Source organism: Cololabis saira, chromosome 23 (assembly GCF_033807715.1).
Source record: "Cololabis saira isolate AMF1-May2022 chromosome 23, fColSai1.1, whole genome shotgun sequence".
Classification (NCBI taxonomy): Eukaryota; Metazoa; Chordata; class Actinopteri; order Beloniformes; family Belonidae; genus Cololabis; species Cololabis saira.
Genome location: NC_084609.1, coordinates 13140693 through 13284871, shown reverse-complemented (window position 1 = coordinate 13284871; position 144179 = coordinate 13140693). Strand labels below are relative to the sequence as shown.

General features: G+C 41.1%; 7 protein-coding genes across 11 annotated transcripts in view; 3 read left to right on the top strand and 4 right to left on the bottom strand.

The window, feature by feature from the left end:
- Positions 1-10671: 10671 nt before the first annotated feature.
- pah (phenylalanine hydroxylase) lies at positions 10672-28489 on the top strand. The gene is made up of 13 exons (XM_061714320.1): positions 10672-10772; positions 12186-12299; positions 16517-16700; positions 20126-20214; positions 20693-20760; positions 21921-22117; positions 23503-23638; positions 23731-23800; positions 24005-24061; positions 25109-25204; positions 26375-26508; positions 26945-27060; positions 27524-28489. The coding sequence occupies exons 1-13, from the start codon at positions 10701-10703 to the stop codon at positions 27565-27567; spliced, it is 1377 nt and encodes a 458-aa protein (XP_061570304.1). The 5' UTR covers positions 10672-10700; the 3' UTR covers positions 27568-28489.
- Positions 28490-29030: 541 nt separating this feature from the next.
- th2 (tyrosine hydroxylase 2) lies at positions 29031-37212 on the top strand. The gene is made up of 11 exons (XM_061714069.1): positions 29031-29862; positions 31144-31318; positions 31408-31496; positions 32055-32122; positions 32199-32395; positions 33720-33855; positions 33939-34008; positions 34102-34158; positions 35199-35294; positions 35375-35508; positions 36895-37212. Exons 1-11 carry the CDS (start codon positions 29602-29604, stop codon positions 37058-37060), a joined length of 1449 nt encoding a protein of 482 aa, XP_061570053.1. The 5' UTR covers positions 29031-29601; the 3' UTR covers positions 37061-37212.
- A 7626-nt stretch (positions 37213-44838) lies between these two features.
- nup37 (nucleoporin 37) lies at positions 44839-71001 on the bottom strand. 3 transcript variants are annotated; one of them, XM_061714283.1, is made up of 10 exons: positions 70926-71001; positions 67962-68123; positions 67757-67878; positions 61079-61151; positions 60768-60862; positions 47585-47675; positions 45361-45536; positions 45232-45282; positions 45062-45155; positions 44839-44986 (listed from the first exon to the last, which is right to left on the bottom strand). In XM_061714283.1, the coding sequence occupies exons 2-10, from the start codon at positions 68115-68117 to the stop codon at positions 44873-44875; spliced, it is 972 nt and encodes a 323-aa protein (XP_061570267.1). In that variant the 5' UTR covers positions 68118-68123; positions 70926-71001; the 3' UTR covers positions 44839-44872. The 3 variants fall into 3 exon arrangements, with proteins under 3 accessions (XP_061570267.1, XP_061570268.1, XP_061570266.1); XM_061714284.1 differs by lacking the exon at positions 70926-71001 and adding an exon at positions 70767-70899; XM_061714282.1 differs by lacking the exon at positions 70926-71001 and adding an exon at positions 68820-68847.
- On the top strand, positions 64202-92633 carry parpbp (PARP1 binding protein). Of its 3 annotated transcripts, none has more exons than XM_061714279.1 (11): positions 64224-64260; positions 71720-71876; positions 72571-72807; positions 72938-73042; positions 73780-73947; positions 74093-74247; positions 82295-82472; positions 82611-82792; positions 85212-85293; positions 90556-90742; positions 91288-92633. In XM_061714279.1, exons 2-11 carry the CDS (start codon positions 71727-71729, stop codon positions 91608-91610), a joined length of 1767 nt encoding a protein of 588 aa, XP_061570263.1. In that variant the 5' UTR covers positions 64224-64260; positions 71720-71726; the 3' UTR covers positions 91611-92633. The 3 variants fall into 3 exon arrangements, with proteins under 3 accessions (XP_061570265.1, XP_061570263.1, XP_061570264.1); XM_061714280.1 differs by lacking the exon at positions 64224-64260 and adding an exon at positions 71275-71314; XM_061714281.1 differs by lacking the exon at positions 72938-73042 and having other exon boundaries at positions 64202-64260.
- On the bottom strand, positions 92453-95619 carry pmch (pro-melanin-concentrating hormone). Its single transcript, XM_061714285.1, has 3 exons — positions 95352-95619; positions 92892-93033; positions 92453-92803 (listed from the first exon to the last, which is right to left on the bottom strand). Exons 1-3 carry the CDS (start codon positions 95595-95597, stop codon positions 92754-92756), a joined length of 438 nt encoding a protein of 145 aa, XP_061570269.1. The 5' UTR covers positions 95598-95619; the 3' UTR covers positions 92453-92753.
- Positions 95620-104248: 8629 nt separating this feature from the next.
- igf1 (insulin-like growth factor 1) lies at positions 104249-129241 on the bottom strand. The gene is made up of 5 exons (XM_061714942.1): positions 128751-129241; positions 127381-127540; positions 111662-111918; positions 111478-111513; positions 104249-109674 (listed from the first exon to the last, which is right to left on the bottom strand). Exons 1-5 carry the CDS (start codon positions 128796-128798, stop codon positions 109615-109617), a joined length of 561 nt encoding a protein of 186 aa, XP_061570926.1. The 5' UTR covers positions 128799-129241; the 3' UTR covers positions 104249-109614.
- A 12937-nt stretch (positions 129242-142178) lies between these two features.
- The window catches only part of LOC133424233 (zinc finger protein 14-like), a 9529-nt gene continuing 7528 nt past the window's right edge, over positions 142179-144179 (bottom strand). Inside the window, exon 7 of the mRNA XM_061714721.1 lies at positions 142179-144179. This exon is cut by the window's right edge and continues 1179 nt beyond it. Within this exon, the coding sequence (XP_061570705.1) occupies positions 142768-144179 (1412 nt within the window). The 3' untranslated portion in view covers positions 142179-142767.

The following is a 144179-nucleotide window of genomic DNA, read 5'->3' as shown; positions in this document are numbered from 1 at the left end:
TATATATATATATAACATATAAAGATAACATATAAAGATTATAATCTAATATACAGGTCCTTTCCAAATGCCATTGCCACTGCTAGCAATGTTTATTCATGACATGGTTTTATGCACTATTTAGCTCACTTAAACAAGGCACCAAGTCCCCTTATTCAAGAAAATAAAGAAAAGAAAACAATGTGTGTTTTATCTGACTTAATGTGCATAAAATAAGACAGAACCGTTATGAACGGAAACGTTAATTTTGTTATGACTTTTGAAGTCGGTGTAGCTGAGGCTTCTCTGTCTTTCTGAGTCGATACACTGCAAAAACTCAAAATCTTAACAAGAATATTTGTCTTATTTCTAGTTAAAATGTCTCATTTTTAGTCAAAACATTTCATTACAATTAAAACAAGAGTCATTACCAGAAAAATAACTTATTTGACAATTTTCACCTGTTTCAAGTAAATTTTCACTTGAAATAAGTAGAAAAATCTGCCAGTGGAACAAGATTTATCTTCTCATTACAAGCAAAAAAATATTGTTCCTCTGGCGGATTTTTCTACTTATTTTAAGTGAAAATCTACTTGAAACAGGTGAAAATTGTTGTTTTTTCCAGTGATGAGTCTTGTTTTAAGTGTAATGAGATTTTTTTTTTTACAAAAAATTAGACATTTTAACTAGAAATAAGACAAATGATCTTGCTAAAATTTTGAGTTTTTGCAGTGTATTAGAACCTCAGTGGGTGTTACCGTTGAAACTTCCAACTGGGAACTCAGAAATGCCAAGTTCCAAGTACAAATGGAAAGCTCTCTGGGTTTCCTTTGGCTGGTAGATGTAATGCGACTCGTTGCTGATCATCCTTCTTTCCTTGGAAGCATTGCTCTCTGGTGTCAAAGTCTAAACTTTAGATTCTAAAGTTTTGCTGGGGGTTTGAGGTTGAAATAACCTCCTGACTTTCCCTGACCAATCGTCCCTGATGAATTTCACCTGCGTCTCGTCAGTTCCAGGTTTTTATTTAGTCTTGTCTGAACTTTGTTCTCCTGTTGGTCCGAACTGTGTCTTGTTGTTTCCTTGTATTCCTGTTCAGTTCCTGTGATTTGATGCTACTTTCAGAGAAGATTGACATGAGTTACTTCTGCTTCCCGAGGAGCATTTTACTATTTACTGTTCAGTAAAGTGCTGACATACAGAAGGGGACCAACCGTATTTAACCCTGGAGCCTTCAACTCAAGGACGGATTATCATGACCACGGGCCCTGGACACAAACTCGCTATGGGCCCCTACCTACAATAATATCCTACGTGCACGGTGCATGCCCTCCCCAATCACTCAGTTTGGTCACACAATGGCGCAGAGAATCCACAATCACAACGTGTGATTGTGGATGGTGGTTGGTGTTCTCCGTATTTCAGCACACAGATTGGTCCCTAATGAAAACTGCAGAGAGCACAATAGCCTCAACTTCGATAGATAGATAGATAGATAGATAGATAGATAGATAGATAGATAGATAGATAGATAGATAGATGGGCTCCCTAAACGCAGCCCCTCATTTGTTCTGTCCTAAAGTGTGAGGAGGTTCCCCGCATGTCACCACGGCAGCAGCAGCAGCAGCACCAGAGTCCTGACTGACTGAGCTTCACACAGAGGGACACGATCAGCGCTATTTTAATTTATTATTTTATTATTTTAAGTCTGATATATGTTGTGATATGTGATGACATTATTAAGCTGTTAAACACACACATTCTAGATTTATATGTTTATATGGTGGAATTGTTTGTAATAAAGCAGCCCCTACTGTATGGATGAATCCTGAGCTCCGTCCTGTTATTTTTATTTTTAAATCCGAGATAAGTCCACAACCCCACTTGATCTGACTGTGTACAGTCATGTTTGACTGTAGATTTCACCCTTAATATCATTCAGTATCACACAGGCTTGAATGACATTGAGAGAGAGAAACAGAGAGACGGGGAGTGAGGAGTTTGCGCGCAGTTTAATACACGCTTCTGAAAGACGGTATTTGCTCCACTATTTTTGCGTGTGGCAAATAGCCCTGGCCTTTGTGAATTAGGCGCTTTTTGCAATGAGGCTTATTTGCATAGAAAGGGGGCAATTTTGCGCCGAATTACCTAATTTGCATGCATGCAAATGGTACCGGCGCAGACTGCCACTATTTGCTTGGCAGCGCAGTTTGTGGAGCAATTCGCCCTTTGCGGGTGCTTTGTGAATTAGACGCTCTCTTTTTGTCTCATTTGCACCGGTTTAGCGGCCGCAAAAGCCGCGCAATCCTTTTGTGGATTTGGCCCTTGGAGTTCAGGTGATGATGAAAGGGTCCAGAGATGTGGTTTGGAGCAACTCTCACTGATTTAAAATGTAACAACACACAAAACTAAACTAAACACTGAAACACTCAAACTAATTTATCTGTGTGTTCATCTTTACTCAGTCTGCCCACAAGTGACAGTTAGAGACAACTGGAGAGGCAGCTAAAACTAACAAGCAAGTAGAACGGGATTACATCTCTTTTTATGAATAAACCATATGCAAGTCATTGAACAGCCAGGGTGTCCATGGCAACACCATTGAAGAAGTTGCTGCTCTCCAATAATAGATAAATAAATTAAAACATTTAAAAAAATAATTGTTTTAAAAATAAGACAGTATGCATGAAGATGTTTGCCAATGACTATTTTGGTGACCCAAAATGTTATGGGGTTTATGTTTATTGAACTGATTACCTAAAAATGACCCCCACTGGAAAATGTGATGGAGGGAGCACCATGACTTCCCCTCTGGGGAAGATTCATTTACCAGAACAGCTACACAATATTTGAGAAACATGTGATAACATAGTTGAAAATGGTATTTGAGTTTTTATGCTTTGCAGCTTAAATGGACCATTGACAGTCAGTAGTCTATGCAAACATGAAAAAAGGAACTATGATAATGTTTTATTACATGGTTTAAAGAAAGAAAACTGACTAAACTGCTTCATGCAACAACAACACTGCCACTTTATTAGGTACACCCGTCCAACTGCTCATTAACACACATTTCTAATCAGCCAATCACATGGCAGCAACTCAATGCATTTAAGCATGTTGACACGGTCAAGACGATCTGCTGCGGTTCAAACCAGCATCAGAATGGGGAAGAAAGGTGATTTAAGTGACTTTGAACGTGGCATGGTTGTTGGTGCCAGACGGGCTAGTCTGAGTTTTTCAGAAACTGCTGATCTACGGGGATTTTCACCCACAACCATCTCTCTTACAGAGAATGGTCAGGAAAATTGAAAATATCCAGTGAGTAGCAGTTCTGTGGGCGCAAATGCCTTGTTGATGCCTGAGGTCAGAGGAGCAAAACAATAAAACAAAAAACAAAAACCTATTCTGTTGATTCAAATTGTTTTTACAATTTTATAATCTACAATTGTAGAAACTGAACACATTTAGGGTTTCAGGATCTTGCTGAGAGACTGTGGCAGGGCTTGATCTGTTAATCTTGTTGGGGATTAACCTACTGCACCAGCAGACAGATGAAACTTTTAAACTTTTGTCCACCAGTACGGTTCATTCGTAGCGGTATCACATGTTACTGTACATGTGCCGAGAGCTAACACAGGATGTTTCTCATGATACGCTGCCTCCACCTGGTCTGAGGTGGTAGCACTTACACATGGTGCCTTTGAACAAAGATATGCCTGGTGATTGCTTGCTCAGGAGATTGGATCTTCAGTTGAGAGATTAAGTTTAAGTAACTGGTATCATCAATTCAATTCAATTCAATTCAATTTTATTTATATATCGTCTATTACAACAGAAGTTGTCTCTATGCGCTACCTCTGAGCAATTATTACATAACATAAATCCTGGAGTATTTAATGTCTGAATGTTTTTTTTTTACTTTTAGAGGGTTCATGGTGTTGATGTTTTATTGAACATTTTAAAGTCTCTGGTTTTGTTTTCCATCATCACTGATTTTGAAGAAAGCTGTTGTAATAAGTGCAAACAGTAGTTTGGCACTGTTCTGTTTGAATAAGCAAGAACTTTTTGGATAAAAAACATAATACTTGCTGCTCAGCATTCATGTCTTCACATTTGTGCAACGTCCACTGAAAAAGCGCACTGATGCATCCTCGTACCATCAGAGATGTTGGCTTTTGGCCAGGACAGATTAGAATTTCACTCAGAGCAAATGCCCTTAGATTGTTTGTTTCTTTATTTTTTGCATTTTTGTGATTGGAAACTGCATTTACATATAACATCTGGCTTTAATGCAAAGGTGTTTATCCAAAGCTGACCTTCAGTCTCAGCTCTGAGTACAAAGATTTCTCAGGTCAACTTTGACACCTCGCTAGGATCCTTGTTGTAAACGCCACTGATAAATATGTCGCCTTGCAACTATGACAGATATTTTCACTTTTTCTGAAACAATTCCCAAGAGAGTGTTGATTCAAGAAGGCAAATGCTGGTTTTGATGTTTTTGATGGTTTACTTTGGAGGAAAACCTCTGGGACAGTGATGTGAGTTGAGGTTTACGGCACATAATCAAACCAACGCTGCCCCCCAGTGGCACCTGGGGGTCCAGCGTCAGGTGACAGGTGACTACCCCACTTAGCTCAGTCCCTGCTGTATGCAGAGATCTTTGTTGTTTCTTTGATTCAAGATGGAGAATGGATTGTCTCTTTGCTCTCTTATAACCAACCTTGACCATTTATGAAACAATACGTTGCAGCAAATTACATTTTCTAAACACTTCATTGAGTTTAACATCCTGTAGATAACACACCAAAGTTTTTTTTGTCTTTCAAGAGTCAGGCTGCAAGAGACAGCACATGTCCATTAAAGTCTTCTATCAAATAATAGTCTTTGTTTATAATGGGCAGGTACAAATTAATCAATCTTTCAATCAACGGTCCATCTGCATTCAATCCTTTAGAAGATTTTAGGGAAACTAAGGGAAATATATGTATGCATGGGGCATATTTGCAGTACCTGTCAAGACTGTGTAAGAAGAACTGGACAAACCCTGTGACATCACCCATAGTGTCATTTTTAAGCCTCTTTTTCTTTCGACTGTGTGGCACCATGATGCAAATGGATAACACATTGAATACTGGAGGTACCAGGAGCCGCCCTCATTATATCAAAAATTCACACCCCTAATGATACATAAATGCAGGCCAGCTGACAGTCTTGCCTGGGCCCCAGACAAAATAATCTAAGATGGGCCCCCCTGCGCCCAGATCTCTCCTTCTCCCTCTCCCTCTCCTCTCCCTCTGCTCATCAGGTTTTTATACAAGCTAATGGACGTTAACATTAGAGCTAGGCAGTTAGGTTAAGTTACAAAGTTGGTAAAAGTTGACTCTGCTGTTTCTTACCTTGCTCTACGCTGACTTTATTAATTCGAGCTTCACCGTCACCACCTTTTTTAAAATATTTGTGTAGAGAATCTCTGAGGCCTCTATTTTCTTCTTCTCTTCTTCTCTTTTCTCTTCTTTTCTGAGCACCAGACTTGTGCTGACCGGACATTTTGACCATTCTAATGGTTGAATTAAATGATAACATCAAGTTTTGATCAGTGGCCAAACCATTTTTGTGTTGGGGGTTCTTGACCACAAGGACAATTAGGAAGAAAACAAATAAGCTTTTATGTAACTCAAATACTACATATTTTTTCCACAAATAGGCATATTTTGAAACATTTTGACAACAGACCCGTTTGTCCCCCCCTATCGGTGGGCGTGCATAAATGTACTGCTTAATATAACTTTAACAATTCAGCCCCTTGAAATTAAGTAAATGCAACCTCAGATGAACAATAACACACGACATATGAGACTGTTATACATCAATTTTATCTATGAATAAATAAGCTAAAACAAGTACCCTCTTACCCTTTCCATGGGAATTAAGAGTAAGTAGCACCCAGCTGCTAATTAAATGCACTTAATTGATTCATTTTAATCAAATTGAATTCAATTGAACAATATTTAAAACTGGAGAGTATAAAAGAAAAAGATTCTTGACCGCAACCTCCAGAAATCACCATGAATCCACTGGGATGTTGTGGTTTTTCAACATCTGGGATGCAGAGGTGCTCATCCACGGTAACCTGCCCAGATTCACACAGTCTGGTGTGAGCAAGCACCGCCCCACTTGTGCAGGTCTGTTTAAAGTGATCCGTCCGCGCGTGTCATCCCAAATCTGCACGGACGGATCCTGCAGAAAGCAATTTGGAGTCCATTACTCTGCAGGGAGGAGAGGGAGACATTCAAAACAGCTCCCAGTCTCCTCTGAGGTGAATGCCCCAGCAGGTTTACTGCTGTCAGACTTCCCCGTGCTCAGTTAAAAGAGAAAAAAACTCCACTTTCTAACACGAGCCTGGCAGCACAGCTTAGTTTTGCAGAGTTCTTCTGAACAAACCACAACTCTTCAGGAACAATGTCCTTCAGAGGAGACAGAAGTGTGGATGTGTGTGTGTAATGCAGGGTGGTACACTTTGTTCCCAGTCAAGCACAGCGGTGCCGGGGGAGTGACGGGTCCTGTGACTGGGATTGATGTCCAGTCACAGGACCTGGGTGTCGGGGAGTCATGGAGCCAAGCATTAGCTCCTTTGCATGCCAGAATATTTTAAAGTCAAATATGAGGCTGTCTGAAACTGGGTCACGAAGCAGGACAATAATCCCAAGAATGAACCGGTATTCAACTCATGTGGAGCCGCTGTTCTGAGGGTTGTAAGTCTGTCTGAGGTCAACAAAACCATGCAAAGAGCGTGACTGCAGTATCACTGTCGCACAACTTCCCTGAACACATAAAAATGAATGCCCTTACAAAACATATAAGACGGCCGTAGATCCTGTGTACAAACTAAAAACCTGACGGTTTGAGATCTATAAAGTTGAGGCTACAGCCCTATTAAATACTGGCATTGGTGCTCAAGATCAGGTCTAAAGGACAGGATAAAAGTGTCTGCTAAATGACAGTAGTAGTAGGTCTGTATCTTTCACGCTGTAGGGAAACCATTTCACAAATTTAAATGTGATTTAGATGCACATATAAATGGATATGAGCAAATGAAAATGCTGCCTTTGACTAAGCATTTCTCACGATGGTTTCAGATCTGTATTCAAGTCCCCTTCTTCAGTTGATGTTTAGATTTCCACCAACAACTTTGAAATGAGTGGAAACAATGCAAAGAGCATTGGTAGAGTGGCATTGCTGCACAATTCCACTGAGCACATACATTAAGTATTAAGTTCATCTGCGAAGCTAATTTCATTGCTGGAAGATGCAAGAAAGCTCTGCTGTTATCAAACTAACGTGAAAATCTGAAAAATCTGAATACTGATTCTTAAATTTGAAAGAAATCCATCCTTAGCTCCTGGAGAAGTTCTCCACAACTCTGTAGCTGAACGCCTCTGATCACCAAGCATGTTCTCATAAACCAATGACAAGACTTTTAATATTTCTTTATACATTATTGCATTTAAAATGACCAACATCCACCATCAATCAGATTTTTTTCTGAATGAAATCCAATTTCCCAAAATATGCATCCTGCACAAATGTCTTTGTTGGAAAAATACTGAACACCCAACACCGATTCTTCCTTTTTCTTTCCTTTTTTGGTCGGCATCTCTCATTAACAACTCTCCATGTGTACATGCAAACTGTAAGTAACTCCGATCATAAAATCCTTTATATTACCACCAAACAGAAAACCGGGAAACAACGCAAACAACTTCTTCAAAATGTAATTAAATCTACATATCTGTTCTTAATTGGATGAGCTAACAACCCAGATCTGTCCTCCACCTGATGATGTCATCAAGATAAACTTGTGTGACTTCATGATGATGTTAGATGCAAATACAGCAGATCCACTTCAACAATAATGTCATAAACAGGATGACATGGAAGATATTGCCAAGAGTTCAGAGGGCCTTTACAGCAACGAGACACAAAATATCCAGAAAACTGTGAAAAATGCATAAAAACTTAGAAATAAATGACAAAATCAATACTAACATGAAAACATATGATATAAAAGATAATAGAAAGTAATAATAAATAACTAATAGAGTAAAATAAATAAAAAAACGTTACAACTAAAGAAAAAGCAAGAAAAGAAAAGAAAAAATAAACTAATTAAAAACACATTTAAGGACCCTAATTAATAAAAAAAAAAGTGTGAAGAGATAAACAGATCTAGGTGATCTAAAATTGTGTATTTGGCAGTGGCCAAGGGCAGTCTGCTTGCAGTGCTGGATTTTTATACGACTGATCACAACATTCTACTACAGACTTGAACATGTTATCAGGATTAAAGAAACCACATTAGAATTATATAAGGTATACTGTATTTATATGATAGATTCCAGTTTGTCCATGTAAATTAAAACTCACATACCAGACCTAATCATGGAGTTCCACAAGGTTTAGTGCTTGGACTGATTCCTTTGACCTTATTTTTGCTTCTATCGGGTAATATTATTAGATGCCATGCTATGAATTTCTATTGCTATGCTAATGATACTCTCTTATAGCTGTCCATGAAACCAGAGGAAACTAACCAGCTGCTCGGTCTACAAGCATGTCGCCAAGACATTAAGAACTGGATGACTCAAAACCTTCTACTGCTACATTCAGATGAACTGAAGTTGTATTTGTGCTACAGGGACATACTGTCCTGCCAAAGTTACTCTAGATGACCTGACCTTGGCTTCTGGTATTACAATGAGGAACCTGGTAGCCCCCATCAAGATAATGGTAGCATACATACACATATATGTATGTATGCCTGTACACACATACGTAGAGAACAAGATGTCCTAAAAGACGGCTACAGTCTAAGCACCTCTGGGTCTGTACTGATGCTTGTTTGAAGCGAAAGGGTCAAAATCAGAAAAGAAAATCACACTAAGTATTGATTTGACAGAGATTTGTCTTCTGTCCTTCCACTTTTGCATTTTGTAAATTGATTAAAAGAGGATACACTCAAGTTGTATAATTTTGAAAGTATTCCAACTTTAAGTCATTTCTTCACACCTGCAAAAAATAAATCTAAGCGCATGTAAATATAACATATTTAAATCTGTGATATCAACAATTAAAAATGAAGTTTGTTGCTTTACATGAATACATCTAGTTTTGTTTTTTTCTGCATTTGTTCAAAAAACAAGACATTGTGCATTTTTTTCCTAACAAGCAGTATTTATGTAATCCCAGGCAATCTTTTCATTTACACACAAACAACAAGCAATGATCTTGTTGTATTTACATTTTCTTTAACAATTTTAATCTATTGGGCCGATTGACCAACGTTTAGATGAAACATGCTTTATTTGTTTAAGTAGAACACCACAGTAAAAAATATCTTGCTTGATCTACTTTTAAAAAATTAAGGCAACTTTTTCACATGATATTTTTATGTAGATCAAGAAAGACTAGTCTTTGTATAAACTACTTAATTTTTAGTATACAAAATTCATTTGCAAGTAAAGTAAACTTAATTTTTGCAAGTAAAGTCAACTTGTTTTTTCCCCTTTTTTAAATGTTTTTCTCTTTTTTCCTTTTTTATTTTTTTTCTCTTTTTTGTTTTTTGTTTGTCCATGAACAAAAGCAGCTGCACTTCTGATGATAGGTGATTTTTGGCAGCACGGTGGCTTAGCACTGTTGCCTCACAGCAAGAAGGTCCCCGGTTCGACTCCCAGGCCCGACAGGGGCCTTTCTGTGTGGAGTTTGCATGTTCTCCCCGTGCTTGCGTGGGTTTTCTCCGGGTACTCCGGCTTCCTCCCACAGTCCAAAAACATGCATATTAGGTTAATTGGTGATTATAAATTGTCCGTAGGTGTGAGTGTGAGTGTGATTGTGAGCATGGTTTGTGTGTCTATATGTGGCCCTGCGATGGACTGGTGACCTGTCCAGGGTGTAACCCCTGCCTCTCACCTAAAATAAGCTGGGATAGGCTCCAGCAGACCCCCGTGACCCCGCAAGGGATAAAGCGGGTAAGATAATGAATGAATGAATGAATGTTTTTTGTTTTTTTCTCCTTTTTTCTCTTCTTTGTTTCTTCTCTTTTTTTTCTTTTTAAAGTCAACTTAATTTTGACTTAACACAATTAAGTTGACTGTACTTGCAAAATGTATTATTTACATACATAAAATTAAGTAGTTTATACAAAGACTAGTCTTTCTTGATCTACACATAATAATCTCATGCAAAAAGTTGACTTATTTTTTAAAGTAGATCAAGCACAATATTTGTATTAGTGTATTGATTTGACAGAGATTTGTCTTCTGTCCTCTCACTTTTGCATTTTGTACATTGATTAAAAGAGGATTCACTCGAGTTGTATAATTTTGAAAGCATTCCCACTTTAAGTAATTTCTTCACACCTGCCTAGGACTTTTGCACAGTATTGTACCTCAGATTTGTACTAAATTTCAGCAAGCTGCGAGTTAATCAGGTCACTATATTTTCATTGTGGTTACTTTTCCTCTCAGAGTTGCCATGCGCAGCCTCGGGCCAGCGCTGGACAACGGGATCCAGATGTGCGTAATAAGTCTGTTTCACAACAACCGTCCCGTGACATACCGACGCGGCGGGGGGCGCGGCGTCACGTGACCCACGTGGCGGCTTATAGACCGGGGCGGCCGGTGCAGAGAGGAGCGACGCTCGGAGCTCAGCATCAGACTCACAGGATGGACGCCGCGTACAAGAGGGTGAACGGAGACCACCAGCCCGAGGCAGAGCCGGGAGCGCTGGCCCTGAGGGTAATAAAGCTGCCGCACCTGGCGTCTTCTGCACCTTGTTTTGGCCGTTTATAATCAGAAATGAAAAAAAAAAAAAACTATGTTCTCATTCAGATCAGTGTGTTTGGCTTCTGTAGCTGAAATAATGATGCTCATCTCTGGAATATTCCTGGTACAACCGCAGACAAAGGAGAGAAATACCATTATCACACAGTGAATAGACATAAAAGAGCTGATGTGAGCCAAAAGTGAAAAAAAAAACAAACAAAAAAAAAAAAAAAACTACTGAAACATCAAGCTGACTAGCCATAAAGTTATTTGGGGCATTTTCTGAAACCACATATGATTAATACACTGCAAAAACTCAAAATCTTACCAGGAATATTTGTCTTATTTCTAGTTAAAATGTCTCATTTTTAGTCAAAAAAATCTCATTACACTTAAAACAAGAGTCATTACCAGAAAATAACTTGTTATTTGACAATTTTCACCTGTTTCAAGTCAATTTTCACCTGAAATAGGTAGAAAAATCTGCCAGTGGGACAAGATGTATCTCATTACAAGCAAAACAATCTTGCCAGTGGCAGATTTTTCTACTTATTTTAAGGGAAAATCTACCTGAAACAGGTGAAAATTGTTGTTTTTTCCAGTGATGAGTCTTGATTTAAGTGTAATGAGATTTTTTTTTTACTAAAAATGAGACATTTTAACTAGAAATAAGACAAATATTCTATCATTGTTAAGATTTTGAGTTTTTGCAGTGTATGACCAAATTTAAACACCTTAAAATAATTATTTCCATTTTTCTTCCACAGACATTATAATAATGTTATATTATAATATAATTAATTATGTTTTGGGGCATCATATTAAATATTTAAACACAATATGTTTCTTGGAGTTTAAAAAAACTATAAAATACAGTTTTTGTCATTTTCTAGCATTTTTAAAATACATAATTAGAAAAGTGAAATAACCACATAATTTCTCACTCTCACTTTTAAAATCTTAGTGTATCTGCCGCATTAAATGATTATTTAAAAACCAAGTGTGCAAGAGTTTTTTTTTATATGTACAGGGATTTACTCCTCTTTGATGTCCCTGTTTTATGTTTCCATGTTTGAGGTTAGAAGATGACATAAAGCGAACATAAAGCTGTCGGCTTTCAGTTTTCACTGTGGAATGGGACGGATTTGCAATAACCTGCATGCTCGCTCTTCTACATGTGGCTCTGTTTAAGGACAAACATGAAAAAAAGGGAACAAGTCCCAGATGAGAATCAATTATATCTGCTGGTATCCATGACTCTTTTTCATTTTAAAAGATTTTGCTTGCTTTTGCTTGGCACGAATAAGAAAAATATGAGGCGGAAATGAAGACTTCCAACAGCGAAGCTTTGTGTTTTTATTGTTTTATCTGTGTGCTTCCCTGCAGAAGAGGAGGGGCTCGTACCTGGAGGAGGAGACCAATAAGTCGGGGATGATCACCTGCATCTTTTCCTTGAAGGAGGAGGTCGGCGCTTTGGCCAAGGGTCTTCGGCTCTTCGAGGTAAAATCATTTGTACAAACCCAGCACCAACATGATCAGTAAAGATACTTTTGATTTTGTGGAAATATAGTTGATTCTTTGGGTTCCTGACAGTAAAATCACCACAAAAAGGAGACTGTAGGGCCGTTAACCCTGAGCTGAGCTGTTTTACTTCACATTCCAGGAGTCCTCCTTAAGTTATGCAGGTTACAAGTTAAAATGAGAGGGGGCCACAAAAGTCCTGTACCCTAAATATCTTATAAAAGAGTGAAAAAGTATTTTGCTGAGGATTATTGCATGATTGAGTGTTTAAGAATAAAACTAAACCTCTTGCCCTGGATTTAAATTGAATGCACAAGTACTTTTTTTTCTTTTCTGAAAAACCTTTTCTAAAAACTAAAATCAAACATGGGCACTCAGTGAGACCCTGTCATGCCTTTGTGTCCATTACTGATTAACAAAAAAAAAAACAGATCAAGACAGACGTGCAGCGACGATGTTTTACATTTGGATGGAAATCAGTGCAGCGCTGAAACGTCTGCATGGATATTTTAAATAGCTGCATTTTAATTCAGGACAGGATCACGTAGGAGACTTCGAGGAACTGTTTTGATGTTGATTTCATGTTCATGGCCATTTCTTTTTCTTTTTTAGCCATTGACTGAGCTTATCTCTGATGTTTGTGTATCAGTTATGTGCAAACATGCAGGCAGCTCTTTGATCCACTAGTTCACCAGCAGCAGGGTTTCTGTCATTATAAAACACCAGACTGAGAGTAAATTCCATCTGGCTGTGAAATAATAGAAATATTTTGCTACAAACATAGCTGGATTTGTTGACTCAGGCAAGAGATTAAAATAAAATTGATAAAGATCAGAGCACCAGAGTTCCCTGGGTTTTTTTAATACTACATTTCCCACAGCGCAACTCTTGCCCTGGATCCTCTCAACCTGGTTAACTCCACACATTTGAGGGCCAGTTAAGCACATATTCTTGTTTCCCACATGTTTCTGTCACCTCATGCTTGACTGTGGTGCAGTGTCACCAACAATCCAGCTGGTGGCAGTGTTGCTGTTCTTCCTTTTTTGTTCCCTCAAACTGACCACCAAAGAACAGAGGTACTACTACTTTGCATGCTCAGCTGTTTTTTTAAATTTTTTTAAATCAAGTGAAAGCTACGAAAAAGACTTGAGCCGTTGGTTGTTTTTCCCAAAAGTGAAAATTCACGATGCATTCAAATGCAGGAAGCAGCCAAAAACAGCACCTATAAAGCCGCTCTACATAATAACGCCGCTTATCCCCAAATAAAAAAGTCTGCTTCTACTGCAACAAAGATGGCCTGTGAGGGATGCACTTACTCTCACATACACCCACGCACCTTAGGTAAACTAACATCTACTGCCCGATTAAAATAAAATATAAATAATAATTAACAAAATATAATTTTGCTGATCATAAAACATTTGAATAAATACATTGAATTGCCGTGACAGAATAAACATTATCAACAGATATCTACAAGATCTTTTTGACAAGTTACCACCACATAATGTGTTTAAGAAGGAGATGCAGTCGCCATGACGACGCTATTGTCATGTTTTGAGTAAGCCACAATGGCTGTTACCTGCTCGGCCTCTCTGGTCCCGGAAAATGTTGAATCTGATTCATCAAACTTGACTAGACCCCAATATTTGAATCTAATATCCACCTGGATGTTTTTATTGTTGTCAAATCTTTGGAAATCCAGATTGACTGTAAGCCTCTAGTAGTACAAACTGGTGGTGTAAAAATATTTATTCGTGAACAACTTTTAAATGTTTTGTAAATGTTACGTATCTTTTTCTTTTCTTCACTGCCAAATAATAACATGAGAGATAGTTTTTGAAATGTTCCTATTTTATATCAAACACTGTAGTTACACCTGTGTGCTTGGAAGCAGAGGATCACGTGGGAGGATGTTGCAGTTGGTTGCAATCTGAAACTTTGCCACTAGGTGTCACTAAAATAAAAAAACTGCTCTTATGAAATAATATAGTTAAATCTGATAGCGTTTTCCTTCAAAATGTTATTATTATTCAGCATGTCAATAGTTATTATGACAAGTACATTAGCTTTTAATGATATGTATTGGATAGTTAGTCTTGTTTTAGATTTTTTTGTATTGTAAGGATGTCCTTTTAAATTTGAAATAAGGATCTTTTCATTTCAACCACCAGGAAATTAGTGCATGAAAATGTTTATGTTTTTGTTTTTTGACATTTCTTATCACTGTGACCCGCCTGGCTGTACGTGACTGCATCACCGGCCAGAGTACACAGTGACTGGCAGCGGTATACTGTTTTATCAGGGCACAAGTTGAACCTTTTATGCTGGAAAAAGACATTTAGTTTAAAAAAACAAAAACAATCAAATATTCAATAAAACGACCCACATGGATAAGAATATCGGTAAAAACCAGACATATTTGGGAACATATTATATTTTTTTGTGGTCGTGTAACTTCTCACATCTCCACCCCGGAGATATGTTTCAGCACTGATCAATACCAGGTATCTGCCAAAAACAGATGTAAACATCAGGAGCCTTCATGGACCTATGAGCTCCCTCCACGCCGATCCTCCCCCTGCTCCACCCCCTCCTCCTACTGTCCTCTCTCACTTCTAAAAAACAAACTAAATGTCCCACCAACAATCACTGCAGACCCCCTACCCCCTTCCGCCATGTAACATGTGTTGGACTCCTGTTTCCTATTTTTCAACTAGTACGATGCGAGGACTAGTTGTCCTCTGTGGAGCCATGTGGCTTCTATCATGTGTTCCCTCTTATAACTAATCTTCGCATTTCAGTCCGAGAGTCGCACATGAGAGTCAGGACACGCGGGACATGGCAGCACGGGTTTCTTGTGACGAGTCACGCAAGAGCCCAAACTCGACCTGACACCTCAGGTGGGGCGACAGCGGTGTTTTCACCAGTCTCACGGGTCAGAGGGGTGCAGAAATCTGGCAGAATGACCCCACCGGGTGTAGGATTGAGGCCTGGACCAGCCATCACCTCACTTTTAATACATGTATTTACAGAACATATGCTGGTCAGGGCATACATAAGTGTTTAGCTTTAACTTATGCGGTTCAGTTAAATGCAAACTTGTTACTGAAAACAGTTCTTATTCTAATCTAATATTTTCATAAAGACTTTATAGCGGTTCTACATTACAACCCGGGATCATCTATGCTCGTGCCAGAAGTCACACCGGGGGGGGAAAAGTTGGCCCTTGTGAAAGAAACCAACTTAAACGGTGAATAGGATCCAGATGGGAGGAAACGGGAGCCCCTCCTGCTCACGCCCTCCGTCCTTACCGAGCCTATAGAAGACAGAGAACAATGTACTCCCTCTCCCTCCCCAAAAATCCCATAAACAAAAAAACATTTTAACCACATGAAAATTGCTTTGAGGCAAGTGTCAGAGGCACCATGCAAGTTGGACACATACATATAAGAAAAACTTGTGAATTGCAAACAGAAAAGCCTGAAACCAAAGCGTGGGTGTGAAATGCCTGAAAGCCAAGATGATTTATCTCACAGTGTTGCATCAAACTAATTTAATTGTCCTGAATACCTTCATGACTGCAGGCCGCTTACAGACAGACAACCAAACACCGCCCTCTAGTGGTTACAGAAAGGCACAATTTCGGCTTGCGATAGTATAAGCTTTCATACTCGACATAGGGCTGTGCGATTAATCAATTTTAAATCTAAATCGGATTTATTAATCAAGACTATGTTAAAAAAAGGAAAATCGGAAAATCGATTTTCCTTTTTTGCAGATGGCTGCATTACAGACGGAGCTCGTCTAGTCATCTTTGTTTGGTCAAGAAGATTGTAGATGTTGTCACTTTACTAAATTCAAGCAGGATTTACAGTATCTTTCAATTGCACTTCATTCCCAATAGGGAAATTTGTTTGCTATTTTTCTTTAAAAATAAAGATACAATATTTGAAACAATTTATTCCATTGTCTTTTGTAGTTTTACCAAAAAAATCGAAATCGAAAATCGGGTTTTCAGAGAAAAAAATTGGAATTTTATTTTTGTCCAAAATCGCCCAGCCCTAACTCGACATATTTTTATTTTTTCTGTTAATTTCTAATTCTGATTTTTTTTTTATTATGTTTTTTCAATTTAATGAATGAACTTCCCCATACAGCAGCTATATTCTCACCTCCTGTGCCTTTTCGTGCAGGAGAAGGGCATCAACCTGACCCACATCGAGTCCCGTCCTTCACGAATGAACAAAGAAGAGTTTGAGTTCTACATCAGCGTGGACTCCTCCTGCTCTCAGGCCATAGATGAGGTTATCGACTGCCTGCGCACACAAATCAGCGGCCACGTGCACGAGCTGTCACGCAACAAACAGAAGGACAAAGGTTAGTGAGTGTGTCGTTGTGGTAAATTGTCGGCAGAACAACGAGAGCATGAAACCAGAACACGAGAGAGGTTAATGAGGTGACATGTCAGCGATCGTCATGTGGGGAAAATTGAGCAGGTGGAGGGAAATGACTGAGCAGTGCGGTTTCAGAAACAGTTGAATGGTCATGAAATGAAACCGAATGAGGCTGAGGATAAGCTCATCCTTCAGGAGGAAATATCTGGTAAAATTCTTAACACTGTTAACACATCATCCATCTGCTGCAGCCATATGGAAAACTGTTTATAATGTGAACCATCACAAGGCCCATCACAGGCCAACAGTCACATATTACATCATTACTCCCATTTGTGACGTCTTGTCTTGACACTACTCTGGTTGTTACGTCAACTGCTTTATCGATCTATATTTGCTCTAAATCAAAAGTATCTAAACTGATAGGAGCTACCCGTTTACAGCCCCTCTGACCCTCCTTAGATGTCAAGGATATGAAGTCCCAAACTACTTTTTCTGACATTTCCACGTGCAGGGTAATGGAAATGTACCAGCGTTTGAAGCCAGCCCCTAATGGTCCTTTAACGAAATGCTTGTCTGACTTCCACCTTGATATCAGACCAGCGAGCCAGATTTGACCCGTTTGAGGTCATCGACTCCCTGGCAGCAAAAACAAACACAGCTGTGTAGTGTTCCCCTAACAATCAATATTTTTGTAAAAAAATGCATCAAAAACGAAGCAGAAATGTCCCTTAATATTAATAATGTATCTTAAAAAACCCCTTTAAGCCCTGGAGCCCCCGGTACTGGGGACCAATGCCATATGAGAACACAAGCCGGAGATTAGGCCGGACTTAAAGGTGCAAAAATCTTCTCTTTAGCTGTGTTGCATGAGAGCTAATTGGTGTCAAGTTAGCACGTGGCAGCCGCAGGCTTTAGCCGAGGATAACAAGAATTACAGTGTAGTTATTTCTTATTTCCAAGGTGATATCTCTTAATGAAAAATGTGTTTTGATAAGTAACTAGTAGATATTTCAAGCTACTTACTGGGTTCTATCAAATAAACGTCTAACTAGGGCTGGGCGATACGGACCAAAAGTCATATCTCCATATTTTCTAGCTAAATGGCGATACTCGATATATATCGATATTTTTTCTGTGCCATAATTGGGGTTTCCCCCAAAGCATTATAGCATAGCATCTCTGTTAGCTTCATTTTTTTCTGAGGCAAACCCTTAAAAAAACAGTCAGTTTTAATACAAAGCCTCGTGCCAAATGTCACACAGGTACCTTTATTAACAGAGGTCTGCACAATATCAAAATGTATAAAACAAATGAAATAAAAATAAACTGCCTGCATATACAGAATAAAAATGTTTCTTGAATAAAATAAAACAAATATTCCTTTCCTGCATAACAATTAAATTAAAATACACTGTGCAATTAATACAATGTAGACAGTAATAGGCAGACTTTTCCACTGAGGTTGACAGTTGTGCAAATAACAAAACATTTGTGCAAATCTCAAATAAAACATTCAAGTCAATTTGTCACAAAATAAGCTATATCAAAATCATACATTTTTTATTTTTTTTAAAAATCGATATAAACGATATTGTCTCGTACCATATCGCGTTTGAAAATATATCGATATATATTAAAATCTCGATATATCGCCCAGCCCTACGTCTAACACAAACGTAATGCAAAGACTTTAATAAGGCTTTCTTGCATTTAAAAATGAATTACCACATTATATTTATGTTAATATAAATGTCCAACAAATATAATACAACAGTTATTCTGTTCACTTCATAGAATCTGAACGGTCTTCAAAACAAATGCTGGCATTCTCGAACCCGCACCGCTGCCACGTTGAGGACAAATCTAATAAAGCTAACACCAGAACCGCTGAAACGGTCCATTTATCAGCTGAAAATAGAGCCGGCCGCTGGGCCGCGGCCAGACTTGGGACTCGACAAGTGTCACTAGTGTCGCCAGAGAGATGGATGTCCCCGCGCCTGCATCTAGAGCCCTTTATTAGTTGTTTCCAGAAACACATTAGTTTAGCTACTGAGAGCCAACGGGCCTCGGCGCAGACAAAGACCAACTGTGTTTGGGAGGAGACTAACGCAGGCCGGGGGAACACGCCGCGGTCAGTGCCGGCTGAGACGGACGGGGCCACCTAGGATCCTCCCCGTAGCCTCGGCGGGGACGCTGTGGTCTGCCGGTCAGGGTCAAGTGGATGAGAGGATGATATTTACAGAATGTTTTGGAGGCCGCCTGTCTGCAGAGGACACTTGCTCGGAGGGTCTGCTGTTTCTCCCGGGGCCTCGGGCTGGACCACACTGCACAAATGCAGATTAATGACTGGGCCCCAGTGTTGTCTAAGGGTCATAAATCCATATGAGCAAGCAGATGCCCCAGTCGTACTGTTCTGCTGAGTGTCAAAATGCCACATGAATGAAAACCCAATCCTGTGGACACATCGAGAAAATGGACCATTAATATCAATTTGTGTTGGAGTCATTTATTATAACAGTCAGGAAGTAGACTATTTTTAAGTTGCAACTGATCATTCTTTTATTTTTTTTATTTTAAAATCTATTTAATACATCTCTAATGATTAATCAATACATTGTGTGTTATAGGCTTCATTTGATTTTTTTTAATAAATGTATTTTTTCATCATTTACTTTAAGTATCTTTGCTTTTTGCTCCGTGTGTTTATGTATAAGTTTGTATATTTATCTCATGACCTGCCACTCAGCTTCCAGAATTTATTTAAGTTTTCCTCAGACATCCATTCATACCAGACACGACACTCAAAGATCTTTCACCTTCCTCTATGCCGGACTTCACACAATCCATGCACTTTAAAATACAGAGGACCGTCGCTATGGAACAATTTACCTACATCACTAAAATCAATATCTTCACTGGCTTTGTTCAAAATACACTTGAAAAAAACATTTTTTAGTTAAGATCAGAAACACATCTGGAGTTTTTAAATTGTACTTTTTTTCATGCAATTATACTACATTTCCTTCATTTTTTTTTCCATCTTTCAATAATTCAGTAGTGTTTTTCTTTTTCATGTTAAATTGTCTTTTTCTGTCTTATATTATCTATTTCTAAATTGAGTTTTTGCTTTTGCTGTTGTTATTGTTGTTTATAATTGTTTTATAAAGGGGAGGCATTTTCATAAGCCTTTTTGGCTTCCACCTCTCCTGCACAATGCTTCATTTGACCTTTGTTTTTTACTGTTATGTTTTATGTGCAAAATAAACTAAACTAAACTAAACTTTTTGGTATGTCCAATGAAGACATTTGGTTCCTCTAACCTTAAACATTTTTTACTCTTTAAAGTCCACATAAAAGGCCTAATTGATCTGGACTGAACAAACGATCCATGTCTTTCTCCTTCAGTGCCGTGGTTCCCCAACGACATCCAGGACCTGGACCGCTTCGCCAACCAGATCCTCAGTTATGGGTCTGAGCTGGATGCTGATCACCCAGTAAGTTCTGACTCATCCAGGACCGTCTGTTTGCCACATCCTGATCCTGCGTGTGCGCTCGTGTGGACGCGGGTCCACTCACACCCACACGTCTCATGAAAAGCAGGGCTGCGGGGATGACGGACGCACTCCACCGTCTATTCTAATGGAAACTATGCAGACACACAAACTGATGTCATTGCTTTAATTGAGCCCCTATAATTATAGATAATTGCTCCCTTTTGCCACCGCTATTAAAGCAAAATGTATTCTTCATAGGCTGCAACACACTCTACAAAGGCTTCATTTGAATATGCATTTGCACGCTCTTATTAGAGACGGGGAGCATAATGCTGTCAAAGGCGACGGGGTTTAGCCTCAGCGGAGGATTTCCTCTTTGATTGATCTGTGAGCTAAGATGAGATCTAAGGTGGCTTTCCTTTGTGTGTGTGTGTGTGTGTGTGTGTGTGTGTGTGTGTGTGTGTGTGTGTGTGTGTAGGGCTTCACAGATCAAGTCTACAGAGCTCGCAGGAAGGAGTTTGCCGACATCGCCTACAACTACAGACAGTAACTACTTTTCAAAAAGCTTCATAAACTGTTGGGAAGGGGTTTCAGATGAAATGGGGCATGTTGGAGCGCATTTCTTTGCAGACTAATTAAATAAAAAAGGGTTGAATTTAGTTGGTCTTAACCACTTTAATGCCTGGCATTTTGATTTTAATTATATATTCAAATCAAAAACACTTCCAATTTTGTGTGTAACGATTTCTAGATAATAATTTTTCTTATCATGAACACATTAGGTAAGTTTATGTAGGTTTGATTTATTTGTGTTGTTATTATTATTATTATTATTATTATTATTATTATTATTATTATTATTATTATTTGTTATTATTACATTTTTTGGTTTGTATAAAGCTTTTTTTCCTTGTTTGATTATGGGGTCGTGGAGGAGTCTCAAAAATGCAATGATCAAATTTGAATCAGGGTTAGGAAAAGAAAAAAACATTCAGAAATAAGTAACTGTAATTCTTATTTTCTAAAAAGATTTAGAAAATAAATAAAGGTATAGCTGTGTGAACAAAACAAGTCGCATGTAGTGTTGTTGTGACTCAATACTGATCACAACAAGGAGCAGCAACAATACCTCATGCTACATTTGGAAAAGTTCACACATGATGTTTTGAGGGTTATACTGACCCCATTTGGTCTGGAGTGGTCACGCTTACACAAGGTGCCTTTAAAAGACACATTACACATTACCAGGAGGTTGCTTGCTTTATTTACAAGTTATTGTCATAGAAATGTGAATTTCTGAATACTTCTGAAAATGTTCCTGCAGAAAACATGTTTACTATGTAATAAATTAAGTTATTTTCCTGCTTTCAAGATAGAAAACCTATCAAAATGTAGAATTAAAAACATTTAAATTAGAAACTAGTTTAATACATTGTTAAAGTTATAATCCCAGCTCATGTGGTTACTGCAAGATAACACACTAGACATTCAAACAAACGCCCTGAGCCCTATGAGCAGCTCCTGGTGCCTCAGTGAACAGTGTTAAGCTTCAGTTTAGAGTATTCCAGCTAACTTTGATCCAAAGATCCTGATCCACACAGATTTAAAGGTGTGGAGGTGTGAAGTTTTCCCCAGACACCATTCTGGTACACCCTCTGTCTGTCGGTTCATGGTGCGTAACCGCTGTAACCTCATCTTCGTGGCAGCGGCCAAACCATTCCCCGGGTGGAGTACACGGAGGAGGAGAAGGCAACGTGGGGGACCGTGTTCAAGGAGCTGAAGACTCTGTACCCGACCCACGCCTGCCGCGAGCACAACCGGGTCTTCCCCCTGCTGGAGAGGTACTGCGGCTACAGGCCCGACAACGTCCCGCAGCTGGAGGACGTCTCCCGCTTCCTGCAGTGTAAGTGGTGACCTGAAGGTCGTATAATCACATCCACCCATGAACAGTGGGTACGGAAGAGTATTAGGGCCAGGCAGGAGAAAAATAAAAATAATATTTTAGAGGAGGAAGATTCTTTTTCCATTATGCACTTCGAGAAAAAAGTCGAAATGTTGAGAATAATGTTGTTGAAGTACAATTTCAAGAAAAAAGTCAAAATTTCGAGAAAAAAGACGAAATGTTGAGATTAATGTTGAAATACAATTTCAAGAAAAAAGTCGAAATGTTGAGAAAAAAGTCGAAATGTTGAGAATAATGTTGTTGAAGTACAATTTCAAGAAAAGAGTCAAAATTTCGTGAAAAAAGACGAAATGTTGAGATTAATGTTGAAATACAATTTCAAGAAAAAAGTCAAAATTTCGAGAAAAAAGTCGAAATGTTGAGATTAATGTTGAAGTAAAATTTCAAGAAAAAAGTCAAAATTTCTAGAAAAAAGTCGAAATGTTGAGAAAAAAGTCGAAATGTCGAGATTAATGTTGAAATACAATTTCAAGAAAAAAGTCGAAATTTCGAGAAAAAAGTCGAAATGTTGAGAATAATGTTGTTGAAGTATAATTTCAAGAAAAGAGTCAAAATTTCGAGAAAAAATACGAAATGTTGAGATTAATGTTGAAATACAATTTCAAGAAAAAAGTCAAAATTTCGAGAAAAAAGTTGAAATGTTGAGAAAAAAGTCGAAATGTTGAAATTAATGTTGAAATACAATTTTGAGAAAAAAGTCAAAATTTTGGGAAAAAAGTCGAAATGTCGAGATTAATGTTGAAATACAATTTTGAGAAAAAAGTCCAAATTTTGTGAAAAAAGTCGAAATGTCGAGATTAATGTTGAAGTACAATTTCAAGAAAAAAGTCAAAATTTCGAGAAAAAGGTCGAAATGTTGAGAAAAAAGTCGAAATGTCGAGATTAATGTTGAAATAAAATTTCGAGAAAAAAGTTGAAATGTTGAGTAAAAAGGCGAAATTCGACTTTATTCACGAAACTTCGACTTTATTCACGAAATTTCGACTTTATTCTTGAAATTGTATTTAAACATTAATCTCGACATTTCAACTTTTTCTCAGCATTTCGACTTTTCTTTTGAACTGGACAATAAAAAAAAATCTTCCCCCCTCAAATATTTTTTCCCTTGCATGGCCCTAATACTCTTCCGTACAGTGGGAGAGGTGTCCTTTTCTTCCAGTGATTGATAGAAATCTGAATGTCCTGCTATGAATCACTGCGTTCTTACATAACACAATGCACGCAGCATCATTCAGCTCGCTGTGTGAAGCGGTGACGTGTGCAAACGCCCCACTTCCTCTGTTCCTCGCCCTCCGTTGTCGTTCATCTCCCCCGTCTTCCCACAGCTTGCACGGGTTTCCGGCTTCGCCCGGTGGCCGGCCTGCTCTCGTCCCGGGACTTCCTGGCTGGACTTGCCTTCCGGGTCTTCCATTCCACACAGTACATCCGCCACAGCTCCAAGCCCACGTACACGCCAGAGCCGTGAGTGTCCGGTCCTGGCATCAGTCGGGGAACCACGACGCAATACGTGCATGATGTTGAGACAGTGAGTCACCTGTGTGTTTCTCCTGCAGGGATATCTGCCACGAGCTCCTGGGACACGTGCCGCTATTTGCCGACCTGGGCTTCGCCCAGTTCTCCCAGGTAACCTGAGCAGAACTTTGGATGGATGGTGGATGGATGGATGGATGGATGGATGGATGGATGGATGGATGGATGGATGGATGGATGGATGGATGGATGGATGGATGGATGGATGGATGGAAGGATGGATGATTAGATACATAGTTGAGTCTGGTTTCTTCCTGGTAAATTCATGGAATAATGCGTTTACTCAACCCTTCACAGGAAATTGGTCTTGCATCTCTCGGGGCCCCTGATGAGTACATTGAGAAACTTGCAACCGTGAGTATGTTTTTTTGTTTTTATTCTAAGCGGAAGCTGTAATACTAATACACTACAATTCCGGAAGACCTAGCTGGAAACCATTCAAGAAGATTTTTTTGGTTTGCTTCGGCACGAATCAGCAGAAAAAACAAAACAAAAACACCTTTTGCCATACAGTAAATTGAACATTTACAAAGTCACCTATATTTTTAGCAACAACAAAGTAAAGAATCCTTTTGTATTCTTAAGTAATTCCCTATTTGACTGGAATAAGACTTTGACTAGTCCTCTCCAGTAATCGGTAAGGCTGCCGTTACTCCATCCTTGTGAGGCTTCAGAATATGAGCTCAACAGAACTGTGTGGTTTTGAAATATCTGACCCGTGAGTCCGAAGTCGAGACAGAAACGGGATGAAACGTCCGTAACGGTTATCGTATACTGGAACTGTGATATGAGTCAGTTGAAACCTTTACCAAAGACATTCTCAAAGACATAAGAAGGTAACGTAATTACATATATAATCAATAAATGTGAATGTCATAAAATAGTGCCGAAAACACAATCTGCAAAGATTCTTGCTGGTGAAGTCAGATGATCCTTTCCTCCTTCAGTCTGGGGCACAGGGGTCCATTTCCTCCCCCCAAAAAAGGGCTACAACATATGTTTTCACTGTGTGACGGCCCGACCCAGATGCCTCCGAGTCCAGAGATGTTGATCTCTGGACAAGATTCACATAAGGTTTCTGTTTTGGAACGGTAAAGTTTCAAGAGGCATTTTGGAGTAATGGTCTGTATCGTAGATGACGAAGGTTTCCCAGCGTAATCCAGAACCACGTGGTTTTATCAGTTTGAGCGTTTGATGCTCGAAGGATCAGTGATCACAGGTACAACTGGTGCCTGGTGCACTATTGAAGGAGGAACACGCAAAAATGCACACACAGCAATCTTCGATTCCAGAGAAGCCTGTCGATAAACCTCAGAACCCCCTGTACTGGGTTCTTTTTCTTTCTTCCTTTCTTTCTACTGTACGTGTGGGTCACATTTTCTGAATCTGGTGTGTGTGCAGGTCTACTGGTTCACTGTGGAGTTCGGTCTGTGCAAGCAAGGCTCTGAGATCCGAGCCTACGGAGCTGGACTGCTGTCATCGTTCGGGGAGCTGCAGGTACGAGGAAGCTGATGAGAACCAAGAAATCCCTGTCAGAGAGAACTGATGGCATCCCCCCCTGAAATAAAAATGGTCAAAATCATCCCCCCTGAAATAAAAATGGTCAAAATCATCCCCCCTGAAATAAAAACAGTCAAAATCATCCCCCCTGTAAAACTGCCATCCCCCCTTTCCATCCCTTATGTCATTTCATCAATAAATGTGGTTTTACTGCTTTTTCAACATTTAGAGTCATCACCAGAAAAATAACTCCAGAAAAATAACTTATTTGACAATTTTCACCTGTTTCAAGTACATTTTCACTTTAGATAAATAGGAAAATCTGCCAGTGGGACAAGATTTATCTTCTCATAAGCAAAAAAATCTTGTTCCACTGGCAGATTTTTCTACTTATTTTAAGTGAAAATCTACTTGAAACAGGTGAAAATTGTTGTTTTTTCCAGTGATGAGTCTTGTTTTAAGTGTAATGAGATTTTTTTTACTAAAATGGGACATTTTAACTAGAAATAAGACAAATATTCTTGTTAAGATTTTGAGTTTTTGCAGTGATCCATTTTAGTTATCCTGTGAAGGACAGAATCATATTGATAAGTTCAGAAAACTGTTTTCTATTGTTGTGTTTTGATGTATTTGATGTAAGCCCAGTGGATATTTAAAGCTTACAGAAGGCTGCATTTAACTGCTGCTATGTCATTCCTGCAGTATTTCTGCAGGTGTTTTGGTCACTGCTATTATTTGTAATATATTATATTATTTGTAATCAGCACAAATTATCTGTCCCCATATGATAAAATCCACCATCCCCCCTGATTTTTTTTTACAACTCGAGTACTGGATATAATACTCAACAGCAGCAGTGTGGGGAGTGGGTTAGTGGTCCACTCAGATTGGGGTTTTATGTGTCACTAGGGGAGTGGGCCTGCTGGGACCTGGGGGGGGTGGTAAAGTAGTTCACTGGGTAATCAGAGGCAGCAAGGATGAGTAGATCACTATTCAGGTCACAAGTTACATCAGCAGAGGATGTGCACTCTGCCAAGTCAGCGGCCAAGCCCCGAATCCTGCTGCACTTCCTGCTTACTCGTGGTGCCGGAAGGCCTTTATTCAGAAATTAGAATCAAACACTGTTAAATGAAATGAAATAAATCAAAATGTTCCATTGTTTTTCAGTACTGCTTAACAGACAAGCCCAAACTTGAGTCCTTTGACCCCGAGAAGACCAGCCTGCAGAAGTATCCCATTACAGCGTACCAGCCCCTTTACTATATTGCTGAGAGCTTCGAAGACGCCAAAGAGAAAGTGAGGTAAGACATGCATTCCTCTTATGGAGGGTTTTCACGTTAGTACCAAATCTAAAACTTTGTGATTAATTAACTTTTTTTACTTTGACTAATGTCTAAATGTGAATATCCTGTTCTGTGAGAGAGTTGCGTGTGATTTGCAGATTTTCTTTAAAGTACAATTTTCCGGCTTCCCTGTTTTTATCCCAACCTTATTCCACCTCCCACTTTGCTTGCTGTATATCTGAAGTGGATAATGCTATAAAGAGTGAACTGAGCTGAGAAGAAGAGGTTAAAAAGAGAGCTTTTGTGCCGTACCTGCGTGGTATTTTGACCAACGCATGTCGAATATATTTCGTTAAGATATTCGGAAATTGTGCCAACTGTGCCTTTGAACTGCATATGTAATGTTTTTTTTTGTGAGATGCTCAATCTACTTCTAATCCTGCTTCTTGTACAGGAAATTTGCAGCCACCATCCCGAGGCCATTCTCGGTGCACTACAACCCGTACACGCAGAGCATTGAGGTCCTGGACAACAACCAGCAGCTCAGGAACCTGGCAGACTCCATCAGCTGTATGCACCTTCTTCCACACTAAATCCTGCCTTTTCCTTTCATTAAATCTATTTTGCTTTAAGCTCCGTCCCATCACGATCAACTGCACACATTCACAGATCAGCACTTTCAGCTTTTGTTCAATTAAGATGCAACTTTTTGCACACCGAGGACACTTTCCTTGTATTTTGTTGTCAGATCTTGGATTCATTGAGTATTTACCCTATTTTACCACCAATAAGAGAGGAAAAAAACATCTTAAATGAACCCTAATGATATCCGCCAGCTTCCATTGATCTAAAACAAGCCCAGCAGGCTATAAACCATTCAACTGTGGCGAGCGTAAGAGGGCTATTTTTGTGTAATTGCCCACTTATGAATCTATTGACGTGCTGCTCCTTTATGGCAGAAACAGAAGCTTATAAAATAACCTTAACCGCATCGTCACGGACTCACTCAGTCTCTTTTTGTTCTCTCCTTCAGGTGAAATGGGGAAATTGTGCGAAGCCATGAGGAAAATGGAGTAGCTGCGCAGCTGGATTTCATCTCTAATTCACTGAAAACGTCGTTCAGTCGTTTGATCTCTGCGGTTCTAGTTAGCGTGTTTGAAAGTTAGTTTAGTATCAAAACAAACATGTGAGTCAGATAGAGGCCGTGTTAGAGTAGTTCAGTTAATAGAAGCTTTCTCTTGGTATTATTTTCTCTAAACTTCACCGTCAACCTTTTGTTTTCTGAAAATGGTCCTGAATTATGTCAGCCAGCTTCTTTCCTGCTTTAAAATGCAGTAGATTCATGACTTTCAAAGAAATAAAATAACAATAAAGTGCAGTAGATTCATGACTTTCACCCAGCCAGATCAGATTTTTCTTTCCCGTTAGTTTGTTTAAAATTTAGCTTTCTTTGTATTAAAACAAATATGCAAGCCAGATAGCAGCAATATTAGTTTAGTAGAAACTTTTTCTGTATTTGAATGTGTAAGTTGTCACCAGTCACTTATACACAGCAGTCATTACTGTAGTGTGTCTATTCAAACTGAAATAAGTCAGTATTAGAGCCTCTTAACTGTGAAGAATTTGAAATAAGGAAGGATGTCAATCAGCATCCGATGACGGATGAATTTGAAGTCCAGTGTTTCTGGTGTGATGCAGCACAATAAAACCTTTTTTTCTGTAGCTTTATTTCACATCCAGGAATTGCACTGAAACAAATAAATAATCGTCTTGAACTTTCATTGATGCAACTTACTTTTCCATCCTTTCAAAAAAGGCAAACGTGATAGAAACTATGGGATCAGTTATTACTTTGATTCACGCCAGATATTTTTGTTTTACTGTTATTGAAACTGGTGCACATTTGATAAAACAGTAAAAGTTATCCTGTATTAATATAACAATGAAAATACTGTATATTGCTATATTTTTCTTTTCATTAAACCTCGTATACTCTCTATGATGCTTGCTTTTTCTTCTGTCTTGTCTTCTACTGAGCAGTTTTGCCAAGACAACTATACTTATAATGAGTATATTTGAATAAAAAGATCTCCCTACTCTCTAAATCCAGAGGAGCCTTGTAACTCTTCTCTTTGAGTTGGTAGAGTAATAAAATGATAATGATGGAATAATTAATCTGGACTTGCATTTAACTTGCTTTCTTTGTAAAACACCCTGAGGTGGCTGTGAACTGGCGCTCTGCAGGTAAACTTAAACTTGTAAGCAGCTGTTTATTTACTAGTCCAAACATGTGCTGTAGTTGCTTGCTAAACTTTATATCCATGTGTATTTAATCCAATAAAAATAAGTAATCCACAGGTAGAAATTCCATTGATAATGGTTTATTCTTGTCATTATAAGAAGAGATGTTAATATCACCCACATTCAGCTTTTGCACTTTTACACTTGTATTAACACTGTATTAATGGATATTAACATCAGTCAATAATATCAATGTTTTAGATTAACAATAATAATCAAACTATTGACTTCCATCTTCATATTTTTTTTTATTTCGATGTTTACATGAGTTTCTTTTAAGAATATTAATTTTATATCATAGTTTATATGTTAATTGCCGTCACCACAAATAGAGGAAAATCATATAAAGAACCATGAAGTGCACAAAGCTGACCAATCACATCTTGCATAACAATGAGGAGTCTTTCTGAAATGAAGGCCTTAAAAGGACTGTTGGGTGGAAGTGATGGATTTGTCTGTAGGAATAAGAATAGTGTAAAAACTGAACATATCCCTTTTTTCCTTTTATAACTGTGACGTGTCACATTTATCTAACCCCTCAGTCTTCTTTTTGGTTGGATGCATCTTGCATTCAGTGTCAAACTAGGCTATTTCACCTCCTAATGAAACCTTTTTATGCCCCGAAAATAGAAAGGCACCCATGACGCACAGCAGCTCCCCAAAAAACGCCGTTACGCACGTGTCGCACCTGCGCATCTCATCTGCACACATGCTGGGGGTGTCGGGCCTATTTAAAACCTGCTCCAGGGGAGTGAGGGGACACAGACCTGCAGGCTCCGGGGACCGAGCACTGCAGCAGAACACGCACAGATGAAGACGGACGGATGTGCGCAGCAGCAGAGCTGCAGGAAGCAGAGTCTCATCGAGGATGCGCGCAAGGAGCGCAGCGGCAGCGGCAGCGGCCCCGGCGGGTCCGCGGGCTCCCCGGGGCCGCTGGGGCCCCCGGGGCCCCCCCGGCCCGGAGACGGCTTCGTGTTCGAGGACAAGGACGGCAAGGTCGTTCTGAACGTCCTGTTCGCCCTCAGCGATGAGAAACACGCGGGGTTCTTCAAAACCGGCAAAATATTTGAAGTAAGTCTCACGTGAACCTACAGAAGCGTATTGTATTCACTTGAGAAAAAAAAAATCTGCTCTGTTTTTCTGAATTCATGACTTGCAAGAAGCTGTCAATCACTTGAGAGCTGGATTTCATGGAAGCAAACAGGTTCCTGTCCAGTTTAATCCAGTTTTATTTTGCTTTTGGTTTGAAACATTGGGAGATACTCACGTCTTATACTCTTGTCTTGTCTCTACTCTTGTTATATAGATGGTATTGTTATTAGTTTGTCGACTTTGCGCAGGAACCTCAGGACTTTGCAGTTGTTCAGACGGAAAGCCCATTCTGATTTGCTGGACATTATCTCGTTAATTCAGATAACAGAGCAGATTTTTTTTTTAATTAAAATTTTATCTCGTTAATTCAGAAAAGCAGAGCAGATTTTATTTTTTATTAAAATATTATCTCGTTAATTCAGAAAAAGAGAGCAGATTTTTTTTAATTAAAATTGTATCTCGTTAATTCAGAAAAACGGAGCAGATTTTTTTTAAATTTCAATTTGATCTCGTTAATTCAGCAAAACAGAGCAAATTTTTTTTTCCTCAAGTGAATGCAATACGCTTCCGTATGAACCTCCTGGAAAAAAAAGAAAAGAAAAATGACCTTTGTTCATAAGTTCATAAGTCTTAAAACAACTTTTGAGTTTAAAACAAAAATAAGTTAGTAGATAGAAATGTTCCATATTTTTAAAATATATTTGTCCTTACTATAACCACTGGCACAATCAATCAGGTACTAACTAAATTTAGACCAATGCTGGTCAACAGCTTTTTTTGAATAGCTGTAAACATGGTTGAGGATTTTAGAGTTAAAAAAACAACAAACAGAAAAACAGAACCAGACCATAAAAACTGAGTTTGACCGTTCCAAGTTGAGATTCTTGATCAAAAAGGAGATGCCAAACTTAAAATGAGTATCTCAGAAACTAGAAGACCCATTAGAATAAATCTGGTATCAAAATAAAGGATATAGGAAGAAAAACAAAACCATTTTTGTTGGCATCTCTCTTTTGATTGAAATAGTAAAAATTTAGCCCTCCTCTAGTAATCCAATCTATAAAAGCTCTTAAAACACATTAGGGTTAATTAAGGTTTGCAGTATTTTAGTAAAGGGTGTTTTAATACATTTCAGGCTGAAAGAGTCATTCATTCCACATTTGCGATGAGTGAAATAAATCTGGTTGTTAAAGGCTGACAAACTGGTAAAAATCCAGTCTCACGTCTTCTTTTTCTTTTTTGACCTCTTGCTTTGGTTAGACGTTTGAGGCCAAGCTCCTCCACATCGAAAGCCGGCCGCGGAGGAAGTGGAAGAACAGCCCGGCTGACCTGGAGTTCTTCCTGAAGTGTGAGGTCCACAGCTCCGACCGGGACGTGTTCATCAACTCGCTGAAGAGAGTGGCCGATGACGTTCGCGCCGTACCGGAGGAAAAGGGCAAGAGGCAGATTTTATTCTCGCACTTTTCTGCACCTGCAGCCACATATGTTACTCAGGCACTCATCCATTTGGTTTTTTCCTCACAGTTCCCTGGTTTCCTCGTCACATACGAGACCTGGACAAGTGCAACATGTTAATCACCAAATTTGATCCCGAGCTGGACCATGACCATCCAGTGAGTACTGAGATATTCACTCCAAATATATTGAAAAAACAACAGAGACTTTGAACTTATTTGGGGACCTTTTTTGGATTTTTTGCTTTTAATGGACTAATGATCTGAATCATCGACTATATTAATGAATGTGTTTACACAGGACTTGATTATTTAATGTATTATTCATTTTTGTTCTATTGATAGACATATGTTAAATGATTTTGAATGATGTAATCTATTGACCATATGAGGGAGGGAAGGGGAGAGGGTGTGCTGTTGTTTTTTATTTTTATTTACTTTAAAAAAAATATATATTATTATTATTATTATTATTATTATTATTATTATTATTATTATTATTAATATTATTATTATTATTATTATTATTATTATTTATTTATTTATTTTGGTTTAATTAATGTTATGAAAAGTAAAAAAAGGGGGGAAAATATTGATAATTATATTGTTATTGTAAATCTTATTTCTTTTTTTTAATGCCCTCAATAAAGACATCTATACAAAGAAAAAACAACATCTTACTGAAGTTAATTTAACATCTTTTTCATCTTTTCTCAGGGATATAATGATTCAGAATACAGGAAAAGACGGGCTGCCATCTCCGAGCTCGCCTTCAGATACAAGCAGTGAGTCACATTTGGGAAGAAAAGAGAAACTCATCTTCATGTAGAAGTTCTGTCCTGAACTAGCTCCGTGTTGCAGGGGGGAGCCGCTGCCCTCAGTGGAGTACACGGCAGAGGAAGTTTCCACCTGGCGGCAGGTTTACCAGCAGCTGCGGAGCATCTACCCCAGTCTGGCCTGCAGGCAGTTCCTGGACGCCCTGCAGCAGCTGGAGAAGGAGTGCGGCTACGGAGACGAGCGCATCCCTCAGCTCCGGGACGTGTCCGCCTTCCTGAAAGGTGACCAACACTTTCCTAGTCAAATTAGAACACGCTAACGATTTCTATTCAATTACCTGTTAAAGTGAGCGTCGTGATTCTATACCATGTCTGTAGGAGGCTAAACTTACAACTATATAAATAGATATAAAGCATGTTTTCATATAACTAAAGGTATCACACATCCCCAAAATCTTGTGTCTGATTGCTTTAAGTTTTATTTTCATACAAATGTAATAAACTGGTTGCAAACACATCCAGTCTAAAGAAATACACCTCCTTAAACGTAGAAAAGGTTGAAATCAAGTAACAGAGAGCAATAAAAAAAGGTCCTCCTGCTATGAGAGAGGTGCAAAAAGACAGAAGAAGAGGTTGCTCAGTTTAAAAGGACAAGCAGCGCTTTCAGAGTAAAGTATGAAATACGTGCATTTGATGAGTAGAAGCAAAAGAAAGTGATTTTGTGCTTTTCAGAGCTTTTACTCTCATTCAGAGCCATCTACAGCGTTTTGTGTATTTAAAATGACTAAAAAGTTACAATAAAGAAAGTTATTCTAAGCAGGATATGATAATGCCCCGTGCACGGTTGCACGTTATTCCTGTACTGAATGACATCCATGTGAAGAAACAATGAAAAGACAGGAAACAGCTGAAAACACAGATTCTCTGTGATTACTCATACTTGGATGCTTTAAAAAAAAAAACGATACATGTTGTTGAATGATTTTAAGAGTAATATCAGAGTTCTGAACCCAAATAGTAGTAAATTAGTATCAATGTAGCATTAGATACCAGTCAAACCAGCACAAATTTCACAACAGGGACCCTTTTATGCTAAAAAGAACTTGAAAAGCTTCAGAGAAACCAGGAGAGGACAAATATTCATATTAAAAGAACAGCAATCACAAAGAAATGAATATGTGGCATGAAAAGAATCAGCAGGAGAGCTACCGGTGCTAGTTTACGAGCAGCGTTGCCCTCATATTTGAGTCAGGTTAGTTATCATGTTTTAGAGTGAAGCCAAATTAAAGGTGACATTTTAAAGCTGGAGTGTCAGACGGGATACCAAAAAGATCTTTAATGTTCGCCCAAGAATCAGCTGTTGAGACATTCATCGTAATACACACTTAATTACGCAATAGTGTGTTTTACAGTGTAAAATGTTCAGAAATTACTAAAAGATGAGATTTTAAATCAAAGATCTGTTGTAGCTCTTTCATTTAAAAAAAAATAATTGTCCAAACTACAATTGGTTTATTCAGAAAGGGCAGGAGGATTGTGGTGTTTTTTGTATTTATTTACATACAGTAATTGAAGTTATATTTCAAGCGTCTGCTTGTCTCCTCAGAGAAAACCGGTTTCCAGCTGCGTCCAGTGGCCGGCCTGCTGTCGGCGAGGGACTTCCTCGCCAGTTTGGCTTTCCGGGTGTTCCAGTGCACCCAGTACATCCGCCACTCGTCGGCGCCCATGCACTCCCCCGAGCCGTGAGTTTCCGGCACGTTTCCGGAGCGTTTGTTCTGGCTTTCACCCGCTTCTCCCCCTGACCCGGGTTGATCTTCTCCAACAGGGACTGCTGTCACGAACTACTCGGCCACATTCCCATGCTGGCGGATAAAGAGTTTGCCCAGTTTTCTCAGGTAATTACACGGCGGTGCTTTTTTAAAAATCTTTTTTGATTTCCAATAAGTCTGCACATGAACTAATTACATCACCTTTTTAAATGTCACCAGGAGATTGGACTTGCCTCTCTTGGAGTTTCAGATGAAGACATTGAGAAGCTGTCAACGGTAGGGTTGAAGAATAAAAATACATGTTTCTAAGTTGTTATGCAATCCACTTTTATCCAATATTAGAAAACAATGAATCTGCTAGTAAAGTAAATTAATAACACTAATATATTGAACAGATACAGCAAAATATATGTCTTATTTTGTAATGGCCACACTTATTTATTTGAGGGTACTCATTTTATTATGCCACATATATTCTAGGATCTTTTTGTTTGTAATACAATATCACATTATCTCAAGGAGGCATGTGTTTCATGACTCCTGTATGTTATGATTTCTTATAATAAAATACTTTTATTTTGTAATGCCAAATTATGTCAGGGGTCTTTTGTTTTGTAATGCTATTTATTTAACTAAGGGAACCTTTTTTGTAATGCCTTATTCAATTGTCTTAGAGGACTTTTATTTTGTAATGGCTCATCAAAGAAGCTTATTTTGTCGCGTCACTTCCAGGATTATCACACTGGGCTTTTATTTTGTGACTTAAATTTTTATTTCAATGGTTCTTTGTTTTGTAGTGCCACAAAATAATTATTGATGAATTAAATTTTTTTTATTTTTCAATGGTACAAAGTTTCTTGGTGGACTTACCCCCACACCAGGAGATCCATATTTTGTAATGCCACATAAAATAATTTTCAAGTTAATTTTCCTAATGCCACATGGACTTTTTGTGGAAAATGTATTGCAACATTTATTTAATATATTTTATCATATGTGACAATAAATGTCACCTTAAAAAAAAACATAAATAATCTGAAAAACAGTTATCCAATGAAAATTTTTTTTTTTTAAATTAGATAGCAATCTAGTTAACTTTATACATTTTTTCAACAATATAATATCAATATTTATTTTAAAATGTGTTTCCTTCCATCATCATTCCTTTCTTCTTTGGTTTCATTTATTAAGTAGTTTTTCTGCTGACCACCAGCTGTTCTTTTTGGGCTTTTCCTGCCATCTGGTGGTCAAAGTAAAGAACTGCAGCTCATCCTGGACGTGTCCCTCTGACCTTTAGTTGCACCTTCTCTCTGCAGTTATACTGGTTTACTGTGGAGTTCGGCCTCTGCAAGCAGAACGGAGCAGTGAAGGCTTACGGCGCCGGACTCCTCTCCTCTTACGGAGAGCTTGTCGTGAGTGATTTCTCTTCTGCACACAAATGTTTAACTGCATTGGCTCAGTGTGCTGACGGCGTTTTCCCTGGTCCTCCCAGTACGCGCTGTCCAACGAGCCAGAGTACAAGCCGTTCAACCCGGAGGAGACGGCGGTCCAGCCGTACCAGGATCAGACTTACCAGCCCGTCTACTTTGTGTCTGAGAGTTTTGAAGATGCAAAGATGAAGCTGAGGTACGTTCTCACAACCGCTGCACATTTAACTGTTCGTACTGAGCTCAAAGACAGTTACAAGTTGCTTTTTGCTTCCACAGTCATCAAAAAGTAAATGGAGTAATGGTACAATTTGAAGAGAACTCCATAAGCAGTATTACGGTTTTCAAAAATATCAAACGATGTCATCTTCACAAGAATATACTGCTTTTTTGCCAACAGAAACCCCCTCTGTGGACGTTATTGATGTTCTGTTAAGCTGTTTATGTTCTGAATAATTGTCTGAGTTTATCAAATCAGGGTCATTTAAACCCGATTCCTTAATTTGCTAAAATAAAGGTTTTTATTTCTGAATGCACAGTCGGTTTCAAATGCCTCCAGAACGCAGGAAGAGGCCTCAAATCTGCGATTCGTAAGCCCCCCACATATTACAATTCCCCATTCAGCTTCTCTTACAGCACAAACCCAAAGCCCCGACAAACATGCCAAATATACCGTCTCACCCACAGCAATATTTGCAAAGCTGATAATTTTGCACGTAAGGCCATGTTTATTCTTTTGTGGCACTTTTCCACTAGTACCTACTCGGCTTTACTCATCTCAACTCGGCTCGACTCAACTCGACGTGGTTTCTTTTCCATAACAATTCAGCACCTGGAGCAGAAGTAGGAGGTTGGAGTGAAGCTGCTGTGACGTATTTGATTGTGTGATCTAAACGAAGAAGACAACAACACTAAAGATGTAGAACCTGGAGGAGATGATAAATGTGCTGCTGGGTCTGTGGTTTGTGTTCGATATTAAGTAAAAAAATGAGAGTGAGAGAAGCTCAGTCAGCTGGTAGCCGCGAGCAGCTATGAAGTGACGTAGCTCCTGGTGGATCTGGTCATTCCTTATCGCCCGTCTAGATCCCTTTTTAATTCTCTCCTCACCCACCAGGTTTCTGCACCTCAGAGTTGGATCATAAAACAGACTTTTACGCTCCCGTTGCCCGTCGAATAAAATGAACAAGAGTCAGAGTCAGAGTCGCTCTTTCACTGATGTCACATCCTGACTCAGACGTCTGACTCCAACCCCCCGACCAATCGATGGCCTGTAGTGTGATGATGTCAGATACAGCCGACTCAGTTAGAACCTCGGCAGAGTAGCTACAGAAAAGTATCTACTCAGCACGTTAGACCCCTGGTGGGAAAGAACCAAACGGAGTGGAGTGGAGCCGAGCCGGGCTGAGTAGATACTAGTGGAAAAACGCCATTGGTTGCAGCCTTCTTCTTCTCTACCTTTGTTGCAAACAGGAACCTTTTAAGAGCACCAGTGAAAAACATCCACAGGGAGCCTTTAATAATGAGAGAAATGCTTTATGTATCCAATGTGTCTTTTAAAGCAGCATGTTTTTATTTCTCTCCAAAGGGAGTACTCTGCCAGCATCAAGCGGCCCTTTGCGGTTCGCTACGAGCCCTTTACCTGCAGCATCGAGGTCCTGGACCACCCGAGCAAGATGCAACACGCTCTGAGCCAGATGAGGGAGGACCTGAAGACCCTTCACTGCGCCTTGGAGAGGCTGAGCTCGTCTTAAGACGAGGAGGAAGCGATGCAGACGGAGATGCTCGACTCAACCGTGCAGCTGAGACCGATGAACACAAGAAACGATACGTTCTAGCTCGTTTTTGTTTGTACGTATATACAGCGGACATGATGTAAAAAGGAATAAATGTTTATTTTCTTGAAGATATGGCCTCAAAAGTTCAGTCTTTTCAACATTCAAGAGACAGAAAAAGCTGTTTGCAGGCAGGAGGTGCACAAGAAAAAGCAGCAAACCACTACAATATACGGCTTCTTCTGGTTTCTAATTCCAAACCAACTATTTGCTTTTGGAAATTTCTTGGAAGCCATTTATCTTTGTGTGTTATTAAGCAAAGGGAAGGAGTGAATTATGAATGATTTAAGTATCAGGTTCCGTGCGCTGGTCAAGGCCAGAGCCAGTGCTGAGGCCCAGCGCGCCGGTGGGGCCAGGTCACCGGGACCTCACAGCCGACCGCAGCACGGTCCGCAGGGCTGCGCTGCTGACAGACGCTCTTCTCTCTCTATTTCTCTTTCTGCGTACGGCTGCAGAAATTTGGCCGTCTGGGTTGTTGACCCGCGGCCAGCGTTTTGATTTCCACGCAGGCGACAATGCATGTCAGAGCCGTGCACGTCAAAGCTTACCCTCAAGAAGACAAATCATCTCCATCTGCGGGGTTCGTAGAGCAACAGCGTCATTAGGACGCCGGCTGGCAGAACCCCTCGCGCTGGCCACCTTGAGCTGGGAAGCACTCCCTTCCCATAACTCCGCTGCACAGTAAATCAAGACTCGCTCCAGCTTCGCTGGGAAAACCTGTGTCTGCAGAAAATGTGTCTTGTGAGTGTGTGCGGGGGTAGGGGTTCACCCTTTGTACTTGTATCTCACTTTATATCCAGCGCACTGAAATTCACAAATCCTCCATGAAACCACCACCAGGATGCAAATCTGCTTCATGCCAAACAAAGGCAGGTCGCCCCGGCAACGGGCAGACCACTGCAGAGATCCAGTGAGGTCCTTTGCATCTTACACGCTCACCGCAAAACCCAAATATTGCATCATACAGAATCCAAGCAAAGAGTGTTTCCTTCGCCGACGCTGAGGCCACCTCGTCTTCAAAGACTCCGGCTCCTCGGGGCTGGAGGAGGGTCACCAGGTTCGCCTCACCCCTCGGGCCTCAGACGGATCACTCAGCCCGCAAAAGCCAGGGCTGGAGACTTTGATGCATTAGATGAGCGGAGCTGTGACAATGCTCGAGTCCTGAGAACAGGCCTGACTCTTCTCAACCCAGAGGGAAGTTAACAATCTGTGGCTTCACTCGTCGGCAGCCAGGATGGGGTAAAAGCCCGGGATGCATCGATCGGAAACATCCAGACCAACCACGAAGGTTTACAAATATGACTGAAGTTACTCTTGAGTTTCACTGTGACAAGCTCGGCAAACAAGCTTCAGATCTAAAGGCAAATAGTATCGACTAGGGCTGTTCGATTAATCGATTTTAAATCGTAATCGCGATTTTGTAATTAGAACGATGTTAAAATGTGAAAATCGTAAAATCGATTTTTCACTTTTTTTTTTTTTTTACCTTGTCTGCACACATATTAATGATTGATACCATATTAATGATTGATGGAAATACCTCTCAATACCTGCGACAAGTGCCCCACCGGAGAGGCTCTTTAGTGTAGGAGGGGGCGTTGTAACATGCCACCGGGCATCCCTCAAGCCAGATGCGGTAGACCGGCTCGTGTTCCTTGCAAAAAACTTGCAAATGTGAATAGCAAATGTAATGACTGACATTACACACCTCTACCTCCTTCATGGGTTGCATTATTATTTAGCATGCAAAGACCCAGTTTAGTTTAATTAGAAAATGTCTTGTTTTATTTAATTGGAAATATAACTTACTGTATGTTTGCAAGTGCTGATTTGCTGATTTTTTTTTTCAGGAGATAAAACTTTATATTTTATTATATTTTTTAAAACTTTTTTTCAACTTATTTTACAGAGTTTTGCACTTTATTCATTCATTTTTGGTTTAATAAGAGCAAAGTTTGCACTTAAAGCCCAATGGGGCAAATGCCTTTTGTCAATTCACAAAATAATCGTAATCGTAATCGAAAATCGGATTTTGAGAGAAAAAAAAATCGAGATTTTATTTTTGGGCAAAATCGAACAGCCCTAGTATCGATCTCTCCAGGTGAGAGAAAAACCTGGAGACCGAAGGGAAATCATGTCCAGGTCAAGTTTATCCAAAGATGAGAAGCAATAAATAGCGCTCAGAAGAATCTCACATTGGCAGAAATGTGGAGTCGTACCAGGCCAGGTAGACGCGTCCCATCCATCACGTGCTGGATGCACGCCAGTCCTTTGTTTCTGCCTTGATCAGTTAGGAAGGTAAGAGTCTGCAGATGCAGATGACTGCAGAAAGGCTGCGTGTGGAAACTCGCAAAGGGTGAATCAGGTCCACCTTGGTCTGCAAAACAAAATGAATCCATCTGAGAGAACTGGAACATTAGGAGTGGAAGAGAAAGAAAAATAAAAAGCACATCATAAGCTTGGCATGGTGGAGAGGGCTTTGAGGTTCACCCTAAGACAACCGAGAACATCTGGCCAAGTGAGGAACACTCTAGAAAGAAGACCCTGTCATTATGCAAGTCTACCTTAAAGACTTCTGAAGAGAAACACAGAGATAGGGTTAAGCTTTTAAAAACACAAGAACAAGACTGGGCTTTTTTGCCAGATGAAACTAAGATAAACAGGAGCCAGAAAGTGCAAAAAAGAAACTAAAAAACACTAAAAGCTGCTCATAAACAGCAGGTAGATCATCCCATAAAACTCACAGATGTTACCCAAGAGAAAGAGGCTGATCAAGACGGAGCAGATGGTCGACAATCAAAACAAAAACATTAAAAAATGTTTAAAAAAGGTCAACGGACATCCCTGTTTCTGATCACACCATCAACAACCAGGAGCTCCGTGGAAGACACCCCAAAAATAAAAACAATCGAGTGCAAGACACGATGGAGTCTCCACCCTATCAATACATCCTGGAGAGGAACGTTGGGCTAAAAGCACTAAAGCATGTCTGACTGAGGGAATAAAGCTTCTTTGACCTCTGATCTAAATCTTCTTTTATTTCCACAAAGATGCAAAAATGCAGCGTGGAGAAGAAACCCTTCAAACCTGAGACAGAACAGTCTGCTCAGGAAGAGTGAATATGAGATCATCAGTCTGATTTGTGTTAAACAAGGAGCCCATATTGATGGACGCTGCTGACTTTCTTCAGTTTCTAGTTATTTCAGACACAGGTGGACGACTACAAACACAATGTTTGTGTTTGTTTCTAATCATTCACCTTTCTGGAGTTGAAACTAAGACGCCCACCAACAAACAGCAGCTGAAGACGGTTGCTTTAAAGGTTTGGAAAAGGATCAGGGTGCGAGGGGACACATTATCCGGTGACGTCCGCTGGTTGATCTATGAAACATCTGCCGTACTGTCTTATAATAACGTGAGACTTTTTACTATTTCATGAAAAATAGCTCATATTAAAATTTTTTTTTTTTTTTTAGTTGAGACGTGGGCTGGAAAAAGTGTGCTAAAGAGAAACACCTGGAGGAACATTTTACAGGTAATTAAGTTAACTGGAAGCAGATCAATGACACGGTCGGGTATCGAAACATCATCTTAGAGGCTATTAGAAGTAACACTGGGACGAGGCTCATCCATCAGCAGAAAAGGGTCTGCAATTTTGAACTGAAATTGTTGCACAATTTGTCATTTCTACCCTGGAAAGACTTTGTAATATCTTCACAAGAATCAGAGAACCTGGAGGAACCCAGTGTGGATCGGAAATAGCTGAAAATCAATACTGGATTGAATTCCCATGAACGTCAGCTCCTTATATGGCACGGCATCGAAAACGGGGATAATTCTGATATGGAGATGTCTGTTTGGACTTCTGGAAATCAATAACAGTTCACCGTTCCATCCATAGATTCAGGCTAAACCTCTAACACGCAAAGAAGCAGAAGCACATAGCACAATATGTGAATATTATCCAGAAACGCTGCAGTCTTCTCTGAATCAGAGCTAATTTAAGGTGAAGAAGGTCGGGTCAAAGTGGAAACCTGTACTCACGACATAAAAAGTCTCTGCAGAAATCAGGGATGCTGACAGCATGATGGTGCTTTAGAGTCTGAGGAATTAAATTCTTCTTCAGAGTAGGCCTTGCAGCTTTCAGCAAAACAAGGCAAAACTGTTCAGGAACTCTTCTCCTCTGATTCCAGACATTTCCAGACAGAGGGGACAAGATGATGGGGCAAATGTTGCTTTTTGAAATGTGTTGCTGCCACAAAAATGTCTTCTTTTTTTTTTCAGGATGTTGTATTTCTCTTGCCACCAAAAGTTTTCTGCATTCTGTTGTGAATACAACCCGAGTTCATCAGGTCAGGAGAAAATCACTTCCCAGCTGCCCCAAAAAATGCATAAACAGTTGGGATGACCACGAAAGTCCACTCAAAAGCAGTGATGGTGCACTATTTCTTCTCTTTCTTTTTTTTCCTTTTTATCTTACCCTCCTCTTCTCATCAAGATCACCACAAATCGTTTCATGCTGGGAAACCCCTCGCAAACAATTCGACGGGGAGATTAAATCAAACACCGGGCTCAAAGAGCTCTAATCTCGGTCTTTGTTTCCCCTCATATCACGCTCCTCATTATTTTTGTTTGGGCTCTTTTTGTTGAGCTCGGGCTTAACGTTGGCCCGGCTAAAGAAGAATTATCGGAGGAGGGGGGGGGATTAGGAGAAAAGGTTTGGTGAGGACTCCAGGGCCGTCTGATCTCGCTTTCATCCACCTCGGTTTATTATTAGTGTGCACACCAAGACGAGCGATCGAACCGCTTTAAGAGACACAAAAGCGTTATTGAGGTTACATGAAGTGACATCTGAGGCCCCTGCTTCCAGGAAAGAGGTGAGACTTTGAAATCCAGCAAGGGTTTCCAGGAACAGAGCAGAATGCTGTTCAGCCGGTCAGCCATCAGATGGTGTCCTTGAGTCACTGCACTTAAAAACCCCTCTGAGAATCGTGAACCACGTTTCTAAGGAAAAGTGGCAATTCCCCCATCCGAGGCTGCTTTTATTCTTGGATGAAAATGGCAGCCTCCTTCTCCAAACGCAGCTGCTCCAAGCACCACCTGCACGTAAAAGACCACAGGGGAGTTGTTGAAACAAAAGCAGGACCCGGGGCGGCATGTTCTGCGTCTGTGGATGGCGGTGGACGCGCCGCTTCCAAGATACATACAGGCCTGATGAGGCCTCCGCGGCCTCCGCAGCCTCGTCCCAGTGTACCAGGACAATAAGGTGCTCTGTTCCCGAGGACACATTGATCCTGTGGAAACCAGTGATCAGCTGTCACCTCGGGTGATTCATGATCATCTTAATTAAATGAGCTCTCTGCAGCTCGGCTGGCGTGCGGCTCCACGGCTTTTTGAAAGTCAAGAGGGGAGGTTTTCTCACACGTGGCATTCCTGCCACGGCACAATGAGTCCTTGTTTGACTGGAGAGGGAAGACGGCGGATGCCAAGAGATCACTTCTCCTCCCTGCTTGGTGTGTGGAGGGATGGCTGCTCACCTGAGCGAGGAGCATCTCTCCTGCGCGCAAGCTGCTGAACACGACTGGAAATACTTCAAGTAGTGATGTGCGGATCAATACTGAAATATCTATACTATAGAAATATCTATCTATACTATCTATATATCTATACTATACGATACCAGATCTGTATGCTCTAAAATCGATTCTCAGATGAAAATATCGATACTTTTGATACTTCAGTCATTTGTGGTAACGTATATCATTAACAGGAATACGGTGGAAAGTAACTAAACCTTTCAGATTTTGTCTAAATGACACACTGCTGGTAGGAACTGCTTTTTTTTTTTCATTTTTATAGTAGTTTTTTTTTTTTTTTACTATTCTCTTATTAATTATTTTACTTAGGATCTCTTTTTAGTGACGGAAACATCTTTTTCAAACACTTTCCTGTTGTTGTGATAGCTCAGCTGTATTGGGAATGAGGCCACTACCTCAGTATACATCATAAATAGCTAAATAAGTAGCTCTGATGTCTTGTTTTCTTAAATTATTTAAAATACACCAATTTTTTTAGATTTACCGGGTACAGGTGTATTTGCACAATGGTATCAAACCAGTACCACCGATACCAGCCTGAATATTACTCAATATCAGATCGGAAAGGAAATCGGTGGCATCAAACATCACTATCCTCCAGCTTTTGCTACGACTTCCACACCTACAGCCTCATCCAAACCCGTTCATCGATTGAAAAAAAAGGAGTAGTGCACACCAAGATATTCTTCTGACATGCTTAAATAATCAAACCCTAATAAGACATCATAACCTTTTTCATTGGGTTAAAAAAACTCCCGCGAGGGACAACATGCACAAGTGGAAAGCATTCAGGACGGTTGCCAACCCTCCCTGGGTTGGATGTCCCACCAGCTTTACACCAGGGGTAGGCTGTGCAATGCCCACAGGACATCTCACACTCTATTGGCATCGCTGCACGAGTATGGTTTGTATTTTTAGGCTGCTGGAGATAAACTTCTTCGGCCTAAAAGAATACAGAAGCTCAAGTGAAGGCGGTAAAGTTCAATCCAAACAAACCGCTAACCTTGTGGACTGATGAGACCGAAGTGGAGTCGTTCGGTGGAAATGCATCACGGTTTGCCAGCGCCATCTCTGGCGAAGAACCAAATAGCCTTTCAGCAGAACCACCTCATACCCACTGTGGAGCGCGGTGCTGGAGAGGGGAAGGTCTTGGGTTGCTGCGGACCCACAAAACCTGGGCAGCGTTTAGCCACGAGTCAACCATGAACTCCTCTGCCCTACCAGAGTATTCCAGACACAGATGTGAAGTTCAGCTGGGTTAAAATGCTCCACGCAAGAGGACAATGACCCCAACTCAAGTAGACCTTTACTTTTCTTCGTGAAGACATTTCAGAAGTCGTCCACGGTTTGATTCCCAACAGTAGGAATGGGTGATATTTTACCGTTCACGATATACCGTCAAAAGAATTCCTCACGATAAGAATTTGTCATCTCGCGGTAAAAACGATAAATTCCCGTTGATGATGTTTTTGTGTAAATATGATTTATGGAAGGAAGGAAGGAAGGAAGGAAGGAAGGGAGAAAACAAGGAAAGGAGGAAGGAAGGAAGGAAGGGAAAAAAGAAAGAAAGAAGGACGGAAGGACGGAAGAAAGAAAGAAAGAAAGAAAGAAAGAAAGACGGAAGAAAGAAGGACGGAAGAAAGAAAGAAAGGAAGAAAGAAAGAAAGAAAGAAAGAAAGAAAGAAAGAAAGAAAGAAAGAAAGAAAGAAAGACGGACGGAAGAAAGAAAGACGGACGGACGGATGAAAGAAAAAAAGAAAGATAAATTCCCGTTGATGATGTTTTTGTGTAACAAACATGGGGGATCTGAGAGTGAGATAGATTTATAGTTACAAAGGTGGAGTTAAATTGGTATTTTTTTTATCGTCATTTTTATCGTTATCGGGATAAATGCCAGAAATTATCGTGATACATTTTTTAGTCCATACCGCCCATCCCTCCCCAACAGTAAGACCCACTGTAATCAGAGATGGTACAAACTGCTCCTGTTTGCAAGGTGATCAAGATGGCTGGTGAAACCAGGACATAAGGTCACTTATGTAACTGAATGGGTCCTCACAAACTCAGAAACACTCCCAAAAATATTTTATTGAACGTTAATTAAACAGAAACAGGACATCCATCCACAGTGCCGCTACATCTCCGTCATCCAGAAGCAAAGCTTTCTATCGCTGCCGACGACGCAGAGGGGAAGCGTCCGGTGCCAGCTCAGGCCCGACCCCACCGTGGCCGATCCGATCGTCACAGGCTGCAACGACAGAAGCGATGCACGTGAGCGGCAGAGCAACCTCCACAGTTACGATCTGGATGTGCATGCGCTCACCTGAGGGTGACCGAGATGGTGGATGAGCAGCGGGCTACTGATCTTTCCGGGACAACCGGTGGTGGCAAAAAGGTTCTCATTGGCCCGAGACCACCTGGGAAGAACATCCTCCTGAGTAAATCAGCTTTGATAGGGACGAGAGGTCGGGGGTCACGACTGAACCTCCTTACCTGAAGAGCCGCGCTTTGTCTTTGTGGGCAGGCCTCTTCTCTTGTGGGTAGCTGCAAACGACAAAAACAAGATCAGGATATGACCCAGGTCAACGTGTTCGGCGGCATCAGCGCCGCGCGTTTCCTCACCTGGAGCGTGTGATGTCCCAGATGACCCAGTCGTTGCCCGACACGGCGCCCACTTTGATGGTATTGGTGAAGCACCAGTCGGCCGACATGAGCGGGGCGCAGTCCAGCGATAGGATGGCCTGCTGCGTGACCAGGTCGTAGAAGCGAATCGTCCCCCTTTTCTCTGCCACCATTAACTGCAGAAGAAAGATGAATCCAGATAACAGAGTAATACAAATTAAGCTTAAATGCTGGTGCGGCATGTAAAACCTGCTGTTATTAGAGGAATTGACGCGGTGACCTTATGGCACTTTTCCACTAGTACCTACTCAGCCCGGCTCCACTCCACTTGGTTTGGTGCTTTCCCACTAGGGCAGGGGTCGGCAACCCGCGGCTCTAAAGCCGCATCGGCTCTTTACCGCCGCCCTAGTGGCTCCTGGAGCTTTTTCAAAAATGTTTGACGTTTTTTTTTTCCTTTTTTTTATTCTTTTTTTAATTCTTTTTTTCTCTTTATATTTTCTCTTTTTTTCCTCTTTTTTTCTTCTTTTTTTTCCTTCTTTTTCTCTTTTTTCCTTTCCTTTTTAATCTCGACATTACGACTTTTTTCTCAACATTTCATCTTTTGTCTCGACATTTCGCCATTTGCCTTCATTCTAAGGCTTATACAAGACTTTTCATTTTTTGTGACTCCAGACATATTTGTTTTTTTATGTTTTTGGTCCAATATGGCTCTTTCAACATTTTGGGTTGCCGGCCCTGCACTAGGGGTCTAACGTGCCGAGTAGATACTTTTTCTGTATCTATTCTGCCGAGGTTCGAAGCGTCTGAGTCGGGCTGTGACATCATCACACTACAGGCCACCGATTGGTCGGGGGGTTGGAGTCAGACGTCTGAGTCAGAAATCAGCGAAAGAGCGACTCTGACGGCGGCTTCTTGTTCATTTTATCTATTAATATTTATTTTAACTCTGAGGTGCAGATGTTCATAAACCTGGTGGCTGAGGAGAGAATTAAAAAGGGATCTAGACGGACGATAAGGAACGACCAGATCCACCAGGAGCTCTGTCACTTCATAGCTGCTCGCGGCTACAGTACCGACAGACTTTTCAGCAGCGCTGAGACGAGCTAAAAAAAATTCAAAAGCGTCGCCGCTTGAAGCTTCTCTCACTCTCATTTTTTAACTTAATATCGAACACAAGTCACAGACCCAGCAGCTCATTTATCATCTCCTTCATGTTCTACACCTTTTTCGTTTGTGTCACACAATCAAATACGTCACAGCAGCTTCACTCCAACCTCCTACTTCTGCTCCAGGTGCTGAATTGTTATGGAAAAGAAACAACGGTAAGGCAAGTTGAGTCGAGCCGAGCTGAGATGAGTAGAGCCGAGTAGGTACTAGTGGAAAAGTGCCATTTGTGAAGAAGTTGTCGCCCATCAACCTGGGAATTGTGACGACTATTTCAAGACAAACGGAAGTCTATCTTCCTACAGCGAGAAGCTCATGATGGTACAACTAGAAAAAGACTGGGAGGAAGCTTCTGCCGGGGCAAAGCTTCTACGTTCGGAAGGAAAGTGAGCGCTCATTACAGTTTTGCATCTGGACAAACCACAAGACTTCCAGGCCAACGTCCTTTTGAAAAGACAAGACCGGAGTTAAGATGTTTGGCCATAATGCCACAGCGCCATATTGGGAGGAAATCTAGCCCAGCATATCATCACTAAAACACCATACCATTTGGGGTTATTTTGTAGTCATCTAGTAACTTTGAGTCGACCGTGAATTTTTCCATACGAGTCTTCTGGGATCAAATATGAGCCCGTCCGTCTGACAGCTAAGCCGGGTCATGCAACAGGACGATGATCCCAAGCAAACCAGTAAATCTGCGTCAGAATGGCTGAAAAAGAAATGGTCCCCGTCAAAAACCGAGACCTCAACCTGATTAAAATGCTGTGGTGGGACCTGAAAAGAGCTGCGCGCACACGTGTGCCAGCAAACCTTAATGAGGCAAACGTACAATGGGCATGTCTTCAGATGATGAATCATCATCTTTCAGAGGGCCTTTTTATACTCTTTGGAACAGCGAGGACGTTTCACAGCAAAATTGAGATTTTAATCCAGAACTTTCCTCGTGTAACCAACATGGTTCCACTGGACATATTGGGAAGCTGACTGGACCACGGGAGCACATCCACGGGGGTTTAATATAATTCAGGATCAGTCAGGGTGCATCTGCAAAACAACCTACCTTAAAGACTTCCTGTGGGTGCCAGCACACACTGACGCCAGGAGAGCGCAGTCTGAGAACGGTGGTCTCGTTTCCATCCAGGTCCCACACCCTGCAGACAGGGGTTCAGACACACAATAAGGAGTCGAATTAACAATATTAAAATACTTCCACACCACCTTGTCTGACCTACTTTACTTCCAGGACACTGGAACCGACATGTCTGTTTTTCAAATGCCGTGAGAATTTATCCGAAAACCAGCGCGGCCGTCTCATTATTGAGGAAGAGGTAAATAACAGGACTTTAAGCAGCTCTAATTAGTAAAGTTAAGAATTAATTCAGCTTGGCATGTGAACCGCTGCTGGCCTAAAATCCAAAAACAAAATCCACTCGCTGTTAATTAACCACAAAGATGGGGTTTGGGAGCAAACGGCTGAAAATAGCATCACATTGTTAAGCGCCGTTCTGATGCTTACATAACGCCTCCAAGAATTCACCTCCCCCAGTTTCTGTGTAAATGAGGCCCATTCACAACCAAGACACAACTCTCTGACCCCAGCAGGTAAACCCAAGCCCCATTCACATATAACAGACCTAAATCTACTTGAGGGGGGAAATAATAAAGCAAATAATAAAAAGATGCAAGCATACTGGACACAACTGCAAATGATGGTGCAGACATGGTTCACACTCACCCAACGAGGGCTGAAAATGTGAATTTTCACAGTTGGAAACTTTTTCATGAGTATTAACGGGAGTTGGTTGGGATCGATAAAACATTATCATGAATTAACAGCAATGAACTGGAAATTTTGCAGGTTTTTTATGGTGAAATTTCAACCTATCGAGGCCACATTCCCCGTGTGCACCGGTCAATTCCTGCATCGCTTGGGCAGATAATTTCTAGAAACCTGAGCATCAAGCAACCCTTTCAACCCGGGTCCAGTCAAGACAGACACCAGCGAGCGCAAGGTACTGTAGGTGGCGCTGCAGAGTCTTTACGCCAGCATTGTAGCCTGAAGTCAATGCTGCCTTTTCTTTTTTGGTTTACTGCCTTTCTGAAGTTCAGATACAGCAACAGAGCAAATAAAGGACGTATGGCGAGCTGGAGCTGATAAAATGCTGAATAGTATCTTCTATTGACATTGCAATACCTTATAAACCAGGTTGGGAATTAAAAAAAAGCTGTAATAGTAGGAAATATATCAAGTGGACCAATCGCAGTTGCGCCCGTCCGTGTCCACCTGACGTGTTGTTACATAGAACCACTGGACATTGGATCCCCAGTTGCCACAGACAGACTCTGTTGGTTCGGCATGAACCCAGACAGCAAACAAGCTGGACCTGAAACTATGAGAAATTCCAATATTTTCCAGATAATCAAATCAATTCCTGATGGAATGTTTCCAAATTGGAATATTTGGGATTTTTGTGATGGAAAATTTTGCCTTGGCCACTTGGACCAAGCCAAAACTAATGTGAGGAGAATTTGTAGCTTTGGCCTGTAAAGAGTGTGCAGACTGATACTTTGTCCCTAGTAGATTAGCTTTGATTAGCTCACAATCGGAAGGATGAATCATCATTTATGCACAATGTATGACCTGACTCATTTTCATGCAACTGCTTAATTAAAGTCTTATTCTTGGTAACTTGGATATATTCAGTTTCAGTCCAGATGTTCCCCTAGTGGGAAAGAACATATTATAGAGTTTTTAATGGGTCTTTCCACCATAAATTTTGTATTTATTTTCTTTTAACTTCAGATCTGTGGGGACGGAGACGTAGGCTGGACCGCTCTCATGGAGGTAAAGGTCCACCTGTCCGCCAGTCCTTCACTACAGGCCTGGGGCCGGATTCACAAAACATTCTTAAGAAAAAAAATCTTCCTAATTGTCATTTTTTTCTTAAGTTCAGTCTTAAGAAGAAAAAAGAGAAGAAGTCATATTCTCCAAAAAAGTTCATAAGTATTTTCTCAACTTTCTTCTTAAGTTTCTTCTTAAAGGAGCATGAGGCAGGATTGAGGCAGGATTTATGCAAAAAAAATTTGTATAAGTTTTAAGTTTTCTAGTAATAATGTCAGATGAAGCGTTCCAAACCAAAAAGAATGATTCCTCTAGCGTATCTCTCCGTTGCCTTGAACAGGCTGTGTGCTGCAAAATGTGCTGCAATTCGGAGGCCGAATTTCCCGTGCTTTCCTGCGGATGTGACGTCACATGACGCTGCATGCACGTTCTCCCCGTTCTCCCGTGCCGGCTTCGCTGTTGGCTGCAGTACCACCGACGGCCGTCGTGGTGAAGGGTGGCGCTAGAGAGTCTCATTTCTTAAAAGGAGCCTCATTCTCCTTTAAGAAAAAACTTAAGAATAAATGGTATTCTTGAAATAAAAGTTCTCAAATTTGTTCTTGACTTTTTTCTTAACTTTAAGACAACCTTGACCCATCCTCAAACTAGGTCATAGTTTGAGGATATACTTTGTAATTAATTACACAAAGAGCCTGTTAACTGTTTGTTAGCATGTTAGTTAGCGTGGTAGTTAATTATTAATTTTCCCCAATAGTATTTTTTTTCGCACATTCTTCTCATCCACCATAACCTCAAGCTCCTGCCTTGAAAAGTTCCTGCATCTCTTTTTCTCCTTCTCCATGTTTAGTGAGTGACTGAGTGTTAAAACGCAAACTTCCTGTATAAATATCGTTTGTTGGCGCGTGAAATGCAATGACATATTTTAAGAAGTTCTTAAGTAGGAAAAATAAGAAATTCGTAAGAAATGACAGTTCTTAAGATGGTTCTTAGAAAATATTGAGGAATTTCACTTAAGAACTTTCTTATGAACTTCTTAATTTTAGATCTTAAGACATTTCTTAAGATCGTTCTTAAGAACATATTGGTGAATCTGGCCCCAGTTCCATCAGCTGGGAAAGGTTGTCAAGGTTACTGGCGCCTACTGTTTCAACAATAGAAACTCCAGTATTAAAAACCTGAAGTTCCTGCTACCTGAATCTCTGGTTAATCACATCTCAACAGCCCCGGACTAGAAGAAAAAAGGTGTCGGCATGACGGAGGCTGCAAGTGTTTCATGGAAGTCTTAACCAAGCGCTTGCGGAGCAAAGGGAAGGTGCTGACTGATGAGGTCATACAAAAGATAGCATGTAATGCCCCGAAAGTACCTCAAAAGACCATCTAAATGTCAAACGTGTTGTTGGAGAGATTGATGTCTTCAGTGGTGTGGTGTAAAAGAGGACACGCACCGTCTCAAATGGAGACCAGAGTAAACATTTAAATGCCTCGTCTCCCCTGCAGCAGGATAGAGGTTTGTCAAAACTCTGGGCTTCTTTCCGTTGCCCATGTGAGGACTCGGCCAGAAGCCTCCATCGAGTGAGGCTGAGAAGAAAAGCCTCAGACCACATCAGGAAAACAAGGACTAGACCCCGTTCTTTCAGACCACAAGCCAAGCAGGGCTGAGTTGCACGCTACACTACCAACGGCCAAACTGTGGTCAACCACTTTGTCCTGCAAAAAGGAGAGCACCAGCACCGGCTCCCCCCGGCGAAAAAAAAACAACAAAAAAACACATAACCCTCTACAGAATGAGATGAAAGACATGAGAGGAGAAAATACGCACGGCCACCACTGATAAAACACCGTGCACGCATAACAGCTAGCAACAATACTCTGCTTCCATGTACAACAGGGTTGAAAAGGACATCTGAAATCCTGTATTGGGTTATCAAAGTAAGAAAACAACACGGGCAGAGCATTGCAGCGTCTCAGCATTTCCCATAAGCGGAGGTAACGAGAACCGCCGTCAGGGCTGCGTGATCTGATCTTTCTCGTAGAGAGCAGAGTAAATAATCGAAGGTGGATCTCTGGAGGCTCGGAGCTGGAAGAGTGAAGCAGCACAAACCTCTGGCGGAGCCCCGCGCAGTCCTCCAGGTTGATGTGCACAAAGATCTGCAAACAGCATCCCTTCAAACACCGAGACTTCCACATCTTCAAAAAGCACTTAGTAGTTTTCAAATGTACCAAAACAGCTCGAGGTGTGAGACTGTACTCACGAGGGGAAGCGTCATTTTGGACAAAAAACTAATGTTATCATCGAAATAGATGGCTCAAAGGCATGATACGACTAATATTCCCACCAAAATTGAAGCTTTATAGAAGCTGTGACCCAAAAAAGGGGGAGACATTGTGCAAAAGGAGATCAGCTATGTTGCAATCAGGACATCAATTTCAGTTTTGATTATTTCTGCATCACCTTACAATCATCAAAGTAAGTAAGCTCACCTGGAGTGACCTCACCTGCAGCCTCTGCTAGCACACACTGCTGGTAAAGTCCATGTGTGCAGCCGGTTAAAGTTCTAAAAAAGAAAATCGGCATAGGCGGACCTGTTGGTCCACGAAATACATTTGGTGCGTGATGAAATGCAAACTGTGAGAGCTGATTAAGTAAACATTTGACATTCAAAACAACTGTTGGTCATTTCAGTCGCATAAACACTGACAGGCTTGTTTAAATAAAGAAGAACAGTTCTTTTACCAGTGGGTAGTAAGATGTTGCTTTCTTGTATTACAGCTGTATGTGTGCATGACTGAAACGCATCCAAATCACATAAAATCAGTGGGGGGGGCTTTTTAGTAAGATGCAGTGGATATAGAGAACATACTGGAGGAAATAATGGCTTTAGTTTACAAAGGGACATTTTAAATAATCTGACAGGGCTGTCAGGGAGCATCAGATGGAAATCTTTATGATGCAAAAGGTTAAATATCACTGGGCTCGTACTTCTTTGCCTTACTCAATCTAAGGGATAGAGACGAACAAGTGGATTATCGTCGAGAGGGAGGACTACATGTTTTGGACCATATATAATATATATAAAATGCAGCAGCGGCAGGTGTGTTATCCTGAGTTCAGCAGTGAACTCATTCAACTCTAAATCCTCTCAGGACCCTGCAGTGTGCCCTTGTGACCTCTAGGTGGCACGTTCCCCCACCAACTCCACCCTGCTTTGTCTATATCGACCCGCTGAGCTGTTTAGACTGCATGGAACCCTGAGGAAGTGGAGTCTGGTTCCCCACCTCGATGCTGCGGCGTCAGGTTGCGTGTTGGCAGCAGCAGAAGTCCCACAACTGCAGGGGACAGCGATGACAAAACTAAGCAAACTTATAGAGACGGCACGGCTGCCAAACCTAACAGAGTGACGGAGAGGTCATGAGCCTATACATCCTGACATAAACCTCCCTCCCTTTCTGCAGGACCGGCCCCCCCCTCCCCGTATCCAGACTCCGGTTGTGTGGGCTGACTGGAAGGTCTTCTCATGTTAACTTGATCTATCCCTTGTTCCGCCTCTGTCTTCCCCCCGCGTCCCATATTTTCTCAACATGACAGAATTTAAATCTTTCAGCAGATGGAGCGCACTCCTGTTTTCTCTGGCTGGTAAGTGGAGGGAGGGGAGGGGAGCGGGAGATGGGAGGGGAGGAGACTTGTTTTACTTGGTGTGACCCCAGACGTGGATGGACAGGACGGTCATCACGCTGATGGCTCTCAAAGTGTTTCATCATGACAAATTATTGACCAGTTGTCAAATCTGGATTTTCCACACAATTCTGTGGACGCAGCAAAAAGTATAAAAAAAATATATATAAAAAAAAATATATATATATATATATATATATATATATATATATATATATATATATACACACATACATACACACACACACACATATACACACACTATATTTTATTATTTTTTTTATGCATATTGGGGGGTCCTTAATATGTTTTCAAACAACTCAGGATTATTAAATAAATTATATTTTTTGAACGCGCCAAACACAATCCCGTACAACTAAGAAATATTACATGCTCAAATTGTTTCTCCTCATCCTTATAAGAAAACACTGACAGGGTAAAAAGTGCAGTTTAACAAAGCTATCCAGACTATTTGTGAAACTAATAGCTTAAGTGTTGAAATGTCTGAGAACATTATTTGGCAGTTATTGCAGTAAACTGTTTCACCGTGCAACATTGAAGGTGATATACTGGCAGAAGTATGCTTCAGATGTATGAAAGAGGAGATCTGTTGTGGTTTTATTACCTTAAAATAAGATATTTACATGTGATGGACAAAATAATAAAAAAAACTGCAGACCTGAAATGTATTTATGGTCACGATTCGGAAGGGGGAGGTGTGACGCCTCACTTTTAAGTACCAACAATTTTTGGATCAGGCCTATATCACAATCACAATCCATATTACAAAGAGGCCAATGAAGAACTCTCCCAAGCAAAATAAAGCTCCATTCAGATTAAAGGTCATATTTTTTGTGGCTCTTCACATATTTGTTTAGATTAGACTTGTATCAGACTCCACTATGGTCAACAAGTGAAGTGAGCCACGAGTAGCAGTGGCTGCTCCCTCTGTTACCCGTTTTCCACCAAACCGGTTCTAGACCTGGTTCTGGGCCAGTGTCGGCGCTGGTTCACAACTCGGTTTGCTTTTTCATAACTGGGTGCTAACGGGAGCCACGTCATTATGTCACTGCAAACTTCAGTTACATTGCTGCCTTTACATTGAAAATTGAAGCAACAACAATGTATTTGCTCTAATACGGACTTGGTCCGCGTAACAACCTCCGTGGAAAACATCGCTAAAAGACAGGTTGTCTCTTCCGCAAACCACTGCTGCTTTGCTTTATCCTAGGGCTGGGCGATTTTGGACAAAAATAAAATCCAGATTTTTTTCTCTGAAAACCCGATTTTCGATTTCGATTTTTTTGGTAAAACTACAAAAGACAATGGAATAAATTGTTTCAAATATTTTATCTTTATTTTTAAAGAAAAATAGCAAACAAATTTCCTTATTGGGAATGAAGTGCAATTGAAAGATACTGTAAATCCTCCTTGAGTTTAGTAAAGTGACAACATTTACAATTTTCTTGACCAAACAAAGATGACTAGACGAGCTCTGTCTGTAATGCAGCCAGTTGCAAAAAAGGAAAATCGATTTTCCGATTTTTCTTTTTTTAACATCGTCTTGATTAATAAATCCGATTTAGATTTAAAATCGATTAATCGCTCAGCCCTACTGTATCCATATTAATTTGTTGCTTATTTGAAAATGGGCCGTCTCGCAGTCTTGCTATTGCCGTTGGTCTTAACAACTCTGCCCCCTCCGCTTACGTAAGCGGTTCTTTCCTCGAGCCCAGAAAAGAGTTGGTGCTACCTTGGAACTGGTTTTACTGGCCCGGAGCCAGTTCTTTGTCCGTGGGAACAGAAAGCCCGGTTCCAAACTCACCACTGGCCCAGAACCAGAGCCTGGAACTGGTTTGGTGGAAAAGGGGTATGTGTGTGGAGTCTGAGTCGACCACGGAAGAGCTGGGATTGGTATGTAAGGCGCTTCATAGGAGCAGATTTCATCAAAAACTTCAGGACGTCAAGGCATACCAGTGCCGGTCCACAAGACGTTCATCTCTGAAAAGAAGCAGCCTGCTCATGAGGAGACTTGAGCTCAATGCAACCCACCTGGGGTTGGCAGAGGTGAGCAATGCCCAGGACTGATTTAGGTAGGGGGAGAAAAAAAAAGAAAAGAAAAAAAAAAAAAAAAAAAAAAATCGGGATAAAAATGTAAAATAAAATAAAAAAAAAAAAAAACGACAAAGGAAACACATGTGATGTAAAAAATGTGGGAAGAACTGTAAAATGACTGCTTAGACTGAAGTCACGTTGCAAAGCATGGGATGTGTATCTGACCCCGGTCAGACCTGTCATACAAATATATGGTAGGAAATCTGATCTCCAGAGGCCGATGCTAATATAGGGTATGAACACTTTCCAGGATGGATTAAAATCTGAGCAACAGGACACATTTAAGGGTGGTCTAAGACTTATGTTGCTCTACTTTTGAAGCAATTTTCCCCCTTGTTGTTGAAACAAAGTCAGTGGAAGCACCAGAAAACGATTTACAAGACACCAAATGTAGTTGGCGGGAGTGTACCCAACACGTGCTCCTCCTGCACGTGACCATGCGGTGATCTATTCTGTCTTGTTTTGGAATTCAAGTTTTGCGAGTTTTATTCTGACCACATGTGCCGCTTTAACAAGAACTAACTCATACAGATCAATAACAACCACACTAAAACACCTATACTGAAGTACAGATGTATGCATGTGTACGTGTTTATACAGAAGATTCCAGCTTCACCCTTCCTCCGTGAGCGGTTGCTCTTCTTCAGGCTCAGGTCGTCTACCAGAGGCCTGGGAGCTCGATGGGTCCATGCAGTATTTTTGCTTTTCCTAGGTCTGCACACTTCTGGACCGAGATCTCTGATGTTGTTTCTGGGATCTACTGGAGACACTCTCCCAACACGTGCCCCAACTACCACTGGCACCACTACTGCCTTCACCTTCCACATCTCCCCATCCCCCTTCAACGCTTGGTATATCACCAACTTCTCATGTTCCCTCTTCTTGCTGTTGTCGTCACTTGGGCTTAGGGCTGTGCGATTAATCGATTTTAAATCTAAATCGGATTTATTATTCAAGACGATGTTAAAAAAAGGAAAATCGGAAAATCGATTTTCCTTTTTTGCAGCTGGCTGCATTACAGACATAGCTCGTCTAGTCATCTTTGTTTGGTCAAGAAAATTGTAAATGTTGTCACTTTACTAAACTCAAGGAGGATTTACAGTATCTTTCAATTGCACTTCATTCCCCATAGGGAAATTTGTTTGCTATTTTTCTTTAAAAATAAAGATAAAATATTTGAAACAATTTATTCCATTGTCTTTTGTAGTTTTACCAAAAAAATCGAAATCGAAATAAAAAAAAAAAAAATCGGGTTTTCAGAGAGAAAAAAAAAAAAAAAAAATCGGGATTTTATTTTTGTCCAAAATCGCCCAGCCCTACTTGCTTCATCTACCACTACTGACATCGTCTGGAGTTTGTCAACCACCACAATCATCTGGTAGATTACCGAACACCAGTTTATCGGTCCGGATTTGGAAGTCCCCTGGGATCTTTGCTCTTTCGTACTCCACCACACATGGATGTATCCCACCTTTACTCCAGGACTTCAAACCCATACTGATGTTCCTGTACACTATTACCACTTCGAGGTTGTAGCATTCCATGTATGTTTTACCCGCCAGCATCCTACGTCAGGCTGGATCCTCCGTGGGGCATCTTTATACAGTCTGCAGCAGGTGCCTTGTCTGGTGTGGTAGACCCTGGCCTCTATGGTTCTTGTCCTTGTGGCCTGTTCTTTTCTTACTATGATTAATGTCCCTGGGCTGTCCTTCACACCAGCCTGCTTCTAGTCTTCTCAGACACTTTTTCAATCTCTTGGTAGTATTTTGGCTTCTCTTTCCATTATAACTCCTCTTCCACGTCTTCTTCCTCCTCACTGGATTTCTGGTGCCAGAGACATGCATGTAGGAGCTCATTATTAGGGTCCATCTTCTGGATGCAATTCTGGATTTTTGTCGTTTCATCCTGGATGGGAGGTTTGACGCTAACTAATCCTTCCACTTCAAGTCTCATGGTGTTGGACTTGGGGTGAAATCCTCCTTATATTTGGACATTTCTTGTATTGAAATCAGTGCTTTCTATCTCTGCATATGGCCAGGCTACTTTATCAATACCTGATTGCTTTTAGGGCATGTGTGTCGATGGCCTGGACTTTGTTTTCCCCCATTCGGCTGGCTCTTCAGGACCTGCGTTAATCTTTAGGTGCTTGGCTGTGGCCAACTTCCTAGCAACATCCTTATAATTGACGTTTTCGTGTGGCATCCCAAGGTAATTGTAGATGTCATCAATATCTGATATGTTTCCCTCTGGTAGTTCACCCCCTTCAGATGTGATCACGTTGCTCTTGCAATACAGCTTGGCATGGAAGAGGTGGTGATTATTACTCCACCAGTATCCAAGTCCAGTTTTTGTGATGATCTTGACAAACAGGGTTCAGACATATGCAGAACATCAGTGTGGACTAGGAATGGGAATCGAGAACCGGTTCTTGTTGAGAACCAGTTCCCAGTGTTTCAATTCCTTGGAATCGTCTGCCTTTTTTGTTTTTTGCAAACAATTCCCTTATCGATTCCAGTGGGCGTGAATGACGTCACCATGCATGTTGCGTAGTTACGCAACGTGCGCATTCAAGCCCAGCAGGAAAACATGGGGATAAAACAGCATAAACACTCGAAAGTTTGGTTACATTTTACCAAAAATGTTGACAACAGGGCGACAATGCTTGCAAAGTGGACATTTCAACAAAGGGAGGAAACTGTTAGGGCTCGGCTGGTGCTTTCCTCCGCAAACTGGTCGCACTGGGAGCGCGGAGTCGGGCGGCGTGTGGCAGGAAGAGCCGCATGCTCGGCCACGAGGACGAGCCGGGCGCTCCGGCGGACAGCTGCATCTCGTCAGCTCATCTATGGAGAAGTTAAAGAGCATCTATCGCTAGCTTCTCCTTTCATCAAGGCAGGGAAGAGTATCAGGCCAGAATAGATGAATGTCACCGAGCAGTGACTAAGTTTGTGGTGTTGAACATGTTACTGGACATTCTTGTGTAATTACCACAGAATAATTAGTTGTATTTAGTTAATTTATACAGAAGAATATTCATTTTATTATTATTTAATATTAAATACATATTTTATATTAAAAATAATTTTGTGGGACCCCCTGGCACCATCGAGGAGCCCAAGGCTGGGGGCCTCTTAAGACCTCACTTGTATTTTTTTGTTCAAAGATATAAAACAAAGTTGATGCTAATCGAGCTGTTTGTTCTCCTTTTTTCCAAATGAGAATCGATAAGAGAATCAATAAAGAATCGAATCGTTAAACAGAATCGAAAAATGGAATCTGAATCGATAAAATCTTATCAATTCCCATCCCTAGTGTGGACAAAGCATCTCCTTGGTATTTCCCTCTATTGATGGTGACATGAGCAGGTGGCTTTAAGTTGGCCTCTAGAGCAGTCCTCCACAGTCCCATTAAGTTCCTGATGAAGGTTCTCAGTGTGTTATTGATGTTCTACAACTCCAAGCATTCTAGCATCATGACTGCTTTGACTTGTAGTCATTCTTATAGTTGATCATGGTTAGATTGTCTTAACTTACGGTCCTTGACAAAAGCCCTGTCGACCAATAGTTGGTGCTCGTCTCCTCCGGTGTTACTTCCAAACCCCTTGTGGCCTGTGCTCATGTATGTAGCCACGTGTCTTCTTATCTCGGCTGCTATGATGCCTGACGGGAGCATGTTGTGCAGACGGTGGTTACTGGCCAGTAGTTGGATGGGAAGCAGTTTTTGGGAGTCCTTCATGATGAAGACACTGTGGCCTTGGGTTTAACATGCTGGGTGGGTCTCAGGGCCATTTGTAGCCGGTTTATTTATGCTGCTTGGCGCTCATGGTGTGCTGTTAGTTTCTGCAGCCAGGAAGTGGGCTTCGTGTCTGGGCCTGGTGCTGTCCAACCCTTTTTTGGATGTCTACTGTTGTGATGGTTACTGATTCTTGTTCTGATTCACATGTTGTTTATATATATATATATATATATACACATATATATATATATATATATATATATATATATACACATATATATGAAATATAATGTATAATAATAATAATAATAATGTAATATGTATATATACATATATAAATAAATAAAAAACTATGAATACATATAAAATATATATATATATATATATATATATATATATATATATATATATATATATATATATATATATATTTATTTATATGTATAAATAAATAAAAAACTATGAATATATATATATATATATATATATATATATATATATATATACACACACACACACACACATATATATGAAATATAATGTATAATAATAATAATGTAATATGTATATATACATATATAAATAAATAAAAAACTATGAATACATATAAAATATACATATATATATATATATATATATATATACATACACATATGAATAAATAAATATACATACATATACAAACCCCCAGCATCCCAACATGCACACACTATATAAAAAAGCAACACTGGGATTCTTGTGTCCAAAAGTTGGCAGGAATAAAGAGTTCAAAACATCACCCATTTCCTCTCGTCTGTCAAACCCCTATAAATTTACCAGCAAACAGGTTGCGCTCAGGTCCTGCCAGAAGCCCAAATCTGACAAATCAAGGAGTTCCAAGAAAAGCGTGAAGGAAAATGTGAAAAACCAAGGAGTCTTTCACTATTTTTTCAACCAGCGTTGTTTTTGTAGGGAAGACTGATGCTGGAGGTCTTTAGCTGGTTGCAGTCCACAACATCAACACTAGAGGACTCCACATCATGTACACTGGACCTTTATGAAAAAGAAAAGATTAAACTTTTTGCTACTTTTAGAAATAAATTGCTGCTGTCCCCAGTTTTACGTTACTGTAAAGAAAAAGTCTTTCTAGTCTGACTGTGCTGGTTTGGATTATCAGTCAACAGGGTAATGCACCAAAAATAAATAAATGTAATTCAATTAAAATGCAGCCTTGACTGTCTGACTGACCCAGACAGTTTCACAACCAGTCACACGTGATCCCCATCTCACATGCCAAGCAGGTAAACAACGTTCAGTGGACAAAAGACCTCGGTGACGAGCAGAAGAGACGGGTATGTCAGTGATGAGTGTTCAAAAACATACTCCCTAATCTGTCAGTTTCAACTGAACAATTCTTTAAGATCAGAACAGGACCAAGAACATGGATGAGCCTTCTCACTTCAGAATCAGCTCAACTGGTAGTTTAAAGAGAGATCTACTGAATGAAGCATCTCGCTGAAGATCCTGCCTCACGTACCGGGGCTGCCCCGGCATTGACCCTGGCTACTAACACACTTTTTCCCTCCGCTAGCCTTAATTGAAAAGGAAAATTTGGGAACCTTGTTACAGCCCCCCCACCCTCCCCACCCTTAGAGAGGAAAATCTTTCTGCAGCTAATTGGATTTCCATATTTAACCAATTAACTAGAAAAGCTACAAAGCAGCACTGTGCTTACGCACAGTCACACTAGAGCATGTTGTGCTTAGCATCATGTTTCACCGTGGAAACACTGTCAGGACTTTCTGCACCATTAACAAAGAACAGAACTGAAAATCAGAAGCTGGGAACACACACACACGCGCGCACACACACACATGCACACGGAAACAAAACGGTTTGGACCTGCAAGTGTGGTCATCACTGACGGAAGCAATTTGTTTCCCTTCTGTGGGATCGAACACCAAATGGTTAATGTAGCTGGTGTGGCCCTCCATCACCTAGGCAACAGAATGGAAAGAGTTATAAGTAAACAAAAACCAGAACACACTCATCAGCAAACTCTTAAATGAATGCTTTCTGGCAAAATGTGCTTTACTACGTTGGCTTTTCTGTGTGTCCAGTTACAGTTCCTGTATCACTGAGTACCAAATGTTGGCCCTCGGTGCCAAATGACAAGCGCAGTTTGGGCCAATGTGCTCCAGATGTTGCGCTACCTTGAATTCATGCTTGTCCTGAAGATCAGAAGTCAGCAGGCGTAGTTTTCTGTCAGCTGCCGCGGTGCACAATCTGCAGAGAGGAAAAGGAAAAGAAAGAATATTTAACAATAAACAAAAAAGGGAACATGAACACAGACTCACTGACAGACAACATCTCCTTTTCACTACATGCCTGCAACCGCCTAGACTGACACCCCTGGATGAGAGAGAGAGAGAGAGAGTGTGTGTGTGTGTGAGTGTGTGTGTGGCAGAAACTTGGACTGTGATCAGTAGCACCACTGCCAGGGAGATTCTAATTGCAAGCAAAGATAAACACGGAGAAAAACAAGATTGCTCACGCCATTTACGCATGTCTCTGTTGGGAGACCTGCGCGGAGCCAGGCAGAGGACTTTCCCTCTAATCAGCCCCAGTATACACCAGCGCCTGCAATTATTCACACAATTACACTAACTCACTGGTGACAAGAAAAAACACACACGTATCACCAGAATAAACAAAAAAGCGGTTCACACATTTGCAGTTGCAGGCACAGATGGACTTGGCATGATGTCATTACAAACAGCCCTGAACGCACTTCGGGGTTCTGCTGCTGCAGATTAGAGCGGGACAGGCCCTTTAACCTGACTAACAAGTGTTTGTTTTACACCGTGGAACACACACAGCCTCTTTTTCTAAATCAAAGTCAAAATCAGTTTCATTATTAAAAGGGAACGCTCACTGGCTTTCAGAGCCTTAATGTAAACTCATGAGAACAAATAACACACCTCCTCTCAGGCTATTACTTCAACTCAAAAACAGCAAGCTGCCAGAGCGCTGGCTCACTGGTTGCTCCAAGACGTAGACCTCAGTTATCAGGCTCCTTCCTTGTGGAACCAAACAAAACACCCTCTTTACCTTCAAGATGATGTTTAAAAACGTGTTCTTTTATTTAAAGCCTGCAAACGTAAACCCCAACCAGCTGATTTCTACAGTTCAGCCCGAAGCCCGAGCCTATCCCTAACTGGAAGGAAGTCAGACGGGAGAATGCTGCAGAGAAGCCGGTCGTTTTTCAAAATAAAATGTGATGAACAGACTCCAACATTGACATCACTTTCACTTTTTGAAGACCGACGGTAAACAAGTCAGATTCTTTCGCGTAACATTTCTGTCACAGAGGATGAGGGGTTCATTTGGGAAGTAGAAAAGCATATGTTGTTTGACGTCAACCATCTTTTTTGTAAAGTTTTTGGAGCGGGAGGCGTCTATTACCTTACAATCAGGTTTTAAATCCAAAGATGTGATTCTCCCATCATCTCAGAACTTCTAGGTTAACTCATAATCTCACAAATCCAGGTAAAAAAAAAGTAGCCTTTAGAAGGGATTCGCTTCTTAAAAACACTCCTCTCGGGAACTGAGGTCATGGTAACAACTGGAACGCGGCACCTCCACGCCTGGTGACACCATGTACGTCGTTATTGTACTAAATGTGTCTTTTTATTGGGTTTCTGTCCTTTTTTTTGGACCCCAAACACTCGATTGTGGTTCTGCTGAAGGAAGTTCTTCGTCTGGACTGTCGTCTGTCTGATGATATTTACAGTTTTGTAGTTTTTGCATAGACGAGATTCAGGGAAAAAGGTTTGAAGCCTACGATCAACACAATTTTAACTTCTTTGAAATTTGAGAGTAAAAACTCCAAAGCATTCGTCTTTAACCAAAGTTTACACTCCTCTCCACCTAAAAGTAGACGTAGTTTCCCTTCAGAATGTCCCTTTAAGAGCAGAGTTAGCGCAGGCCCGCGGCCTATGAGTCAGTTTGCGTCAGACTGATTGTGTGCACGGTGACGACTCATGGACTCCAGAGCTTTGGCAGCCGATTACAACAAATGTTTCGAGGCTTCGTTTTGGGGGGGCGTCGCATTATATGACATGCGGAGCCAACACATGACTTAGGGAGAACAGCGTGCCGTGTATCGTCATCAAACGGCTAAAAATATGCAACGTTTTGACTTTAAAATCAGTTCCATGTAAACTGATGACTCTTCTTGTTAGAGCGCGTGTTCGCTGATCGGTGCCAGCTCCCGTTTTCCTGGTATTGCGTCTCCAGCCCATGAACCATGATACGCAAGGTTTGCATCTGATTGGAGGCTGTTCGTTCATGCCCCCCCCCCCCCAAAAAAAACAATTTCTTTCCTCTATTCTCTGTTAACACAGCAAGAAAAGCCTGTTGTGTAGCCTGTTGGCCACTGTATTTACCAAATGACAGCCAAGGTTGAAAAATGAGTACGTGTTGTGGAAGTCTGTGGTTTCAATAGTCTTCATGCTTGTTCCCAATACGAGCTGCTGCAAAGGGGGGATCGCTGGCCCCCACTCCTCTCCCCAAGCCCGTGAGAACGTTGTACTTTTCCTGGAAGGCACAGCTACGTGCCGACTGAAGGGAGCGATGGAACCTGAGTGGGTAATCATCAGCGCAATAACATGTGCGCACGTCACAGGGCTGGCTCAAGGGGCCTGTGGAGCAAACCACAGAAGGCTAGGAATTATCGCCGCCTTTCCTTTTCAATTACAGAAAGCCTAAACACCTCCAGGGGGACTGCAGATCCTTCACATCCACCGCTCCAATTAGGCAGAAACTCTTTGCTTTCTAACAATCTATTGTTGGGCTACTCCAGAACCACAAGAAATAAAAAAAAAAAAAAAAACTTGGCTGGCGTCCTGGCAGCTGCAGAGTGACAGCGAGAGGTGGCCATGACTACTTTCACACCGTATGACTGCTGTGAACTCTCTAAAAATGTCTCCTGCTATGTTAAAAGACACAGACATCAGGTTTCTGATAGGAAGTGAAGCATAGCTTGACACCCTCTAATCCTACAACTGCAGTCTGATGACTTCTTTCGTAACAAGAGGCCCTTAAGCCGCAGACCCCAACCCACTGGAAACACACTCTCATCTATTATTATAAATCGATAGCGCAAAAAAAGAAAAGACGGGTCAACGCACCTAAATTAGAGTGACTTTAATAGGCATCAGAAGTAGAAAAAAACGACATGGAAAAATCCGTTTCTGGTTTGAACTCGATTCATCAACAGTCGAGGCTGTAAACTGATGCTACTTGTCTACAAGCGGAGGCCGGGTTCATACTCTGTGTGTTCCTGGGTGGCCCGATCACAAGTGGACGGCTCCAAGCTCAGCGCCGAACAAAAGTGAGAATCCCTCTCCTTCTCTGCGTGTGCAAAAAAAAACACAACATCCATCTGATCATAGTACTAGTTTTCAGACAAATAGCAACATAATTTTTGTGATCAATGTGCTATTATCGTTTTGAACCAAAATGAGAAGGGGAAAAAAAAAAACCATGAAAAATGATTCTGCAGCTTTTAGATCCACCTCCAGCAGCAACAACTTGTAGTAGTTGTTTAATATACGACTATCGGTCTCTCACGATGTTGTGGAAGACTTCTGGCTCATTTTTGTTTACAGCATCGCTTCTGTTTATTGAGGTTTATATGAACGACTTATGAAAGGCTGTCTTAAGGTCCCACCCAAACGTTTCAGCCGAGCTGCGGTCAGGACTTTGACTAAGTCATCACTGTTTAACTTTTAAACCATTCTTTTGTATATTTGCTGCTGTGGTCAGATTATTGTCCTGTTGCATGACAGGGTTTCGACCGAGCTTTGGTCGTTGGACAAATAGCCTGTTGGACAGATGTTTCTAGCATGCTGTAGTATACAGAGCAGTTTGTGGTCTGACTGCATAGTGCCCCGGTGCCGTGGCTGCCAAACAACCCAGAAATCATAACCACTTCAATGCGGTGCTTGACATTGGGTATGAGGTGTTTCTACTGGAATGCCGCGTTCGGCTTTTGCCAAACATGGTGCTGGGCACCGAGGCCAGACAGCTCCACTTTGGTCTCATCTGTCCATAGGTCATTGTTCCAGAAGTCTTGTGGTTTGTTCAGATGCCGTTTCGTGAACCTGGTTCCATGTTCTTTTTAGACGAGAGGCTGCCTCCTGGCAAAGCTTTCCCACAAAGCGTACTTGTTCAGTCTTCTTCCACTTGGGCTTGTAGCTCTTGGGCTTTTTTTGTTCCATCTCCCCCAAGCCCTGCACGGTCCGCCCCTGAAATAGATTTGCTGGGTCACTGACTCTTGGGAAGACTGGAAGCTCTCTTGAAGGTTTTCCGTTTAGGAATAATCTCTCTTTTTTAATCTTAACACACGCCTGAATGCTCCGGGCCAGCAATCTGCCAAATTATCTGCTTTGGTAGAGGTCTGCTGATGATTAGCAGCACCTGGCTGCCACTTACCCTCTTAAATCCCAGGAAGACACTTAGGGGGGGTACTTAGTATTGCCCACAATTTTTTCTTTTTTGGCTTAATTTTGTTGGGTAAAATAATGGCACATTCAAAATAAAACTTATACATTGTTATTCTCCATATTTATCCAATATTAATATCCACTATAACCAGATGACTTTTCTTATTTTTTTCCAAAGAAAAAAAGCAAACTTGAACTGAAAGACAGGGAACTTTTTGACATACAGGACTGTCTCAGAAAATTTGAATATTGTGATTTTCTGTAATGCATTTACAAAAACAAAAATGTCATACATTCTGGATTCATTACAAATCCACTGAAATATTGCAAGCCTTTTATTATTTTAATATTGCTGATCATGGCTTACAGTTTAAGAAAACTCAAATATCCTATCTCAAAAAATTAGAATATTCTGGGAATCTTAATCTTAAACTGTAAACCATAATCAGCAATATTAAAATAATAAAAGGCTTGCAATATTTCAGTTGATTTGTAATGAATCCAGAATGTATGACTTTTTTTTTTTTTTTTTTTTTTAAAATTGCATTGCAGAAAATAAAGAACTTTATCACAATATTCTAATTTTCTGACACAGTCCTGTAAATGCAGAGGTGTGAAAAAGAGGACTAAATTGCTGCTGAGATCTAAATCAAATCACAAATGCAGAGCGGTTTAATGAAAGTGACCCCAGCAAGAGATTTCACAGTGAGACCACTTCCCATACTCAGCTAACTGTCTTGGGCTTTTCCATGTAAGCAGTTTCATCATCAACTAAGTGCTGATTCAGAGCCAGAGAGAGCTGGTGCTGCCGTGCCCCCAGAACTCTGCCGGGTGAGATGCAGGAGCCAGTTAAACCGGGGGCTAAATAGGTGGGATTATGGTGACTGACAAACATATTGTGACTGGAATTGTTAAGTCAAGTCCATGTTGAGCTAGTAGAGTAGAAACTCATGGAGAAATGGCAATTCTTTGAACCAAATCTCTATCTGAAGAGTGAATATCCAGATACTTCACATACTCTCAACCCCAAACCAGTCGGGGCAGATGGCGGCCCGTATTGAGCTTGGTTGCTAGAAGGTGATTTTCTCTTTCCACAGTCGCCTTGTGCTTGCTCGGGACACGAGTTTGTAACACAGAAAAGTCTTGGTGATTAGAGGAAACTGACTTTGTATAAATACGACCAATCTGGGATAAGTTGTATTGTATTCTTAAAGTTTGTCCAGATTTTGAGCAATATAATTAAAGCTGAATTGAACTGAATATTCAAGGGTATCAATCCTGTTTTTAGCAGCAAATAACAGCCAGCGTATCAGCTGCAGTTTGGGAATAATAAGACACAGAGTGTCTTATGTCTTACTATTTGTGTCCTTGGTAGAAATTCATAATACACTAAAGGGATGTTCAGATGACACTGCAAGATACTTAATTTGTGGTTCTAAAGTTTCTGAACTGGTTCCAGCGCCTGGTTGAAGGTGGTTAACAAGGGGCAAGAAAGAGCATCAATAAATGACATGCAGATGAAAATGAAAGCAGGATTTCACTGTACAAAGACAAAAAACTGACAGCTGGAGAAAATAGCAGAAGCTGCAGGCCAAATCCTCTACCAGCGTGATTTCTTTCCTTTCAGCCTTTGTTATCTTTGTAGGTTTGGACATCTAGCCCATGGTAATGCTAATTCGGTTTGTTTTCCCAAACATTTGGTTGCTGCTCCTTCATGACTCATTTTTACAACTAACCACCACATATACTTTACTTTTCCTAATGATTTCATACTTTCATAACCACCTTTAAAAAATGTAAGATACTTCCATGTCTTCCTTCTCATTTTGCATTCCGCCTGAGTGTTTGTCGGCAAAAAATGCTGTGGATAATTCAAAATGACCCACATAGTTTTCATTGCTTATCAAATCATAGAATTATACAATAAAATGAGTTGAAGGAAGAAAACATAACAGGCAAATGTACTGTTATGACAAAAACTTCAGGACAGACATATAACACTTTAACAAAAAATATAATTAAAACCAAATGCCAACTGAAAAGCATGAGACTCTGAGCCACATATAAATAAATAAAAAATACACTGAATTTACCAGATAATATGGTTCCTTCTATTTAAAGAAAAAAAAGTTGACATCCTCAAACAAAACATTTAGCCTCATGCAAAAACAGAGGAGCATTTGTGGTCGATCTTAGAGAAAAAATAAACTTCAACTGCACCCCTGCACATGAATGCCATTTTTCCCAACCTGACAACACAGTATAGTGGATACGTACCCTGTGTGGGCCAGATAACAAAGCTGGTATTTAACTCATAATAATATAGTATCTTGTTACCAATCAACATCCACAAAATAATCATATCGTGTCAGAGTGTGATACCTGATAGTGGGTATCCTGTCCAGCCGAGATTCAGGGCTCCAGGCCAGAGCATCGACGCGTAAGTCATGACGGAAAGCTCGGAGAACGTTGAATTCAACCCCCTCCACCTCCATATCCTCCTCCTGTAGGAGCAAACTGATACTCATGAAAGAGGAAAAACACCGTACGGGGACTAAACCAGACTGGATCAAGCTGCTTCACTCACCTGGAAGAGGCAGGTGCCCACCACCACATACTGGTTTCCACCGTAGGCCAAGAGGGAGGCAGGGGTGCCAGAGGTGAAGGGACTGAACTCTACCGTGTGGACGTAGTCGTCGCATGGCACTACGTAGCTGGGACTGCGGGTCGAGTCTTCCTGCATGCTGGACTGCATCCGAGTAATAGAGGACAGACAACAGTTTAACGTCCATCTGACATGTGATTATCTCCAATAACCAAAAGGTGAACCTCCGCACCCTTATGGGTACCCTAAGATGAACAGTGCATAAATGTATTTACGCTGGTTTAAAAACACTTGTCTAGCATTATGTCACCCCTCCGTACATTAGATTTGTGGTCAAGACTGCCTAAACCGAGACCAAGACACTACCAAGAACAGAGAGTATCAAGAACACAGACCAAGTCAAGACAAAAAAAATGTGTTATTTGTTCATCTTGCATGAGTTGTAGAACATCAGCACCATCCTGGATTCAGCTGCTTAGTTTACATACGAGGTTTTATTCAACTGCAGCACAATAAAACTGAGACACTGGATGTCTTATGTGTGAAGTCACTATAAATGTTTTCATCAATTAGTTGAGATCAAATATGTGCGGAAACTGCACTACCACTGTTTCTGCACTATTTGATGATCGACTCGAGTGCCTTTAAGGATTGACATGACAATTAACTAGTCCCAAAGTCATCTAACAACATAACCAGCCTCCAACACAACCCTCCCCCTCAGAAAAGTCTAGTGAATAGTAAATGTTACTGACTGAAATTGTACTTAGTTTGTAGACGAAACGTGAATTTTTAAATATTAATGATACACAATTATCGACTTGAAATTGCATTATTTACCATTAAAGTAGCCAAATTACACTGTATATCAGCATCACTGCAATGGCAAAGACAATAATGCTTAAGCATAAATGATGCTTAAACAATCACAACAATGTGCAAATATTATTTAAAGGTTAATGCCATATACACACCATATATTTATTCAAATAAGGCCATTATAAACACTTTAAATACAGACACACATGCAGATGCACCAAAACATGCATTAAATCCAATGCAAACTACAGATAGTATACAAAACTGTACATTAAGAGAGGAAGAACTGGTGATCACAAGATTCTGTCACCTTGGTGTGCAATGGCATCTCAATTATCCGAGTCCGAGACCTGGCGAGACTCAGAGACCCGAGACCAAGACCAAGACCATGACAAAACCAAGACCACAAAAAAGTGGTCTTGAGAACTACAAGTCTGCCGTACATCTGTATTAATGGTGCCCTGGTATATCAGGTATCATGAAGTCCACATGAATGCCAGCTAAAATCTTGAACTCTTGTAGTGCGGAATCATCCTTCAGTATGCTCTGCAGCATTTTAAAAGGTGGGTGCAGCGTCGAACTGCATGATACTAGGAAAACATGCAAAAATCATTGATGGAAATTAACTATAAAATAAAAACAGCATGCATCACACAAGCACGCTTTTTTTGTTATGTTGCGCACACACCTGGTTCTGTGCAAGAATGTTTACCGGTACACTGCTTATATGAGAGTTTGCTTTAGTAAACCTTGCACTTTAAACACTGTATTTTAGCATATTCTGTATAGTTCCTAAACTGTCCCTATGTTTTGTTTCTGATGTTTTTTTCATGCTAGATCCCTACAAATTTTCTATTTCCAGCACTTTAACTTCCAGAACCTGCTACCTCCAACTCTTTGACAAGGTCAGATTAACTTTCCCATCAGGGGATTTGTATTTTGTGACCAAGATTATATTGATTTAATTAAGCTGTCATAGTATTTACACCAAACTCCTTCAATTTCTTCCTACTTGGGGAATCAGTGGATTTTTTTGTGTCATCTTGCTGAATAAATTGCTATACTAATAAGAAAAATTGCGATTTTTTATTATTCCCTCCTTACTATAAACTTCAGCAGGAATAAAATGCCCCTAACAGAAATAATTGTGTTCATTACAAAAAAAAAGAAGTTTATCAGCAGTTTCAGTGTACAATCAGGAGCTTTTAAACGAAACTGGCAGCAAAACCTTTGGCCAGGATACCTGAAGACCAGCTGACGACCAAACTGCGTTCTGATATGCGTTTGTTTGGCACATCTATGTAACGGACTGTCTCAGAAAATTAGAATATTGTGATAAAGTTCATTATTTTCTGTAATGCAATTTAAAAAAACAAAAATGTCATACATTCTGGATTCATTACAAATCAACTGAAATATTGCAAGCCTTTTATTATTTTAATATTGCTGATCATGGCTTACAGCTTAAGAAAACTCAAATATCCTATCTCAAAAAATTAGAATATTCTGGGAATATTAATCTTAAACTGTAAACCACAATCAGCAATATTACAATGATAAAAGGCTTGCAATATTTCAGTTGATTTGTAATGAATACAGAATGTATGACATTTTTGTTTTTTTAATTGCATTACAGAAAATAAAGAACTTTATCACAATATTCTAATTTTCTGAGACAGTCCTGTATATTAAACACATGCACAGTTAGTGAGATACAATCTGGCTACTTTTTATTAAACTACAATGTTCGCCCTTCGGCAACATAAAGTGCACACTATACTTTACAGGATATATGTTTGTCAAAAAAAGTAAATGATACACATAAAACGGGAAAGCTGAGACTATAAATACAAAATTCCAAGTATGATTCTTTAATGGCTCGTATCCGTATTAACAGACACTAAACCTGCATTATTTCTTATAAGAACGAGTTGAAAAGTACACAGAGGAAACAAAACATAAACGCACCTGGCAGTAAAACACGTGAGAAGAGCATGCAGTCAGCTAAACTAAACTTAATGTCACCAGTTTTATACATTCAACGCTCAAACTGACAACGTAGCACTCAAACATCACTGGTTAGAGTCCAAAACCATTACAAATGTGAGATTTAATTCAATACATTACCGATTTATTTTAAATGAAGTCTCTAGAATCAAACACTACGCGCCTTTGTAATGTTTTTAATGCTCTTCCGGGTACGTCATGGATCAAACCACTGAGAGGAAAAGTCGAGGGGGATTTGGGTAAATCTAAATTAAAATATGAAAAGTATTTTACAACACACGGGAAGATGTTAAAAATACATAATTTCAATCCCTCTAAGATACAACTCTTTAGTAATATATGGTGAATTAGCGTAATAATATTGTCCAAAAAATACTTTGTTAATCAGGACGTGCGCATTGCCGCTATCTTCATCCCCATTGGCCAGAAGACAGCATACGTCATCGTGGTTTGTCAATTTCAAATCTCATTGAGAACCGGTGCTGCTGAAGGCTCGAGGTACACAAGAGGTTTGAACGATTAGATGTATTTTTATGTGATTCTTTCGTAATTTTAGTCTTGTATATCCACTAACACATATCAAGCTGATAAAAAGAAAACATTGGTTTCTTCTTTTTCAAAATCATAGAAGTTTTTTTGCTGCAAAGGCCTTCCAAACATTAGTTTGCCATCACTTTTGTGTAGTTACCGGTATACTGTTTGTTTTTGTATGTTAATCTTGAGTTCTTTATAACACATGACATTTTAATATCTTCGGTGGAGGCTTCAAATAAGCCCATTTTTCCCTCTTCCTGCACTTATAGTATTTATATTTGATATTTCCTGTATATTTTTAAAAATGTGTAAAACACTTAACATAAGACTTTCTTTCAAGGATAGTATTAGAACAAAGTGTTGTGTTTCTTTTGTCTTAGGGGAATAATGGCGACGTTAGGAGGCCGTCTGAAGCTGATGGTGAAAACCTTCAGGAGGGAGTGCTACAGGGTTTTACAGTCTGAACGAACCACCATTCATGGAGCTGATGGCATGTTGCTGATCCTGCAGCTGGCCATGGCAGATGTAAATAAACAGGTAATGATTTGTCCCCTTTATACATTGTATTTCTCTTGGCGCTGGAGAGCCATTTGTGACATTAAATTCCCACATGCAATTTGTTCACAAACATGCAATGAGATAAAAAGGGCCGTAATTAACATAGCTGAAGTATACAACAACTAGTGGGAGTGCAAAACCGTAGCCGGCCAACACCTTAAAATGAATCACACAATCATTGTGTGATTGCTTCCACCTCCCATCTCTTATTGTAAATAAACTTTGGATGAGCCCGCTTTTAAGGGACTTCTTGGATTCAAACCTGATTTAGAAATGCATTTTGCAGGCTAGATATTTGCAATTCATTGATTTGTTTTTCACAAAGTAATGCCAATAAATAAATGAATTAAAAAGGGAAATGATATATTAAAATATCCTCTTTGATATGCTGCAACAGTATTCCAGTTGAAATGTATCCGGTGGCCTCAGGCGAGGCTGTATGAGCCCAGTCCACATCGTCATCGCAGCACAGTTCAATTGAACCATCAGGCTAACTGTCATCACCTCCATAACTGATGACATTACCACAGCTTTCCGACTGAGACCGCTCATGGCTTATTTTTGGTCTGTGGCAGGAGGTCTTTCTGCTTTCGAACTGATTGGTTCCAGATTGGTGATTGGTTTAGTAATTACAGCTGCTGCTTCCACTGTCCTCTTTCTCCCTCTGTGACAGCACGGCTTGGAGTTCAAAGTGTCTCTGAGTGACGTCCTGATGGCCTGGAAACATTTATTGTTAGACAAACTTCACCTACCACCTCCCAGCTCTGCACGCTTGGAGAACTATGATCTCATCCTGGAGGCATACGAGTCTTTCCTGAAACGCTCAAACACTGTGGACCTGGTTGGTGTCTTCTTTATGTGCAAACAGCTGAGAGTAGTAGACTTGGACCCGGAGGAGCCAGTGAGCCCGGTGAGCACGAGATGGTTGAACTCACACTGATGATGTTGTTTGTGTAAGATTGGATCAGCTATGAGTTAGAGATAAGGCCAATGACACATATCACATATCTTTCTAATATGTTCCCTCTTCTTTTGCCAAGATCCAGCTGTTTGAGTTCTTATTAGGCAACGCTGAGGTCCCAGACTTGCCAGACTCCTCAGTCCCGTCAACACCCTCTAGTAAAAGCAGGCCCTGTAGCTCACAGGTAGGCTCAGTCTTGCTTCCTTTTTACTAATGAAAAGTCCAATATTTTTAATAAACTCCCATAGGAAAGCCCGTCTTTCCATTTTGCCCTCTGCCCCCACATTAAGTTGCTTTAGTAATATGAAATGCTTTTCTCCTAAAGGCAATAATCTTTGACTTTTCCATCCTTTTTCAGCGTACATAATTTCAGCCTGGAATCCATCTTGCTCTTATTGACAGGAACTCTATATCGTATCAATCAGATTTAAGAGTGCAATGTGAATTCAATTACTGCACAGATGTTAAAAGCGCGGCACAGTGTGGAGCTGGACAACAGCTTCTGTAACACAGTCTCTTTCCTTTTCTGTCACTTGCTAATTTATGAGTTTTCAGTCAAGGCCTGCTGCTGTGTTACCACTTAAATGGTGATGTCATATTTTTTTTGGTAGTTTAATACGGGCTGCTGTTTTTAGTGGTTTCACTCAGCTGGTCAAGCTACTGTCCACTTCAGTGGTCACTGCATGCTGCTTGTGCACATCACGGGCCAAAGAGTTTGCTTAAGTAAGTCAGTTGAAGATGTAATGGAAGGATAACATCTGTCTGTTACGAGAGTTCGGTTAGATGATATGATGTGCTTCTGTACGTGTGGTGAATACGTTGCTAAAGCTCACCGTGTTCCAACAAAATCCTGTCCTCCTTTTATTTTGTCTTCAAGTGATTTGTGATGTGCTGAAATGATGTTTTCTGTTTTTAATCCAGGTGAAAATGGCAGTGAGGCGAGTTGTCTGTTCCTATCTGAGCTTACTTGTAAACTCCAAGAACGACATGGCCTTGGCGCTCACCCTGGATGTCCCCACGCGCTCTCTTGGACGACAGGCATTCACTGACATCAAGCACGCTGCACATAACAAAACGTCTCTCTTCTTGGTAAGAAACCACCAGAGTTGTCGTGTGGTTTATTCCGGAGCTGATGTGTTTGCACATAACGTCATCAGAAAACCAAAGCTATGATGTGAGTTCTGGAGTAATGTCCTCTGCTGCAACATTTAGGGGTCTTCCATGCTTCTTGCAGGCTGTGACATCGTTCATCAGGGCCATCCAGCTTGGAGGGAAAGGCTACGCTCCAGCAGAGTCTGATCCACTGAGGAAACACGTCAAAGGCCTTTCTGACTATGTCCAGTTTTTAGACAACTTGGAAGAAATACTCGGGGAGGTTCCTGACCCAAGGTACATAAAACTAAGCAATCCAGACCTCCAGTTTTATTGCGTTTCGGTTCCTGTGGCAGAATAAGGCCACGTTTGCACATAGCCGGGTATTTACAAAAACGGATATTTCCCCCTTTACGTTTTGAAAAATACCATAATTTACACAAACCTGCATAAATAAACTGTTAAGGTGCTATGAGCAGCCAAACCTACAGGGGGCAGTGTAACGAGAAGCATAAAGTCATGCTAGCCAATCAGAATCCTGGAAGACAACAAACACAAGTAACTACAGTGGCTAGGCCTGTGTCGAAAAAAATCGATTTTCCAATTCTAAATCGATTCTCATATTAATTCCTAAAAATCGATTCTTATGGCTAAAGATCTTTTTTTTTTTTTTGTTCTCTCTTCTTTCCCCCAATCATTTTCGCCAGGTGAACTTTAATCCCAGTAGTCAGACACACAGTTTGTCATGACACTTCTGAAAAATACCAGGTGCTTCATGGCAATATGTGTGCGTGGTGACAGAATAAATTAGATAAGCTAAAATGATTTGTTTACTACATGAACTGTTGCAATTTCTTTCTTTTTTGCAATTTAAATGGATATTGAAAGGCCTGTTTGAGTTATTTATTTCTTAGTTATTTCACAATAATTAATAAAAAACCATATTTATTATTTCACTAGTTATTTTACAGTCATATAATTCAGGCAACAGCTCAAAAAACATTTTAAATAACACTAAGCCAAATCAATATTGAATCGGATCGAATCATGATAATCGATTCTGAATATTAAGAATCGGAATCGAATCGATTCTTGACATTTGAATCGATACCCAGCCCTAACAGTGGCCAAACAAATTGTAAACGCAGGTCACACACATGACGATGGTGACGTTTCTGTCCCATAATGTGACATTCTGAAGCCTAAATGTCCGTTTCCCGTCGTTTACAAGCAAACGTGAAGACAGAGTTTTTGCAAATCTTCACTTTGGTCGGAGTTTTCAGAAATGATCGTTTTTGGTGACTTTCAGCTCCGTTTTCACGAAAACTAACGGCCGAAACGCATAAACACCACTGTTTTTGCTACGTGTAAACAGGGCCTAAGTTTTTCGATTAGAGCAAACAGATTTTCAATTCTGTTTATCAAGCAAGTTCAGGTGCCGTCCAGATGTCCAGTTTGTGGTCATCTAGACTAGTTGGAGAGAACATATTAAGTTTGCTAACTCTGTCTTTAAACAACAAAACGTTTCTAAATATCAAGTATATAATTGGGTAAAATGTCTCTCCTCGCTGTTTTAGTGAAAACACAGCTAGCAGTCGCTGTGTTAGCTCTGTACGGAATGAGGACGGATTAATAAAGGTTTAGTAATCTTGCACAGGCCTGGCATTTCCTTAATTGGCTCCATATACATATTTTGACCAAACCAACCATTTAGCCTTATACTGTTTTCTTTTCTTTTTGAAAAACTAAGTTACCGTCGTCACTTCTCAAGTTTAGCACTAGGCTAACAGAAAGCTACAGTGAAGACAAAAAGCAGTCAAAGGAAACAATCCAGTAAATGTTACCAACATAAAAACCTTGTAAATAAGCCTCAAATGGAATTGTAAGAAGCTTTAATCTTTTTCAATCGGAGCAAGAAAAACTTTCATCATGTTTCCAGTATTTATGCTAGTAGCCCGTTGTCATGTCCAGTATGTTGAAATGAAACTTCCTAAGTACTTTAAAATATATTAAATGGTACATTATAACTTTAAAGTGGCATTAGGCATATCTATTTTTTATTTATTTTTTCTTCAATTATGCTTTTAATGAAAACAGGATTTAACTGTTTTCCCTAGTTCCTTTTCTTTATGTCCAGCTAAGCTGACCAAAACCTAATTTACAGACCAGAGACTGACATCAAATGTAATTCTAATTTCTCTATCTGTCAAACAAATCCTGCGTTATTTTTGTATGACATGCAGAAATGTGACACAGCTGTTTGGTGTAGATACAAATGGTTATTTTACAGTTATTTAGCTCCAAGTCTTCTCAGATGTGGTCGTGATTGTTGGTGTACAAGCAGTAATGTTATTGAGTCTTATGGTTTTGTTCTGTACTATTGAAGCAAAACTTGACCATTTCCTCGCAGACCCGACCTCGTCCCTCTCTGCTGTGCTGGAGGTCATGGGTCCGTGTACTTCGCGGGCATCCGTTTTTTGTTTTGAAATGACAAAATAAAAATAGAGAAATAATCCGTTTCCCATCTTTTGTTTTGATAATGGAAAACGGATCGTTATCCATTATCCGTTATCCAATTTCATTGATGTGTTTGAAAATCGAAATTGGGAATTAAAACAGGGTCCGTGTATCTTTTGGTCATTGGATTTTTCCGTCATGAGTGGGAATCAAAAAACAAAAAACGATTGGTTTATTTGATTTTCCTTTTAAAACAAAAAACAAATATTGAATACACTGCATTTTTTCTTTTTCTGTGTTAATATGATTTAACAAAGATTCAAAATACGCTTTTATTTTCGTTTTCTGTTTCATATAAGAAAAATGAAATCCCTAGTCAACAGGAAGGAAAAAACGAACCAAAAACAACCGTTTATTCATATTCGTGCACCGGAAGCTGGCATTTACAACCGAATGAACTTAGTTCTGGATATTTAACAGGCATTCCTGTGACAATTCTCTCCAGGGGAAGTTTGATTTTAATATTTTATTGGTCGGGTTTACGTGACTCGGAAATGGCTCTGTATGCTGCAGTTCGGGTAACCATGGCAACCATAGCGGCGCTGAAACAACAGATTAAGGATTATTTTTTAAAGATTGATTAAGGACTTGTTCCACAGCGGTTTGACGCACAATGACATTTCCTGCACGTTGCAGCAGAGGTGTCCCCTGCAATGCTCAGAAATGAGCGTCAGAAGATTCTGTGCTCGGCATCATCTGAGGAGAAAAAGGCTACGCAGAGCTGGAGAGCGCTTTGATTCAATCTATTTATGAGGTTTTTATTCAGATGTCCACAGTATATTGCAAATATACACACTGCATGCGACGCGAGCGAGAGTCAGCGTCAAAAACAGTTCCATTGCTTTATTTTTTATTGCACTGTCTATACTGGTTGCGAGCGACGCGGCGTCGTTTTGAGCTGGACTTTTGTCGCACGCCCTGCTTCTATTTTCTTCCCGTCGCTCGCGTTGAAAGCCGGTTGAAAGTTGAAAAAAAAGTGTAAAGCGCTGTAGGAAACAGTCATTTCAATACAAGAACTTCAATAAAGTGGCAGCTGCTGGAGGGAGATCGCCAGGCTGGAAGGTTCTGATAAGATAATAAGATATAATAAGAATCTTATCTTAATCTTATTAGGGCTTAATTTGTCCCGGATCCTGCCGGATTGATCGTGTCCTCTGCTTTTTCCCCACATCCCAGTAATGATCTGACATGCTGACATGTTTGCACCGCACGCCGGTCACTCCAGCTGTTCGCTGTTTGATTGCGTAATCACACGCCGTTATTAATTGTTCGGTTTTTTCCCCACTTATTCCTTATTGCGGCGCGACAGTTGGACGCTCGCATGCAGTTAGGACAGTTGGGAGCCGTAGCCTAATTTTTGTTGACAGCTTTGTACTGAACACTGATCACCCCGATCACGTTTGCAGTGTACACGTTTAAAACCCATTAAGCATGTCGGAAGGCCGTTTGTGGCAGAGTTTTGTCATTAAACGCCATAAAACTTCTGTCGGACTCAGCGTCAGCAGCGCGTCATGCAAATATACAGGACCTAACAATAAACTCTCAAGCGGCTCTTAAAAGTACAGGAAAGCCGCAATACCGGCTATCTGTCTTCACATGGGGGTGCTTGCTGGAGAAGGTCGGGTTGGAAGAACCTGAGAGAGCTCCATCAGCCATACCATGAATTCAGGCGTCAGGTAAAGTTTGTGCTGCAGTGCAATTTATACATATAATGATAATCACGCGGATTCCTCACGCGTGGGACTAAATTAATTCTTCCAACCCGACCTTCTCCAGCATGCACCCCCAGTGAAGACAGATAGCCGGTCATTCGGCCATGATGAATCAAAGCGCTCTCCAGCTCTGCGTAGCCTTTTTCTCCTCAGATGATGCCGAGCACAGAATCTTCTGACGCTCATTTCTGAGCATTGCAGGGGACACCTCTGCTGCAACGTGCAGGAAATGTCATTGTGCGTCAAACCGCTGTGGAACAAGTCCTTAATCAATCTTTAAAAAATAATCCTTAATCTGTTGTTTCAGCGCCGCTATGGTTGCCATGGTTACCCGAACTGCAGCATACAGAGCCATTTCCGAGTCACGTAAACCCGACCAATAAAATATTAAAATCAAACTTCCCCTGGAGAGAATTGTCACAGGAATGCCTGTTAAATATCCAGAACTAAGTTCATTCGGTTGTAAATGCAAGCTTCCGGTGCACGAATATGAATAAACGGTTGTTTTTGGTTCGTTTTTTCCTTCCTGTTGACTAGGGATTTCATTTTTCTTATATGAAATAGAAAACGAAAATAAAAGCGTATTTTGAATCTTTGTTAAATCATATTAACACAGAAAAAGAAAAAATGCAGTGTATTCAATATTTGTTTTTTGTTTTAAAAGGAAAATCAAATAAACCAATCGTTTTTTGTTTTTTGATTCCCACTCATGACGGAAAAATCCAATGACCAAAAGATACACGGACCAAACAGCGAGTGGAAAACTCTTTTCTCTATTTCCTATTAGTTTCCAACGAGGGGGGGGGGGGGGGGGGGCAGTATGTTAGAGTTCAGTACATGTTATTGATTGGACGCTGCAGCTGAACGGACTGTCACAACCAAACTGCAGTTTCATGACTGAGACAGATTACAGATTAAACTCATGTTTCACTCCCATGTTTCATATTTGATTTATTTTCTATTTCAACATTAAAAAAATCTAAAACTGTTCATTTTCAATCTGATCAAAAAAAGAACCAGAAACAACTTTCTTCATTTATTACTGCGCATGTGCAATCCCCCCATTTGCTCAATCCTTGTTTTCAGTATCCTTGGAAACGAATAGGAAATAGAGAAAAGAGTTTTCCACTCGCTGTTTTAATTCACAATTTCGATTTTCAAACACATCAATGAAATCGGATAACGGATAATGGATAACGATCCGTTTTCCGTTTTTTATTATCAAAACAAAAGATGGGGAACAGATTATTTTGGATTATTTCTCTATTTTTATTTTGTCATTTAAAAAAAAAAAAAAACGGGTGGCCGCGAAGTACACGGACCGTCATGGTCCTGAGCCTGTATCGCTGGAAGATGCAGAGATCAGGGCTGTAGTTACTACAACAGTTGTAGAAGTGAGTGGAAGTGACTGATGGCAGCTAGGAAATGTCCAAGTCAAGAAGTAAAACTAACAATAACAGTATAAGCATCCACACTGCTGAGTGATACTGTTCTCTAAATGGTTTTGCTAAGCACATACTTCAGCTGTACTCTGGATTCAAACTGCATTTTAATGAGTTCGGAGAATTGACTTTTAATAATAGGTGATATTGGGAAGATGGGGTGATTTCTCAGGAAAAGTATTACTCGCACCCTCAGTTAACCCACATTACTGAGGCCGCCACAAATTGGCAAGCACGGCGTACAAAAACCCCTCTCTTTTAGAAAAAAAAACGTTTTTATCCATTCTTTATATAAAGAATATGAATAATGAAAAGCAAACAGTGTTGAGCATAATCTTGGCGCCGTCTGTGTTTTGATTGGTTGTTAATGTTTTTACTGGTCATCAAGTTACTCTAAAATCGATGATATGGTTTGTCAGTATCATAGTTGATAGTTTGGTGGGAAATCCCATCATTTGAGTTGGAATGATGGTTACAATCATCCATTTATAGTTGAAGCTGTTGTTGTTGGTGTAGACGAGTCTTTTGAGGCGCCTTCTAACTTTGACTGGTTGTTTTCACTCGAACAAGGTGAATTCTCTAAAATGTGTGTGTGCTGTCTTATGTGTTAGTGTAGCTCTGTGGGGTTGAGGCCCGGTGGGAATATTTCCCTCTGGATGTTTTTGTCCCAGTGGACACGTGTGTTGAAATCACACCTGTCATCATACAAATCCACCTGTGCCACTGCAGCCTGTTGTCATTTTCTTCACATCCTATAATGACTCCCATCCATGCCCCTCATGATAACATTTGGATTGCTAAAGTATGTTCGTCTTTGCTACATCAAAGCCTCCTCCATCTAATTGGCTCACTTTGATGATCAAACCTTAAGCTCTCACGTCATTCTCCGTACCCTTGCAGATTATTTTTCGATTTCGAGGCACTTGGCTCCACAACAAAAGTGGTTATCAGAAATTATTTGGTCACTCAGTCATATGAGCTTTGAGGTGCAGCAGCCGAACGCGGTGCGATGTTTGTGCGGTACGTGCTCGAGTCTCGCTGCTCTTCTGAGGGTTCTCAGTTCGTGCGAGCTGATGAGAGGGCTTCCGTCTAATGAGACGCTGATTAACTCGGCCAACGCGCGTCTTTCAACAGCCGGTGCCTTAACGCTCTCAGCGGAGTACTGTGTTTCCTCATACAAACACCTCCCGTGGCAAGTTCAGGGCCCCTTGTTCAGCGAACATCTGTTTTCCCAAATGATTCTGTTACTGGGCTCCACTTATTTGCATCAGAGCCGGGTCAGGATTAGACCACCGCCTCTCCACCTTACTGCAGGCTTTTCTTACATAAGTGCACATGACTGTTTAGAAACCTACGCAAGTCATCTGCTTCTTGGGTTTTTGACATTTAACAGAGACACGAATAAAATGCACCCCCCTCCCCCGAGTACCAGGACTGTCCTTACTAAGGATTTGCAACATTTTTTTCTGTCTGAAATTGGTTTACGTTCGCAAAGAATTGCATTGAAATAAAGCACAAGTGGAAATAAGCGCTGATAAATTACTGAGCCCTTAAAGATTGAAAGTGAAGCTGCGATATATCTTTCGTGCACATTCTGTTCAGACTAAAACACTTCGTTTTTCCTTGGTTTCATGCTGGCAAATATTGACCGACCTATTTTTATTCCATCCGGACGAACTCGTACAAGTGTGTTTGTGCTCCAGGAAAAAAAACAGATACCAATGCCCCCGTTTCTTTGCTTATGGCTGGGGTGTCAAACTCATTTTGCTTGGCGGGCCGGATTTGACCAATTTTTTTTCTCGCGGGCCGCACGCTCAAAATCACAAAAACGGTGCAGATTTTTTTTTTTTTTAATTCTTTTTTTTTTTTTTTTTACTATTGTTATCTAATACAATATCAGTTTAGTTTATTTTAAAGGAAATATGCACTTTGTTTACACTCTAATTATGTAAAATATATTTCTTCAGGATCTTTTCTTGAAATTTCTCGTTTTTTTCTTCAAATTATATAAGATACTTTTAATATCATTTTACAAAGATAAACAGAAACAAGTATGTTTTTTTTTTTTTTTATATATATTTCGCTTTTTTATAGGAAATTTAATTAAAAGCTAAATCTTTCTTATTACATCCGAGAGTGTTTCTTTGTGATTTAGAGATTTTCCAGTACAATTAAGTGTATTTATTTTTAAAAATTGGCACGGATATTTACGCCAGTGTGCCGAAAAAGTCAGCACTTCTCTTTTAACTGTTTTACTTTGTCACTATCCTCGTATTCAAAACTGAAATTCTCCGAATAAATATCTATCATCTTTTTTAGCAGTGATATGTTTCCTGCGAAAATATATAGTAGTCGGTTAATAAAAATAAACGACCGTCTATAAAGAAATAAAATCGGCAAATGCATTCTAGAAAACTAAAAAAATGTCAAACTGCTCTCTTTGTGGAATAACGATGGATTTGTAGAAGAAATATATTATCAGATATGCTGCGATTCATGGCAATTATTTATGCCTTCCTTTTTAGTAAATTAACATTTCGTTTTTTTGCGTTGGAAACTTCTCGCGGTCTGCATGAATATCTCTCTCGGGCCGCACATTTGACACCCCTGGCTTATGGCATAATGCCTGCTGCAGAGCACCTGTCATTCACTGGCACCGTGTTGACTTTTCAGTGCATGTGGAGCCCGGCTGGTGACCACCATCAGGGGAGCGCTGGTAAAGGGCCGCAGCAGTGGAGACGCAGTGTGTATCGCTGCCGAGGAGACTACCAAAGAGTTGAAGGAAAGGATTTTCCAGCTTCATGAGATCCAGAAACAGACTGGAAGTGGGACAGGAATAAGTCCTGCTCGGGTAATGTATAGCCTCTGCTCTCTGGCCAGACGGCTTTTCTGTTTCTCTTCAAGTCCATACATCCCCACCTCACCTATTTCATCTTCTTTAACGTCCTGCTCTGGCGAGGTTTTGATTATAGTTTGTGTTCATCTGCAGCCAAAAGCGTACGCAGTCAATCATGCCACTGCCTACGGTGGGAGAGACACTGTCAAGATCCTAATGGCGCTGCTGGATGAAGAGGCCCTGGCTCCTCCATACCCCAACAAAGCAGATGTCCTCTCTGAGGATCAGCCTGAGCTCGGTGGAGCTGAAGGAACCTGCATCCTCATGCTGTTCAGGTTGGAGCTTTCATCAACTTCCATTGGTGCCAGACTTTTAAAACGAAAATGCGACGCCTCATTTGTCACAAATCTGGGAAAAATGTTGCCACAAAGTCCAGTTAATGCTGGTAGAAGTCATTGTTGGTATTCGGATGTAAATTAAAATGGTGGAAGTTGAGACGACCCATGTCGGCAGGATGTGCGAACCTAATAGGGCTGGGCGATATGGACCAAAAGTCATATCTCGATATTTTCTAGCTAAATGGCGATACTCGATTAGAGTTGTCCCGATCACGTGATCGGAAATCGGGGCCGATCATGTGATTGCAGACTCGATCCGGACTCGGATGTTATGAGCCGATCAGGAATCGGATATATATATCAGGGTTTCCGTTGTCCGGTAAAATATGCCGAAATCCGGTATTTTATAATCTCTCCGGTCAAAATGTCCGGTGAAAATACTCACTGGCGCCGACATCCACGTGTGCGTTGATTTATGGTACCGCGTCGCACCGACGCAGAGTCTACAGCGTAGGGTTCGCGGCGACGCGCACCCTACGCACACGTGGAGTAGTGGGCTCGGAGCGGCAGCCATACAACGCATGCGCGCAGAGCACGCCTGTTTGTTTTGAAGCTGAAGCAGCCCTATGCTAAAAAAAAAAAAAAAGAAAAGACATTTTTTTTATACTGACTTAAGAATGTTCAAGCTGCCTACCTCCTATGTGCTCAGTTTACAGTACACATGTTAAAATATAATAAAAGGGTCATCCTGCATAATTTTCTTTTCTCTTCTTCATTTTTTATTGTTTTATAAAAGTATCGGATCGGGACTCGGTATCGGCAAGTCCTCAAAATCAAAGGACTCGGACTCGGACTCGGGGGCAAAAAAACCTGATCGGGACATCCCTATACTCGATATATATCTCGATATTTTTTCTGTGCCATAATTGGGGTTTCCCCCATAGCATTATAGCATAGCTTCTCTGTTAGCTTCATTTTTTTCTGAGGCAAACCCTTAAAAAAACAGTCAGTTTTAATACAAAGCCTCGTGCCAAATGTCACACAGGTACATTTATTAACAGAGGTCTGCACAATATCAAAATGTATAAAACAAATGAAATAAAAATAAACTGCCTGCATGTATAGAATAAAAATGCTTCTTGAATAAAATAAAACAAATATCCCTTTTCTGCATAACAATTAAATTAAAATACACTGCAATTAATAGAATGTAGACAGTAACAGGCAGACTTTTCCACTGAGGTTGACAGTTGTGCAAATAACAAAACATTTGTGCAAATCTCAAATAAAACATTCAAGTCAATTTTTTTTTTTTTTTTTTTTTTAAATCGATATAAATGATATTGTCTCGTACCATATCGTGTTTGAAAATATATCGATATATATTAAAATCTCAATATATCGCCCAGCCCTAGAACCTAATCATATCTATTTACCATTTAGTAGCTTTCCATGTCGTGAGTACACTGTAAAGAAATTGAATACAGAACTGCCTCACTGTGGATTATGTTCATGTGTTTTCTCCGACACTGTTCGTTTCAAGGGGCAACATTGGTCTTCCAGGTAAAGTCAAATTTGGAGGTAGAAAAAGTTGTGCAATTCCTCAACTAACCACTAGGAGCTGGGCCTAAAAGCCAGTAAATCTGCTGATTCTCATCAGATTTCACAACTAACTTATTTCATATATATATATATATATATATATATATATATATATATATGCCTTTTATTACTGTACAAATTACAAATGTTCTCAAATGGTCGCGGTGCCACTGGGGCGCTTTCCTCTCTTACAATTTAATGTTGTTTCATTAATAAACAGCCATGTGGCGCTTTTAGATCAAGAAAAACATGCACTTAATATGAACCAAAAACATTTTTCTTCCTGTTCTGCTCTGCAGTTTCCCTCCAGACAAGTCTATGTCTCAAGTGCTTTTTTTTTTTTTTTTTTTTTTTTTTAAACCTTAAAGTCAATAATGGAAAAAAAAAAGGGATCTAAAATGAAAAAGTCACATCATACAGACTTTGAATTAGATTACTGTTTTTATACAGTGTTGGAGTGGGGAAAACCCCCGAAGCAACAATCAGAGCAACAGAGAACTCTACAAATCTCAATGAAACCATACAGAGGAAAATCCTCTCGCATCACACTGGAACAATTTATCTAGTCAAACATCTGTAATAGAAATACTACGAAATAATAGCCACTGGCCATGTTTGGGGGCGGGGAGGGGAGGGGGGGGTTGTCTGTTTGTCAGAGGTGGGTGACACAGACTGGCTGATGCTTGTGAAAACATCTTCTGCATGTTAAATTTGACTGCGTAAAGCTGACACGGAGGGAAAACTGTGTTTTTTATGATTTATTGGTCAGATTCTTTCGTTGGTGTAACCATGAAAACTTGTCCGCTCTCCACAGATCCCCTGAAGTGTCTACTGGATGTTCTCCAGAGCCCCTGAGGAACAGAGTCCAGAGCCGACTAGAAATGCTCAAACCCAAGGTAACACGGGCCCCTTCATCCAAGAGCCCCAAATCCAAACCATCAGTGACTTCAAATTGAATCAGATGTGTAAACCTTGAAAATAATGTCTTTACATCCTGTAATTTCTCCCTGGTATTGTATTATTTATTTGCTTAGCTGAAACTCACAACTGACTTTCACTGTTCCCGTTTGCACAGCTGCGTTTTAGCTCTTAATGTTGGTTTGAGTGTGCCGTTTAAATCCAGGGTTTAAAATGAATTATTTGTGGGGGATTTAAACCATTAAGCAATCCTGATGATAAGTTATCCTATCGTCATGGCCTGTTTGCCTACAGTGCAGAATACTGTATATTTGATATCGGTATCTCCTTCCTCCTTTCTTCCTGCTCCGTTGGCTGCGAAATGAGCAGTTTTCTGTTTGTTTTTTCCCTCTACAATGTTCTGTACGGCCCGTTTGAGACGATCAAGGACATTTTGACAGGCTCTCCCGGTTGCCTTCTGTTTCTGAGAATCCAGACTTCACAGCTTCGATGAAAGCGCCCCCGATGGTTGGATTTTGATGGTCATACGTCAAGACTTGAGAACATGTTTTAAGTTAACGATACTGTTTCCTAGTCCTGGCTTTCATCTAACGGGACATTTTCACCGCGAAGTAAGAACCTAGATGTGGCGACGGAATAATTTGTCAAAGCTCTCTCTCTGGTTATTGTCCGATCCCCAAACTGGAGAAGAGCAGCAGGGATGGGGGTAAACTGGATGTGGGCTGGTTGACTGCAGAACTGCAAGGTATGAATTTTTCAATTCAAGTGTAAAATGGTGCATTTGCAGCGTATATTTAATAATAGCGTAATAATCTTACAGCAAAATCCCAACAGTTAGAAAAAGATGGCCCAGTTGACTGTTGGTGATTTACATTTTTCTTTTTTTTCCCCAACCAGTCATAGGCTAATCAAGTAGAAATAAATCCCTTTTTATGTTGTTTTTTGGTCATCGCTCAGTCAGCAAATGAATCGCGTGTACGTCACTGAGAAATCTGAGTTAGTTTTTCTAAGGGTACGGATCATGACGTTCTCACCAAAAATGGCAGAAGTTTTTAATTGAGTGTTCACAATATCCCAAGAGAGACAAAAAACTAAACGTTTGGGACTTCAAGGTTCATCCGACACTTACGAGCGTCACCCCGGTGAACGTGCCAGATGCTATAAAGCTAAGATTATGAGCCGTGCAGAGCACACAGCCTTTAACATCCTCCATCTTTCACAGGTTCACTATGCTCATATTCTGAATCCCATTTGGGTCGAACATGTGTGGAAAGATTTGAGGTGTTATACAGGAAATGTAGATACCTTTCTGGCGACGAGAGTTTCGCACATTAAGAGCCCACTAAGAGTTTGACTAATCAAAAAACCCTTTTTAAAAAAAAAATATATATATATATATATATATATAAAACCCAAAACATATAGTTCCTCTCTCTTTGAAACTCAAAAATGCTTTGTTTTTGTTTCAATGTAGTGCTCAAGTATGAGTTATGTGTATGTTAAGTGTATGGCTGAATGACTTCACACTTGCAGAATTGAACCCTGTAACGCCGGATGGATCATATTTGATAATGACTGTCTGAGACTTCTCTACCACTCCATCATCAAAACAAATGACAAAAAAAATGTTTTATACATAAACAAAATTTAAAAACAAAAAAAAGTACATAGATTTCAGCAAATGTATTCATAATGGTACAAACATTATTATTTAGGAACTTTTATCGACAAAATTGGGAGTGGTCTTTTATTTCAATCTAATAAACACTTCAAATAATATAAATTAGGAATTTCTTTATGTATTTTTTTTATATATGTTGGGGATTAAAGGGATATCAAAAATAAGGTCAGATTTTTAAGTTGGGTTTGGTCTTTTCACATGAAGTCAATTGGACATCTTTTTTTAATTTTTTGTCTCCTTTTTTTAATGTTGTATGTTAACCACATTTTGTGAAAGGGCTTCTTTATTTGATTGCGCTACCAGATGTCATTTTAGCTCCCCACAATCTGGCCGCCTTCCTGTTTGAGTGCGTCGTAATGGTCCCTGGGCAGCTCACCGCTTTCTGAACTCGGCGAGCGGAAGCTTTCTGCATCAATTTCACTTTGAAGATGCCATATCAGTCGCGTAACTCGACTAGCAAGGGAAACTTGAAAGGTTATTGTTTCCTGTTGTCTGCTAAATGACTTTATCCCAGACTTCTCCAGCGGTTTCATCATGCACTTACGTCAACTAGCACACAGAGATGGACAGATTTAGTTTCTGTTTTTGGGATGTTTCCAGATCTATTTTTCAGGACTATAAATGATCCAAGACATAGAGAAGCTTCACCAAAGTCCCGCTGTTTTGCGTCTCAGACACAAGGGCTGATCTTTAAGAAAAAAAGTGCATTCTGATTACATTATAACACCGTTTGATTCAGGAACAGTGCATCGCTTTCTGCCGGTGGCGATGCTGCACCTGTACCTGTGTCTCAAAGCTGCAGAGCCGGCTCAGACCGGTTTTGGTGGAGGAATGTTTTGGTCAGGTGTCTCCGGCGTCAGGTCAGGCGGTCTGCGCGGGTAAATCCAGGACATCTGCTTGGGAGGAATGAGGGCCGTCCGACCACACAGTGCCACGTCGGGCTCCCACCTGTTGTAATTGGATTAGATGTTCTCTGTTGGTCGTACTTTTGCTGTGTTCACTCTTCCATCCCTGACATTATTTTAGGGATGTTTCATACATAGATACATTTTTATTGGCGTGCAACCAGGACCGCATGCGTGCGTGTTGGACCTCTGTCTTGAAGTTGCTGTTGTCTTAGGTGTTTCTCTCGGAAAGTTCATGTGAGAAGCGCCGAGGCTTTGATACCTCTGAGCTTGACGGACCCACCCAGCTTTTCTTGCTGATAACCCTCCTCTGAAAAACTCCTCCCCACTGTGGCCCGCTGGCCTGAAGGGTGAAATCCTTGGATTGTGATAATCCCCACGCCGACGTAGATCAAACACTGGATGAAAAGCCGTGCATCTGAGTGCCCCGGGGCAGGGATTGCAGCCTTCAATATCTTTTCGCTTTGTTATAACTTGGCTGCTCCCAACAGCTTTTTAATGAGGTGCCTCGCGTCTGTCATGTAGTGATAAGAGTAAAGAAACGCTCTTTCTTTTAGTAGGATGAAGCCGGACCAAGTTATGATTCATCAACGTGCTTTAATTACAGCGAGGCAGTCAGCACGGCGTCTGTAATTAGTGTTAGAGTCCAAAAAACGCAATCAGTCCACCCAGCCCACCCAGTTCACATTAATTTTCTTAGAAAATAAACATAAAAACATATGGTGAGTTAATTTGCATCAACCAAAGCTGTTTTGACACCAAACAAAGAATGACTGGAAAGCGTGCTAAGATTTGGGCCTGGACTTTCTATGCAGATGATGTACAGATGTTCGGTAAAATCTTTACAGTCTCCCAAATACACCGCTCACTCCCTTTCTTAGCTTTTCAATGTTTAATTTAATGGCAGAGCTTCTGTTTTTGATTGGATAAGAGTTCACAGGTGTGTGCTAAAGTTGCATCATACTACAGTCCTATGAAACCGAACTCAGTGATGACAACAAGTGACCAAAGGTTTCCCATCGACACAATTTGACTCGGCTGATTAAAACGCCGGGTGATGTAAACACACGAACAAATTTGTTGCTACCCCTCCATTTAAAGAATATTTTTATTTTTTTTTCCATGATTTTCCTCGGTCTTCCACTTTGGCAAAGACAGTGATGGATGATGTGATCTACTTTGGAGTTCATCTTGAACTTCTTGGGAAGTTTTTCTGGACTCTTGGGTCACCATTTGTATTGTCCGCATTTTCAATTGGTAATAAACGCCTGCAAAGAAATCTCCAACCGTAGTCACCGGAACATCAAGTTTTCTTGGAGATGCGTTTGTAGCCTTGTTGGTCTTTAATTTCCTCTCTGTTCTCACGCGACGCTCTCCTTCGCTTTCTCTGGTCCATGTTCAGTGTGGTGGACGCCACGAGACCAAACAGCAGAGTTACGACTTTTCACCCTTCCAAGACTGAAGACACTCCCGATGTTAATGAGAGGAAGGCAGCTTTTTAGTTTTTGTTTCTTTCTTTTTTTTTTTCTAGCCTTTTAGTTTAACATGGCACTGTGGTCAAGTTCTTTTCCTATCTTTTCCAGGGGTGCAAGTTGATTTATCCAAAGCCAGTTTCTTTAGTTTTAGTTTCTTAATGATTTTTTTTTTCATCCTCTCTGCAGATTGCTTTAAGCCACAAATCTCTCTCAAATCTCTTTTCTGTCTAAGTAGACCAAAATGTAAACTTTTTTATTTACTTGTTTGTCGTCCCCGTCTGTGTTTGATCGGCAACCTTCAGGCGTGATCCTACTTGTGTAGTAGTTTTGCTGCATTTGTTTTTACCCCAAAAGGGGGCGTGGCCATCCTGAGCTAGACGCTTACTTGGACTCTGCTTTAAAGTGTTGCTTGGCGCTTTTAATTACATTTCAAACTATTTTTTTTCTGTTTATGATTTTGCATACTTTGGGGACTTTTTTTCCTCCTCCACTTTTGGATAGCATCTTACTGATGTTCCATTTAGTTGTTTGAAAACAGTGAGGTTATAATCTTGAAAGGCAGGAATCTTGGCCACCACCTCCAAGTCACTGATACTGATCAAATACATGCCATCAGTTTGTGTTTTTATTAAAATCTCTTGACATAGATGGATTTATATGAGCCAACCAAAGGGATACAATAGCTCTGGAGTTCCCCAGATTTTTCATGTTGTGCCACCAGGGTGGGATGTTTGCATATTGTGAAATGTCTTTGACGTCTATTGTTTGGAATTTTGTTGAAATTTGGCACAAACCTCCACCCTTCAAGATGAGTCAGAAAAATGTAGATTTCTTTTTTTCTTTCTCCAACACATATGTTGACAACAAGGATTCAAAAGTGCCTGCAAAGTATGTAAGTATGTGTTGATGGTGTTTAATGCAACCGCTCGTATACGCCGTCAGGATGCTGTCATAGCTGTAGACATATGGTGCTCCTTCCTGTCTTGGAATGGAAAAGTCCTTTTTTTTTTTCTCTCTCTCAAAGTTTTACTGAGAGTGGGGTTTTTTGTTTCAAAACACCAGAACAGAAGCCAGAAAGTAGACAATCAAAGCCAGAAGACCAAGGCCACCTGGCTTGTGTACCAGAGACTTGTCGTCAACTGCGTCACCGTAAAATGTACGTTCTTGCTCATTTTTCAGGCCAGGGAGAGGGCCGTCCAATCCCAATTTGCCTGCACATACAAGGAGGAAGAGCCGCCACTTAACCGGGTGCTGGACTTTCCAAGCACCAGCCAGCTCCCGACCTGCGTTCACCCAGCAGCCAAGTCCAAGACCAGCACAGCTGCGGGAGACTGGCTCAGCCCTGACCCGGAGGACCCAGCCACAGGTACAGATGCAAACTTAATTTCTATAAAACACTGCAGGTACTGTATATACTGGATAATGAAAAGCTCCAAATGTCAACACAGGGCGTGCTGTTCTTTCTGTTGTGACTTGTTTCCTCTGACGTTATGCAGCTGGACTGAGGCCCAGGCGCACCTTCTCAGCTCCAGCCTCGAAACCTTTCCAGTCACCCTCACTCATTAAATGAATCCCCATTCTATAAAATGTGTTCGCCCCCAAATCCATAGTGAAAAAAAAAAAAAAAAAAAAGGCACACACACACACACTTTTTTTTTTTTTGCACTTTTTCCTTTGTTTTTGTTCCGTGGGAATTCAGGCTCGGCTCCATCAGGTTCACATGACAAATGTTGAACTTGAGCATCAGAGAAACTGACGACAGCTTACTTGGCCGAGTCGCTAACTTTGGTATTTTCTTCCTCTCCTGTATTTTTTTTACCCCCCTCCCCACCCTTTTTTTTTTTTTTTTTTTTTTTTACCATTTGCTGCTAACTTGTCAAACTTTCTTTTGCCTCTTTCCAATCTCCACAGTCGCTCCGGTCCCCGGATGCCTGATAAAACGGCAAAGTGAGGCGCGGCGGGGGGCCGCTCCCGCGCAAAGAAGCGTAAACTCTCAAAACAACGTTTCAGGCTCGGGTAATGGAAAGAGAACTGGCGTCGAGAAGCGGAGCCAGGCTAACAAGAGGAAGCAGCTGGACTCCGATCGACACGGCGGATCAGAGAACCAACCCCCAGAGAAGAAACATCATATTAATTTGTCAGTCAAAGTATCCGGCAAGAATGTCGGCAAGGCCCCGGGTAAAAAGAAGCTCATAGCTGGACAGGGAAAGCTAACCAGCTTCTTCAGAGTGTGAGCGTTACCTGGGGTTACGTTGACGATGGTAGAAAAGGTACGAGCCTAACCTCCGAGTACGGAGCTCATTTTTACTGTCCGACGACTCAAATCTCCAACATTTAATCGTGGTTTAAGTAAATAGTTTTTTACTGGAGTTTCACAAACTTTATCACGTTTGCAGTTTGACAGTTTGTCAGCGTTTCCTTTTTTCTCTCCTCTGCTGTGACGTGGACCCTTTGCGGTATTGTAAAAGCTGTGAAAACACACGTAAATCCAGATATACTATGGTTTGATTTAGTTTTAGGTGGAAGACGTCATTCTGAGTAACTGTTAGCTGGTAGTTGAATCTGTAGCGACTCTTAAGTCAAAAAAACTCTAATGGTTGCTTTCGGCCACTGAAGCAGTCTGTTTTACCTTCTCCACCTTTCGTTTATTGTTTTATGTTTTGAAAATGACACTTTGGTTTTTGAGGGTTTTTAGAAATGTCACGGTCGTTCGTTCCTAGCTAGCTGCTTAGCATAATTATGAAACGCATGATCACGTCCCAGCAGTAACTAAATTTTTATTTATTTTCTTATTTTTTTTAATCAGGAATTTTGCTTCTGTCTGCATGCAAATGTGTTTTAAGCTGCTAATTTTTAAGCTTAGATCACCATACTTCTGGAAACGGATATGAAGCTAACTGCTGCTTGGATAATTGATTAGATTTGTAGACAGGAAGCACAAAATAAATTACATTTATGCAGTATTTGGCTTACAAAGTAGTTTTATTTATCAGTCTTTTGCTAAATTACTACTATTATCTAATTTTAGAATTTCTCTTGGATAATTTACTTGCTGTTTTCCCAAGTTTAAGTGAAACGTTGACATTTTTAGCAGCATGGACGTGTGTGTGGCTGAAACTTGAAAAGATCAGAGTCGGTATTTGATCATTGCACTTTATTCCTAATCATCAAGACGTGAACCATAAGATGGAAGAGGAATCTATTTAAGTAGTTATGAAAGTTATGAATACATTGAATGTTTCATTTAATAAACTTTTTTTTTGTACACGTTTGTCTGCACTGATTTTTCAACAAATAATGCATTGCAGTGTTACACACACGGAGAGAATAATTTCCAGAACATTCATGGAGCAGCAGCGGCGGCGCCGTCGAGGTGTTTACGCCTCCCAACAGGGTCGGTATACTCGTCCTATCATACATCGCAGCACTAGAAGACAAGAAAGCAATGTAGTTTAGGATGAGTACTGAGAAATCTGAAATAGTTTAGCTACAGACGGGGGTTTCCAGACACTTACTGTCGAGGTCGGTGTCTCTTCTATCCATCTTCAGACTGAAGTCTCCGGGCGTGCGGCTCGAGCTCTGGTCTGCGAGCAGAGGACGGCCCCGGGTGAAGACGGGGTTCAGCCCACGGACGCGGTGTCCTTTCAGCCTCGTGTCCTGAAACACATCACTTATTACAAATATGCATCTCTATATTTTGGGCAGGGAACTCTGAACGATGGATTGTTGCAACAGCTTTTAGAGATGATCTTTTCGCTTGTAGCGCAGGTGCTGGATCGGCCTTTTATCAGCTGATCCAAGCCGCAGAAAGTCCAAATGGAACAAACGCGTTTTACACAGTGGCCTGTTTTCTTCCAAAGCCCTGGTTCATCTGGATGTCTTTGTTGTGTCCATTATGGCTCCCTGTTCTCCATTACCACAGAGATAACCACCATGACACACAGGAGACGCAGTCACCAAATAAACTGCAGAACAACACTGCAGCCAAGTGTTTGATGGGACGCCGATATATCATCATTCTTCCCACTGTGATTTCAATAAATCTTTATAGACTTGTGATCATTTGACCTTTTCTGCTAATAGTATTTCCCGGTTTTCCAACGCTGCTGTAAAATAATTTTATAGACGTGTGCGTAAAATATTGACTTTAACAGTAGATGGGAGGACGGTGGCCAAGTGAAAGGGGTCAAGTGTTCAGTCACAGAACAGAGATAATGTACTCTTTGTTATTGAACTGTGGTTGGACATGAAAGAGTTCCTCTACAATGAACAGTAATGGTGCATGACAGTCTGGAGGGACGGCTGCAGGGGGATGGGAGATGAATTTAGCGCTGTAATCTTGGCTGACTGCATCAGATTTAACTATTTTAAATAAGTACAGCTCAGAATTTCAGAAAGAAAATGCATTTCTACCCTCTTGTGGTGTGCGGAAATGTTTGAGAACGGCATTTCATCTTCCGATCTGAAAGTTTTGTCTCATGTCATATGTTAAGCTGCCCTAAACTCATCTTTGATTTTCACTATCCGGCTTAAATGCTTAAAATGAAAGCTATGAAATAACCTGATTCTTTAAAGTAACAGGAACATTTACTTGATATTGTTTTTACTGCTTAGAAAGACAGTTTAATACATTTCAATTCACTCCAACTCCAAAATGAATATGCAAGTGTCAGAAAAATACAGAAAAATAAATATTTGCAGGCATGAAAGATCGTGTGTGAATGGGCAGCACTTCCTTATAATCCCTCCATTTACAGTATAATATGTGACCAAATACATGGTAATGCATAAAACTTTGTCAATAACTTTGGACAAAGCTGTCAAATATTCCTTATGTCTTGCAACATCCCCGTCTGTATTTACTGTCACCACATCGGGGCAGATAGAGTTCCTGTGTGAGCCTGCTATGGTTTCTAAAGCATCTTTTTGTTGGAGGGTAAATGAGATGATTACTGAATGTTACTTAAGCATCACGTGTTTTTTCACTTTTTGTTCTTCATCTTAAAGGAATGTCCACAAGATCCTGTCTTTCATTAAGGTCATTTTTAAGAATAAATAATATTGGGCAAGGTAAGATGTTGTGAAGAATAGTATGTGTCGCCATAATCCCTGCACATCCTGTAATACCACTTTGTGCCACTAGAGGTGCTCTTTGTTGCGTACGGATGAACTTTCTCGTGCTAATGCTGGCTACGTGGTCAGAAATGCCACGTGGAGTGGCTTTAATGGTTTATTCTCAATAGATCAGGGGTCGGCAACCCGCGGCTCTAGAGCCGCATGCGGCTCTAGAGCCGCATGCGGCTCTAGAGCCGCATGCGGCTCTTTAGCGCCGCCCTAGTGGCTCCTTGGAGCTTTTTCAAAAATGTTTGACCTTTTTTTTTTTTTTTTTTTTCTTTCCTTTTTTTCTTTTTTTTCCTTTTTTCTCTTTTTTTTCTTCTTTTTTTCCTTTTTTTCTCTTTTTTTCTTCTTTTTTTCTTTTTTTCCTTCTTTTTTCCTTTTTTATTTTTTCTTCTTTTTTTCCCTTTTTTCCCTTTTTTCTTCCTTTTTCCTTTCCTTTTTAATCTCAACATTTCAAGTTTTTTTTATCAACATTTCAACCTTTTTCTCGACATTTCAAGTTTTTTCTCAACATTTCGACTTTTATTCTCGAGATTGTACTTCAACATTAATCTCGACATTTCAACTTTTTCTCGACATTTCGACTTTTTTCTCGACATTTCAACTTTTTTCTCGACATTTCGACTTATTACAGCTAATATAGATAATGTGTTGACTTCATTCTAAGGCTTATACAAGACTTTTCATGTTTTGCGGCTCCAGACATATTTGTTTTTTGTGTATTTGGTCCAATATGGCTCTTTCAACATTTTGGGTTGCTGACCCCTGCAATAGATAAATCAAATAGTTGCTGCAGTTTTTTAGCAATTGGTTTGATTTGGACAAAAACAACATCTCTTAAGTGTGTCCATACTTACCGATAAGACAATGAATTTAGGGTTCTCGTCATCCCTCACGTTGTCATCTAGTGCAAAGTAGCGTCTTTCCATTGGGCGAACCCATGTAGGATCAGCCATGAGCTCGTCGGCCAGCAGGGAATCCAGACCTTCTTGTTCTGTGGCACCATCTTCTAATTTAGACGAAGACAAGGCTTCCACGGCCAAGTGCCTGTTCATCTCTGAAAACAGCACTATGGTGACCAGGATAGAGCAGATGGAGATCATGGTTCACTGTCACTGATCTTGCCTCGTCCAACGACTGGTGTGACTGCTCCATCAGCTGCTTTATATAACCGAAGCAGAATGAAATATTCCTCCAGCTCAAAAGGGACGCGTCCTTTTCAAGGGTCAAAGGTCGGAGCAAGTTTACAGGTGACTTCAGAGGTGTTACAGTCCCATTGATCAAATAGAAAAGGGGTGGAAAAGTTCATTTATTCTGTTTACGGGGCTGAATTCACATTCTCATTAAAGATGGGGAAACATGCTGATCTGTTTCTTCAGCCCCGTCACGGTGTGTCAAGGAGGAACACAGGAGGTCAGAGGGCAGGAAGTAATAGCAAACCTCTCCTTCTTAAACCCCACACGCTGAAATTAAGTCAGCAGGTGATGATACAGAGACTGATGGTTAAAAAAGATCTGAGCTCAAGCCACCTGAATGGTCCCAGGGAGACATTGTGAGCTGCATCAGTGGGTGAACAAAACCCCCCGACAGGAATGTATGACACGTATGAGAACCTCTGAACCCAGACTGACTCTATCATGTCCAGGGGTTTGGACGCCACAGGGCGTCCCATTTAGCCAAAAGCAACGCTAGAACTGGTATTCCTTGCAATGGTTCATTCACCTTTTTCCCAGAGCTTCTTGCAAGGCTGTAGAGATGAAGGCTACACTTACAGTAACGCTTGTCTTTTACAGAAAGGTTTGTGGAGTCAAACAAAAGTGTCATTATTCTCATACGTGTCTATATTCCACGAGAGCAGAGGTGTCAAAAGTATTCACATTCATTACTCAGGTAGAAGTATAGATACTAGAGTTTAAAAATACTCCTGTAGAAGTTGAAGTATCAACTCAAGTTTTTTACTCAATTAAAAGTATAAAAGTACTGGTTTCAAAACTACTTAAAGTGTAAAAGTAAAAGTAATGTAAGGGGGAAAAAAGCCATTAAGGACAAAAGCCATTGAAAATGAATGCATCTTCGTATAATGCAAATATATTAAAGAACCATATATGTGTACTATTGAGCATTAACATGTGTTTCAGAGAGCAGGAGATATGATGACTAGTTGCCTATAAGTATTGTAATGGTACAAAAAGTCAAACTTCAGAGGCATGTTATCATTTATCCTAACCTTTATTGGAATGTACATCCAAGTTTAGTTGCAGGAATCTGAGGGAACGGATGTAAGAACAAAACTGGACAAGAACATCTGAAACAACCACAACCAAATTCACTCTATCCGGATGGAGCAATTTAACTGGATAGTTTTTTTTTAAAGGCCCGAAATGAAATAGAGTAACGAGGCTGTTTTTAAAATGTAAGGAGTAAAAAGTACAGATAATTGCGTGAAAATGTAAGGAGTAAAAGTAAAAAGTCGTCTGAAAAATAATTACTCCAGTGAAGTATAGATAACCAAAATTTCTACTTAAGTAAGGTAACGAAGTATTTGTACTTCATTACTTGACACCTCTGCACAAGAGGGCACATAAAGGAGTCAAAGCATCGTCACTTGGATTTGTAATCAACTAATGAGCTCATAAATCACGCAATGTGAAGTTGGTTGGAGATAAAGTATTTGTAATTGTTAATGACTCACTGAATAAAACATTTTTAGTCCTGTGGTTGTTCAAGACCAGCCGTCCTCACCACTCGTTTCAAGCAACCGAGCGTCTTCAAGTCCCAGCTAAGCTTCACTAGACCTGGTTTAAGGTCTGGCAGCACTTTTTTCAAATGCTTTTCTGTTGGGGCATCTGATTTAAGCATGAAGGGGCAATTTGATTTGAGTGTGTGAGGTAATTTTAATTAATATCATTGGTTGGCCTGAGCAATGCCAGCCAAGATAGGAACCCTCCAGGCTTCTTCTGCCCATCATTTCTGGAGTAACTGGGATTGGACAGCATCAGTTCCTGCCAACACGGTGCCAAACGCCCCCTCAAAAGCACTCATGACAAATCTTATGGGTGACATTACAAGGTGGATTGCGACCACGTACCGCTGCGGTCGGCCGGTGTTTCCGTTGAACTGTGTTTTCCATTTAATGGGCGTAACTTTCCTAGAAGCTCTTCCTGCGAGACTTCTCTTCAAAACAAAGACGATGATGTCAACGTCGAAAAAGATAGATGGAAACATCTTTATTTTTGGAGAGATTATTGTGATTTCCGCTACCGCTGTTGTGACAACAGTCAAAAGAAGAACAAGGGAGCTGATCATCATTAGATGATCAATCAAAGGTAAATCATTTATTTAGTGCAGTAATGCATGAAGATTAAATTGTTTTATATCACAACTACATCAAATAAATGAAAGTAAAATCTGAAAACTAGATTTTGATGGGTTGAGATTGATCGACTACATCCCATCCAGCGCTGCTGGAGACATTTATGCAAAAAAAAAGTGTTTCCCTTACACTTTAGCGATAAAATGGACTAGTAACAAGTCTGAAACCGCCCCTCCTGAAAGCCTGGAAAGGTTTTGTGACATTTAATTCTAGGTGTTTACAGATCTTTGCAATATTTAAATTTTACACAATTCTAAAGGGGGGGGTTTGTCCGGTTCTGTTTATACAGTCTATGATGATATCAGTGTGTCTCCTTATACTGTACTCCTTAAATAGTTGGGAATTTCCACTGTAATTGTATACTAACTCATATTCTCACTCAACTACCTAAATAGAAATATTACAGATTATTTTCACTACAATTACTTTACACATTTAAACATTTTAAAATCAGACTTCATGAGATCAATAGAATAAACTTTTGAAATACCACGAGGGGTTTCAGATTGTCCTGGACTTGGGTGTCGTGCAAAAAGCACTCTGTTGTCGAGATTCGTTGGCAAGATGTTTACGAATTATGTGTATCTGTGGCTCAGGAGCCAAGAGTGTTTATCCAGTTGGGAGATCACTAGAGATGATAAAACCCACACTGGCCCCAGTGTGCTCCTCGCTTGTAAGTCATTTCAGAAAATAAGTAAAATGTAAATGATTTTTTTTTTTTTTCCTCTCTTGCAATGTTTGATTTCTAAAAACTTTCAACTGATCCAATATCTCAAAGACTAAAAAGTTCTGGGAAAATTATGAAACTTGAAAAAACATTTACATTTCAGAATTTAAATGTTTTTTTATCCGTGCTGGTGGTCCTTCTGAAAGTAATTACATCAATTAGATTAATAGTATCTAAATAGATATTAGGCATCAAGTAAAAACATATTTTTCTCCAATCGGGTCTCAAGTATCAGTCTCCAGTCTCTTGTCCAAACATCATCACTTCTTCCAGACAGACCCGGTTGGTGATGGCCCGGTGCCAAACGTTTCAAAATGGTTCTTCGCTAATCACAGGGTTTCATCACGGAAGCTGTGTCCATCTCTTAAATACAGAGTGAGGGTGTATTTTTAACTGAGCCAAGGCTTTTTTTTTTGTTTTTCAGTTTTTCCTTACACGAACCATGCAGTCGTGTAGCCTAATGTGAAGGACGGAGCTGAAAACGAAACTGAAAACAAAAGACTGACGTGGGATGCACAGGGGATGGAGACTGTATATGGAGGTAAAACTGACTGTAGTATCTCAGGTTTCACAGACCAAAACCTGCAACATACTCCTCGAATCTGGGCAGGGCAAACTGAAGACTCAAGACTATCAAGGCAACCTGCTGTTGAGACGTGCAGCTCAGAATCAGGCGGCTCAGCCTAATTTCCAGGGTCTTCCAACAGGACGATGACCCAGATCCTTCAGTTAAAAGTAGGGGTGTCAAATTAGCGCGTTAATTGCAATTAATTAATTACAGGCATATTTAGTGCATTATGTTTTTTTTACTCTTTTTAATCTCTAACTTTCATTTTTCTGTTTGCGAGGTGCCTTTATTATGAAATATGTGTATGTGTGGTGGGCAGCCACAGCTAACGTTAGCAGCAACGATGTTGCCACAGCAACGCTCTTCCCCAAACTAGACTGGAGGAGAGCACCGCGCGCATGCGCACGTCTGCGACAGAGAGGCTGGCGAATGTTCTTGCCAAGGGGATGTAAATGGCTAGGACTTCATCTGTTCAAGTCTTTTAAAAAATAAATAAATTACTTTATAGAGCCACTTTTTTGTTGATATATATATCAATCTTTTGATCTGCCACAATAATGTAATGAATTTAAAGGAAAACACCTCAAATTGAGGGCTTTTCTCAGCAATTTTGAATGAGATTAAATAAGAGATTAATTAGATTACAGATCTTAATAAATTAATCGCTCAATTTTTTTAATCGCTTGATGTTAAAAGCACTTAAAAGCACCCAAGAACAGCTGATAAAGCCGCATTGGACCATTTCTACGCGCCTTGATCTTGAGATGACAGGAAGAGTCCCATTGAGAGCTACAGATATTGCTTTCTGACACAAATCCCACTTATTTGCCAATTTGAAACACAGCGGGAAAAGGAAAATGTGACTGTTTAAACAGACCTTTAAATTCTATTAAAATAACGCTGGACACCATTCAGACTCATTTGTACTAAACAGGCTACTTCAGAGCGTGAGCCAATTAGAGACATGGAAAACATGACTTGATATGGCCGGAATATAATTCAGAAAACGTTGGAGACAAACAACATTCGAAGTCCAACAGCTGACAAACAGCAGCATGTGGAAACATACCAAACAGTGCGAGCAATCTGTGGAGAAATGTCGTCCGAGAGCAGCCAGCAGTTCTTTGATTTCATAATGACCTTTTGAAACTCTATTATTGGTACCGCACTGACTTTATACACAGTATGCCATAAAAGTCAGACAGTGTTGTAAAAGTTACTTACCCTTGATGCCTATAGGGGAACCTTCCGAGCTAAAAGTAGTAAAAAGTTCCTAGCTAGATTCAAACTGCAGCGATGCGCGACGGAGGGGGTGTCGTGGCCTGGGATTATCTGTGCTTTCCATAGGCGATCTGCCAACCCTTGTTTTTGGGGTTATTGGGTTCTTCGCCAGAAGCACAGCCACAGAGGTGAATTTTTCTTCCACCAGCGTTCAAAGACGACCCGCTTTCGCTTTTGTACGAATTCATTGGCTAGCCGGTAGCTGTGCAGCCACAACTTAACTGGCCGGAGCAGGCATTGAAGAGGGGAAAAGTTAAAAATCCCCCCAGAAAAAGAGGCAATGCAATCAACACAACGTAGCCAAACCACAATGCATTTGGGTAACGGCTGACGTCACCCCAATTCAAAGTCTGGACGCAAACCAACACACGCAACGCTGCTGTTCTGATGGAAAACCTCAGTGATTCCGTCGTCTTTCTAGACGTGGAAGGAGATTCCTCGTTGGTCCCTTTGCTGCTAAAAATTGTACAATAAAACATCAACTCATCAGTAGTAGATAGAACCTTTGTCTATTTTCCCTACGTTCCCTTTATTATGTAGTTTAAAGGCATTACAGAGATAGTTGAGACGTATTTTTGTTTGTGCATGAGTGCTAACAAATGCCAGCCATGGTGACATAGGACAGTAAGAAGGTCCAGGATGTACCCGAACTATCGCTTGGCAACAGTCTGATGAGCTCCAGTGAAATAGATGTTAGCTCTACCAAAAAATGTGTCCTTTTCTGCAGGACAGACAGTTTAGCCATCCTTACCACGGGAACATGAAGCGAAGAGAAGGTCAATTCCCTGGTAATATTTCATCAAACATGGAAATCAGTCAGCTTTTCAGTCTGGATGGAACATTTTGTTACACTGAAGAAGAGCCAGATTGGCCGTTTCGAGTCTTTTGCAATAAGCTAGCCGTCCGTCCAGGACAGTTATTAAATGTACCCTTCTGATCAGAGGCTTGCTTCATTGTCTTGTCTTATTATGACCTGGATTTAACACTTTGTAGGTATAACTGATGTGCCGCAGATCCACAGGCACCCACGCCAAGTTGCCGAGCGTCAGCTGATGATAAAAAGGCAGAGGCAGGCAAAAATGTTGATATAGCTCCTCGTAGGCTTTTTCCCAGCTCAAAGGGCTTACCTTATTAACATCACAGGAGCCGTAGCACAAGGGCTGGAGAGGCAGGGCATGAATAATAACTATGCAGCTCAGCTGAAGTGATTGTACTTGGAGCGGTCAGCCTTTATTTTTGTAAGTATTATTGTTGGAGGGCGAGGACTTCTACTGAAGGGCTGAACTTGTCCGCAGGGGCACGACCGTTCCAGCAGAAGCACAACTCGACTTGTGAGCTTCTTGTTCTGTTGTTGTAACCTCTTCCTCTCTCTTTGATAACTCTGCGCTCCCTTTTTGAGCACATTTCTCTCTTTAGATGCTGCATTAATGAACTAATACCGACTGCAAATCAGCGCTGTGGAGCTTCACCCACAATGCAACTCTCAGCCCAGACGAGGGTCTCTATTTGAATTTCTAGGAAATCTTTACCATAATTTTATGACAGAATATTAGCAGAAAATCCTGGAGTCAACTAATCGTATAACGACCAGATGTGATTATTTTTTTTGAGGGGGGTTATCCATGGACATTACTTACTAAATATTGATGTTTTTCAGCTTCTTCAGCTGTTGCCAGCAGAGTTTATTCGACTACTGACGGAGCAGCAGCTCTCACTCTCAGCCGGTCTTGTTAAATCGTATGCAGACTCGCCTCGTGTATGTTTTACATTTCGAACCCCCGAGGAGCTGCGGTGTTTTTACTCCCCAGCTCCGTCAGACGCTCACATCACCTGTCAAATTGCTGCGTGTCAATTACACCACCTACATCTCTGTGCGTAAGGAGACCCGAGAAGTCTGGGCTCCATGACATCAGTAGCAGCGGAGCTTTATGATTCTCCGGGGCGCAAAACATTATTTCCTCGTCCTGTGTTACCACGCCGCCTTTCATCACAAGGCACTCATCTTCTGATGAAAAACAAAAAAGTGAGAAAAGACAAACACTGTCGCAGCAGAGGGGGAGCTTCGCTTCCAAGGAATGTGATGGTCCATGCAGGATGCTTCATGTGTCTGAGTGTGTGTGTGTGTGTGTGCGTGCGTGTGTTTTGAGCTGAGCCAGGGGTCGGCGTGCTGCATTCAGCAGAGATGCGGGTGCAAAAATGAGGAGGGTGGGGGTGGGGTGGGGGGTTGTGGGGGGGGGGTCACATTTTGGACAGGGTTGTTTTTTTTTTTGCCCAGAGAGCAGACCATGGTTTCCTGGAACAATGCAGCTGATGAAAGTCTCTCCAAGGAAAATAAGGCTCTGACATCATGGGTTCTTAAAGCACACAGCTGAGCCAACACTCTCCTGCTACAATCAAGCCTCAGTGAATTTCCACTGTCGACTGAAACCGAGAAAGAGGGAGAATCTCCAAATCCCATGGCATAGACACTTTAACATTTTTTTGAAAAAAAAGACGCTATAATGTAGCTGCTAACATCCCACGTGTAGCACGGTGCACTTGCTGACCTCGGGTTATATTGACATCAAAATTGAACCCCGCTGTAGTCGTCACAATCACACCCAAATCGTAGCATCATCATGCAGAATTTTAGCAGGATTTATTTAAGTTTTTATTTTGGGATTAAAGACATGAAATAAAAAAAAAGAGAAAGCACTGGAGGAGAAATGAATGGCGCGGGACTGACGAGGCCTCACGTGCCCCTTTTTCTTCTGTAAAACAACCAGAATAAGTAGTAAAAATTGGTGAGTGTAGTAAAACAGACCACAAGGTCACTCAAAAGACAACTGTGTGCTTAAGATGAGGAGTTGAAAAGTGTGGAGAGATTGTGTTTCAGGGTTCGGTCCAGCATCGGTGTCCTTAGATGCCCTGGATCCCGGAGTGCAAGCAGATCAATAGGAAGGGATTGTGTTCTTTCCAGAACAATTCTGGTTCTTGAGGTTATTCAAACGTGTCCATGTGGCTCTCTTTTCACTCATTGTATAATCCAAAATTAGTACATATAAGAGAGTAAACATATTTTCTTAAATATCCTGATATTCTTTTAAGAATAATTACAGCTGGATCATACGGTACGCCAGCGTTCATGTTGATGATTGCCTTGCCTTAATTGTTATGGCTTGGTTACTCGCCACTGCCGAGGCCCCTCTGCACACAGCCTCTTCGATTTATTTGAACTCCAAATCTTGCAAGCTTGCATCCTGCAATTGGATCATTAGGATGAGATAATTGAGTCTGCATTAGTGGCGGAGAGGGATGAAATAACATCCAGGGTGGCCTCAACGACCCGGACGCCGCCATCCTGCGCGTTTTTGATCTCTGCCATCTGCCTAGCATCAGCCGGAGGGAGCCTATTTATCAAGATTTTATCGTTAGCCCACATGTACGTTCGACTGGAAAGTGCTGACTGAAAGTGAGCCGGAGCTTGAGGCGGCGGCGGCGTCACTGTGAGGATCCTTCAAAGAGCTGAACGTGCAGCTCTGGGCCTGGAGGAGAACCACACCCCTCTGCGGTTGCTCTGGCAGACCCCGCCGCCTCTTAGGAAGTTTCACGTTGTCGTCCCGTATTGACAAGTGCACTCATGCTGCTTCTCGGAGCACATGCCCTCAGGTGAGTTATGACTTCATCGGCAGTCAAAAGATATATAAACATCTACTTTGCAACGGCTGCTGCTGAAGCACATGAGTTCACCAATTCATGATGTCTGATTTAAAGACTTCCCAGCTAAACATACATACACATACTGCTTGAAAGAATGCTCCAGACATTTCTGTGATGTTGACAAGTGGTTTATTCAACAGGAATGGTGAACAGTTTGTCAGTATTTATTTATTTTTTCTACAGAAGGCAATCGAGCACCATAAATAACATTGCTGTAATCAAACAGTTTATTGGACAGTGAGCTTCAGGAAATGATACTTTCTCATTGAAACACCTCTGGGAGTCATGGAGGACTCGCTCCCCTGCGTTCTACACATTATTGATTACTTCAAAACGACTGACAGACTGAAATGATCGAATGATTCAGCTTTATTTTGCATGTTCACTTTCTACTATAGCTCCATTTCAGGTACCAGAATAAAAGTTTGCAAAGGGGTATATTGTAGATGCAGTGCAGTTGAGACAGGGATGGCGTCTTCTGACGTTTACGATCCATCCGGTGATTGGCTTATTTTATGGCGAGATAACAACGTTGAGTGATGATTCTTTTCCATCAAAAAGTCTTTGGTTTGTACTGCTTATTTGAAAAACTTGGAGGATCAGAATGGTCTTCAACCGTCTTTTAGTTGAATTTATCGCCAGGATAAATAGACTCTTAAAACAAACAGTAAAAAGTCAAAATTTTAAAACCTAAATGTGGAAGAATAAAAAAAACAAAACAGTCACACTTTTAAATGAGTTCATCAGAGCTCACGAGCAAGGACCACAACGTTAAGAAGATGCCAAATATTGTTACCTGATTATGTAACAATGAGGAGGAAGGTATGTGTACCTTATATACCTTACTTCTCATAATATTCACGAGAAGTGAGGAAAAAGGCATCAGTTGGGGGCTTGTTTGGGTTCAGCAGCAACTTCTGGACATTTAAGAAAGAAGAAGGTGGGGAGTCACAGGTGGGCATTTTCAGACAGGATGGCTGGTATTTCTGGCCTGACCAGCAATCCTGTAAATTTCCCTGTTCAATACAAAGAATCAGTCTGGTTCGTTTAGATAGAATTTTACTTTGCAGGGGACAATACCAGTGGATGTCTCTAGACGCCATCGGATAGGTACGCAACCAATCGGAGACACCTGTGATGCAGGTGGAGCAGCAACCAGATTGGTCTCGACAAAAGACATCCAAAATGGTATAATGTAAGTAGGAATGCCAGTGAATGACTGTTGTCGTTTTTTACGGTAAAAACTTGTTGATCCGAGGTGTAATTAGTAATTCTGGAGTTTTTGATTGTGGCTCTTGGACGCTCCTTCGCTTAAAAATCCCTCCCCTGTACCACTGCAGCTGGAGAGTGAATGGGAATAGCTGGCCGGGCTACGGCATTTCAAGTGTGGTCCTGCTTATGAACTTTGGACAAAGGAGAGAAAAAACACAACTTCCACTTTTAATTTGGACAACTGCAAGCAAATGCTCTGGACAAGATCAATTGAAATCCTGGCTTACTCCTGATGTGAGACCATGCAACTTTTGTAGCGTCACAATGCAAAGTTTTAAACACTCCCTACAGTGAGAATTGGTGAAACTGTCTCGTTTCTATATTTTTATAATGCTTAATTGTTGTTTTTCATTTATGCTTCGACCCCATTTTGTAGATGAAAACAGCCCTGTAAAATGAAAATGTTTAACTTTCAATACAGGTTTTTCAGTTGAACAATGCTGTTTTTCTTCACTATCACCGAGTACACTAGTGGCTGCACCAAGTTGTTTGTAATACCTGGCATTTGAACATGCGCCAAGTGTTAAACCGAAACGGAAATTACATGGTCCTGGATGGGAAAGAAGCCGGCCAGGAAGACATGTTTGAAGACTGCAGAGGCTGAACTGAGGATTGGTGAAATGAAACTTTCTAGCTTTTGGAGAACTTCCTGTTGAAGTTCATCTAGAACTGACAGCATTAGTTTCTCATGTCTCATAAAAAGGAGCCAGAAATCTCAAAGTTAATCTTAAATCTTATTCCACTTCAACACAAACAGCCTTTAAAGGAGGCAGCCCATGAACTCGGACCAGGAAACAAGTGGCTCATTCACTTAGCAAGAACCTGAACAAAAAGATTTTGGAGCCTTATTTTATATCTACAGTAAGTATGAAAAATGAGTTGTATTTGTGTGGTTTTGAGATGAGGTTTCAGTGTCATTCTGTTATCTTTGCTGCTCGTTGGTGGGTTATGTCAAAGTGGGAAAAGGCCATGCAAACAGTTTCTTGCTGTTTTTATGCTAAACTAAGCTAACCTACTTAAATATATGACAGTGACTTGTTTAATGTTATGTTCTTTGCATGTTAGACCTACCAAAACAGTGAATTAGTTTATGTTTGAACACTTTTATTCCTCTAAAGACTGATACTGTGTAACTATAATGAGTAACATTAGCCACATTTCCCCATATCAGTGACTGTAAAAGGTGCATGAAGTGAACATAAAATACATAAAGGGCTTTTTGCACATTTTGCAAGTTGTTAACGGCTAAGTACCCTCTATCTTCTTCAATGAGATCATTTCAAAAGTGCTCAGAAAAAAAGGCTCTTGTGAAGACTTAATGGATGGGTTAGCTCGATGACAGTGCTAACAGACCTAATGTCGCTAACACTAACTCATTGTTGTCATGGATAGGAACTAACAGCCTTCACTTGCAGTCTATGCATCTTCACCAAAGAGTGAGACATGTACAATAAGTGCGTTTTTCAAAAAACTGCTCGTTATAAGACCCCCCCCCATGCACAGGATGCAAAAACAGAAGGATTAGGAGTTTCTTAACTATGTCAGAGATTACAAAGGTTCCCATAGGAATACATGGACTGATGAATGAGTGACATGGGTGCACAGAAACAACTGACAAGAAGGCAGGAACCTCAGACTTACTTGTTTTTTTGTTTTTTTAAATCTTGTCTGTAAAATCATGTTAATTTTTTGTTGTTGTTACCATTTCAGCATGTTCATTTGGCATTGTTTTAATCGGTGAGGTGTTAATATCTGGCGGTTCAGTGTAGTATGAGCTCCAGTATGTTAATGATGATTTTGATGTGTGAAATTTAAATGCTCTGATGTAGAAAATAATCAATTTGAAAGGTTAGTTTAATGATTCTCCTTTATTTATGTCTTGTCAGTATGTTATTTGGAGTTCAGCAAAAGTTGCATAGTCTCGCTTTGAGTTGTATTAATATTCAGTACTTTGGCTTCCGGGGAGGTGTTTGTACACACACAGACACACACATAAACACACACACCTCCGGACAGACAAAAGCACACCATGACTTTTAACAATCTCAATACAATTGAAAGAATCATAGTTCACAGTACTTTTGTCAAGTTATTTGGCATAAGGGATCTATATTGAGAAAATAATTTAAAAACAGTAGAAAAAATAGCATTTTGCCTTCTTGGGACCACAACATTGTATATTATTTTTTTCTTTTTTTTTTCCTTTTTTTTTGTTCTCCATGCATTCACAGATTTCGCACAGATACATTTACTCGCTTACACTACTATCTTACTGAAAGCTTACAAATAAAAACACTATTAAAATGGTGGCCACAAGGCTGTGCAAAAGGGAAGACCTCCAATGTAAGCCCTGCCATCTGTCTGTCTTTGCCATCTTTTGCAAGTAACAAACTATAAAATAGCACCATTATACAGTGGATAGGATTCTTAATACAGTTTTGTTATATGAAACCATCATGTACAATGAATGGTAGTAATGCATAGGTTAACATAATGGGAGTACTGTTTGATTATACACAGGTAAAGGAGCCAGAGACATAGATGAGTTGTCTTGGGCGATTTCACGGAGGATCAAACAAAAAGCAGTTACTGTTAGTCCCCGTGACTTCTTAGAATTAGCATTTGTTTTGACCCTTGCTCATATTTGCACAACTTTCATTTACATTGTGAGGGTTTTGTGTGTGTATTTGTGTACTGGTATGTGTGTCCGTATCTCACAGGCCCAGGTGAACTTGTCATTTTTACGGGCAATATTTACCAAACTGTTAAATGTGCGTGTTTCTGCGGTGGACTTTGCCACGGATGCTGTGTCTTCTTGTTGTACTTTTGCGATCGCGTCAGATTATAGAGTTGCAAAGTTCTCAGCCTCCCTAAACAAACTACATTTTACGGGCAAAGACTGACCTGTTATGAAGCTTCCCCATTCATGTGGCTATTGTCACAACCTCTTCATCTATTGCTTTAAGCTACAATACTGACAGATTTGAGAGCAATACGTCTCCTTATCGTTGCAGGTTATTTTAAGGAAACTGGGACTAAACTTTCTTGATTTGTGCTGAACCTTGAATGCATCTCTCCATTCAAAATGAGATGTTGATCACTGGCTAACTAGACAGTTGGCAACAATCATATCTGGCAAAGATGTTGACATGTGAAAAAGGACGCGGTCAATAAACATTTTTGCCTTCTCCACTAATTTATGCCAAATGGACTTTGAATGAATTCTCTGAATGACCCATTTCTGACAACCAAACAAGGTTATGCAACACCAGTCCGAAGGGAGGGAAAAAAAAATCAATTTCAATTTTTTTTCCTACCTAATCTGTTTTTCTGCTTTTGAAAACAGCGAAAGCCACAAGCTTGTTTTTGTATAATACGCTCTGTACCTTTTGAATCCTCTCAAAAATCATGCTTCATCTGTTGCAACAGAAGTGTTGGGATCGTCAACCCAAGTCATTGGGTCCTCAACACTTCCTGTGTCTCAGAGGGTATTTTGACTGGTCTCTTACCCTCTTGTTCCAATTTGACTTGGGCTGAACGTGAAATTAGCAACAATGTTTAAAGTATGATGATGAACCACCTGGTTTTCGTCCTTTAAAAATCATATTTTTACACATTTCAATATCCACAGTAATACATGGTGCTTTAAAAAGAAACTCTGAAGGTAAAAGCTCATTTCTGAACAGGGGTAATAACTGTTAAATGTGTTTGTGACAAAATATCCTGTTTTACCAAAGGAGGGAACGGATCCACTCACTTGTAGCAAAAGGATTTACCTCCACAAAGTTCAGGGGACAAGAAAGACCCCTTATTCCCAACCACAGCCTGCTGTTCTCTATCTGGCTGAAGCCCAGATTTGTTCCCACGTTTCTCGTAGCCAGGGGTTGCTGCAGCTCACACAAGGAGGTATAATAAGCTCTTGTTCGTGTCTCAGCAGCTAAACTAGTCTGTTACATTGTGTTAACAAAGAATTCCTCCCAATATGGAATGGTGCAGTGTATAAAATAATCACAAGATCCCTAATCAAACCCTTAAACACCACTAAGCTCTCAGGTTTCAATCATTTTGAAGAGTGTTTGAGGCCATTGTTAGCATCTTCTCTGTTTTGTTTTACAGTGAACCATTCCACAGGGGGTACCAGGTAAGGCCACTCCCTTATCTCTTCCCGAGTCGTTGGTCATTTGTCCATTGGCTCCTTCCCTACATTCTGTAATTTTTGCCCCCGGTGCCGCCTCGACTTGAGTTTTTCTGATGCACTTCCTGTCACAAAAGAGAAACACATTCATGAACATAGAGCAGAGATGCAGGAGATAATGCACTGTCTAGAAATATTCATACACTTTAATGCATGGTCATAAAAGTTCATAGATGATGTGCAGATACAGAAGATCAGCACTCTTGCAACAACTTCAAAATGTCCCTAGAAGCCCTACAAGGACTTTTTTTTTTATTTCACTATGGATGTCAAACTTGTGTAGAGAGCAAATATCAAATTCTGGGTCAGACTAACCTAGCCTCTCATCAGTGGTGATAAAAGTCTGCAGCCACTATGGAGTGATCAAACTTAAGTGTTTGGCTGTCCTATCCAACAACGAAGAAAACCTGTTTCGAAGCGAAGCCAAACGAAGTGATCTTAACTGTGTGTTGATATCATCCATCATGTTCCCCTAGGGAACATTAAAGAATATCAGAAAGCTTCGGGCACACCAACAGTCGTCTCTTGCTACCTGCCTTTTTTTTTTTTGCCGGATTTAGCTCCCTGTGACTTCTTTCTCCTTGCCAAAATGAGAGTTTGGCACGTCAAAGCTGTTTTGACATGGTGACGTGTGCACCTGTACAATGTCAGAAGGGGACTTCTAGAAAACACTTCAAGCATGGCAGGACTGCTGAGAGCGGTGTGTCACTGCACAGGATGACCTCCACATTTCAACCTTGTTGTCTTTCAGATGTTGGTTCTGGACAACACATTGGACACACTAATATCATCATTTCCTCCAGTTACCCATAACACGAAGATATTGTGCTGACACCTCTCGTGGTGTGCATAATGGTACTGGTACTCCTATCAGGAACTGTAGCATCTATATGGGTTTTTGTATCATCGTCAGTGTTTAGATGAGTGTTTTAAGTATCGTCTACATGCCAGAACCAAAGGTGTCCAAGCACTTAACAGTAATTTAATAATTTGTTTGGTTTTGGGAAAGATACCCCTAAGAAGATTTGAATTTCAATTGCGCAACCTGAGAACCGCAAAACATCCCGTGAGGAGGTTATACACGGGGTTAGCCCACCTGGGCATTTCTGCCTCTCACCTCAAACTCTGAAGCGAAGAAAAAGAGTTGGACAAGAGTTTACCAATCAACACGGCTTTCAGAAAATCACGGGGAGATTTAGAGGACATTTTGCGGTGAGAAGGATTATATACTTGTGGGAAGAAAAAACAAGAGTTGGCGGATTTTGTTGCGGCTTCGCTCAGTGTTTTACCCAAGGACACTTCAATTTATAGACAACGAGGCCAGGAATCGAATACTTTCAGGTTAGCAGTCCAACTGCTCTACCTCCTGAGGCACAGCCGCCTTAATATCGGCACCAGATACCCGAGAAGTGGAGATCAATACAGGCGTGAGTTCGCTGGAGATGATATGGATGTTTTATCTGCAGACCTTGCATGTGTCAGTCTGTTATTGTGAGATGTCTGAGTTTCAAAACATAATGTACAATAGCAGAGTGGAGATTCTGCCTGGGGAGCGTGAGTGCCACTGTGTCTACCACAAAAACCACTTAGCTCCTTCTGCTGCTAATGGTTTTCTTTTTTGAGAAAAAAAAAAGACGAAACTAAAAGGCCCTGCACGCCGGCATCTCCAAAAAGAGGCAGAGCCTGCATTTAGACATTATAGCCCCTTTAGATAGCTAAGAGATTAACATTTCAGAACAATTATTTATTTATTTATGATTTTAGCATTAAGCTTCTCCAGATTTTGAATGTCTGTATTCTTGTACTATCAGAGTTTGGCATAGGTTTGAATTAAAAATTACAATAAATGAGATATTTTTCATGCATACCTTGAAGGACGAATGACTATGTCCAGGTAAAGGTCTCTGTGGGAGAAAAATGAAGCCGTTAAAGGTTGTCAAACAACTCTTTTAAACATTCTATGATATAATGCGTGCATGCGTCGACATAAAAAATAGAAAAATTCACATTTACAAGTGAACCTGTTTGAAAGAGTGCCGGCGTCATGCTCACCTTCTTGTTTTTTGTCTTGTCTGGCTGCTGTGCTGTCCTACGCTCTGTGCCCTTGTCCGCCTTCTGTCCCCCGGCACTAACCTTAGGCACTCTGGGCATGTCTGTGTGGCGCTGAGCGCGCACAGAGCGAGTTGCCTTGTTAGTCTTGGCAGGTGCACAGTACATCTCCAGGCGCCGCAGCTCACAGCTTTGGAAGCAGCATTCATCCACGATGCCCCTTGACCGCCTCGAACTGGTGCCATAGCCCGCTGGTTTATCTGTTTGAAAGAGACAGCAATATTTAGGCGAAAGGGGAGACGGAAAGTGCTGTTGTCTACTGCTGCTTTACAAAATGCCAAGATGGCAAACCCATTTGGACATATTCTGGGCTACTTTTAGCACGTGGGCCTCAGTTAGTGCAAAGACAAGGAATGATTGGGCCTAACTTGGATTATGGCACTTTAGGAGTCAGTTTGAAGCCTGGTTTTCAGGCCTCGGGACTGTGCTGTACTATTGGCAGGACGTGACTCAATAAACTTAACCTCAGTAACACCCAGTGAGCTATTTTAACATGGATTCGCTCGTGCTTACTATGTTAGCAAGCTACAATGCTAATTTGTGTGACCTCACACTTATTCTGGTCAAATCTGTCCGTCCATTCTGATTCTCGAAGTTGCTTCTGAAGTGACATTTAAACAACTACAATGAGGCCAGCTGGAGCTCTGATCCAGCTCTTCTGAGAGCTTTGACCAGCCGATGCTTGGCTAACTGACCACATCCTGGGGGTCACCAGACGCCACAGTCGCTCGGTCCAAGTGGAGATCTGGGCAAAGGTAGCTAGTCGACCAGTAGGGCTGGGGATCGATTCAAATATCAAGGTTCGATTCGATTCCGATTCTTTAGATTCAGAATCGATTATCACGCTTTGATTCGATCCGATTCTGATTTGGGTTAGTGTTATTAAAACTGTTTTTTCAGCTGTTGCATGAATTAGGCTATATGACTGTCTAGTTATGCAACATATTAATAATAGTATTATATTGAGATTCAACAGCAAGTATTGGCAGCTAATGATGCTGTAAGGACCAATCAGCTCCCAGAATGCTGATAGAACTGCTTTCAGAAACATCTGTGGGTCAGAATTACCAAACAGATCCAGGGCAGCAAACAGAGGACGAAAGAAATCGCTTTTATTTTTTCCCCATTTATGAGAATTTGGTTTTTAACATTTATGCAAATGTAACCCCAAGACAGCATATAAAGCAAAGAAATATAGACAATTTATGCAATTATAACTGAAAACTTTAATGTTTTCATACCTTTAAACATATTTAAAGGCAAAAACATGGCACCAGTTATTCTCGTGCCCAACAAAATATTCCTTTTTGGGCATAAACAAAAAAGTACCAAAAGTTGTAATGTAATGATGAAAAAAAAACGAAAACATTTTTTTTTAATTGATCTTTAGACATATGAATCGATTTTTAGGAATGAATATGAAAATCGATTTAAAATCGGAGAATCGATCTTTTCAACACCGGCCTATCGACCAGTAGCTAGCAGTGCGTTTAGTCAGTCTGGGAGGATTCAGGCCAACCTGGAGGGTTAGGGTTAGGGCTCGGCCCAAGGAACTGGCTGTTCAGGCTGCTGCCAGGGCTAGTAGGTGTCAACGTAGGGCAGGGGTCACCAACCCTGGTCCTCAATAGCACCTATCCAGCACACCCTGATACAAATGACTGCGCCGTTAAGAGTTGTGCAGACCTTGATGACAAGCTGATTACAACCATTAATTCAAATGAGGTGAGTTGAAGCAGTGAAACATGTAAAACAGAAAAGAACCAGTTCCAGTCTGTTTGTACAACAAAACATATTATCCTTAAAATAAGAATGATTATATGCTGTCAGGTCTTTGATTGCGGCTCAAAAGCAATGACAGCTAGCTCATAAAATACCTTAACACCAGTAATTATGAATAATTGTACATAAAAAAATTCACATATATTCTATTTTATTGCTTCCTGGAGGAAAATTAAAGTACAACATAAAGGAATACCAAATAGAAGAGCTGCAAGAGGGTCACCTAAGCTGAAGCCTCTTCTGCAGAAAGTCGATCAGATTTACAGTTACAGTGTTAAAGGAGCTGTATGTAAGAGCAATAATAAAACAAATCATAAAATGACCCCGATATGTCAACAGACATTTAAAAATCATGTTCATTTCAAATACTTATGTCACTGACAACAGCACTCAAGCCAGGATATTCCAGTTTAAAAAGAGGAGTTGCAGCCCTCAACTGATGTTTATGTTGTCATTTTTTGTTTTGGCCTGAAGCTCCACCCTCCACCTATCTCCCAATCACGAAGTCAGTATTGTTTCTGAAGCTCCACCCTCCACCTATCTCCCAATCACCAAGTCAGTATTGTTTCTGAAGCTCCACCCTCCACCTATCTCCCAATCACCAAGTCAGTATTGTTTCTGAAGCTCCACCCTCCACCTATCTCCCAATCACCAAGTCAGTATTGTTTCTGAAGCTCCACCCTCCACCTATCTCCCAATCACCAAGTCAGTATTGTTTCTGAAGCTCCACCCTCCACCTATCTCCCAATCACCAAGTCAGTATTGTTTCTGAAGCTCCACCCTCCACCTATCTCCCAATCACCAAGTCAGTATTGTTTCGGCATCCGGGTTGCCAGCTCCGCTCTAATTATCGCAGCCATGGCAGCCTACGTTCCTGCTGCATTCTGCAGCCTACCTGGCAACCTCTGGTCGGGGGGAGGAGGGGGAGGGTACACGCCGCTCAACAATATTTTGAAAGTGACTGCAGTACCAGTTTTGGACATTTCTTAAAGACGGCTCCTTTAAGAAAAATGTTGAATGCCTATTCATTTTTTTTGAGAGATAGATCCACATTTAATTCGCAAGTCAGATTTTCATTAGAATAATTTACCTGAAATGTGAATCTACACACATTTTTTGTTTATTTTTTGCTGTTTAAATGACAGAGGAATTGTGCTGATACAGCAAACAGCTACTATAAATGAGCTTCGTTTTTTTTTTTCTCCTCTGCAGTGATTTATATTTTGCATCAGAATTAATTTTAACGCACTGCAATCAAATGTCCCAAAGCGAGGCGGTGATAATGGCCGGGTCACGAGTCGGATTTTCCTGATATACCAACAGTTTCAATGGCATTGATTCCTTCCATGTAAAAAATTTACAGCGTATCGTGTTGCACACCACGGACCCATTTTGGCAGCCGCCTCCCCGTAAAGAAAAAGGTTGTCACAGTCACCCAAATGTTGAGAATATCCCGCTCGGCGAGGCCAAGCCACAAGTCCTCTGAGCCCGATCCACCTGCAGAAACATCCAGGCAGGCTTCGAGTCTCCGTTGGCAATGCCCCGCTTTTCATTCACATTTTCACTTGGCAGAAACACCCTGAAGGCTCATTCAGAGAACAGGCTGAAGATAGAGGCAAAAGCAGAGGCGCTGTGCCGTTGCTGTAGTCCAAACTGCATTAAGAAGGTTATTTTCAAGGTGTGACACTCAGCCTTTTGACTGATGACTGCATTAAGTTGCAGTGACGCCAATACTCACTTCCTCTTTTAAGTCCTGTACCCCCCACCCTCTTTGGTGGCTTTTAGAGAAACCTAGACTCTCCATTTACAATTCCCTGCTCACCTTGAACAATATAGCCCTGATGGGCTTTTCCCTGTTACCAAATGAAATAATAATAATTTAACATGGCATTTACAAGGAGGAAATGCCTTTCCCTCTCAGAGTTGATAGCTCTTGGCTCAGACGCCTGCCAGTGCTGACAAAGTGCATTAACTTCTGCGCTCCGTCTGCCTTGTCCTGACAACATTGTTTTGGACAGAAAGCGGCTTTCATTCAGAAACAGAAGCATCTTTCTCCTCCGACCCCCAGACACAAAGCAGGGTAGGGATTAATGGAGGTGTGAATGAGCGGGGGGGGAGAGGGGGAGAAGGGGAGGGCGGTGAGGAGGCTTTCATGTCGCACGTCAGGTAGGATGTTGCTAAAAATACGCCGGCGCGGCTGCATTATTCAGGGAGTGGAGGAACTGGATTTGCCCAGATCTCAAACTTCAAAATGAAACATCCAGAGAGATCATGGGTATCACATTCAGAGGCTAACGTGTATGTTTTTATTTACTGAAAATGCTAAACTTTTTGAAAGCCTTTGTTCGTCAAACCACTGGCGTGCATCAGTTGGACCAACCTTGGCTGTTATATCAACATCTGATGTCAAGACACTCGGAAAGGGAGAAATGTTGCGCCGAGCTCTGGCTGGCGATTATATAAAGGCTGCTGAAAGCCAAAAGTGGGGCTGTGCCTTGTTGCCTGGCCTGTTTTCCAATCCCTCCCAATAAAGCTTTACAAATTAACATCCGCTATTATTCTGAAAATGGTTTGCCACCCTGCTGCACAAACAGCTGGAAGGGAGAGAGAAATCTGCTGGCGCCGGTTATAACATGTAGGATAATCAGCTCGGGCAGGTCGGGGGAAAAACATGCATACAATAATCAGGTCTAAAAGCTTTGGTTTTAAAGGGCTTCAATGCCATGGATAATTGCTGTAATCTCCCATAAACAAAGAGTTGTTTTCTGCGACTGTTGTTAAACAAACCAGAATTACCGCATCACAGTTGCCGACCAGCGTGCCAACCAGTTATGTGGCAGCTTACATCCATCTCCCCTTCTGTTCCTGAGTTTTGGCATTTAATGGCCAGAAGAGGGTTTTTACTGAACGTTATAAGCTGACCTTTGAGCTTTGGGATGGAAATGTCATCCAATTATTATTTTTATTGAATGACCAATTGGTGTAATTTTGTCATAATTGTGAATTATGACGAAAAATTTCTTTTGAGAGACCGCAGTGGGCTATAAAGTTATCCTTAGGATATGCTCACGCACATGCGTTGGAGGCGTCAACAGCTTTGGACGGGATGTCGTCAAGCATTGCCGAATTGATTTATGGCCGCGTTGCTTCACTTTCGAAGCGTTGCTCAAGTCAAAAGTTAAGAAAATGTTAATTTCTCCAACAAAGCGTCTACACGTGGCCCTGCGATGGCGACTTGTCCAGGGTTTACCCCTGACCGGCAGACCCCCGTGATCCCCAATAGGAATAAGCGAGTGTGGATAATAGATGGATTTCTAGTGGTCGTTAATCTAGTCTCCTTCCAAACAACAACCAAAAAACTCTTGAGATTTCGGCCTTTACGGAATTGTTCTTCTGACGTCAACGCGCAGCTCTATGAAGCATTTTTTCGCTTCGGTCTTTCAATGGGTTCGCCACGCATAGCGTTCATTCCTCCGAGGAGCGGCACTGGAGAGAGGTGGTCGGATTCCCCTGTTCCAGAGTGGCACAAAAAGCATCTGAGTTTTACAGCTCGGTCACGGGCAATAAAACCAGTGGATTCTTGGAGCCGATGCGCGGCTCTTCCTGCAAAGTGTCAGGCAGTTTACAGCTGGGTAGGGACTATAAAAGCTGCTCAAAGTACTGGAAACTTCCTCTTTATCACTGGTACCGCAAAGATTTTATGGCATGTATGAAGTGTTCCTGAGCTGTGACGCTGGAATCTGACCCAGATGAACTGAGTTGGGAGATTCTAAATGACATTGAAAACATATGGAGATAATAAGGTGTTAATTGAAGGTGCATTTTTGTGGCAACCGAGTCGAGACATTGTGTCAAATATCTGAATTATATCAGGTAATTGTCTGCTTAATTCAGCAAATGCATCCAGTTCTGTATCCTTGGCCATCATCTAAGTGCCAAATTGTGGTAACGTTTGAGTTTCAATTTGTTTTTATTATTTTAGGTTTTTTTTTCAGCTAGAAATGACAAGTGAACAATGGTTAGGACGGTAGTAAACCGATGTACTTTTGACTTCATGCACATTTACGAGCCCGTATCAGAGAACAATGTGGAACGAAGTGGAAAATAAAAATAATAAACTTAGTGATACATTTTCTTTGACAGTATGAACCAAATGCATTTCATCTTTATTCTCATTAGCTTCATTCGATTTGTTAATGTTCACATATTCATGCATTTTAGATACGTTGCAAAGTTGAAACTGTAGGAATTTAGTGCTTGTAAGGAGGTGAAAGCAATAAATAATAATAATAATAATAATAATAATAATAATAATAATAATAAAAACTGTGATGTTATATCACAAATTAGATTGTAATAAATGAATAGACGGAGGAATTTCAGGATGTGAAAAGGAAGATGATATCTGATGGTGATGATGGTGATGATGCTTCATCAAGAACTGCTTAAGATCACTTTATTTAAACCTTTGTCAAGCCCAAAAACACTGTGCTCGTCATTTAAAAGTGTATTACGCCAAAAAATTAAGCCTTATTTTAACTTTGTCCAAATATAGGTCAAACTCTGAGGCGCCTGCAGGAACGTATACTATTATCAGAGTTATCAGTATTCCAGATCAATTTGTGAAGAAATGGGAGCAATGCACTCAGAACATGTGAAAAGTTGTTATGGACGACAAGTCCAAAAGTCTGGCTCTGTGATGGTATGTGGTTGTATCAGTGCCCCTGGCAAAGGTCGTTGGTGATGACAGCATTGATGCAGAAAGTATGCTGACATTTTTCCTGTACATGCATTTCTCAACAGGACAATGGAAAACCACATTTTGCACACATTATAGATGGATTGGCGTGGCATGACAGAGAAAGAAAAGGGTTCAATGCTGGCCGGCCGGGAGTCCTGACCCTCAATGGAAAATGTGAGGAAAATGACAACATAAGGCTATTTTATAACGCTCCTTAATATGCGTTAGCAGGAAGAATGGGCCAAGACGACACCTGGAGTGGTTGATCCCTCGGTATCCCCAACGCCAGAAAGGCTTGTAAGTGTTGAGAGACAAACTGCAACCTTGGAAAGTGGGAACTACTTTACTGTCCCATCATTTCTGGAATGTGTCACAGGCCTGAAATGCAAAAACTTGTTTATATTAACATCTGAAATTAAACTGATGAGCAAAGGCCTGCGAAGAAATAAAAGTCAGTATTAAAATCTTAGTTTTCTGTATTTGAATATTGTCTTTATTGTTCCAGATTGTTCTGATTTGGGATCATGTGTATGCGTTGTTCTTCTACATGTTCATACTCAGTAATGAGAGCCAGGTCCCTTATTTAAAAATGTAGCAATCAAACACTTGTTAAAACAGCTAGAAGCTTCTTGCACATCTACTCCGAGATCAAAGATCCCTTCACTTTAAGGTTGGAAGAACTCCCTGACTTGACACCGGTGTCTATAGAGGTTCTGATGATGCACAATTGACCACTTTGACTCTATATTATGTGTTATTATTTCAAGGTCAAGTTCCCTTAAGGTCGAGTCAAGTATTGCATGATGTTTTCTCTCCGAATCTTAAATTCAAATAGATGTCTGCAATTACAAGGCCAAGCGACAGTGATACCCTCGCGTGCAGAACAGAACACACTGGTATTCATGAATACCAGTTGCTGAACTTAATCTATCTAGAGTCCAGCAGGTTTGGAGATCACCAGAGAACACGAGGGGTCAAATCTCTGTTCTTATTTTCCTTCTTCATGACAGACTTGCTTTGCTTAAAACTGCTGTCAACAAAATTCACAAATACAACCAATTCAGTTTTAGATTAACTCCAGGTACCTTCGCCTGTCAGGATTTACTAAATCGCTTACTTCCTGCTGCTTCCTGCTGCTTGTGCCCAGTGATGGATACAGACATCGTTTTCAGTGTCCTGAATCCCCAGAATGAGTTTGTGATCCATCTAATATCAGACTCCTCTTATAAACCTTGACGCTATAAAATATGTTTTGCTGAATGTTTCAAACGAACCCGTCTTCTGGTCTACGGTTTGCCATTGCTCGTCGAGGCGACGCAGACCAAATGCAGACGGAGAGGGCTGTGATTGGTTCGCTTGGTAGCAATGCATTTCCGGTTTCCGGTTTGAAGCAGTAGTGAACTTTCAGCGCTCTTTTCTTCGTGTATGTGTGATTTTTTTTGTTTTGTTTTTTTGCACAATAGTTGTCCTTATCTCTTTCGTTCACTGTGACCGGAAAAAGTCGGATAAACCATTCAGGAAAAGATCGCGAATTAGCGGTCACGGGGGGGTACTGCACCGCGGCGAAATGGAGTGACGGAGAAGTCCGAAGGGTTCACGACGGCGTCCCGGTGACGGCGTCCCGGTGACGGCGTGTGCACGGCGTCGGTTTGACGCAGAACCATAACTCAGCCTTTAGACTCGACCCTGATTCTGGCAGTTTAAGCAGTTGAACTCAAGTTACTCAAGACTAATTTTCACTGTATGTTCAGTTGTATTCTGTTATATTATGTTTTCTGAGAGGAGCACTGATCTTGACGCAGCTGCAGCCGGAAGGACGGGCCTCTGCTTCTTTGCATTATGCTCAAAGTTATTGATTTTATATGTGTAAAAATTAAGATCGGTGTTTGTGACTTTGTAAGTGAAATAATTTTGAAATCCCGGCCTCTAACTACATTAGCCATTAGCTTGGTGTTGCTGTGTCACTAAAGTAGTTTGTTGGCAGAGAAACGGTCCTGTTTAGCCTTGTGCAGTCTCGGCTCTTCATCTTTTTCACAACTAAGCTCAGCTGAACTTTGAACTTTGAAGTTATTTAAGCTATGTGATTGGGTTCAGGTGCAGCACGGTGGCTTGGTGGTTGGTACTGTTTGACTCCCTGGCCCGGCGGGGGTCTTTATGTGTGGAGTTTGCGTGTTCTCCCCGTGCTTGCGTGGGTTCCCTTTGGTGAGAGTGAGTATGTCTGGTTGTCTATCTATGTGGCCCTGCGATGGACTGGTGACCTGTCCAGGGTGAACCCCTGCCTCTCGCCTGTAATTAGCTGGGATAGACTCCAGCAGACCCCCGTGACCCTGCAAAGGATAAAGCGGGCATAGAAAATGGATGGATGGATTCGGTTCAGGTCATTAATCGAAAAGATTTTCCCATCATTTCGGCTCCACAAGTCATAGAGATCCAGCTCGCTAAGTAAATCAGGTTGTGGCAGTTTCATTGCATAATGAGTAACCAAGAACGTCAGTGCAGTGGGGCTATCAGCCCGACAGGGTCTTATTTAAGAAAGCATCATGGGGAGCAGCTAATAGCAATTAGTTGGTTTATTTCTCCAATTTCCACCAAGAAGCTAAGATATCTTTTCAGAAAGGGGGGGTTACTTTGAGCCAAAGAATCTATTTTTGTTCAGCTGTTGCCTGTCTATGTGGAAAATGATAAATCACAGAATTCTCTGCTAGTTTAATGCTACTTGATGCATAACCTTGTTTTTCTCCACAGAGAAGCTACATTACACGATTGGATTAAACTACCGGTGAGTTCCAAAAGGTAAAATACGGTTTGGTCCCTGAGTTCCCTCTGCTTCACCTGCACATGGAGGCCTTAAATCACAAGGCCTGCCTTTTTCATGAGAAACGTCTTTTTCCTGCTCAACACTAACCCACAGTGGGACGGAAGACTTTGACTGCGGGGTCTCAAAGGGGAAATAATAATAAAAATAAAACACTTTTTCGCGGTGATGGAGAGCACACAGGAGGTCTGTCTTCAGATCCCTCCGCTGTGTGTCGGAGCCCGGCGGGGAGGGGTGTCCTGATCATCCTGTAATCCACATAAATCCCCTGCTGCTGAGAGATGAGGCCTTTACACGCGTGTGTTTGAGCGCGGGCACGTGCGCGTGCCTGCCTGTGACGTGCTGTTTACACATTCTACTTCGCTCCGGTTCAAGTAGCTCAGAGTAAAACTGACACGGACAAACACGGAGAAGGAAGTCTCATCAGCTGGAAGCGCTCCCCCTCATCATCCTGCAAGCCTAAAAACAGCTCCATGGAAAATGTTCCATGTTTGGATTATGTCCTTTTTTTATCTTCTTTAATTGGAGCTGTGTGAACAATAAATATAAAGACTGATTAATTCATCGTATGCTGCAGAAATACACATTAGGAAGGCAAATATCCGCATGACCTAACAGTGAGGACACATAGCTACAGTACTTAGTGCTTACACTTCACATGAAAAAAGGAAAGGAAAAGACTCCCATAACAGATCTGATTCATGGAATGAACATCCCAGTGAAATCATCCCACAGGCCTGCCTGCTAAAGCATTACAAAGACAACTGATGATTTCTAGGTCAGGCTAATAATTGGAAAAACTGACTACCGTTGTGGGTTTTTTTTTTCTTCTGTTTCATAGGCTACAGTTTGTTTAATTACACGCGCAAAAAAGAATTTCCACCAACTGGTGTTTAGCATTTCTGCCACTGTGGGAAATCTGCAGTCCTGAAATGCAAGCGTGCTACTTTACTGGTGACATGCTTAAAAGGTGGAAATTGCAAAGGCAGTGTGAGCGCAAGAGAAGCCCACTGCTGTTGCAACACCGTCTCTGGACACATTATTAATCAGGCGGCTGCCAAGTTTAGCGCGGCCAGACTGGAGGCGAAGAGTTCAGGGAAAGGAGCATGCTTCCCCCCCAGGCCAAGCCGGATCCTATAGAAGACCGGACCCAGACGCTCTCTGCAGATCTCTGACGCAGCCGGACGAGAGGGGGAAGAAAGAGGGAGAGCGCGGAAGTAACCGAGGAAAGACAGCGGACGGCATATTTTTCAGGGCACGGCACCCCGCTGCTCAAACCACAACATCTATTCAGAAAAAAAGACTGAGTGTTAGTGAAATACACCTCTTTTTCAGCAGGAAAACGCAGCACTGATAGATGGACGCAGTGTAGTTCACTGACAGCTCAGCGTAAAATGCGGGAAAGACAAATACATTCCCCCTGCCACAAAAAGGTCTGGTTCTGCTTAGGAAGTATAGCCTGCATGGGGACTCGTGTGTTATATTGGCCTCCGTTCAACACTTTCTCATAAGATGGATATGGACAGTCCTACAACGTAGCCTGCAAGAAACATTTCTGAAACTGTAGTAAAACTCCGGGATCCGTTGCCAACACATTCCTACATCATCCAGTCTGTGGACACCCTCTTACCTTGTTAAAAATCATAAACATTTCAACAAGTTCAAACTTTGACGGCAGATACTTGAGGGGGCCATTTTCTGAACAAACAAGCATAGATATAAAACATTAGCTCAACCAGGGGATGACCCCCGCCACCCCCAAACAAAGGATGCCAAAGTCCAAATCCATGCAGCTATTTACTCAGAATTCAACATAGCTGCCGACTGGGATAGGCCAAATCCATTTCAGCTGCATTTTTGTGCCTTCTCTTGCAAGAATGCGATGCTTTATCACGTAGTTCATGATTTTCTCTGCTTTAATAGTCATTAAGAAGTTGGAAGCTGCAGCAGAGGCAATCCATGGACGAAAAAAGAGTCTGAATGGGCTGAAAAGTTATGACCACTCCACAGTATGGAGCTGTTGCCAGGAGCATCTGGATGAACAAGACTTGCCTGTACCGAGAACAGCTTGGTTGCTCTCCAATAAATCTTTGGCAAACAATGGCCCTGATGCAGAGAGGCTGGATGGCTCTTGAAAAGGCAGCATCAGCAAGGTGCATGGTGACATTACTACCGACGAGCTGGTAACAGATAAATCTGCCAGGAAGTTTGATTATGTCCAAAGACGTTTGGGGCTATTTTTACGTCAGTGGTTGTGCAACGGCTTTGCGTGTACAACAATAACAGGGGTAATGGTTTAAAACTGACATGCTTGGTTACAAAAGGGCTGTGTGACTCTTGTGTCATAATGATTTATCATCCCAGATTCAAGGCTGATTCGTCCAGTATGAATCCAACTCCCGTCCGCAAGCGTATGGATGGGTTTCCGTTAGCAGCGGTCTGGGATTTACACGTTAGATTAATATTTAGAGGCAAATTTTTTAACATGACCATTAAGTAGTCTCAAACTGTCTCATGAAAATCATGTTTATACGTGTTGTGACTTGGCTGAGCCTCTCATTCAGCCACATTATGAGGATATCGTCATTAAAAACATTTTTTTTAAATAATAAAGCACCCAAGAATGAGATTTGCAGGGATGGCTGATTATTTTGCAGTCGCCAGTTTGTTGGGATGTGTTTTTTCTTTGTTTGATATAAGGGGTCAGATTTTATGCATCTGAAGGGACTTAAGGGGAAAAAATTTGAAAGAAAAAAATGAAGACAGTATTTGATGTCCAAAAAATGGGAATGGACTGAAAATTGTTGCTACCTGTATGTGGTTGGGCCTGGGGGTATTAAAATGTTTTTATCTAGTTTTCCAGGTTTTAGCTTGGATGACAAGCATCAGTCTGCCAAACTGGATGAAGAGCGTCTTCGTCTCGGGAGTATGAGTCCTTCGGATTTTGGTGAATGAGTCCTGTGTCTTTACCTCTTGAACCACCTCGTTTGTTTGTTGTGAAACATTAACAAAGACCGGACGGATTAGATTTGATCCATTTAGGTTTAACTGCCGACTGATCGCCTACATTTTACAGTAGAACAAGCTTCAAAGACAGTTTATTTGGCCTCACCGGTCCAGCGTTGTCATGGAAAAACTGGAGATTTAAGACAGCACAAAAGGAACCTCAGCAACTTATTTTTTTAGAGGTGTGGAGGTTAAATCGCTTTTACAACACTGAGATTTACTCCAGTCTGGTCTCTTGCTCGGATAGTTTTCTCTTTCATCATTACTTCCTTGAGTCTCGCAGTCCTTTCTGCCATGACGTCTGTGTTACCTAGTTTTACCCTTGACCCTTGATGAGCGAGACAATACTGCAAACAGGGTAAACAGACGTCACAAGAAATTACCTGGAAATTAAAACTGATATTTCTGCATTTTTGTTGCTTTAAATCCTGAATTCCTGCTCTAAATTTTTAAACATAAAAAACTAAAACTAAATAATTGGTTGTAAACGTATTTATTGTGATCAATCTAATAAGATGCACTTGTCTGCAACACACTGACTCGCTCTGTTGTATTTCCTCTGCAGCGCTGAGGCCGGGACTCAAAGACTGGCCCCATTCTGGCCCTCAATGTTCCTTCAATCACCAGGTTCTTGAACGTGTGTACTTTCAAACTGTTCCAGGTTCAGGCTAAGGTGAAAGCAATCAATTACTGGAAAAGAGAACAACTGCAAATGCATTATAGATGCTGATCTCCCACAGAAATTTTATATCTTCTTCGTCTTCTTTTTCGTTTTGAAACTGGCAGCTGACAAAGTCTACCACATGTGGAAAATCTTTCATAACTTTGGGACAGAACCAAACCAATTATAATGGATTGTTGGGTCAAAACTGCACAAGACTCAGAGGTACAATCAATTACTGTGCAAACAGGGGTTTTGGTGAAGTTTGGATTCTCATTGAGGATATTTTGTGCAAATTGGTTTAATTACTGAATGGCCGCCAAGAAAAAAATGAATGATGAGCTTTTAAACTCCACATTTGCAGCTTTAGCGGTAGATGTAACGTAGAGATACACCGCCGGTGTCCGACAGTAAGACGAACACTGCACCTAACCTTGGTAACTTCATATGTCCTGTGCTGCTCTGAGCTGTGTTGTGCCCTTAATGGAAAAATGGAGATTTAAACCCCAGATTCCTGGTCTAGGGCTTTTTTTTTGAGGGGGTGAGGTGGGGTATTTTTCCCCTTCTCTGGTGGAAAAAAAAATAAAAAGCTCCCTTGCAACATTTACTCTCTCACCGTCCTCCTTCTTACAGATATATTCAGCCAAATTACACTTTACATTATGTCATGTTGCCTCTGTTCAGGCAGTATTCAAAACAAGGACATCTCCATTTTATTTTTGAAGGACCAGCATAGTATTTCAACTTCATCTGAAAGCCTCGTTTTATTTTGACTGCAGCTTGGTTACAACTACAACTACCTCAGGTTGTTACAACCCCAAAATTAAGCAAAATTAGTATTTTCACAGTATACAGTTGTTATCATAAGGCTGGAAGCAGATTTTTATTGCAATATGTGGAATGAAAAAGTTTCTCATCTCATTTTTTTGGAGGCAGTATCTTTAAAGTACAAAAGCAGTGAAAATGGCAAAATAACGTTTTCTGCAGAGGAAGACATCTGAATTCTGCCCAGGACGGGCCGCTGCACTCCCGTGTAACTTACCTTGTTAGCAGCATGGACTGTAAAAACAAAAGGAACCAGACAAACCCTCTGTGACATCACTCATACAGTAGGTTTATGAAAAGTGCATTTTCAACCCATTTTTTTGGCCAATATCGAGGAGGGGGGGTAAGTGGAAATAATGAACCCGGTGGTAAGTTGGAACTTGTCCACTGCACTTCAGCTACCACAAGCTGCCAATTTTATCTTATCTTATGCTAACTAATGTTACCATGAATTAATTCTGACTCAGTCTGTCCGTCTGTCCTTGTTTCAGCCGTCTGAGAGGAGGACAACTGCCAGCTGAGCAGCTGAGCTCCGCCAGAGCAACCAACGCCATTTGCCAGGAGCCACACGACCGAGGCTAGCCAAGGTCTGGCGAGGTGTCTTGGCCACAGCGGCGGTCACGGTTAGTGGCGTTCACCCCTGGCTAAAGGCCCCTTTAGCCACTAGCTCTCATTCCCTTACCAGCCGAGGGCAGGTAGCTGGCAGCAAAAGATGGCCACTTCTTCAGTCCCTTGTGCAGAAGTGAAGCTACTGTAGCACCCGAAAGCCACTTGCTTGATAGCAGCGTCCATGCAAGACACTTTTGAACCCTGACTCAGAGCCAGTCTGACTGTCCAGTCAACAGCCATATTATTTTTGAAATAAGAAGAATTATGCTCTCATTTGCTGTCACAGCTCACGTGTCAAGTTCACTGAATATGCTAAGTGCTATGGAGCTAAAGTCATGACCGCTAACAGTTTGACACAATGACTGCAATGTAGCTGTTGCTGAAAAACATTTAAGGCTATGTATGATTTTACCTGATGAGTTAGAGTTGGACATTTTAACTTAGAGGTCAGTGGAGATGGACAGCGCCCTGGTGGTCATTCACTGAACTGCACGTGTTAGATGCATGATTCCAATCAACCAATCAAAATCTACGTTGCGTCCGAAATGCCGTACTAAACAGTATATACTAAAAAGTATAATTAAGTTCAACACACTTTTGAGTAAATATCAGTAGTATGCATTAATTCGGACGTACTACTGAGAGCGCACACGTCACTTCCTGCCGTTGGGAGGAAGTAACGTGTCACAGTAGCAGCACCGCTCCGCTCTTTCCCGTTTATCCTGGCCAAAACAAGATTACATTATATAATATTATTATATACGAATATTATAATATTAATATTATATAATAATATTATTATACTTAATATTATACTTATGACATATCCGTCTGCGCAGCACCCTAGCAACCAAACATACTCATTAGGGTGGAAGTATGCAATTTCGGACGCAGCCCTAGTATGCAGAAACTGGTCGTTTTAAAGCACATATCAGAAGAAAAAATCTTCCTTTAAAGATAACTTGAACAACTTTCTTTAAACATTCATAAATTTGGAAAAAGACCATTGTCTATACATTAACCTACTCCTGCAGTTTAAAAGAATGAAGTTTAAGAAAAAAGACATTGGGAAAGGGATGAATGAGGGGAGAAACTTTAATGCAGGGGGGAAATCGAGACAAGATGCCAAAAACTTGGCTGCTGTTTTATTTATGAACCCGCCTGAGGTGCAGAGCTCTGGGACCTCTACAGGCTGCCTTTATGAATAAATAAAAAGGTGCACTTACTGAAATAAAAGCCTCTCTCTCCACAGACAAACTGCAGCGTGTCGACCAGCTCGGCCCCGCACAGGGTCTCGGGGCCCGCCCCTGTAGCCGTCGGAGTCAGGGTGAGGACGCACAGCAGTAGTGAGAGGGTGTGGCCGCAGGAGATACAGCACATCGCACCCTGCATGCGCACAGGGACACACACACAGGCACAGCTTTAAGTTCCTGCGCACATGCAGCATCATTGGGACAAGAGTTCATCTGCAAACATTTTAAGTGGATTCATATTTCATTTTTTTTTTGCAGCCAGTGAGCTAAGAGATTAAGAAAAATAAAGAAAGAACAGGAGTGAGAATAGCCAGGTGACGCCAAACTTGGTGCCAGAGTTAAATCGACGGCGTAGCCTACGGCGTAGGGTACGCGGCGACGCGCGCGGTACGGTGCGCGCTCTGCGTTGGTGTGACGCGGGACCATAAATCAGAGCAGTCCTGATGCGCCGGAGCGCCTGCATGTGCGCAACCGAGCAGAGCTCGTCCAAAATTAAAAACACACACATCCCTCTTATCACCGCAGCCAGCCAGCACACGGCAGAAGCCAGTGAGCAACAATTCACATTAATCAGCCACATTCATCCATCATGTGTATCATTAACAACCACTTCAACATTTCCCCCTGCGCCAAAACCTAGCTGTCAGCGCATTATTACGCATTAAAAAGTACTTCGACATATAGGGATAAGAAGAGGAAAAAAAAAAAGAAAGAAAGATCTTTCCGATCCAAAATGTGAGATGGAAAAGGGCTCTCCCGCCAAAGCACAGCGGAGGAAGCTGCCCGGTGCCAAATATACACAATAAAGAGAATAAACACGGGACATTATCCATCCACATCTCAACCGCACATGCAGCTCCGACGCCCTAAAGCATTTCACGTTTGTAAGCTCTCCCCTCTCTCTGGATATTTTAGCAGTTACTGGTGCAGACTCAGCAGTAATTGCTTTGAAAGTTGCAGCTGCATTAAAGCTTTCTAGTGAAAAAGAGTGCAGCTAGGGTGCACAGAGGTGCTGAGGAGGAAAAAAGCCCCATGCATCCATTCAAACTTATCCACTTATATGCATGCGAAATATTTCTAAAAAGGGAAGATAAAAATGTCAACAATCTGTGATTATATTGCAAAAGAAAATAAAAAATCAGCAAGGCATGCAAAACTGTTGCTGTACAAATGAATATCGGCAAAACACAAAAAAATGTCACAAATTCACATTTATCATGCATTAAAAGCTTTGAAATATATAACGGCATGGACTTCCCTGAGGATGCTCAGGGAAGCAAACAGTGAGCAAGTGAAGAAACAAGGTGATAATCTATAGTGTTAAAGGAAATCAGGTAAGTTACCTTGAGGACATCACATAAATGCCACTGAGAGGAATGAGCGCTAGACATCCCCACGGGTCTCCGCAAGACTAAGTCCGGCGAAAATGAACTTGTTTGAAGTCATTAAAAACGGGGAGAAAGAGGATGAGATGCGGGCAATGTCACATCTCAATATTCCGACTTTGTTCCATTGCGCAGGCTCGTTTTGGAGAAGTGAGATTTAGAGAACAGGAGACGGATTTAGAGAGAAAATCCCTCACATTTATCTACATTACACAGACATTTTCAACAGGAAACAGCTGGGGCAGCATTTGCCTCCTACCCGTCCTAAGTTATTCATTAAGGATTTTGGGCACATATTCAAATAACGTCATTTCTCTCTCTCTCTCTCTCTCTCTCTCTCTCTCTCTCTCTCTCTCTCTCCCTCACTCTCCCTCTCTCTTTTTTCCTCTCTCTCCGAACGGGATTGAATTTTGATCTCTTTGAGACTTGGTTAGTAGTTTACATGGAGGTAGGAGAAGCGGTTCTGCCCCAGCAGCAGCAGTCCACACAGACGGAACGCGCTTTTTATGCCCTGAAAAGCTCTCGAGTGAGAAGTTTCAAACAAGCTTGTGCGTAATTTGGCACCGCCTTTACCCGACTGCAGGAACATCCAAAGTCTGATCTGATTAACGCTAAAATAAATAATTAAAAACTCTTTTCCACTTAGTCACCACGGAGCCTCTAAGTTGAGTACCCAATAAAAGGTTAAATGGGAAAAGCTAAATACATGCGTGATGGAGAGAATGTGGAAAAATGTGACATTTTTATGGCAATAAAGAGCAAAGAGCATAAGTGAAGTGCTGCTGCTTCTAAACTTCGTGCCACTGTGGATTTGCTGCTTTTCTGCACACTGTCACTGTAATCTGTTGTAAAAAATCCTGCTGCATAACTCTGGTTTAGCCTCTTTTTCTTTCTGATTTATGATTTTCAGTAAAGACATCTGATGCCTCGAGGAACTGGAGTGAAACGTCAAAAACAAAAACAGATGTGGATTAATTGTGGACATTTATCTAAATTAAGCCACCTCATTGGAACCTTCCTCTTCATGCTGCAGTGATAGCACCCCTTTTTTTTAAAAAAAAAAGGGCCACCTGCCCACCCTGTTCAGGCAGGGGGGCCCCACTGTGTCAAAAGAAAAGAAGCGGCGATGACACACAGAAGCTTCACACAAGGCCAGGGCTTAGAGGGAGCCGTTTTCACTGGGGAAGGGATATCAACACTGATCCAATCGTTAAACATGAGATCAGTGCTCTGACCCAATCACAAAACAGGACACCAGCGTGCATCCCGGCACGCACAAGCCAGCGTGTGTCAGTACATCACAGGCACGCTGGGATCCAAAGGAGACGCTCGGGGAGGTTAAAGATGCTCCAGTTGGACTTGTTGGTGCAAAGTGGGTCAAACCAGAGCAGCACGGTCAAAAATCCCTGCGTGACATAAGCGGGACTGAAGAACAGCATCAATACGGCGGCGACAGATGTAAAAACTTAAATAGAGTCAGCGGTGTTCAGTATACGGAGCTAGGACCTCGATGTGGTCGCAGGATGAATATGAGGGGTCGAGGATTCTGCTGTATCTGTTCATGTTAAAATGAACAGACGTAGCTTGAAGCAGCACTGTGTGCATTTTTCACCAAGATGTTCGAGTTTCCAAATCCTTCAGATGTTTCCTTGACTTATATAAGAGTGACTGGTGAATAGGATCTCTCCCACTAACAAAATGCTCCCGGTTGGCCTAGAACTTTGTAACTTTATGGTCCGGGCCAGAACATGTATCCCCTTACGGCAGCGCATCACACACCAATATCAGCGCCAGCTCTGTTAGACGGGAGCCAGCTGGCCCACTATCCCTGCTAAGTTCAGCAAGGGCCACGGGCCAAAGAAACCAAAGAGGACCAGGTCAGACAAGAAGAAGAGGAAATCACGGACTGGTTTCTGGTCTTTGACGGGACGGACCGGACCAGGCTAGATCTTTAACTTTTAACACATTAAAAGAGAACAGGATGCAGGGCCATTAATATTCTAGTAATGGTACACAGCCCCGTAAGAGTTGTTTCTTCACACTTTCGTCATACCATAAGCAACCGATCAGATGTCTTTGTGCTCGCTACCTAAAGGGTCCACATACTGTGAACAGTACGCACCCATGTACGCATCCATGGGCTGGTATCAGCTGTTTTGCTGTTAAATTGGCAGATACTTGTTTTGAATTAAATTGCATTGAAAGTTGAACTTTCCTGACAGATGAAACGCTCCGTCTGCAACCCGAAGAGCCCGCAGCTCTGCTTGGCAACGAGCGGCTCGGCTCGGGACGCTTTGTGCACGCCTGAGCGCCAGAGGTGGGTAGAGTAGCCAAAACTTGTACTCAAGTAAAAGTACTGTTACTTCAAAATAATATGACTCAAGTAGAAGTAGAACTAAAAAGTAGTCATCCAAATAATTACTTGAGTAAAAATAAAAAAGTACTTGGTGAAAAAAACTACTCAAGTACTGAGTAACTGTTGAGTAACGTCTGATTTCTTTTTTTAACACAACCATTCAAACAAGCAAAAGTACAAAATAATCATCTTCAGGCAAATTAAATCAATAATAATCAAATAAAATAAAATTAATAAAAAATAAAAAATAGCTTAAATTAAAATAATCTTAAAGTAAATTCAAGTACTTTAATAAATAATAAAATAAATAAAATAACAGAATAAAAAAATTAATTAAGCACAAGTAGCACAAAATTTCAAGCCTTTGTACTTTTCTTTTTTAACCAGAACTAGAACAAGTCCATGAACTCATATAAACTCTGTGTGTGTTTGAGTCTGTGTATATGTGACAAAACATGCAAAAACAAACATTTTTCCCAAAGAATCACTCTGTGATGTCATGAGATTAACGCGTACGTGGATAAAAGGGATACAAGAAAAGTAACAGCTCAATGTAGCCTAATGTAGCGGAGGAAGAGTAACAGTTTTTTCTTCACAAATCTACTCAAGTAAAAGTAAAAAGTATAGTGATTCAAAACTACTCCTAAAAGTACAATATTTCCCAAAACTTACTCTAGTAAATGTAACGGAGTAAATGTTACTACCCACCTCTGCTGAGCGCACAGTTGGTGTCTCCGTGTTGGCTGCTGGCCTGTTGCGCGTTGTCGCTGAGTGGTTTCTTGTTTTGATGTGACAGTGAAGAGGTACAGACAATCCACAAACTCATGCCAAGCACACTTCACTTCATGCCATGTCGTTCCACATAAGGGGAAGTTAGTTGATTAGCCATTCTTTGTCTATTACTATACAACTATGAAAGTGTCCATGTGCTTATACTTTTAAGCAAAGGTGTTTGCTTGTTTTGCTGTTCTGGGATGCAATTATGAGCTGTCTTCAGTACTTACGCTTACTGAGACTGTAGCATTTTAGAAATACAACCTCTAGGCTACATTACAGCTAACCATTTAACTGTGTTGTTAACATTTTTCTCGCTCAGTAGCCTGTTGGTTCAGCAGGTTTCCATTGCTTTTTCTGGTTCTACTGCTAAACGGCTGCTAAACAAATCCATGCGTAGCACCATCCGTGACTTGATGTTGCTATACCACCCCTGAACTGTAGGGGGCCTCCAAGAAACACAACAGTTGCAGCAGCAGCTATGGCTAGTATGATGTTTGGAAAGGTTCCTTGCATACATGTCGTCATTTCCCAGTTGTGACCTCCAACTTCCACGGCAAACTGAAAGCACCACCAGCCATGACCATTAAAATATATGACTCAAGTGGCAGGAAAGCAGCAAAACTGTTTGAAACATAAAATGACAAGTGTTTACATCGGTGAGCCCCCAGTAAGAGGTGTGCATTCATAGACCTGCAGCTTTTTTTCTTATTTCAACAAGTTATATGCATTAGTAAGAAATGAGCACACAACAAAAAAATATGGAGGCTGAAACCAAACAAAATCTGTATAAATATTCAAAAACATGCAGAAAATGTTTGAATCTAATCAGGTAATCAAAAACAGCTGACGTCTACATGCCTGAACGCAGTGATGCTGGGAGCCAAGAAAGTGTAAAGGACGCTTGTTGCATATGGCAGAACATAAAGTTAAAGCCAAACTCTGCAACTTGAATTAAAATTCTTCTGGCGGCTCCAAATGTTCTTAATGCTGTTTGCAAGGATCCCTTAAGCCTAATTGGAAACAACCAGTCAGAGTAACGTACTCATTCCCAACTAGTCTCATACTGAAACTTGGTAAATAGCCCTCTGGGTACATTTTCAGCACACTGGGTTTCCCCTTTACAGTCACTTCTCATCGTACGGGGAGCTGTTTGATTGCTGCATATTTCCAGTTATGCAGCACTAACTGCCTGGCTGCACCAATATGAAGATTAATAAGCAAGTGGTATGGACCGTGTAAGGAGGTCAAGGAGAGGGAAGGGATACGTGCATTACTCTCAGACGTGGGACCTGTGTTTCCAACCCACCTTTCTTCTCTGTTTCTACTGCCTTTGCCAATACTACTAGGTTACGGATTAAAATAACTCAGCTAAGGCTACGACGCCATCGTGGTTAACATTCTCAACATACTGTGTTTTATCTTGAAAATGCATTCACCTCCATTGTCCCACGTTGTCATGGTGACACATCCCACGACTTGGGATAAACGGCTTGATCAGAGCAGAGACGTTCTATAATATAGTGTATAGAGGATCTTTGATCAGAGGCAGAATCTGGATGTCTGAGTGACTGATGCTTCTTTAGTTGCCATGGTTACCAACTTTGCATTTTCCTGACAGACTCCAGTGGAGGGAGGGGCTTTTTTTACATCAGAGATGAAGCACAGCAGAGAGGGAGGGGGAGGGGCCTACAAGCTTAGACCACCATCTTCTTTAGGTTGTCGAGTTCTGGTCTGATAAGTTAAAGGGTCTGTTGTGATCCAATCCAAGGTCCCCTCTGGACTGTAATCAGGACAAATATAGGCTTTTTTAGGTGTAAATTGCATCTGTTTGACATTAGCAATGTTTAATTGTAGGAAATATTAATGAATGGACAGTTAAATAAAAACGGTTATTGCTTCATGTCATCACAAATTGTGAAAGTAACAGGAAGTACATGTTTTAAAGAAGACAGGAGATATGTTTTACATTTTTTAACAAGTGGAAACATTTTCCTGAAATATACATATATATATATATATATATATATATATATATATATATATATATATATATATATATATATATATATATATTAATATGCCCTATTTTATGGCATAATTCAGCCATATTTGAGTTTATTTGTCTTTACTAACTTAAAGGTCTGCAACAGTTTGTGACCCGACTTATCTGCCTCTCGGCGCTGCAACTCAGGGACAGGATGCTCGGAGAGCAGCGTGTCGTCTTGTCTCCCCTGGTGGATTGCGTCACCGTCGGGAGCTGCTGATACAACGTGGAATATGATAATGACGCCCCTCCGATCACAAGGACAAAGCTGCTTTCGGATGCCCTTGCTAAAACATCAGATCAGGGACGCGGCCCGTCACTTTTGTGCATAAGCCTCTCGGCCAGTAGCTGATCTACTGTACACGTGAAATTATTTCACATTCTACTTCCTGTGGAGATGGGGGGAGAAAACAAAACACAACACCTTACGCAAAGCATGTTCATACTCCATCACAGATTTTCCTGTTATCACTGAAGCTGTGGTCTGGCAGTGCCGGTGATGGGCCTGTGCAGTACATCTGCTGATGCAGTGGTGGGAAGAAGAGGAGGAAGGGGAGGGTAAGGAGGGGGCTGACCTTCCCTTGCTCTGCGTCTATAATGCCCAGTTCTCTGAAATGCGTCTGTGCCAAGTTTCTCTCACTCTCTCTCCCTCAGTCCTTCTCTTTTCTCTTTGATTGCAAGACTTTTTGAACCCCCTCACCGCCACCCCCTCACCAGAGATGTCCACCTCAGTGAACTCATTGACCACTGAAAGGCTTGTTTTCACTTCTTTCTGGAGAGGGAAGGAGACACCATTTGCTGCAAAAAGTATCCATCTTTGCAAGTGATCTTGTTCGGTGGTGTATCTAAAATAATAACACATTGTTTTTGAGGAACTGCTTAAAGGTTATACAGCTAGGACTGTTTGTATTTCCATGTTTTAAATGATTTTAGGGGGATTTATGCATAATAGATAAGAGATCTGTTTTATCCGGCGTTGTTTAAAAGGCTCACAGAGAACACGATTCGCAGTTCCAAAAAGAGTTTTATCACCTCATTTGAAACAGCTTTGACATGTTAACACAAAGCAGCACTAAAAGACTTGTAATCTTTTGCAGAGTTAACGGCTTCCCATGTCGGATTCTCTTGCCAAACAAACGTCCAAGTCGGAGGCATACACCCAGGATGCAGACAGCAGTGCAGAATGCAAATTAATGAATGAAAGCAAAAGAACGGAGGATGAAAAATGGGAACGCTCTTGCTTTCGTAAAAACCTGTGTGAACTCTGCAGCGGCAAGTCAGGACGGAGGGCTGAGTGTGGGGAGCGCAGGGCTGGTACCCAAGATGGGAGGGAAAGTGTGAGGCTGGGGATATACAGTATCTGGACACACACACACACACACACACAGGCACAGGCACACACACAAACAGGTTCATTTGAGGACACACACACATGCAAGCACATGCACTTACAGTACACACACTTGATTAGGAGAGCAATCCTTCCCTACTCCGCTGATTAGTCTGAGGGTTTTTCCAACTCAGTGGTTTCTCTGTTATATTTCCTCCTTTATTCATTGACTAAAACTTAAAAAAGCTCTGCAAAAACAATGAAAGTAGGGTATCAGTTGCAAGTGATTGTAGGGGTAATTTCAGTTTTTTTTTTCCCCTTTTTTCTTTTTTAATGTGTGTATTACTTTCCCTAGCTTGGTGGTTAAACAGGATGTGGTGTGCAAGTTTGTGTGGCACCGCTGTGTTATCGAAGACCTCTGCTGCGCCATACGCTGTTCATATGGAAGAAATAAAGGTGCGTCATGGAGCGAGAGCAAAAAAAAAAAAAAAAAACTAAAAAAAAAAAACTGGGGCGCTTGTTTTGATACGCTATGTTTCCGTAGTAACATGCAGGGGTCAAAGGATTTTGGCAAAAAAGGCCAGGAAATTCTGTGGTGCCTGTTGATAATCAAAGCCTACTTTTCAAAAATACCTCTGGGACAGTTTAACTGTTTATGGCAGGATTTTCAACAAGCTAAACTTTGAAGCTGTACCACCCCATTTACGGGTAATGAAAACAAAATCAGGGTGGACTGGAGCTAATAAGATTGTGGCCTGTTTTGTGTAGTTGAACATACATCACACAGGTCATAAAAAAAAAGAACAAAAAAAGTTAGTATAAACTTCCAGCTTCTACTCACAAAAGCTACATAATCAATATTTTATATCATGCATAACCGTGAATCAAACCAGACAATAGTTGTTTACAGTCAACTGTCAAGCAAATTTGAAGCAAACTTTTGAACTGTTACTTCATAGAAAATGTGCATCAGGCTTGTTCTTAGTCATGAGTTTGGAAGGAATGGCGAGTATTGACGTGAGCGGGGGTCGGCTGGCTCGCGCACGGTTTCCACAAACAACGTAGTCGTCGCAAACGTGGAGGAAGAAGATGTGTCATGGTGGTCGCGACGCATTCCTGCCAATGCGCCATTTCTTTCCACGTCAAGTCGGTTCCATCGTCTCCTGCACTTTCTCTGTTATCTCATTGATATATTTATGAAATTTAAAACATTTACAATGTTATCATCACTTATAAGAATCAGAATCAGCTTTAATGGCGTCTTATATGCCTAATAAGTTGATAAGCTACAATAAAACGATAACTCGTTTGTGGCCAAAGTTAATACTTTCTCGTCTCTCCCAGTTAGCGTTAGCAGGAAGCAGCTATTACAAAATAACGGGGTTTACTACCAGGGGCTCGCACAGCGGTGCCGTGGCAACCCCATGTGACATAAGAAGGTCACGTGACCTCCTAAATTCAATTGCAATGTCGTCCCACAATCAACTTTCAAGTCTGTTTATACGTCTGCAACCACAAGTCATAATTGCCAGTGGGATCCGGGGCCGAGCGGGACAGACGGCTCGTGTGAACGGTGCTGCGCGCATTCTTGTGGGGTTCGCTTTATATCAGTAGCAAAGTCTGAAGCTCCGTCTGTGACTACTGCGGTGAAATTAGTTTTATTTTGCGTATTCGGCAGAACTTTAACTACTTATCCGCCACGGTCTCGTTTAGGGACCGTCAACAAACTACCGACTGCTGAAACGTTGCAGATGTTGCTTGACGGCCTCCAGAAGATCGGACCAAGTCCCTCTGGACCAAGCCCGGTTCCGGCAGTAAAGGAGTCAAAATAAAAGACAATCATTTGTCTTGTGTTTGAGGACTCTTTTGAATTAAAAAAAAAAAAAAATTATATGAGGAAAAAATGGTATTGATTTTCTATGGTTTTTATAACCGTGTGACCTTGACTTTTGAAATCTAGACTCAAATAGAATAATAAAACATACCTCTTTATTTTGCATTTGAATACTTTTCATTCATTTTTATAGTAAAAGTGCTGACATTGATTTTCTTTGGCTTTTTTCAATATTTTATAGGAATTCTGAGAGCTTTTTTGTTTTCTTTAATGCCAGAAGACAGACGAGGAGGAGTTGGATCAGAACGCAGCGTTTGAGACGAGAAGCAGAATCACAAAGTGTCATTAACCCTTTCATGCTTGAAGTTATATAAATAAAGGGAAAAGGCAGGGGAACTGACTCACATTATTTTAAAACTGTTAAAACATGAAATGTAAATAAATGGTGAAGATGAGTAATTTCATAAAATAATTCTCTCAAGCCTTGGAGTGAACTCCTTTCCTGTGCCAGAAGACCCCGACTCTCCATCCTGAACTAACTGCAGGCACGGCCACAGAGAGTCTAGACAGCACTGTTCTTCCTTTAATGAAAGATTGTGTGTCTGCCAACCTGGTCAGATCCATGGTTGCACGATATATTTCAAAAATGTAGCGTTAGCATAATTATAACATTGCAAAACAAAACAATAAAAAAAAAAGATTGTTTTCTGAATGCCATGCATCCCGACTCTAAATGCCAGTACCAAACTTGGCCAGTCAGAGGGAGTGTTTCTAGCAACTGCAGATGCTATTTACTGCAGAACATAATGCCACACACTGAATTACTGGTTTATATATCGTTATATTAATTTTCCTGACTGTGTGGAGCCGCAGTCATGCAGGTCTTTATTTTCATTCTAAGGGGGTCGTTCAGACACGACACAGATGCCTTCAGTTGGAGCCACATTAATCGAAAGCAGCACATACCTCAAAGGAACTTCAGAAAAACAAAAACAACTAAAAAAGAACATTCTGACTCGACGAGTATACACTCGGGGGGTGTTGTGCGATATCTGGAAGTTAGGAACTGGCAGCGGGACTTTTGTGTTCTGGTTGAGGGATGGAGCCTCTGTGGATTTGGCTTCTCTTCCCCAGAATGTGATCCGGGGAGCTTGGAAGCTGGGTCAACAGCTCTGGCTCTTTGACATCTTCTTTGAACCCGTCTTGAGCAGTTTGAGTGGTTGGCTGAGACCAAAACAAAAAGTACATGTTTGACTTGCGTTCACCAAGTCGATACAGAGATAACTCTTGACGACTGGAAACGATACAGCTGTATGCTCGAAGTCTAAATAAACATCTGCACCAACTGCTGTATTTACTGCTTGTTGTGTACCGAGAAAAATCTGTTTAACTACCATGCTGGAGGGAGAGTTTTTGAGAATTACAAGAAAGATGGATCGGTGTTCTCTTCACCAACTCGTGATGAAATATGTGATCACTATCGAGGTGCCGAACGTGCTTGCAGAACCTAAATGGTGGCCCATTTTGCCGTATGGATCCATTCATATTGCCGGGATCGAATGGAATTGAAGGGTTAAGACTAGACTGAGGTTTGTATTAGACTTAAACTGAAGCGACTGGTTGCTTAAAGTTGTTTAGAATAATTTGCCTATGTTCAGATTGAAGACCGACATGGTGATGTCAGTCATAGCTGGACCAGATTCCTGTTGATGGTACCAACATTTGTATATCACGCCCGACTGGAGCCACTAGTGGGCTGAAAAATGGTGCCCCATATGGGATTGTCCATGGGCTCTATTGTTTTCAGTGTCTCAAGTACACGGATGGTGACTAGGCATGGTCCCACATTCGCTGTCTTATCTTGGTCCCCCCCATAATGGACTATTTCCATGGGTCACAATATGGAACCAGCTAGGGCTGTGCGATTAATCGATTTTAAATCTAAATCGGATTTATTAATCAAAATCGATGTTAAAAAAGGAAAATCGATTTTCCTTTTTTGCAGCTGGCTGCATTACAGACAGAGCTCGTCTAGTCATCTTTGTTTGGTCAAGAAAATTGTAAATGTTGTCACTTTACTAAACTCAAGGAGGATTCTTGAAAGTATCTTTCAATTGCACTTCATTCCCAATAGGGACATTTGTTTGCTATTTTTCTTTAAAAATTAAGATAAAATATTTGAAACAATTTATTCCATTGTCTTTTGTAGTTTTACCAAAAAAATCGAAATCGAAAATCGGGTTTTTAGAGAAAAAAATCTGGATTTTATTTTTGTCCAAAATCGCCCAGCCCTAGAACCAGCCAACAATCCCATACAGGGCCCCATTTTACAGTTTATTAATATCTTAGGTAGTCTCAACGTCAATATACTGGCTGAATAGTGGCTAAGGCGAGAGAAATAAGGTCATGAACTGCCTGAGGATTTTTATTTTATCCACTTCTTGCCTTCATGTGAAGATATGGTTCAGTCTGGACTTTAAAGTTTCACCAGGAAAGCCCTGCAAAGTGAGATGTTTGACACTTGGAGGAACCTGCGACCCGAGAACACAGCTTTGTTGTTAGCGTGCACGGCTGATAAAATCTCTCCTGGCCCGTGAGCGCTACAAACGTTTATGAACCGGGCCAAACGTGGCACACTGTAAAAGCCAGATATGGCCCATGGTTCATAATTGTTGGAAAGGCCATGTTGTGCCACGTCTGGCCAATCAGATTGGCCCAGATAGGTCAAAGGAAACCACAGACACGGGCCACGTTTGGTCTAAAATTTCTTTGCCTACAGTGAAACAGGTGAAAACATCCAGTAAATTGGAAATAACCCTCCTTTGACATGTCAAAATCAAGGTTGCCATCCTAAAGCATCTGAAGAGGCCGTATAACAGCAGGTGCAGCGAGGGGACACAGATCGGTCCTTCTTCCAGGAGTGTAGGCATCACTTTGTCTCCCTCGTGCCTGTCGTAGCACGCCGGCATTCCCATCTATTACAGAACTCAGGAATGTTCCACTGACTCAGAACCTAAAACACAAAACACTGATGTGTACAATAGCATGTACAGTAATCACAGCCGCGATGCAGACCCAACACAATGCACTCGCTCAGGTTTCAGTGAACTGCAGCGAGCTGTCAGCGCCGTCCACCTTTGCTAGAAATGTGCTGGCTCATGATTCATTCAGGGCTGGCCGAGGGCCCGCGGAAGATGCCTGAAAGCACGCAGGGAAGAGCACTGTCCGTACTGTTTACCTATCCCACGTAGATGAGAGGCGGAGCGGGGTAAGGACTGCTGCTTCCTGGCTCTCTCCTGCTGGCTGGAGAGTGGGTGCGGCGCTCCTCTCTGCTCACCACCTGGCACCGGGGAGGCTATGTCTAGGAAAGAGACCTCTGCCAGGCCTCAATTACGGGGAGAATAATCCAGGACACACTGAAGCAATTATAGCCCCATATAAATCAATATGCTTTGGGTTAAAAAGTGATCTGCTCCCAACACTCTGGAGAGACTCTGACTCAGTTGGCCTTTGATTTTTCTCGGAGATGAGAGCCGTTTCTCTTCGAATTCGGGGATGATGCGGCTGCTGGGGATTCAACTGTCACTCAGACTGCGTCAACAGTCAGGTGGAGAACACTGAGGAGCAGCACGGGATGAATATTGACCTCCATCGGCTGGGCCTGTGTCAACATCAGTTGTGAAATGTATGTTGCATAAAAGGGGAAAGTTGCACAAATCAACTTGCTTCTCTGCAATAAAAAGCCTGGAAACTAAAGTTTTGGGGTCCAACTCCTTCAGCTTTTGTTGGGGATTAATATACAGGTGTTAATGAAAGGAGAAACGCATCAGGAGGCTTGTGGAGTCAAGAAATGGTCCAACTCCTGCAGCTCGCAGCACCGACGTCTATTACTGCAACTGTGCTGCCATCTACTGGCTGAAGGGAGTTACTGCAGGTGAGTTCACTAGCAGAGGGTTTAACATCTACACGTAGTGTAGATTGTTAATCTACTGTAGATTAACAATCTACAATCACTCTGATTGTTCCATATCTGACCTACTGTGTTGAAGTTTGGGGAAATGCCTGTAAAACATATATTCAATCAATTTTCATTCTGCAAAAAAGAGCCATACGGATAATTAGTAGAAAACGATAGGGAGATCCAACAAATCCATTATTCCTTCAGTTAAATTTGTTGAAATTTCATGAACTAGTAGACCATAGTATTCTGCAAATTATGTTTAAAGCTCATAAAAAAACTTTACCAATCAACATTCAGAAAAGATTTGAAAAAAGAAAAAGCAAGTATAACTTAAAAGGAACAGAGATTTTTATAAAACCAAGATGCAGGACAAAATTGATGGACCGTTGTGTTTCTGTGAAAGGAATCAATTTATGGAACAATCTGAATAAAGAAAACAAAGAATCCAAATCAAACATTACATTCAAAAGAACAATTGTATGTTAAGGAAATATAACGAAAAATGTTGAGTTTGATTGACATACCCATAGGCGGTGGTAATTTTATTTAATGTTATTTTAATTTTATTTTAGTTGTTTTTATTCACTTAGTTTTTTTTTTATTATTATTTTTAATTTATGTTATTTGTGAAAGGGGCAGATCAGATAAGATTCTTCTTCTTTCTGCTCCCTTTTCATTCATAAGTTAGGAACATTTGTATTTGTGTTTGTATTAAATTGTTTTGTTTTTTGAATGAAATAAAGAATAAAATGAAATGAAATGAATAGTGAAACACGCACTAAGACACATTCCCAAATATCAGTTAATTCAGTTCAGTTTGTTTCACAAAAGGTGATGTCGAGGATTTCCAAAAACTATTTTGGACTTTTAAACTCAAGCAGGAGCAGTTTTCCTCTTGAACTGGATAAACCTGAGAACAGTTTCTGGGTTTTTTCTTCTTAATGGTAGATCGAGTCACAAATGAGATCAGAGCTGAAGCTTTAAACCGCCTTTCTTCTATTCAGACACTTCTAGTGTGTAATATTGTGCTCTGTAAATGTTGAAATCCGCTGATCATTAACTTGATGAAACATTTCAAAATCCCCTCTTGATACGTTTTCTTTATTTGTTAATTAACTAAAAAAATATAAATAAAAAGTAAATTTTTCTGGTAATTGTAGTTTTGTTTACATCTTATATAGCTCATGAATGTTATACAGACATTGATAATTAAAAAATAGAATTGAATGATGGAAAGATTTGTCAGGGTTTCAAAAATAAAAATAAAGCATCTGAATAAAATGAAAAAAATAAAATCACATGGTCTTTGACACAGAAACAACATTCGTACTCAGTGAGGTTCCAACATTCAGACGTTGGCACATCAGCTTTGCAGGACGGAGTCTAAACATAACAAAAACAACGTGTCTCACTGAAGAAGTTTGGCACTGAATAATCTGATATAAATTCACATCTTGCACGATGTAAAATAAAGACAACAAATCAACATTAAGGTTTAATTTATTTGAAAAAGCTGCATCAGCAGATATTATTCATTGGCTTCAAACATCTCATGTGTCTTTTTGATCATTCATTTGGAATCAGCACAGTGATGCAAAAGCAAAAAAAAAGACACCAGCTAAACAAAACCAAGTAGAGAAATGAAGAACTTGGCTGGAAAAAACAAAAAAAAACTACTGAAACTCGATTCTGACGACGTCGACGACGTCCCTAAACGATGATTCCAGCTTCACCTCGTGGGTGATCGAGTGTTCCCACAGGGATTTCTTCTCGAGGAATGCCACGCCGCACTCCTCACACGCATAGTTCTTCTGCTTGCCGGCGTGCGTCCGCCGGTGTTTCTTCATGTGGTTGGACAGCCGGAAGCCTTTATCGCAGACGTCGCACTTGAAGGGCTTTTCCCCCGTGTGGATGCGCATGTGGGACTTGAGGTACCCCGACTGGATGAAGGCCTTGCTGCACACCTCGCACTTGTACGGCCGCTCGCCCGTGTGGTAGCGGGTGTGCAGGCGCAGCTCGTTGGCCGTGAGGAAGGTCTTGCCGCACACCGTGCACTGGTGCGGCCGCTCGCCCGTGTGGATCAGCTCGTGCCTCTTCAGCGACGTCTCCTTCATGAACTGCTTCCCGCACGTGTTGCACGGGTAGCGCACGCCGATGTGCACCTGCTCCACGTGGTTGGTGAGCTGCAGCTTGGTGCGGTAGGCCAGCTGGCACTGCGTGCAGGCCCAGGGCTTCTCCTCCGAGTGCGTGCCCATGTGCACGGTGAGCTCCGAGGCCGAGCGGTAGCACTTCCCGCACTGCCAGCAGAGGAAGGGCTTCTCGCCCGTGTGCTTCCGCTGGTGCACCGTCAGGCAGTTGGAGGAGCGGAACTTCTCGGGACACTGGTCGCAGACGTACGGGAACTCCCCCTTGTGAATCCTCTGGTGGATGGCCAGGTAGGACAGCTGCACGAAGGTTTTGTCGCACTGGCAGCAGGGGAAGGGTCCCGTGAAGCTGTGCTGCTTGTCGTAGTGCTCCCTCAGCCGCCTCAGCAGGGTGAAGGACTTGTCGCACATGGTGCACTGCATGGGCCTGTGCATGAGCTTGTGTCTCTCGAACGCCGGCTCGTTGGCCAGGATCTTCCCGCACTCCTTGCAGTAGAGCGGGTCGTGGATCCGCTGGTGCACCTTGAGCATCGTCATGCTCTTGAACTCCTTCCCGCAGTCGTCGCACTTCATCACGTCCTTCAGCTCCACCCGGCACACGCTCTCCTGGTGCTCCTTCAGCGCCGCCGGGTACTCGAAGTGCTTGCCGCAGTTGGAGCACCACACGGGGATCTTGGACTGCCGCGGGTCGGCGCTGACGCCGTGCTCGGACCGCGGGCCTTTCTTCCACACGAAGTGCGTGCTCTTCTTGTGGCAGATGGCGTAGATCTGGTGTCTCTTGAGGCCGTGCATGTGTTTGAAGTGCTTGTTGCAGTGGATGCAGTGGTACGGCCGGTCGTCCGTGTGGCACTGGACGTGTCTGTTCAGCGTCTTGATGCTGTCGAAGCTCCTGGAGCAGACGGGACACCTTTTTAGGCTTTTCTTGCAGACGTGTAGAACCT

Excerpts from the sequence above, each read along its gene's own strand:
- pah (XM_061714320.1), top strand. The coding sequence starts at position 10,701 with ATGGACGCCGCGTACAAGAGGGTGAACGGAGACCACCAGCCCGAGGCA. Across the intron at positions 16,701-20,125 it reads CAACAAACAGAAGGACAAAG|TGCCGTGGTTCCCCAACGAC; the intron begins GTTAGTGAGTGT and ends TTTCTCCTTCAG. Across the intron at positions 23,801-24,004 it reads GCTTCGCCCAGTTCTCCCAG|GAAATTGGTCTTGCATCTCT; the intron begins GTAACCTGAGCA and ends AACCCTTCACAG.
- igf1 (XM_061714942.1), bottom strand. The coding sequence starts at position 128,798 with ATGTCTAGCGCTCATTCCTCTCAGTGGCATTTATGTGATGTCCTCAAG. Across the intron at positions 127,541-128,750 it reads ATTTATGTGATGTCCTCAAG|GGTGCGATGTGCTGTATCTC; the intron begins GTAACTTACCTG and ends GTGCGCATGCAG. Across the intron at positions 109,675-111,477 it reads ATAGTCATTCGTCCTTCAAG|GAAGTGCATCAGAAAAACTC; the intron begins GTATGCATGAAA and ends CTTTTGTGACAG.
- nup37 (XM_061714282.1), bottom strand. Across the intron at positions 60,863-61,078 it reads AGGACAAGCATGAATTCAAG|GTGATGGAGGGCCACACCAG; the intron begins GTAGCGCAACAT and ends TCTGTTGCCTAG. Across the intron at positions 45,156-45,231 it reads GACAAAGCGCGGCTCTTCAG|GTGGTCTCGGGCCAATGAGA; the intron begins GTAAGGAGGTTC and ends TGTTCTTCCCAG.
- parpbp (XM_061714279.1), top strand. The coding sequence starts at position 71,727 with ATGGCGACGTTAGGAGGCCGTCTGAAGCTGATGGTGAAAACCTTCAGG. Across the intron at positions 73,948-74,092 it reads ACAAAACGTCTCTCTTCTTG|GCTGTGACATCGTTCATCAG; the intron begins GTAAGAAACCAC and ends TGCTTCTTGCAG. Across the intron at positions 82,473-82,610 it reads CAGGAATAAGTCCTGCTCGG|CCAAAAGCGTACGCAGTCAA; the intron begins GTAATGTATAGC and ends GTTCATCTGCAG.
- th2 (XM_061714069.1), top strand. The coding sequence starts at position 29,602 with ATGAAGACGGACGGATGTGCGCAGCAGCAGAGCTGCAGGAAGCAGAGT. Across the intron at positions 31,319-31,407 it reads CGCCGTACCGGAGGAAAAGG|TTCCCTGGTTTCCTCGTCAC; the intron begins GCAAGAGGCAGA and ends TTTTCCTCACAG. Across the intron at positions 33,856-33,938 it reads CCCATGCACTCCCCCGAGCC|GGACTGCTGTCACGAACTAC; the intron begins GTGAGTTTCCGG and ends CTTCTCCAACAG.
- pmch (XM_061714285.1), bottom strand. The coding sequence starts at position 95,597 with ATGATCTCCATCTGCTCTATCCTGGTCACCATAGTGCTGTTTTCAGAG. Across the intron at positions 93,034-95,351 it reads CTAAATTCATTGTCTTATCG|GACACGAGGCTGAAAGGACA; the intron begins GTAAGTATGGAC and ends GATGTGTTTCAG. Across the intron at positions 92,804-92,891 it reads AAGAGACACCGACCTCGACA|TGCTGCGATGTATGATAGGA; the intron begins GTAAGTGTCTGG and ends CTTGTCTTCTAG.